The following is a 111,271-nucleotide window of genomic DNA, read 5'->3' as shown; positions in this document are numbered from 1 at the left end:
CTTTGGGCTGGTGGGATGCTCCCATGTGTCATAGCTCTGGGCACATCTTGTAGTACCGAGAGGATGATGAAGGGCTGGATGACCCTTTCCTTGCTGCTGGCCTGAGAGGGAGGATGGATTCATATTCCATATTCCATATTGTGCCACAGCCTGTGCCCAGTACTGGTCTAAAGGCACCAGAGCCTCGGGGCTGGGCTCTTATTTTGCAAAGGTCCCTTCCCTGAGGATGGGTACAGTTGGGATGGGTGGGGAAGTATTTCCTGGAGGAGTGTGTGCTGTGAGATAGCTGGTGAGACCTCCCGGGTCTCTGGTCTCTGATAAGCTCCAGAGACCAGCAGTGCTGTTGAGTCTGTGGGAGTGGATAAGCTCGGGACACCACGGGGCTGCTGAAGGTTCCTGAGGTCACCAGCACACCCGAGTGTCCACTGTGAAACCAACACCATGTCCAGCGGCTGGGCTGGGTGGGATTGTACCTGCTGCAAGAGCAGCCCCTCTGGGGACCTTCCAAATTCCTTCTTAGGGTGGTAAAACGATGGCACAGGTTGCCCAGAGAAGCTGTGGCTGCTCCATCCCCAGAAGTGTTCCAGCCAAGCTGGACAGGGCTCGGAGCGACCTGGGACAGTGGAAGGTGTCCCTGCCCATGGCAGGGGGGTGTAACTGGATGGGTTTTAAGGTCCCTTCCAACCCACATCATTCCTGACTCTGTGATTCTGTGGATGAGACAGGGATGCTGACACATGAGGCAGCTCTTTGCAGGAAAAGTCCTGTTGAAGTTCACTTTCCCAGTGCCACAGAGGGGGCAGGGAGGGCATGTGGGGCTCGCTGGGAAGCGCCATCTTTCTCCTTTTGCTACCAAAACTATAAAAATCACTGTAGGGTGTTTCTCCCGCCACATCAGAAGCCTAAAACTGCTCAGTGCCGGTGGGATATTGCTGGAAACTCCACTTGAGGGCAGCCCAGCACCGGCCTGCCCACGGCCTCCCTGAGCTGCACGGACACTCCTCCGCCTGAAGGAGCAGCCGCCTGGCGCTGCTGGAACACACCAGCGCTTGCTTAGAGCTGCTCTCTTTCAGCCCCACAAAATAAACCCCGTCCCCAATCAGTTGCAGAGCTCATTCAGGGAGCCCTGGCGTTGCTCCGAAGAGTCCAGTGGCTTTTGCCACGCTCCAGGTTCTGTTCCCGTGGGCTCTTTGCCCTGGTTGTTGTTGGGTTGTTAATGTTTGGGGGTGTCTGTTGTTGTTGAGGGGGTGGTGGCTGTTTTGGGGGGTTAGTGGCTGTTGTGGGTGGTTGGTGTTTCGGGGGCAGTTGCTGCTGTTGGAGTGGTTCTGGCTGGTTCTCAGCACCGACCCCACCAAAACCATCTTGAAGCACTCAGCACTGGTGGGGTTTCACATCTGAAGTCAAGCTTAGGGCTTGTGTGAAGGGCACAACAGGGAGTATCTGCAGGAGTGGGATCAACTGCTCGGATTCATGAGTGATTTTAGGGTCAACGGCAAAGAAAGCAGGGCCCATTCCCTTCTTTCTTTTTTAATGCCCGTGTCTACCCTCATGCTGCTGAGCAGGATCCAGGGTGCAGCCCAGACACAGAGCTCTGGGCTTGACAGCTCACTGGGAAAACTGGAGGAGAAAATCATGGAATTGTTGAGGTCGGAAAAGCCCTCCAAGACCATCCAAGTTCAACTGCTCCCCCAACACTGCCAAGGCCACCACTAACCCATGTCCACAAGTGCCACGTACACATGGCTTTTAAATCCATCTAGGAACGGGGACTCCACCACTGCCCTGGGCAGCCTGTGCCAGGGCTGGACAACCCCCTTCCAGGAAGGAATTTTTCCCAATATCCAACCTAAACCTTCCCTGGCACAACTTGAGGCCGTTTTTCCCTTGTTCCCTGGGTGCAGAGTCCGACTCCCCCCTGCTCCACCCACCTCTCCGGGGTGTGTGGAGAGCTCAGGTCCCCCCCCCCCCCCGAGCTCGGGCACGGACGGGGGGGTGATCCCGGGACCCGCCCGGGATCCCCTGGGAGCGCCCGTTGGGGCGGAGCCTCTTGGAGGCCCCGCCCAGGCCCCGCCCACCCCATCACCGGTTTGGGGCCAAAACCGCCGGGACGGGACCCGCCGCTGCCGCGGGACCGGAGCACGGGGAGCGGAGCAGAGCCCGCCGAGCAGCCGGTGAGTGCCGAGCCGAGCCGAGCCACCTCCTCGGAACCCCCCTCCCCGCCCGCAGGGACTCTGTTCCTGCATTCCCCCCCGCACCTCGCTGCGCATCCCGTCGGGAATCCCCGGGAGCGGGATAGAGCCTGGAGCTCCCGGACTGTCCTGGCCGGGGATTGTGGTCCCTTCCACCTCCCATCCAGGCTGCCCAGAGAAACTGTGGCTGCCCCATCCCTGGAAGTGTCCAAGGCCGGGTTGGACGGGGCTTGGAGCAACCTGGGCTGGTGGAAGGTGTCCCTGCCCATGGCAGGGAGTGGGATGGGATGGGCTTTAAGGTCCCTTCCCATCTAAACCATTCCGAGATTCTATCAAGCCCCTTACCTGGATAGGACCGACTCATACTGGGTTGGACACCAGCTCAGCTGTGGGATGAGCTGGAGGGATGTCTGAGGTGTCCAAGGAGCTGGATAAGCTCAGAGTAAGGCTGAGAACTGCCTGCAGGGAGGGGACCTGCATCCTGGCTCTGCACCGTGCCCAGCCTGGGGCTGCTCCCAAGAGGGTCTTGCTGGGGCTGCCTGCAGGGTGGGTGCTCCAACACCCCCTTCTTGCCCCCCAGCGATGGCCGAGGAGCTCAGTGACCTGCTCAGGGAGTTTGATGAGGTGATGGAGGACTTTGACCGAGGCCCTGCATGTCAGTACCAGCAGCACCTGGAAGAGCTGAAGAGGAAAGTGGGACACAGCGTGTACGACAGCGGCATCGATGAGCTGGAGAGTGAGTCTGGGGCTGGGGAACGAAATGGAAGAGCTGGAGAGTGAGTCTGGGGCTGGGGAACGAAATGGAAGAGCTGGAGAGTGAGTCTGGGGCTGGGGAACGAAATGGAAGAGCTGGAGAGTGAGTCTGGGGCTGGGGAACGAAATGGAAGAGCTGGAGAGTGAGTCTGGGGCTGGGGAATGACGAGCCGTGGGGGAGGATGATGTCTGTCGGTGTGGGAGCTCTGGGGCTCCTCCATGGAAAACCACTGAGCTTTCTGCTGATGCTGCCTGACTCATCCCTGGTGGGCTGGATGAGCAACACTGCGGGGATGACCGCTGGATCCTGGCCCAGGACCTGCCAACATCTGCCAGGGCTCCTTCTGCCGGGCTGGCTGCTGCACGACTGTGGGAGGCTTGGGATAAGTGGGAGCTCAGAGGGACCCAATTCCATGTAATAACCCTGAGAGTCCTCGTGACTGTGCCCAGACAGCCTCTTGTGGTCTTTGGCCCAAGAAAGAAGCTCAGTTGCCTTTTCCCAAGCATTCCTGGTACCAGGGGAAGAGCAGATGGGCTGTCCAAGCACGAGGCAGGACCTGGCACCCCGTGCCACGCCCGCGGTCGGTCCCTGCTCCTGCAATGTGCCCATCGGGTGCCTGTGGCCGGGGCCAGGGACTGATGCTTTGTGTGTGCAGGTGCCAGCACGTCCCCGGGAAGCAGCCTCAACTCCAGCGAGGAGCACCTCAACACCCCAGCCGACACTTACCCCACCAAAGGTGAGCCTGGCTCTGTCCCCAGGGGTCTGCCAGTGCTTCCTTCCATGTGCTCAGCCTGGCTTGGTGACAACTGGGCTTCCCTGTATGGGGGGTGTCAGTGGGGTCCTGCAGGATTAGGAGATGGGACTGAGCCCTGGCGTTCTGGCAGGATCCTGGAACAGCCATCAAGCTGGATTAGTGTGTTCCCGGTCAGGAATGGAAATGGGATGGAAGCAGCTGCAGCTGGAGCAGCTGTGGTTAGGAACAAGGGGTAGGGGGTCTTTCCTCTCCCAGGTAAGAGGAGGAATGGGAAGACCTGACCATGTTTCTCGCCACCAGCTAAGCTCGGTGACACGCAGGAGCTGGAGGAGTTCATCGCGGACCTGGATAAAGCCTTGGAGGGTACGTGCCCAGCTCTGATCCCTGCACTTCCCACGTGCTGGGGCTCCTCCACTGCCCCTGGCCAGCACCCCTCCTGCCTGGGGGTCCTGCTGCAGAGTGCTTGGAGCCCGGGTTTGGTCTTTTCTTTTGGCGAGGGGCTCATGGATGTCACTTCCCTCTTCAGGCTCTTTCAGCTGGGGCAGAAATACAAAGGCTTAAGTGTGTTCCCTGTCTGCTGCCTCAGCTTCCCCCAGCTGATGAGCTGGAGGTGCTGGTACCTGGGGAAGGGACTGAGGATATGAAGGCCATGTTGGTCCTGGCAATGATACCCAACAGGACAACCTGCAGAGCTGTTGATGTTTTTGGGAAGATGCAGAGGTGCCTGTGGCTCTCTGCCTGCAGCCTCCCTCCAGCTCCTGCTTGGAGGCTGCTCTTTGCTTGAGGGAGAAAGGTGAGCAGGAGGAAAAGAGGATTTTTCCTTGTGGTATATCCTAGCCCTGTGGAAATATCCCATCTGGAGGGAGGAGAGTGGGTCTGTGCGATGGCAGAAAGGGGAATCCCAGCCTGTGGGTGGTGTTCTTCTCCACGTGTTTCTGTCCTGATGAGGGCCAGGGGGTGTCACTGGGGAAGGGGGTGATGCTGTGTTGGGCAGCTCTGGCAGCTGCACCACAGCAGCTCTGTGATCTGGTGAGGTTGGCTGCTCCCCAATAGCTTCCTTGCTGGGGAAACTGAGGCAGGGGCCACACTTCCTCTCACAGGGGAACAGCGTGACAGGCTGGAGGCAGAGAGAACTTGATTTAAAAAAATAATGAGATATTTCCCCCTACACGGACCGTGTAAGGCACAGTTCCTGTATCTGTTCCCTTCCCTGAGTATCCAAAATGAGGTGGCTGGTGGGAAGTGTTGCTCTGCAGGCCCCAGCCATGCTTGGAGGGAGTGAGACAAGAAGGGGACCAGAGCTGTCTCCCATCCCCCAGATTTCTGCTCTAACCCTGCTGCTGGTGGTGCCAGGGGGTCCAGTGCAGCCCCCCCAGCCATCCTCTCACCATCTTTTTTCCCCTCTGTATCATCCTGCAGAGATGTGAGATGTGGTTCGGGGTTTGGAGAGGAGGATCCCCAGCAGCTGAGCCCCCCTGATGCCTGCCTGATGCACCCTCTGCTTCTGCACCCACTGCTGGCCTGGGGATGGCTCCTGGGACCATGCTGGGGACGGGGACAGGCGCAGGGACAGGCGGTGGGGACGGATCCGGCCATGGGACAGTGGTGGCAGGACCCTGCCGGCGCCGAGAGAGGAGAACCCGGGGTGGGCACTGGGCTCTGCCCTGCACGGGGGCTGGTGGCTCCTGGGACTGAGTGGGTTGAGGAGGTCTGTGCCACTGATGAAACCCTTGGAGACCCCCTGGGTGACTTCGGGGAAGGACATCAGTGTTACCTTGGTGTCCCCTCCAGATTGGGAAAGCCTGTTCCCCCGGTGGCATCTGTCACAGGTGGTGGCAGCCACTGCTGGCCCTTTGCTTTGCATGGGGACCCCCAAATCTGGCCCATCCCTGCCCCCCAAGTGCCTCTGCCCCAGCTGCTGCTGCTGTAAATACTGTAAAAAGGATGTTTTGGGCTGTACAGAGAGAATGTGTTTCTATAAACAGGATTTTAAGCCTCTGTTTGTCTTTGTCCATCCTTTTCCTGTGTGTGTGGGGGAAGCAGGGATGCCTGGGCCATGCCCCGGCCCTGGGGCTGCCAGCCTGTGGGACTGGCATTGGAAAAATGGAGGGAGAGACCTCAGGGAAGCAAATTCAGCAGCGTGTGCCTGCCTGAAGGAAGGTATTGGATTGGGAATCCCTGGTCCTCCGTTCCCCTTGGCTCTTGGACAGTGTGGAGTGGGCGAGGGGGCAGAGTCCATCCCGTTCCCACTCCATCTGCTCAGGGAGATGGGCCACTGCCTGCTCCTCTGTCTGGGGTGGGTGACGCTGCTCTGAGGGTCCTGCTTCCAAATGGACGTGCCCTGGTACCACTTTGTCTTGATACTGCCACTGGAACAGCCCCAGGAACAAGCCTCCCGGGATATGGGTTTGCAGCCCTCTGCCAAGCTGAGCTTGGACAGAGGTTTGGCTGTTGACTGGGATGATGGGTCCCCCCGGGTTTCCTCTCCTTCGTTTCCCTCCTAGAGTTTCCCCTCCCCAGGAGCTGCCCCGTGTGCATTGGAATGACCGAGAAGGAACGTGGGCGCCTGCTCGTCCCAGGGCTGGCAGCACTGCCCTCCCTCCCTCCCTGTGATCTGCGTGTGGAGCAGGGTCACATGTGGCTCTGCTGCAACTGTCTGAGCAGGAAACGGGCAGTTTCGCTTTCTTCCCTCATCCCTGTCCGCGGGTGCTGAGCAGGAGGATGTTGGTCATCTCCTCTGCCAGCCCCTGGACGTAGAGCTGCCGCAGGAGTCTGCTGAGCCCGCACTAATCCGAGCCCTGGCAGGGAGGGCGGGACAGGAGCCCCGGGCAGGGCAGAGCAGGCATGGGGACACTTTCTGCTGTCGCTGTCCCCGTGTTGTGTGATGTTACCGCTGATCTCCCTCCCAAACAGACCCCGAGGAGCAGGCAGAAGATTGAGGTGAGAGTGTGTGGCAAGGTGGTGATGTTTGGAGTGTCTGTGACACTCAGGCATCTGCCCGTGATGCTCTGTGGGGTCACACAGCCCACATCACCGGGGCCACAGGGACAGGAGACACGAGGACTGTCCCCACCGTGCCAATGGCAGCAACCCCCGTGTCACTGGGGACGTTTTTCCCCTCTGAGTCACTGCTCACAGCGTTTCACCCTCTCTGTCTCGCTCTGACTCCAGGGTTCATTATTCCACCCACGGTCCCGTTCTGCCTCTGGGCAACACCAGCTCCTCCCCAGCCTGTGTGGGAAGGGGTTTTTAACCCACCACCCCCAGTGCTGTCCCCAATGGGTCACGGTGGTGCTCTGGCTGTCACTGTCCCCAAGTGCCACTCACCCCCTCGCCCCCCGCGGCAGCGGCAAACGTTGCCAAGCAGCTACAGAAATAAATATTTTCCAGCCCCAAATCTGCTGTGGCTGATACACCCCCTCAGCCACAGCACAGCCCCAGAGAAGCTCTGGAGGTTGTTTGTTGTGGGTGTTGCCAGGAGCGGGTTGGGGTGTCAGCCCGGGCTCCTGCAGCCCCTCAGGGTTGGGATGGGTGTGTGGGTGCTGCCCATGCCCCGCAGCTGAGCCGTCCCATCCCATCAGTGCAGGAGCCTCTCCAGAGCTCATGGGACCTCCTGCCCCCCGACTGTCAGCATCTGATTGGGTTGGGGCTGGGGGGACAGTGGGATTGCACTGGATACCCCACAGTGCCAGTACTGTGTGTGGCGTGACAGAGGACCTAATGCCAGCCCTGTCCTGCCCAGCCTGTGCCGACAGCAGCTCAACCTAAATCTCCATGATGGGCTTCCCAGGGCAGTGGTGGAGCCACCATCCCTGGAAATGTTAAAAAAACTCGTGTAGATGTGGCACCTGGGGACATGGTTTAGTGGTGGCTTTGGCAGGGAATGGTTGGACTCCGATCTTGGAGGGCTTTTCCCACCTCAGTGATCCCATGATTCTATGGCTTGTGCATGCTGGTGAAGCAGATCCCTTTGGGCACAGCGGCTCTTCTGCTGGGACAGGGGCTGGATCTTTTTTCCTGGGAATCTCAGGAAGTGCCTGGGGACACAGCTGGATGGTGGGGTGGCACTGAGGTGAGGGCTGTGGCATCCACTGCCCTGTGGAGGGACAGCTGCCCAAGGGCTGTTGTGTAGCCTGGGAGGACCCCTGACCCCCCCATGCTCATGGGGGTACTGAGGCTGAGCAGGGCGGTGGGTTGGAGGCTCTGTGGGTCGGAGGTGGCCCCGCTGTGCACGTGCCATGGAGGGGCTGCAAAAGCAATCAGCACGAACACGCACGTCCTGTGACACTGCCACTCCTCCCCTGGGCCCCCTGCCCACGGCAGCACGGGCGGGGGGAGCTGGAGCAGGGCCAAGGAGCAGCTGGGATGGGCTGGATGGGGTGTGGGGCTCTGCAAAGAGCCGTGAGAGGGACCTAAAGGGAACCCACTCTCTGGAGGTACCGGGAGCTGAGGGTGCCAGAGCTGCACAGGGGGTTCTGGAGGCCCCACCATCAGCTGGGAGCTGCTGGTCCGGGCTGTTGGGGTGCAGGGAGAAGAATGCCAGCCCTGGCCAGGCTGGAGCAGGGCTGTGGTGGTGCACAGGGCCCCCAGCGAGGCTGTCCCCGCTCCCTGAGCGCTCCCCACTGCCGTCCCCAGCGGTTCGAGTGTTTTCTTAGAAGCGAGAGCAGCGTGCGCGGGACGGGATGTGGGTGAGAACCGGAGCCGAGGCGGCTGCACGGGCCCCCTACCTGCAGCTGTTCCCGCTAAACCAGCTTTTCCGGAGCCCACCTGGGGGTTTGCCAGCGGAGCAGGAGCTGAGCCCTGCATGCTCCCTCCCCCGGCCCTCAGTGAGCCCCCTTCCCCAGGCTGGGGGATGCAGCTCCAGCCTGGAGCAGATCTGGCATCCTGGAGACCCAGATGGATGTGCTGGGACGTGGAGGGGACAGCTTTAGCAGAAGTGGCCCTGGCTGGAGACAGTCACCTCCCTCACTGACTGCTGGGTGGGCAGCCAGAAACCTCCCTGGTGGCCACCACTGTAGGGACCACCTGTGGGCAGGTGTTGCCTGTGTCTCCCTGCTTTTCCCTTCTCTATATTCCCAGGAAGAAGGCATGTATGGAGGCATCCCTCAAGGCAGGGCCACCATGCAGGTGCCAGGGCTTCTGTCTGTGCCTGGGAGCTGATAGTCCCTTACCCCCCACACCAGGGGTTCCTCGATGAAGTTGCTGGGAAAGATCCTGGAGGGATCTTTCCAGCCTCTGAGGGGGTAAAAAGAGTCACCAGATCTCCCCTAAAAGAAGTTGTGGCCACTCTGTGCTTCAAAGAGGAACCTCAACCCTCTGGGGAAGGGAAGTCCCCAGCTGCTCAGACAGTCTGGCAGTAGTGATGTAAGAGGTTGTAACTATTTTGGGAGACAGTGTAACCCTGGGGATGCCACCTACTTTCTTTCCCGTAAAGCCCCCTCACATGTTTTTGTGGAATTGTAGAATGATTTGGGTGGGAAGAGACCTTAAAATCCATCCAGTCCCACCCCCTGCCATGGGCAGGGACACCTTCCACTAGCCCAGGTTGCTCCAAGCCCCGTCCAACCTGGCCTTGGGACACTTCCAGGGATCCAGGGGCAGCCACAGTTTCTCTGGGCACCCTGTGCCAGGGCCTCCCCACCCTCCCAGGGAAGAATTTCTTCCCAATATCCCATCTAACCCTGCCCTCTGGCAGTGGGAAGCCATTCCCCCTTCTCCTGTCACTCCAGGCCCTTGTCCCAAGTCCCTCTCCAGTTCTCTTGGAGCCCCTTTAGGCACTGGAAGGGGCTCTTAGGTCTCCTTGGAGTCTTCTCCAGGTGAACATCCCCAGCTCTCCCAGCCTGGCTTCAGAGCAGAGGGGCTCCAGCCCTTGGAGTATGGTGGGATCTTCCCACGTTTACAAGAAAGAAGGGAGAAGTTGGGCCCTTTTGGGTTTTCCAGGAGGCTGGTGCCTGCAGACCAGGGTTAGGAAATTCCTCAGCTGTGCTGGGACTGTGCCAACTCCTGAAACAGTCCCTGGGGAGCCTCCATGTGACCCCAAATCACCCGGGGGACAGGAGAGCTCCACAGCAGGGTCAGTGGGGAGTGGGTTCTTCCCCCTCCCAGGGATGCCAGCATCCATAGATGGGAGTAGGCAACCTCCTCTGGGTCCCCCCAAGCTCCAGAGCGATCAGGGGGGTTTGGTGTTTCTTTGGCCACTGCTCAATCTCTGACTTCATCCCCCAGGTATCCAAAGAGACAATGCCGGTGGTGGTGGCCAGCAGGGCATCCTGTCCCCTCGCCCCCCCTCCCTGCCCCCAGTCACTTCCCGGGATTGTTCTGCTCCCTTGGCCAGGGGCTGGATGGGGAGTCCCCCGGGAGCGGGAAGGGACGAGCCTCACGTGCCTGGTGGCTGCTGGAGTTTCGTTCAGCGCCGGAGCACGGCCGGGGCACGGCATGAACCCGGGGTGAGGTCATCCTGTCCCTGGGCCTTCTCCTGCCACCACTCCCTCTGCTCCACTAGGAACTGCCCTCCTGCCCCATCCCAGCCAAAACCCTCTGTCTGATGGCACCGAGACTGACCCGGGTTGGGGTGAACTGGAGGGAGAACAGCGGATCACGGCGGAACCAGGACGTGCTCTCTGCTGGCTTAGCTGGCATTAACCTCGTGATTAAACTAATAAATGCAACACCAGGAGAGTCCAGCCCTGTGTCACCATTCCCTGGCTGCAAGCCTCCATTCAGGCAGGGGCTAAGCCTGCAAATACCTGTCCCTGACATAATCCCCCCGATTTCTGCGCCTGGAGGCCAGAGGCTGTTCCAGCAGCAGTCTTTGGACCTGGAATATCTGCTTTTCCCCTTGCAATTCCTCGTGGTTTGGGAGCACGGTGCTCAGCCACATGCTCCTTCCTCACGTATCCCATGTCCTGGCCACCCAACTGCTGTAGGGAATGTTTAGATTATAAAGTTCAGTTCTTTTCCCATTTTGCTGTGATATTTGCTTTTTTGGGGGGATGCGTTCACAGAATCCCACAATGGTTTGGTTTGGAAGGAACCTTAAAGCCCATCCAGTTCCAATCCCTGCCATGGGCAGGGACACCTTCCACTAGCCCAGGTTGCTCCAAGCCCCGTCCAACCTGGCCTTGGACACTCCCAGGGATCCAGGGGCAGCCACAGCTTCTCTGGGCAACCTGTGCCAGGGCCTCCCCACCCTCACAGGGAGGAGTTTCTTCCCAATATCCCATCTACCCTTGGCCTTTGGCTGTTTGAAACCATTATTCCTTGGTCTCTGCTGGCTCCAGCAGCATTCCAACTGTGCAGGCGAGTGGGGGGACACTGGATGCTCCCAGATCCCCCCACCCCAGCCACGTGTTTCCAGCTTCTGCTATTTCAGGGCTTCCTGTTTCCCTGAACCAAGCAGCTTCCTGGCAGGCTGGGACGAGCCTGGGGCTGTCCCTGCTGTGGTGGGACAGGGCTGTGTTCAACATCCAGCCAGGGGCATTTATTCTTCCTTCTGCTGATGCTGCTGAGCATAGAAAACAATGGGCAGGAAATTAGGGTTGGGGTCTGTGTTCCTTCCCCACAGAGCAGCCCAGTTCCAGCTGAGGGAGCTGGGGGGGCCCAACCTGGGGAAAAGGAGGCTCAGGGGGCACCTTCTTGCTCCCTACAATTTCCTGGTAGGAGAGTGGGGCCGGATGGGGGTCGGGCTCTGCTCCCAGGGAACAAGAGATAGGACAAAAGGACATGGTCTGAAGTTGTGCCAGGGGAGGTTCAGGTTGGATATTGGGAAAATTCCTTCATGGCAAGGGTTGTCCAGCCCTGGCACAGCTGCCCAGGGCAGGGGTGGAGTCCCCATCCCTGGGGGGATTGGGGATGTGGCACTTGGGGACAGGGGTCAGTGGTGGCCTTGGCAGTGCTGGGGAAGGGTTGGACTTGATGATCTCAGAGGGCTTTTCCAACCTTAATGATTCCCTGATGGATTCCATGATTCTGTGATCACCCCAGGGCTTTGTGCTCCCCTGGGTTGTTTCCCAGGAGGGACCGGCCACGATTCCAGACCCGGAGAGGAAACCAGCCGGGTTTTGAGCCAGTCGCCATAGGATGAGGAGGAGGAGGAGAAGATGCCCCCAGGGACACGGCGGGATAACGGCAGCTCCGGGATGCTCCCGGCCGGTGCTGAGCTCTGTCCTGCCCGCACCGCTGCTGCCCTCTAGTGACCCCCAGCACTGGGACTGGCGGCACTGGTGGCACTGGTGGAGGACTGGGAGGGTGGGCTCTGCTGATGGGGCTGCATGGGAGGGCTTGGCTCCTTCTGGGGCATCACTCCTGGCCCGGGGAGCTTCATGCCGCTGAGGGTGGATGCTCACGGACAGGGGTGGAGATTCCCCCTAAACCTCTTGCCGGTGGTTCTTCCGTCCCAGTGCTTGGTCCAAGGTGAGGAGGAGGGAAACTGAGGCACGGTGACTGTCCTTGCCTCCGGGCTGGGACGAGGATGGAGGGGGTTACGGGATCGGGGGGTCTGGGCTGGGGGGCGCCGGGTTAGGAGGGGGTCCAGGGCTGCCTGAGCTCCAGACGGGTCCGCCCTGGGGGACAGAGGGGATGGAGCATTCCGGGGGGCAGCGGGACCCCCCGCTCTGTCAGTGGAAGGGGGTCAATGACGGGGGGGTCGTCAGCAAAGGGGGAGTCAACAGGAGCGGGATCATTGATGGGCGTCTCTTCTGGGGAAGGTAGTGATGGGGGTCAAAGATGGGGGATGTCAGTGATGGGGGGGCAGTAATGGGGGGTGTCAGTGATGGGGAGTCAGTAATGGGGGATCAGTGATTGAGGGTCAGTGATGGGGGATGTCAGTGACGGGGGTCTGTGATGGGGGTCAGTGATGGGGGTGTCAGTAATGGGGGTCAAAGATGGGGGGGCGTCAGTGATGGAGGGTGTCAGTGAGGAGGTCAAAGATGGGGGATCAGTAATGGGGGGCGTCAGTGATGGGGAATGTCAGTGATGCGGGAGTCAGTGATGGGGGGTCGGTAATGGGGGATGTCAGTAATAGGGGATCAGTGATTGGGGTGCCAGTGATGGGGGTGTCAGTGATGGGGGGGCAATGATGGGGAGGTCAGTAATGGGGGTCAGTGATGGGGGGGTCAGTGATGGTGGTCGGTAATGGCGAGTCAGTGATTGGGGTGCCAGTGATGGGGGGTCAGTGACGGGAGTCTGTGATAGGTGTTTACAAGGAGAGGGGTTGAACAGCTGGGGGGAAGAGTGATGGGAGTTCTGAGATGGGGTGCGAACCACGGGAGGAAGGCGACAGGGCACGTGGAGGTGCCAGGACCCTCTGCCCCCGCTCTCCTTGACCCCCCCCCCCCCCCCCCTTTCATAACTTGGCGGTACCGCTTTAAGAGCGCGGCGCCCACACTCAAGATGGCGCCGGCACAGCGCGCCCGCGCTTCAGCGGCCCACAGTGCGCCTGCGCCACAGGCCCTGCCCGGAGGGGCGGGGCGAAAGGAGCACGTGATCCAACGGCGCTCCGCCCCTTCCGCCCGCCCCGCCGGAGGAGCCGCCGGAGGGGCCGCGGGGGCGCCGGGCCCGGGCCGGGCCGGGCGGGGACAGCGGGCACTGGTGAGGGCACAGGGCAGCGCCGGGGGCCGGGGCAGGGCTGGGTCGGGCGGACAGAGCGGGCACGGAGCTGCGGGGCCGGGGGGAGCCCGGTGTAACGGTGCGGCCTCTCCCCCCGTCCCCCCCGCGGGTCCCGGTGGGGAGGGACGCGGCCGCCGCCGCAGCGGGAGCTTTGGCTAAAGGTGGTTTGGGGAGCCGAGAGGAGTCACCGATTTGGAGAGTTGTGGATCCCCCGCGTCGGGCAGGGAGGTGGGTGTGACAGGAGTCAGTGAGTTCCAGGAGGGAGAGCACTCCCCCCGTGGCAGAGGAGGAGGGTTAGGTGGGATAGTGGGATGGAATTCCTGCCTGGGAGGGTAGTGGGATACTGGCACAGGTTGCCCAGAGAAGCTGTGGCTGCCCCATCCCTGGAAGTGTCCAAGGCCAGGTTGGACGGGGCTTGGAGCAGCCTGGGCTGGTGGAAGGTGTCCCTGCCCACAGGGTGGGACTGGATGGGCTTTAAGGTCCCTTCCAACCCAAACCATTCCATGGTTCCATGTGCAGTGTCTAAAGTGTCACCAGCCCCTCTGCTCTGGGTTCAGGGCTGACCCTAATCCCACAGCTCAGCCTGGGAAAGGTCCTGTGTCCTGGCTATGCTTCCCTGCCTGAGTCACTGTTTCTGTTCCAGCAGCTCCAGGAAGTGACAGAGAGGAGGCAGGAGCAGCTGAGCCTTGGGAGAAGGTACAGATGGCACTTGTTGGATGGGTAAATGATCCTCTCCATGGGGGAATGCCAGTGCTGGGAGTGGAAAATGGGACCAGGCAGCGTGTGAGGATAGGATTCCCTCCTGTCTGCCCCTGCTGCAGCACATGGGGGCAGAGCTGGTGTCCCCCTGGGTCTGTTTGGGTGCTCAAGCAAAGCTCCCATCTGAAGGAGCTTCCAGGAATACATGGTGTGAGAAATGGTGCAGCTGCAGTTTGGGAATCCTGTGACACAGTGAGTGTTCCCAGCCTCTGGTTCTGTGACTTTTGGCTTGCCCAAGCTTTAAACCCTTCCTTAACCTTGGAGGTTGTTCCTCAGGTTTGTGCAGGCAGAATGAAATGAATGGTTTAGCTTTTTACGTCTGTGGGGAGCAGGTGTTTGTGGAAGGCACAACTGGGGAATGTTCCAGGCTTGGGGGTTTGTGGAGCAGGACTGGAAGCACCAGCACCTGGGAGGCTGCAGGGACGTGGCTGGCAAACACTGCTGCTCCTCTGACTCGTTTTGTTTCCAGAAGGACTGGAAAACAGGGCTGTTTTTGGTTTCAAATGCTGCATGAATGGTGCTTGTGTAGAAGAGAGAATTGTTTTTAATTCTTTCAGATGTAGCAGCCAAGTCATCTCATGACTGTGCTGAGCTGCCCCCTTGGAAGTGGCCCCCACCCTCTGCAGGGGGCAGGCAATGGTCCCTGGTGTGTGTCCTTACACTTGGCTCCACCAAAATACCTTTTGGGGCTTGGATTTGGTTCGCCCAGGGTTTTGTGGCGTTGTCACTGACAGTTGTTCTCCAGGAGCTGAAGTGGTTTGGGAGCAGCTCCCGCCCAAAAGTGGGTTGTTTGCTGGAGCTGTGTTGTGCCTGCACCTTCTGCCCCTCCCTTACTCTGCACACCTTGGAAACAGCAGCAAACCTCTTTTGCAGCTCACCATCCTCAGCTGTCAGAATGTTCAGAAGCAGGAAAGTCACCATGGGTCCTAAAATTCCAAAGCTCATTCCTCTGCCGTGTTTGTAGGAGGTTCTTGGGGAAACTGTGCTACACAAAGGTGCTTTTGCTTTCCCATGTCCTTCTCTGTACAGCTGTGCTTCTGCTTCCTACTGCTGGGTGCTCTTGGCAACTCCTTTGCCTTTCAGGGTTGGGAAGGGTCTGATTTCAATCTAAACACATCCCTTCAGCCTTTCTCCAGCATTATTTGTTCGATCCCACTTGGCCTGGATTGTTTTTTATTTAAAAAAAAACAAAAAAAAGAAGTCATGAAGCTGGTAAGAAATGGGTCTGTAACACGGATATTTCAGGAAATATCTGTAACACGGATGCAGGATTCCTTTGGCTCCAGCTGCCTTGGCAGGGCAGAGGCTGGTGGTGCAATGGCCACGTTGCCACCTGCAATTAGAGGATAATGAGCTGCTCAGCACAAACAACTGGTTTAATGGGAGGGGTCATGCAGCTGTCAGCATGTGAGCTGGGGAGGGGTTCAGCAGAGGGGCTCCAAAAACTGGGGAGGCCTTGCTGCAGGAGCACCAAGGCTTGTGCTGCTGCCCCTGGGTGTCGTGGGGGGGTTTCTCAGTGCAGGGTGATGCACACAAAGCCTCTTTTTTCACCTGGGAATAGCATTTTCAGAGATAGATCTGTGGGGTGTTGGTGGCAGCTGCCCTGCAGATTGAGGTGCTGCCTGCAGCCCCTCGGCTCTCAAGGCTCACCTGCTTCTTCTCCTTTGCCTTGCATCCACCTTCACCCCCTCCTCCTTCCCCAAATCCCATATTATTTCTTCCCCTCTGCCACAGTCCTTTATTTTCTTCTTCCATCCTCGTTGTGGAAGGTGGCACCAGCTGTGTCTCCAGCTGGATGTGATCACCAGTGAGGGAAGGCAAACCCATCCCGCAAAATTCCTCACCTGGAGCATGTTCAGGTAGGGGTAGAGTTCATCCATGTAGTATCCCAAGTCATTTGGGTGTTCTGGGAGCCTTGACAGGGCGGCTGGAGCCCCAGGCTGCACAGCCAGGGGAGGGCTGGCACTGACTGGCCTTGCCATGGTCTGGTCACGGACTCATCCAGCAGGTTTGTCCAGCTCTGAGTGCCCGAGTGCAGAGCTGACAGCGTGGGGTTGAATAGCTCTGTGCATCTGGCATCACACCTTTAATTATTCCCTCTGGGATAACAGCTCACTCCTGGTTGTGCAGCACAGCTTCACGTGCAGGTGTTTCTGAGGCACTGTGAGCCCTGGTCCTGTCACTGGGTTAAGGGTCCAAACCCCAAAGCCTCGTCGCAGGTGTGGGTACAAGGGTGGTGCCCATCAGCGTGGCACAGTTTCCTGTCTGCAGAGGTCAGAGAATCATGGAATGGTTTGGGTTGGAGGGATCTTAAAGCCCATCCAGTCTCACCCCCTGCCATGGGCAGGGATACCTTCCACTAGCCCAGGTCGCTCCAAGCCCTGTCCAGCCTGGCTTGAACAATTCCAGGGATGGGGCAGCCACAGCTTCTCTGTGCCAGGGCCTCCCCACCCTCACAAGGAACAACTCCTTCCCAATATCCCATCTATCCCTGCCCTCTGGCAGTGTGGAGCCATTATTCCTTGCTCTCTGTGGATGAATATGTTTTATTTGGAACAAGGGGTGCTACAGGTGTTCCCGGAGTTCAGGGAGAGGAGTGAGCCCAGCTGAGTGCTTTGGTCCGACACAGCAACCGGGGGCGTTTTGGGGTGGGAGATTTCCATCATGTCCCTGTTTTCTTTCTTTTCCTCCTTTCCTTCTTTCACCTCTTCATGGCTTTTCCTCCAGAACATTTGGATGCTGCAGCGTCCCACTTTGTGCTGTTGCCGGGTGGAAGGTGAGGTTGGAATGTGTGTCCTGCTTTGGGAGGAGGCTGGAACCGGCTGTGGGAATTCAATGAGTCCCGGGAGCGGCTTCAATGCTGGGAGTCCCCCCATGGTGTGTGTGCCAGCCTGTTCTGCCTCAATGCCTCAGGGTTCAGAGCCTCTGGGCTATGATCCAGCACTTCCTAAAGGCTGGCTTTATTCCTCCCTTCTTCAGGAACTTCAGTCTGTTTTTTAAACCATCTACAAGGAAGGAGAGTGTATAGTTCGGATCGAGGAGGTGCCTGTGAGCAGGATGAAACCCATTGCTTTGACAGAAATGCATTAAATCTCCATGTGCTGAGCAGCTAGGACAGATTTGGTGGAGAGGGAGGGGTTGGAAAGGTACCTGCTGTGCTCAGCCCTCGCTGTGTGCCAGCTGTAATTCCCACTGCAGTTGGCAGCAGCTCCGGGTTGTTCCTGCTCCCCAGGAGCCCAGCAGCAGTCCTGGCCTGGGCTCTGGCTCTCCTCCCCTAAGCCATCCCCTCACCACAGGGAGGCTTTCCCAGGCTGTTCTCTCCCAGGATTTTGTGCAAGTTGAGTGCTTTATGTTCCCTTTGTGCTTGAAAATCCCATTAAATCTGTTGTAGCCCATATTTCAGTATGTTGGGTATTTTCTCCCTTGTCGAGCAAGAGGCTGAGCTGCGTCTCCCCAGAATGAGTCTTAACCCCAGTTCCACGTGGTGCTGTTTGGATTTCGGGGTGTTCTGAGAAGTGTCTCCTAAAAACAACACCAAAATGAAGGTGTTCTGCTGGAAGAGTTCCAGTGCTGGGTGTTCACAAAGTGTGGAGTGACAGCTTTCCAGCTGAGACTTGATGCAAGCATGACACTAAACTGGACTATTGACCCTAATTGGAAATATCTGTTGAAGTCTTGCTTTTGTAGCCATGACAGTCCTTAAAAAAATAAAGGGAAAAAGGAAAGGAAAATGGGAAAAAGATGTGGTGTTTGAGGTGAGATGATATTTTCTTAGTGGTTATGTGGCTTCTTTTTTTTTTTTTTTTGTCTGAGAGATTTGGGCATCAGCTTTCTCTGTTAGATCTGTAACTGCAAATTCTTGTTCTTTTTGAATTCCAGGAAAATAATTGAAGGCAGCAGATGTGGGAAGAATGGGATGAGTGTAGGTCATGTCATCTGAAGGTGCAGATCCTCTGTGTTGGTGTTGCACAGGTTGTGGTGGATGGACAGTGTGTGACTGCCAGGAGGGACATTTGTAACCTCGAAACTGGAAATGGGTTTACAAAATACTACAAAATGAAGTTACAAACAAGTAACTCACTTATTTGGGAAATAGAAAATGATCTTATTTGTTACCCAGAGAAGCTGTGGCTGCTCCATCCCTGGAAGTGTCCAAGGCCAGGTTGGATGGGGCTTGGGTCTGGTAGAAGGTGTCCCTGCCCGTGGCAGGGGGGTGGAATGAGGTGGTCTTTAAGGTCCCTCCCCATCCAAACCAGTCTGGGATTTTAGGGTTCTAGGTGTTAAGATCTTCTCATCTTGCATCCAAGCCATTTTCCAGTTGTTTTTGTGCTGGATGTGCTGGTTTCACAGGCTGCTGGGAGCTGCCACGTGTTGCACTGTCCTGGGCTGAGTCTGCGGGTCGTGGGGCTGGACCCTCTGCACCCTTTCACAGGGAGAGGATGGAGAGAGGTCCTGAAGCCTCTTGAGTGCCTTCACTGCCATCTGGGAGTCCCTGACTCCACTTCTCCTCAGTGTGGACTTTGGCTGTGGCTCCTTGGTGTGGGCTGTGTGATGTGGAAATTCATCCAAGGAGCAGCCTATCCCCATAACAAAAAGAGGGCCTGTAGGGATGTCCCGATTCCCAGAGCTCTCCTAGGGAAGGGGCTGGCCAAGAGGACAGCTGTGGTTGTGATCCAGTTTAAGAGTAGACATTTTGGCAGGAGGTGGCTTTGGAGCCTCTATCCAAGACTCTGATGTTTTCGGGATGAAAGCGGTGCCGGATCAGTTCCTGATGCTCCGCGATGGAAACCACGTGTGTTTATTCTGGCTGGTTCCCTCTGGGTCATGTGTTAGTCACACTCTTCCTGTGTGCTGGGAGGGCTGAGTGATGGGAAGGGTTTGCTAACCCCAGGATGGCCGTGGATACCTGGGAGTCATCGCTTACCAGCCACACAGCTATGTTGGAAAAACAAGGCTCTCTGGTGATTCTCCTGTGCAGAGCCGTGACAGTCAGTGATGTCACCATCCTGGATTCCCAAAGAGGCTGGGAATGGCAGAGAAGCTGTTGTGTTGCAGTCTGGAAATTGCTGTAAGTAACTGAACTTAGTCTGGAAAATACAGCTTAAAATCCAGTAGCAACAGATCCCTCAACAGATCACGAGCTGCCTGTAAATTTGGTCTTGGGCATTTTTGTGCCGGGCTGCTTTTTGTCAAAATATTAAACTGAAAAGCTGAAACTGGTTGTGAAGAACCTCCTGGGAAGAGGTGTCTGAGCTGACATTGTGCTTTTTAACTGAGAATTAAAATGGAAATGACAGAAAGTTTAGAAGGAAAAAATGAGGTTTCCTGGAGAAAGCAACGGATGGAGCAGATAACTGAGGCAGTAACCAGGAAAAGATGTTCCTAATCGTGAGTTGTGATGTACAGGTGCTTCCAGCTCAGCTGCCTTTGTGCTTAACAACGTTTCTTTTGGCTTTTGGAGGACTGATGCTGGTTTTGAACAGGGCTGGCAGTGCCTTTGGACACAGCTGTGCCCTCACTGTGCATCGCCTCGGTCCACACGTGCTGGAGCGACGGCTGGAGCCTGGAAGTGCCTGTCCTGCTTTTGGGATGGGTGTGTTTGCTGTTTGCCTTCCCTTGGGTGTTCCGGTGTCCTGGGCTGAGAGGCAGAAGCTCTGTGGAGTGATGGATTATTCCAGAAGAGGTGATACTGGTGTGGCTGTAAGGCTGTGGTGTCAGTGCATTCCAGGATAGCGGTGAATCCCATAAAGTGCTGTATCAGCCCCATGTGCAGAAGTGCCAGGAAAACCCAAAATGTCACAGGGTCCATGCTCTGCTTTCTGCCATGACCCAGACTCCTCACAGCGCCTGTTACCTTGCTGGGAAGATGTCAGGGCAGAGCACTCCAGGGGCCTGTGTGAATACGTGTCAGAGAACAACAAAAGAGCCCCAAACAAGCCCTAAAACAATCCAAGTCTTTGTGTTCGGCTTGTGTTGGTAGAATTCCCAGTTTCTCACAAACCTCCTATTGTTCAGGCCAGTGTGGCCAGACAGCTCTGGCCCAAGGCAGCAGCATTCCCAGGGGGTGTTTGCCTTTGCTGGAGCAGCTGCTGAGGGCAAGAGGCTGCCTGGAGTGGTGGAGTCCCACTGGCCAGGTCAGCCTTCTGCCAGGGCCAGCACAGCCTGGGAGGGACAGGATTCTGCTCCTGCACTAGTGTGAGGCTGGGGGAGCCCCAGAGCCCCCCTTGGCCACTCCAGGAAGGGAGCAGTCATAGAATCCTGGAATGATTTGGGTTAGAAGAGACCTTGATGACCATCTACTGCTATCGGTTGCTCCAAGCCCCGTCCAACCTGCCCTTGAACACTTCCACCCTTCTACAGCTTCTTTGGGCAGGGAATTACCACCTTCACAGGGAAGAATTTCTCCCCAGTATTCCATCTACCCCTGCCCCCCTGTCAGCGTGAAGCCATTCCATGTTGTCCTGTCATTCCAGCCCTTGTAAATTTGGTGTAGTTTCCCATCCACAGAAGCAGAGGCTGGTTGTAGTCACTTCAGACAGCACAGGGAATTGGAGCAGGGAATGACTTGGAAAACCAGCATTTTCTTGCCTGCGGCGAGTCACCGGCTTTGCTGTCACAGCGTGGGGAGAGAGGGCTGGTCCCTCCCTGGGGGATCCATTTGGCAGCACGACTGTGCACGAGGCTTCTCCTTAAAAATCCTCCTGCGCAGGGTTCCAGGCCTCGAGGGCTGGGATTCAACAAAATCCAAACCAGCTCACTTAGTTTAGGTGCAGATGGAGTTTGCCCCTTATTTGCTTCAGGAGGGAGACGTGGGGGTTTTTAATGGCACGTGAGCCTCTGGAGGGGTGATGTTGCCCAGAGAGCTTGTGGTGGGGGAGCCCCACAAACCCCAACCCCCCTGTTGCCCAGAGAGCTTGCTACACCAGCAGGCTGGTCTAGTGGAAGGTGTCCCTGCCCGTGGTAGGAAGGTGGAATTGGAGGAGTTTTCAGGTCCCTTCCAACCCAAACAGTTCCAGGACTCTCTGAAAGCCTGGCTCTGCTGGCTCCCAGCCAGGCACCATGGGTATTGACATAACACTCGTGTTGACATAACAACTAAACAGCTACATTTTTCTCTCCTCTCCTTTGTGTTTTTTTTTTCCAGTTACAGTTGGTTTATTCCGCGTGTTTTTTTTCTTTTTTATTTATTCTTATTATTTATTTATTTATTTATTTGTTCTTATTATCTGGTACTTGCCGGAAGGGACTGTCCGAGAGCCATGTGGGGCTGGGAAGGAGAGGGAGCCCTGAGCTGTCAAAGCATGGCTTAGATTTGCTGATCTTTAAAAAAAACCCCACTGTCTTGTGATCCAGGTTTTGGTTTTCCAGAGGAAACAGCCACTAGGTGGTAAGCTGGCTCCTTCCCACAACGAGAACGACTCTGGAGGTGGCTGGTTGGGATTGTTACCGCTCCTGGTGTTGCTCTGCTGTGATGTCCGTGTGGTGCTGGTGGAGCTGGGGTCAAGCCTCCCCTCTGACAGGGACAGGGAAAATGCTACAGGAGCTTTTTCCACGCTCTGACTGGGAAAACCTTGAGCCTGTGTGCTGGAAGGGCTGCTCCGAGCGTGGCAGTGCCGGAGCTCTCCGGGGCTACCACTCCCACTCCCACTGCCCTGCTGCCGTGGTGGCCCTGGGACGGGTGCTGTTGGGTGACACTGGAGCACAAAACAAGGAGACAATCTTGGAATGTCTGGTGGTTTTTTTTGATTGGAAATCATGGCGAGGGCTGAGCATCCCAGCCGAGCTGGGGCTGGCAGCAGGATGGCAGCGGAGCTCCAGCTTCCTGGCTGCCAGCACTGTCATCTGAGTCACTTCCAGGCGTCGTGGGGACCCTGCCGGGTTCTGCTTCGCTGCTTCCCTTTTTCTTGACTGCCATGGGGAGCACCAGGACGGAGTAGAAAGCTGGAGGAGGTGGATGGGGCAGCTGGAGGAGGTGGATGGGGCACTGGAGGAGGATGGCATCACACCGGCGTTGGGGACACCGGGAGCCTTTGGGTACGTACGTTTGCTTGGGGGGGGGGGGGCGGGGAGAGTCCTGGCAGTGCTGCAGCCCGTGGAAAGAGGCAGCTGTTGCCTGATGAGGACTGGTGATAAATTAACAACTAGATAAGCACGAGAACGGTCTTTTTTTTTTTTTCTTTTCTTTTTAAATTTTATGTTTTGTGCATGTGGTTTAGCCTGGGAAAGCATCGCTCGCCCGTAGAGGGAGCGTTTTGGTAAGAAAAAATGACTTAAACCCGACACTGCTTCGGGGCTGGGGGGAGAAGTGAGCATGGAATTATCCTCCTTGTGTCCTCTTTGTGCTGCCAGGTGTTCCCTGGGCTCTGCTGCAGCTGGGAGGTGCTGTGTTTGCTGCCTCGGTTTTGATTTTTAAAGCTGTAAATGAGAACAAACTTGGGGAGGAACTGGGAGAAGCAGGAGGTGCTGGTGCTCTGGTTTCTGCTCCTCGAGCAGTGGTCTGGCTGCCTGTGCAGCCTGGGCAGGAACTGATGCTTCTTGTGGAAAGCAAATGGGTTTAGGTGAGATACTGGGGAGAAACTCTTCCCTGTGAGGGTGGGGAGGCCCTGGCACAGGTTGCTCAGAAAAGCTGTGGCTGCCCCATCCCTGGAAGTGTCCAAGGCCAGGTTGGATGGGGCTTGGAGCCACCTGGGCTAGTGGAAGGTGTCCCTGCCCATGGCAGGGGGTGGAAATGGATAATCTTTAAATGTCCCTTCCAGCCCAAACCATTCCATGACTCTAGAAAGACAGACACATTTTAGCCCCCCTTCCCATGTATTTACACACACAAAGAGTCTTATTGGAAAATCCCTGTAAAACTGTGTTACACTGCAGATGAGCCCCATGACACACAAGCACAGAGTTTCCTTAGTTCTCTGCCAGGATGAACAGGCTCTCCCTGACTCCTGGGCTGGCAGTTGGACCCACTGTGTTCCCTGGAAGCAGCTCAGCACCACAGCACTTTAATGAGATTTAATTTTCTTTATTGTTAGCTGATGAATATTAACTTTGAACTCCTGGCTTTCTCCTGCCCTCAGCTCTCCATACCACACTGTCTGTGTGCTCTCAGGGAGCTCATATGCCTTCCTGAGCACCCAGCTCCCCTGGGCTCCCTCCTTCCTGGGGTATTCTGCACCAGTTTAATGAGAAAACAGGGCTTAAAAGTTTAGGAACATCATGTTCCACACTGAAGAGCCCAATGCGTCACTCTGTGCAGCTCCAAGGCTTTTTTTTTTTGTGTGTGCTGTCGTGGCTTTTTCTGTGTAATAGGAAGTGTTTTCTGCAGAGTGTGTAATTCAGCTCGTTGGGAAGTGCTGGCTGGCGTTTTCCCTTCCTGAGGCTGAGCCACATATTTGGTTCCTCTCTAATTCTCTGAAAAAATATCAGTGTTTGCAAAGGCAAAGCACACATGGCCAGCAGTGGCAACTTGGCCTGGACCAAGAATAGTGTGGCCAGCAGGACCAGGGCAGTGATTGTCCCCCTGTGCTGGGCACTGCTGAGGCCACACCTGGAATTCTGGGGTCAGTTTTGGGCCCCCTCACAACAGGAGAGACATTGAGGGGCTGGAGCGTGTCCAGGGCAGGGAACAGAGCTGGGAAGGGGCTGGAGCAGCAGGAGCAGCTGAGGGAGCTGGGGGGGCTCAGCCTGGAGCAAAGGAGGCTCAGGGGGGACCTTCTGGCTCTGCAACCCCCTGACAGGAGGGGGGAGCTGGGGGGGGTCGGGCTCTGCTCCCAGGGAACAAGGGACAGGAGGAGAGGGAACGGCCTCCAGCTGTGCCAGGGGAGGGTCAGGTTGGACATCAGGAGGAATTTCTTCCTGGAAAAAGTGGTCAAGCATTGGAAGGGGCTGCCCAGGGAAGTGGTGGAGTCCCCATCCCTGGAGGTGTCCAAAGAAGGACTGGACGTGGCACTCAGAGCTCTGGGCTGGGTGGTCACAGGTTGGACTTGATGATCCTGGAGACCTTCTGCAACCTCCATGATTCTATGAGTCTGTCTTCTCATGGAGATGCAAAGATTCCCACTTCCAGGTGGCAAGAGCTATTTTTGACATGATTTTTTTTCCCCAGTTTAGGTTATTTATTTATTTAGTTTATTATGTTTTCAGAGCTTGTGTGTTTGTAGTTTCCTTGCTGTTCTGGAGAAGAGGAAGAGACACAACAGGTCTCGTGTTGTGATCTGATGTGGGTGGCTCCTTGAGATGACTGGGGTCGAAAAAAAATCATTGCAAACCTGTTGAGAGCATATGTGGAGGTTATTTAATAAATACATGGGTGGATGGCACTTGCCTTGGCTAACACTCGACCTTGGTCATTTTGGCTCTGTTGGGTCACGATTGGCAGACAGAAACTCATTCACAGCCTGTGGGAGGTACAAAGGAGAAAAAGGAAATATGCTGAGAGGCTTTTTAGACCAAGAACTTTGAAATATTGTTGTGGCTGCCCCATCCCTTGAAGTGTTCCAGGCCAGGTTGGACAGAGCTTGGAGCAACCTGGGCTAGTGGAAGGTGTCCCTGCCCATGGCAGGGGGTGGGATGAGATGAGCTTTAAGGTCCCTTCCAACCAAGCCATTGTGTGATTGTATAATAGAATTGATTTTCTGTAGAGAAAAGCATGTCCTGAGGTCTTTGGGCTGCTCGTGTGCTCGGGATCGTGGTCGGATCCCTGGGAGCCATGGCAGAGGTGACACGGGATGGCACAGCTGAGATGGGGCTGTTTCTCATTTTTGGGGTGATTTGCAGTTTGTTGTCTCATAGCCTTGGTGAAGCCTCACTCGTGGCTGACATTTCCTTGTCCAGCATCCAGTTTGAGCCCTTTTCCAACAGTGGACTGATGGATGTAGGATCCCTGTTAGGGAGAATCTCTGTGGGCTTGGTTGCTAAACTTGTTCTTTTAAGAACCCATTGCTGCCATGTTTATGGCTCCCCAGTTGGGTTCAGATGCCATACTGGGACCTGCTGTTGTTTCTGGCATGTGACAGTATGAAATCCAGTGCAAGAAAATTGTAAAGCTCTTCCAAAACCTTGGAGTTCTAGGCTGAAATTCAGGTGGCAGCACTGCACCCACCCTTCCCGTGGGAAGGGCAGTGCAGCTTCTGGGTCTTCAGGGTCAAGTGTGAGTCTAGCTGGCTTAGAAAATGAGGTTCCATGCTTGTGCTCTAAAAAACTCCCCTTTGCTCCCAGGTTTGGAAGCTCTGGCCATGGATCAGAAAGGCTATCGACGGGGGAGCTTCCAGAGCAGCACCAGTGATGAGGACATGCTGGAAATAGCTGGAGCATCTGTGGACTTATCCATGGCAGATGATGACCCACCACTCGACAGGGAGATGGGAGGTAACACCCATGAGCTTTCCCCTGTTTGTCCTGATGGCTTTTGGTAGGATTTCATGCTAATGTTTTCTGTGTGGATCCTGCTGGCCTCTGCCCAGAGGATGGGTCTGATGTTTCCTGGCACCGAGGTGAAGAGTTTGCAGGATTCTGTGCTGGATTGCATCCCTCTCTGTGTGGTTCCTGTGCTGTGAGATGTGGCATATTCTCTCCCACTGCTTTGCTTCCCAGACTTCTGGATAGTCCTTTCTGGAGTTTTCCAAAATAGCAGCTGTCGGGAAGAGCTGGTGGTGCCAGGAGGGAGGGATGTGAGTGCCATGGGAAGGGATGGCAGCGCTGAGCAATTGCAGAGACTCTCCCCTCCCCTCTGCTCCCTTCCCTTCTTTTCTTCTTTATCTGTAGTTTTAAAGGTTTTCCCTTGTGGAGAGAATCTCGTGCTGTGACAGCAGAGAAGGGTTTATTGGCTTCCCCTGCCAACCCCAGCTGTCCAGAGGGTCTGCTCCTCCAAGAGTCTGAGCTGTGACATTAATGGAGGAGGGATGAATCTGCATGGGTCTGCTGAGCTTTGGCACTGGACAAGCAAGACCTACCTGCTTGTATCCTCTGTGAATTATCACAAGTTACTGTAAAAGCAGAAAGACTTCATTTGGGGCTCTGTGCCTTCCCATAAACCTTCTTGTTCTCTTCTTCCCCCACCCCTGTTACTGTAGGGCAGAAATTCAAAAGAAATCCCTCTGATTTGCTTCCCAGCTGTGTGCTCTGCCTCTGGAAGGGAAGGCAGGCTTCCCGAAAATGTCACCTGCCAGGAGCCCAAACTGCCAGCTTTTCCACAGGGAGTCTTGTGAGGGCCATGTGATCCTTGTCCACTTGGCTTGGGCAGAGGAAGGATCACTGTGTGTGGGTAGTGGCTGCATCAGCTCTGAGAGAGAAACATCTGTGTGTGGTTCAAAACCCTCTGTCACTGTGCAGAGGGATTTATGGGCATGATTTACCTCCCACATGTGTTCTTCTCGGGGTTCCATCCATGCAAAGGAGGGTGGTGTCAGCTCTCTGGGCTGAAACCTGGGCTCAGGTTTGATGTTTAGAGAGGAGGAGCTGAATCCTTTAATTTCTTGTCAGGAGATTGTTATTCCATGGAGCTTAGAAGCGGTAGTGGGTGACTTGAGCTGGGTTTTGCTGTTGGCTGGGAACAGCACTTGGGTTGTTTAACAGGCTTCTCCCATCTCCTCTGAGGATGTTTGAAGGCCTGTGGCTACTTCTGTAAAAAAAACAGGGCTCTGCCCCACTGGCACCTGTGGCTTGAAGTGATGGTGGTGGCAGAACCTCAGAGGGCTGAGAATCACAGAATCCTTTGGGTTGGAAAAGCCCTCTAAGACCATCAAGTCCAACCAACCCCCAGCACTACCAAGGCCACCACTAGCACATGTCCCCAAGAGCCACATCCACGTGGCAGTTAAATCCCTTCAGGGATGGTGACCCCACCACTGCTCTGGGCAACCTATGCCGGGGTTGGAAACTCTTTCCATGAAGAAATTTTCCATCATATCCAACCCTGGCACAACCTGAGGCCAAATACCTGAGGAGTGGTTCCCCTGCATGATGTTCTCTGTGTTGACAGGATGCTCAAGGCCATGGGAGAGGTGACACAGAAGTAAAAGAGGAAATGTAAAAGGGGAAAGAGCTCCTTGCCCAAATGCCAGTTTCTGTTCACCCTGTGACTCTCCCCTGCTGACTTCAGGAGAAGTCAGCTGGCAAGTGTTTGGGTGCCAGGTGTGAAACCTGAAGCTGTGGGGGCACAGGTTTGACTGGAGCTGGTGAGGTGGCAACTGAGGTTCTCCCTGCAAACCTCTGCCTGGTGTGGTGTTGGATGGGGACCAGGTAGTGATGCCTTTGGGAACCAGAACCCAACCCTGCCTTACCCCTTCTCCAATGCTGTCAAACTCTCCTGTAAGGGTGGTGGCTTTTCAAACTGAAAGAGCACCCAAAACTGGAGCTTCCAGCTCCTGCCAGGTGCCCAGAAGAGGAAGTGTCACCTCCTGCCTGATGGATCTGTAAACCTGGAACGTGTGTGGCAGCTGGAGCTCCTCAGAGCTTTCCTTAGGGGGCCTTGACTGGTGAGTGACAGTGGCAGGGCTCTGCTGGGGACCACCAGCCTTGCTGCTGCTGAAATGTAGATATTCCAAGTGCTTCAGGCCTGTTTCAGTCAAACTGCTCTAAACCCAACTGCAGTGGCTTCTCACGCCTGTTTGTGTTACTGAAACCTCACCATGAGTAACATGTTCTCTCCCTCTTATCTCCTCTGGTCTGGACTTCAGCATTTTATCAGTAAAATGTAACAGATAAGACCTTCCTTGATTATTATGGGTTTTTTTTCCATGCTGTTAAGTTGTGCTCGGGAGTCAAACTTGGCTTTTTAATCAAATCCCCTGATACTTTTATAGTTTCCCTTGCAGTCTTGGCACTAAGGTAATGGTGTTACAGCAGGAAACGAGGGAATCTTAGCAGTGCTTTCTCAAAGTTGTTGTCAGAGCTGGAATTTACATCCTGGCCAAAGGGACAGTCTTTTTAAGGATGCAGAATCCTAGAATCATTAAATTGTTTGGGTTGGAAAGGGACCTTTGAAGGTCATCTGGTCATTTGGCTTCCCAGTTGTTGTTTCATCTTACTGGTATCACCTCTCTGTTTCACAGTAAAGGTGCCCAGAGCTACATGTGATGTCCAAGGTGCATTTGTGCAGCAGCAAATCTCTGCTGCTTCTTGGCTTGAGGAATTAAAAAAAAAAGAGCTGTTTCCTGGTTGCCTCCCCTCAGTTGTTGAGCAACGACTTGCTGAGTGTTGTCGCAGACACTTGAAGTCAAACGTGCTGACTTAGAGCAGGAGGGTTTGCAGTTCTTTTGCTCCTCCTCTAAACCTTGTTTTTTGGCAGTGATTTTCTCCTGCTCCCTTGTATCCCAGCTGTGAGTCTCTAAAGTCAGTCCAAGACGTGCTGGTTACCCAAAACACTGCCCAAAGTGTAGTCACCACTTCTCCAGACCTCTTAGAAATACACGGAATAGTGCAGGACAGGCAGAACTGAGTGGGATTCCAGGGTTGCCTTTCTCCTGTTTTGAAAACAGAGGGATTTAATCATCATCCTGTGTCTTCATCCTGTTGCTTTTCTGTGAGAAAGTTTCCCTGTTACTCCCCAACAGCTTAATTTGCTTTAGATCTTGTAAAGAAAGTTCTGTCCAAAGCTTCATGGGTACCTAAAACACAGTCGGTTGGATTCTATCTGCAGTCCTGTTGGTTGTTGGGTTTTTTTTGGATGAAATACAAGATTTATGAGGCCTGATTCCTTTAGCCAAATCTGCTGGAAAAGCTGCCTTGCCAAGAAACCTCTCCTAGATGAGGGGGTTGCTTCTGCCAACCTTGTTATGAGGGCAAGTCATACTGATTCCTAGATAACCCTTTCCAAGACTGTTTGAATGCCAGTGGTTTCCCCTGAATGGGTTAAAGGATGTGGTGGGTGTTTAAGTGAGGTGGCAATGCTGGTTTGTCTTGTGTTTTATTTCAGTGGCCCTTTCCCCACTGGAGCAGTGGGGAGGCAACACCAGCTCGGGAGGAATCAGATGTAATGCTTGGGAGTCATGGAAGCCTCTGGACGGGCTTTAAATTGTAGGAGCAAAGGACTGTGTTTCTCTTTCTTTCAGAGGAAGACTTAAACGTGTTTCAGTGGTGGAAGGTCTCCTTTTCTCTGTAGGATTGAATGTTTTTTTTCTCTTTGAGCTCTAAAGGCAAGAACTGACAGGTTCTTGACAGGGGGAGGGTTTGAACTGAGAGAGGGGAGATTTAGGTTAGATATAAGACATTCTCCCCTGCAAGGGTGGTGAGGCCCTGGCACAGGTTGCCCAGAGAAGCTGTGGCTGCCCCTGGATCCCTGGAAGTGTCCAAGGCCAGGTTGGACAGGGCTTGGAGCAACCTGGGCTAGTGGAAGGTGTCCCTGCCCATGGCAAGGGGTTGGAACTGGATGGGCTTTAAGATCCCTTCCTTCCCAAACCATTCCGTGACTCCACGATCAGAGATCTGAATGCACAGTTTACCCTGACTGATTCCTGGTGCTTATGAACACAAACAGGATTCAGCAGCGAGTTATTCTCCATCTTAAATTAAAAATTTAATTAAAACTTGAAGTGGGAACCTCGGGCTGGCACATCTCCCCTGGCTTTTTTCTTCACCCGCCTTCCTCAGCCAGAGCCCCGGAGCAGTTAATCAGTGAGACCAAATTCAGCATGTGGAGGGCGTAGGGTTTCAGTCTCGCAGGCAATGTCTGAATGACAAGTTATCACCAGCAAATTGGAGCTGGAGGAACTTAATCACCAGTCCCTTCGAGCTCTTGTGTGCATTGAATGGCAAGATAAAGGTGCTCCTGGGGCCAGGAGGTTGGGAGAGTGCTTTGAAGTATCGACTGTGCCGAGAGGACAAAAGGACAATCCAGTGGCTGCCTGCTGGAAAGACAGTGAGCAAAGAGCAGTTGTTGGGAGCTATTCAGCGAGGAAATTGTGAGCTGGGTGGGAAAAGAAAGGAGTCTGTGTGTCAGTACATCAGTGACACCGCGGTCAGGAGACTGTTGATAAATGTGTGTTTTCCTTTGCTGCATCCTGGCTTGGTGCAGAGCTTTGGAAACGGGGTGCAGAGCAGGTTATGTCCCTGCTGGTGTGCCAGGAGCATCCCTGGTGGGAGGTGGGGAGCAGGGTGCTCGTGTCTGGGGTGTCCCTCCATGGACAGGCTGGTAAGGTGGTTAAGGGTCAGGTTTGGTGGATCTTTGGGGTTGGACTGTTGGGGTGAAGGGGAATCAATGTGTGGGTCAGGGCAATCCCAAGCACAAATCCAGGCTGGGTGGAGAATGGATGGAGAACAGCCCTGAGGGGAGGGATTTGGGAGTGTTGGTGAATGAGAAGCTCCACATACCCTGGCTGTGTGCTCTGTACCCAGAAACCAGTGGCCTGGGCTGATCCCACAGTGTGGGCAGTAGGGCATGGGGGGGATTCTGCCCCTCTGCCCCCTCAGGTGAGACCCCACCTGCAGAGCTGCCTCCAGCCCTGGGGAACAACATCAGAAGGATGTGGAACTGCTGGAGGAGTCCAGAGGAGGCCACAGAGATGCTCCAAGGACTGGAGCCCCTCTGCTCTGGAGCCAGGCTGGGAGAACTGGGGGTGTTCACCTGGAGAAGAGAAGGCTCCAGGGAGACCTGAGAGCCCCTTGCAGGGCCTAAAGGGGCTCCAGGAGAGCTGGAGAGGGACTTGGGACAAGGGATGGAGGGACAGGACAAGGGGGAATGGCTTCAAACTTGCACAGGTTGCCCAGAGAAACTGTGGCTGTCTCATCCCTGGAAGTGTTCAAGACCAGGATGGACAGGGCTTGGAGCAACTTGTTCTTGTAGAAGGTGTCACTGCCGTGGCAGGGAGTGAAATGGGATGAGCTTTAAGGTCCCTTCCACCCCAGAGCCTCTGTGACGCTGATCACTCTGAGTGTGCACTTTACCCTGCCTGATTCCTGCTGCTTACGAGCACAAACGGCATTTTCCAGTGAGTTTTCTCCAGCTCGAAGCCCTGGGCAGCCCCAGCTCTGCAGCTGCCAGTCTGCAGCACGGCAGATGGGTTTTAGTCCCGGGGAATCCGTTCTGCCAAATAAACTGTCCCGAGTGCTGCCGGAGCGGCTCCGCTCGCCGCTTCGGGGTGCAGCCTCTGCTCTGGACCATCGGGATTCCCCATCCCTGGCCAGAGCTGCTCCCTCTGTCCTTGCCTGCGAGCCTGACCCTCTCCCTGTGCCTCTCCAATCCTGTCCCTCCGTGGAGGTGCAAGGGCTGGCTCATGTGACGGTGACGACATGCCGGGTGCGGGAGGGGGGGGTGCCCAGCGCCGCTGCGGGATCGGAGTCCGGAGGAAGAGGATGCAGCGAGTGCCGCTGTGAGCCCCAGGAACAGCCCCTGAGCCACGGCCATGGCACAGGCAGACCCCCAGAGGTGCTCCCGAGGAGCGGCTGAGCCAGGGTGAGGAGACACTTGCAGGGAGGAAGAGGTGGCGTGAGCCAAGGGGAGCGTGTCCGTGTGTCCGTGCACGCTGTGGAGGCAGCGGGCAAACTGCTGGCAGTGGCCCTGGGGCTGGGGTGAAGGCGGTGGGTCAGGGTGGGTGGGCAGTGGGATTTCTGTTGTGTAACGGCCGTGCACTGCCTGCAAACCCCTGGCTTTCCCCGGATTTGCTGGAGCAGGGAAGCGGTGGCAGGGATCTGCAGGTGCCATCGCTGTCCCCTGCTGTCCCCTTGCAGGACCGTTCCTAAACGCTGGGGCTTTGTGGGGGTGGCACCGGGCAGAGTCTGTGAGTTTAACAAGCCCTGTCTGGTTTTCCTGAGCCAGAGTCTGAAGTGGAGGATTAATTAACCTGTTCTGGGGAGGTGATCAAAACACTGAGAAATCTGTGTTTAGAGATGAGCTGTAACAGAGTCACTTTTCACTTGCTGTCTCTGGCGTTAAATTCTGATTTAGAGATCTGGACATTCCCAACAGGGGGACCTGTGCAATGGCAAAGCATCACTGAACTCATTTTCCTCCTTTATTCCTATCTGGTTATTCTAGGATCCTTGATTTGCAACCAGCTAAGGCAGGAAATATGATCGTGATAAATATTTATGGCTGTCAGCCATTTTATCATTCTGCATTACTCCTGGAAAAAATATAAGGATGTTTCCTCATTGTCTTCTGTCCAATGGACAATTGCGGTGTAGGGCTGGAGACTGCGGGATTCTGCTTTGGGAATGGAAATCCTGGGGCTGTAGGATGGGCAGGCTGGGCTGGGTGGGGGTCCTGGAGAGTGGGATCAGGCTCCAAACTGCACCTGCCTGGTCTGGAGTGTGTGAGTCCCTTCTGCATGTGGGATCACATGGGCTGTGGATGTCATCACCCAGGCTGAGGATGGGATCATGGGTGGGATCACACTGGCTGTGCCTGAGGGATTGAGGGGGCCATCGGGGTGTTGCTGGGGGTCCCATGACCCGCAACCCCTCTGGCATTGCAGCTTTGTGCCCTCAGGGTCTGGTTTGTGGTGCTCCATGGCAGCCCTGAGCTGGGAGAGCATTCCCAGGATAGCTCCAAGTCACTGGTCTGGGCAGTTTTTCTGGGACAGCGAGCATGGAATGCCCCGATCTCAGCTTCTTGCAGAAAATGCTTCTCAGGGTGTTCTGTTTGCCAGGTTTAACTCTCCTTTATTAATACTTTAATTTAGGACAGCTGTATCTTTAATCTTTAGGAAACAGTGCAGTGGATATGCCAAAAAAACCAATAGAATAGGCAGTGAGAGCCTGCTGTCTGCAGCACGGAGATGGGAATGGTTGGGATACTTTAGGAGAGGTGGTCATTCCTGTAGAAGCAAAAAGAACCCCTCAGGCTGGGCTGCCTGGTTTGGGGATGGGTGTGCAGGGGAGTCACTCACCTGCTTTTCAAGGTGGATTTGGTGTTGTCTTTGGCATTGCTGGGCTTGGTGAACTCGTCATTCCCCCCAGAGCCACCTCATCCCTGGGAATGTGACCGTGGTAGTTCCTTGTCTGGGGGGCATGAAGGCCTGGATGGATTCTGGCTTCCCACAGTGCTCTCACCAGCCATCAGTAACCACCCCTCCATCCCCAAATCTGCATTCCAGCTTTCCCAGAGCACAAGGATATTAAAAATACACTGTAGTGTGAGGTGGGGGGCCCTGGGACTGGGAATTGGATGTGGATGACTGTGGTGAAAAGGTCTGGTGTGCCACAGAGTCTCCCAGGTGGGCACTGGGATGTTGTGTGTCCCCATGGAGCTGGGTCAGACCCTGCTGAGCTCACTTCTGCCACGGGCACAGTCCCCATGTCCTTTGGTGGCCTTGGCTGTGAAGAGCTGCAGCTCTGGGCTGCAGGTGGGACTCGCTGAGCTGCAGGTGACTGGGAGGAGGCCTTGGCTTGTCCCCTGTACCAGATCCCTGCTCCAGGCAGCTCCCATTGCCTTGGAGGCCGTGGGCAGCACTACCCAGGCGGGCAGGAGGAGCTCCAGGTACCTCAGCGCTCCACGGCCTCCCACCTGGCTGTTGTTATACAGGGGATTTATTAAAGGAGGTTCTGGCCCATCAGGTTTATAGAAGAGCACTTGGAATTTCCAGTGGGGATATTTGAACAGGGAAGCCTTGATGCCAGTTTGGGTATTTCCAAGCTTTTTGCCTCAAAAATGTCATTAAAGCCGGGAATTCCTTGCAGCTCTTGCCAAACGTGCCCTGTTTGCTTCCCAGTGCAAGCTGGGGCTCATGGCCTGTGCTCTCACCATTGGGAAGAGCTCTGGAGAACTCCAGTTCACCTTCTTTTTGTCCCAGATGAAGCGAGGAGCCTTTTTAAGTGGGTTATTTTGTGGTGGTTGTCAGTTCTGTACATGACTCATCTTGTTTTCCCGTGCCTTTTTCCCTGTGAAGAGGCAGCTGTGCCAATCTGGGAGATGGGTTGGGAAGACATCACAGCTCTCTTTTCCCCTCCTGCTTTAGATGATGGGGCAGAGGGCAGCTGTTTGAATTCCTTATTTTTCCCATCTGGAGACACCTTTGCCCCGGTGATAGCTGCAGCCTAAATACTCTGAGTGAAATATCAACCATTATCCTTCTGCCTGGGAGTTTTAACCCTGCTCTTCCCCAACACTTCCCAGTTTTGATTGGATTTTGGCTTTTGCTCTTCTGTTTTTCCCTCTGGATGACTGGAGACACTTAGTGTCTTACAGAACCACGATTTTGGGGGTGTACACCCACACTAACCATCGTTTTCCGTGGGCTGGAGCAGGTTGGGCAGGAGGTTGAGTGGTTTGGCTGAGTTCTCTCCACCAAGGGAGGCTGCAACCCTCAGTCTGGTGTTTTCCCAGTGGTATCCCACTTGATACCACTATTTCTGCTTTCCATGCCCCACTGGATGCTTTGCTTTCCCTGTTTCCCTGCTCCCATTCATGCCCTGCTGCCCACCACGACCAGATCCACCTGGGATTCCCTTCAGCTCTCCTGGGGGGTCTCAAATATTCCCTTTCTCCTCTCCCTCTCCCCTCTGCTTACTTCAAATGGCAAAATATCCTCACGGCAAGTCCTGGATTTAGGGAAAAGTCAACATCTAGTGATGATTCACTTTGTTTTTGAACAGTCATTTCCAGGAACAGCCCCATCTCCATGTGAGCTGCTGGAGCTGGGAAGGCTGTACCTGGCACAGATCACCTGGGAAGGTGTGCCTGGGGTATTTAGCTCGGGAACATCTCAGCAGCTCTTTGTTCCCACTGAAATCTGTGCTTTCCCCCCCTTAATTAGTGTTTTGGGGTTTTATAAAAAAAGGGGGAAACTAAGAAATGCTCAATTTTCCCCGTTCCTCCCCCACCAGGCTTTTCCACGTATAATGGAGGAGGGATGAATGGCAAAAGCACCATGATGGATTTCCTGGAGGAACCTCTTCCTGGAGTGGGCACCTATGAAGATTTTAACACTATAGACTGGGTGCGAGAGAAATCCAGGGACCGGGACAGGCACAGGGAGGTAAAAATTCCTACTGCTCCTCACTGGCACTGAGGGCAGGATAATTAACTTTGTTAATCTTAGTTCTGATTGCTGGGGTAGGGAGGCACTTCCTGGAGACACCTGGGATGAAGGGGTTACCCTTGGGATGGGAGGTGAGAGCTTCAGTTAGAGGAAAAGGAGCCTTAAGTCCCCCATGTTGCAGTTTATCGGTTGCTACTTCTCTTCTGAAGACTTTTATTTATTTAAAATGTGGGTTTCAGATAGGCAAACCAGCCTGTTTTTCTGCTTTCACAACTGCAAAGGTGAAAGATGCTCTCTTTCTGTTGGAGTTTTTTTGTTTGAGAAGTGCAATTCTTCCAGAATTCTTCCAGAATCCCTTTGCACCACTGTGCAATTAAAGGAATTTGCTCAGAAAGCAAGGGGGGACTTTAAATGAACAACCCATGTCCTCAGTCTGCTCCTGCCTTGCTGGCAGCACTCTTGGAGGGTGATGACTGAACTCAACTTGTCTATTTGTTTCCCAAAATATTCTTTGATTCTTTATTTTTTTCCCCTGGGCCTCACAAAACAACTTGTGTCTTTGCTAACAGGACCCAAATAGAGCACACACACTGCTCAGGGTGTGAATAAATACAAGAAATACAGCATAATGCCCAAAAATTTGAGTGAGTGCAGACCCAGCCAAGGGGCTTTGTGTCCCTGCTGCCTCCTGCCCCAAAACTGGTCCTGTTATTGGGTTAAGGGTCCAAAGCCTTGTCACAGGTGTGGGTACAAAGGTGGTGCCCATCAGCGTGGCACAGTTTCCTGTCTGCAGAGATCAGAGAATCATGGAATGGTTTGGGTTGGAAGGACCTTAAGGATCATCCAGTTCTAACCCCCTGCCATGGGCAGGGACACCTTCCACTAGCCCAGGTTGCTCCAAACCCTGTCCAACCTGGCCTTGGACAATTCCAGGGATGGGGCAGCCACAGCTTCTCTGGGCAACCTGTGCCAGGGCCTCCCCACCCTCACAGCCAGGAATATCCTTCCCAATATTGCATCTAACCCTGCCCTCTGGCAGTGGGAAGCCATTCCTCTTTGTCCTGTGACTCCAGGCCCTTGTCCAGAGTTCCTTTCCAGCTCTCTTGGAGCCCCGTTAGGCACTGGAAGGGGCTCTAAGGTCTCCCGGGGAAGCCTTTTCTTCTCCAGACTGGACAACCCCAGCCTGTCTTCATAGGAGAGAGATCAAATCAGGTCAAGGCAGAAGTTAGGGCTGGCCAAAGAGGTGTGGGGTTTGTCCAATGGAAAGAAATCTAAAGGAAGTAGTTTTGGCAGCCACCCCAAGCCCTCCTGGATTCCGTCACAGGGATCAGTGTGGCATTTGGAAAAACCCAACAGATGCTCATCCAGGCAGAAAGGATTCTTACTGCGTTTATTCCTCATTTAGTGGGCATTAGTTGTGTGCATCAATGTGCCTTTTTATCTGGGAATAATAGTGGTGAGCTGGAATGTTTCCCTTGGGAGAGGCAGCTGGGTACTCGGGGCACACAATGGCCGTTCTGTCCCCCTTTGTCCGCCTGTCAGGAGCAGTGAGACTGACAGGTCAGCTCAGCCTGGGGCATCTGGGATGGGGCTGAGTCTCACTTCCTAGTGCTGCTTCCCAGCCTGACCATTCCTCTGTGCTGGCATTAAACCTGTGACCCCCTTGTGTCCGTATCCTTGAGCTCCTGGCACAGAGAAGCTGTGGCTGCCCCATCCCTGGAAGTGTCCAAGGCCAGGTTGGACGGGGTTTGGAGCAACCTGGGATAAGGAAGGTGTCCCTGCCCATGGCAGGGGGTTGGAATGGGTGATCTTCAAGGTCCCTTCGCACCCAACTCATTCTGGGATCCCATGACCCTTGATCCATTCTCCTACACCTCCCAACCAGAGCTGCATTTACTGCACCAGCTGTAGGAGCAGCTGCTGTCTGATGCTTTTTCTCTCCCCTCACCCCCCCCAAAGTACAGTGACAGCGTCACCAGGTAGTTCTTAGAGCATTTACACCACAGTGGATCAGTGTCCTCATGGATTTTTGTTTCCTTTTGAAAACCCTTTCCCAGATCACCAACAGAAGCAAAGAGTCCACCTGGGCGCTGCTGCACAGCGTGAGCGATGCCTTCTCGGGCTGGCTGTTGATGCTCTTCATTGGGTTGTTGGCAGGTAAGAACAAACCTCCAGGGAAAACTAATTCCTGTGCTACAGCATCGGGATCAATTCCTCCACAAGCCCTGGCAGGTCCCTGGAGCAGGATCTGTCCCTGGAGTGAGGACTTGTGCTGCCACCGAGGGCTCTGCCGCTGCATTGTGGTTCACAGAGAATTATTTTTAAGTGTTTTGAGGCCCCGTTTGTGCAAAAGCAAAGTATGAAACTGAGGCTGAGAGCTGTCCTGGACACTGCTCTGGGTCTGCTGCTGGTACAGAGCTCTGAAACAAATAAAAAATGTTAATTAAAGCGGAGCTGATGGAAATGCTGGGCTGGAGGAGAGTGCTGTGCTTTGTGTACGTCTGTGCCAAACGCTCCTCGGGGGCACTGCAGAGGTTAATGCCAAGGACTGCCAGCAAGAGTTACTTCTTTTTTGTTGTTTTGGTTTTTTTTCCCACTTTACTTGGATATAAAAAGGAAGAGGTGTTTTTTGGAAGTCAGCTTCTTTCAGAGGCTGGCTGGCTGAGACCTTTTAAATGACTTAGAAGCAAACTTTGGCCCTAGGGCAGCAGGAGTAAATCCCTTGGATACAGATCTTCCCGATAGGAAGCAGCAAAGCATCTGTCACGAGGGTCCAAGTGAGATCTCCTGTTAATGTTTACCCAGGAAGGCTGCTGGCCAGTTTGTCATTAACTGCTGGATTTGCTGAATGTTGATTGCAGCCTCTGAAGCTTGTGCTGCCACTTGCTCCTAAGGATCAGAGGTCCCTGTTCCTGGCCTCTGCTTTGCTCTGGGGGGTTGGGTGAGAGCAGAGCTGATCCCAGTGATCTTCGGGGATCACAGAAGTTATTAATAGAAATTGCATGAAGATTCCTCTTCTAAAATCCAAATTAACTTCTGTGCTGGCTCTGCTGGCGTTGTTTCACTTGGCACAGTTGTAACTTTCCCCTCCTTTATTTTTCTTTTTTTGATTTGGCATTGGAAATGTTTTTTTCCAAATTCAGAGTTATTCCTGTCACAGTGTCGGCGTTGTTGGTGCAGCTCCTGGATTCTGGTGACACATTTTGTCTAGAGTCCTCCAGGAATGTTGCTGTGCTATATTTAATAAACAGTTTTTCAGTGTCATTGGGAAGAATTAATTTGCTGAGGATGCAGGGTGGGTTTGAACACAGCTTTTGAAATATCATCAGCCGTGCTGTTCCCTCACCTGCTCTTTTCAATATATTGAAATTATTCAAAACCAAGCAAATCTGCCCCTTTAGCTCTCCACAGAAGGAATTGTAGGCAGAAATACCAGTGTTTCTCTATGTGTTGCAGGGTGAGTCAGGAACTAGTGGGGCAGGCTGTGACCTTCAGGTGTTTGAGTGTGCACAAGGTGATTATTAAACTATTTTGGTTTTTTTTTTTTCCTTTAAACCAGGTTCCTTGGCAGGGCTGATCGACATCTCTGCCCACTGGATGACAGATCTGAAGGAAGGAGTGTGCTTGGCAGGGTTCTGGTTCAACCACGAGCACTGCTGCTGGAAATCCAACACCACCTTCACCGACAGAGACAAGTGTCCCGAGTGGAAGAGCTGGTCCCAGCTCATCCTCGGCTATGGAGAGGTGACTGCAGCTGGTTTTGCTGCTGGATTCCCCAGTTACCCAGCCTGTGTCATCCCAGGGAGTGATCTGGGTGTAGATGCCAGAAGTCCAAGCTCTGGGTGGTTCAGTGGTTAAACGCTCATCGTTGGCGTCTTCCAAGGGTGTCAACAAGTTACTGATGTGTTGTCCTCAGATGGGGGTGTGGGGAAGCAAAACACTGCCAGTTTTACAGGTGCAATGTGTTAGTTGTGTGTCCAAGACGTGGTACTTGGAGGGTATTTTGCCCATGAACATTTTGGGGGAATGTCACGGGCTCCAGTCCTGTGTTTGGGGCAGCTCTATGCAGTGGAGCAGCTGCTTGACTGGGACAACACTGAGCCACTTCCAAGCTGAGGTTGAACTTGATCGTCCTAGAGGTCTTTTCCAGCCTAAATAATTCCATGATTCTACTCCTGTACCTTGTTTGCTGTTTAATGAATGGCTTTTGGAGGTGGGATTGGTTCATCCCCATAACCCAGCACATGTACCTTGAAACCTCAGGCTTAGGGGAGCTCTCTCCATTTTTGGCTGATAACTCTCTGAGATGACCTGCTGTTTCTCTGTGCTCACTTCAGTGCACAGGTTTGATATGGGGTCACTTGAAATGATCTAATTTGGGCGTTTTTCTCCGTGTTTTTTCAGGGGGCGTTTGCGTATATTCTCAACTACTTCATGTACGTTGTCTGGGCCTTGATGTTCTCCCTTCTTGCTGTGCTACTTGTGAAGGGGTTTGCTCCATATGCCTGTGGCTCAGGGATCCCAGAGGTGAGTGAGAATGAGAGTGGGTTGTTTTTCAGGTGGGGTAGGGGATCCACCATCCAAAAACTTACACACACCTGCTATGGAATAACTTCTTCCACTTCAGGTAGTGGTTTAACGTATGGGTGTTTTTTCAAGCCATTCCTGAAACATGTCTAGTTCTAAAATCTCCGTGCAATCCCTTTAAAAATTAAGATGTTTTGGCATTTACTGCAGGAGGTACTGCTTGGGTGTTTCACCATCAGGGATAGGGGCCCTGGAGGAAGGACTCAGGTGGCTGGTTCTGCCTTTACAAGGAGGGATATTTTTACAGACTCTTAAGTTACTTTTGATAGGTCGTGGAGGGCACTCTGAAAGCTGTAGGGAAGGGTAGGGTTGGGAATGCCCAGTAAATCAGGAGCTCTGACCAGGGCTTGAATGAAAGCCTGTAGAGCTTTGTGTGCTTGACTTCCAGATCAAAACTATCTTAAGTGGTTTCATCATTAGAGGCTACCTGGGCAAGTGGACGCTGGTCATCAAAACCATCACCCTCGTGCTGGCCGTGTCCTCGGGGCTGAGCCTGGGCAAGGAGGGGCCCCTGGTCCACGTCGCCTGCTGCTGTGGGAACATCCTGTGCCATCTCTTCACCAAGTACCGCAAGAACGAAGCCAAGCGCAGGGAGGTACGTGGAGACACCGAAGTGGGGAGGTCGTGGCTCTGGGGCTTCCCCCCGGGGGTAAACTGTTCTGTTCTGGCATGTTCTCCGTGTGCCAGTGTGTACCACGTGTGCCAGTGTGTACCTTCTGCTGAACCAAACCTGGCAGAAACCAGTGGGTGGGCTGGCAGGGTTTGGAGGGCTCCAGAGCACCTCCACTTATGTTACACCCTGCTGGGACACAGGGGGAATGTGAGACAGGAAAACTCGGGGTGTTCTGTGGGGTGAAATTACTGCTGTTGTATTGTACTGAAGCTTTATCTGAGGTGAAATCGGTTGGAACAGAAGAGGAAGTTGCCAGTGATGCCACTTCTACCCATTTGGGGCTGGGACTGTTGAAATGCTAACACTGATTTTTTCTTGGAGCTACTTCTCCCTCGGGAATTGGCTCACTCCACCTTTTCCCTGCTGCCTTTAAGGCAGGTCAGACCCAGCTGACCGTGCACTGGCTGGAGATAAACATGTACAAATTTAAGTGAAGGCAAACAGAAGAAAGGAGTGGTTGGGAGGGCTGAGAAGTCTGACTGCCTTTGTCCCTCCCTCAGGTGCTCTCAGCAGCCGCCGCCGCCGGCGTGTCGGTGGCTTTTGGTGCACCCATCGGAGGAGTGCTCTTCAGCCTGGAAGAGGTAACCTTGGCTCTTGAGCTGGTTTAGTGCAGAACTGGCCCTGCTGGGTTAAAAACACAGCCCACTCCTGCCTGCTGGGCTGTGGAAAGCAGAGCCTCTGGAATACTGTATGTACAAGGCCAACCTAAAAGCTGGTCGGGGGTTCAGGTAATTCTTATGAGTGCTGGAGGGTTAATTTTGGATCATGTCTGTCTGTAGCTTTGCCATAAACTGGTTGGTTTCCCCTGGTCTGTCCATGCTTGGCATCACTGACTGCTCACAGCCACAGCTGTGTTTTCCATATAGAATCACAGAATCACTGACGTTGGAAAAGACCTCCAAGTCCAACCTGTGACTGATCCCTACCTTGTCAACCAGACCAGAGCACAGAGTGCCACATCCATCCCTCCAGGGATGGGGACTTCACCACCTCCCTGGGCAGCCCCTTCCAATGTTTAACAACCCTTTCAGTGAAGAAATTCCTCCTGTTGTCCAGCCTGACCCTCCCCTGGCAGAGCTTGAGGCCATTTCCTCTTGTCCACTCTCCTGACAGCTCTGTCCCAGGATACTGGGGAACAAACTTCTCTGACTTATCAACCCCCTTTTCTTCCCAAGGAGCTTCTAAACCTTGATCTCTTGATCTCAGGTGTGAAAAGATCACGACTGCTTGCCTCAAGGCTTAGCTCAGGGGAGGGCCACGATGGCTTTCAGAGGAGGGCTGGAATGGATTTGCTCAGCTGAGCACTAGTTGTGGTGGCAGCAATAGCAGGTGCTGCTGTTTGGCACTTTGGACCTTGCAGAGCCACACAGTTCTCCAGAATCAGCTCAAGGCTGATGTGTAACACCTTTTATTATCCGAGTGAGTCGCTTCAGGGATCACAGAGGGCACTTGCTGCAGTGGAAGTGGGGAGGCCAGGGCCCATCCCACTCATTGCAACCGCCGGTGGATCGGGAGCTCCAAATCAAACCTGGGCTGCTTGGCTGGAGAGGAGGGAATGAGCCAGCAGACATGGATCTCTGCCCTGGCTCTACTTCCTGCAGTGGGGCAGTGACAAGTGTTAAAGTGACCAAATCTGCTTTGTTGTTGCCTTCAGGTGAGTTACTACTTCCCTCTCAAGACGCTGTGGCGCTCCTTCTTCGCCGCGCTGGTCGCTGCCTTCACCCTGCGCTCCATCAACCCCTTCGGGAACAGCCGCCTCGTTCTCTTCTACGTGGAGTTTCACATGCCGTGGCACCTGCTGGAGCTGGTGCCCTTCATCCTGTTGGGAATATTTGGTGGACTCTGGGGAGCTTTCTTCATACGCAGCAACATCGCCTGGTGCCGGCGGCGCAAGACGACCCGGCTGGGCAAATACCCCGTGCTGGAGGTGTTTGTGGTCACGGCCATCACAGCCATCCTGGCCTTCCCCAATGAGTACACCAGGATGAGCACCAGCGAGCTCATTTCGGAGCTCTTCAACGACTGTGGGATTTTGGACTCGTCCAAGCTGTGCGAGTACGTGAATGATTTCAACAGCACCAAGGGGGACGACCTGCCGGACCGCGCTGCCGGCCCGGGCGTGTACACGGCCATGTGGCAGCTGGCTCTGGCCCTCATCATGAAGGTCTTCATCACCATCTTTACCTTTGGCATGAAGGTGAGGCTTGCTGTAAAGGACTCCTGGTCTTAAAGTATAATTTCCTCCCTAACCGGACATGTTTTCCCCCCAAGCTCTGCTCTAAGGTGACAGGCTGCAGTTATTGGTCTTGCCCCTCGTGCCTGAGGGCAGTAGAAACCTTCCATCCTGAGTGCGAGCACCAAATGCAGTCACAAAACTGGTGTCTCAGGGCTCCACAGCCTGTTTTCCAGACACAGAATTGTCCTGCTTCAGGCCTTTTCAATATATATGTGGTACAGATGCAACAGCTAATTGCAAAGCAATCAATACCTTAATTTGTAAATGCTTAATCATAGCTGTTCCTTGCTCAGATGGTTTGGAACTCATTTGGTGCAGTTGTAGTGCCCAGGTCTGAGCTCTCCTGCAGTGGGGTTCATGTGGTGGAGCTGAGTATCTCCCCTTTCCCCAGTCCTCAAGGATCTGCCTGGAAAGGTGACCCCACCACAGAGGTTTGGCATCGTTGTTGCCCTGAGGTGGTCGCTGACATTCCAAGGCAACCATTGAGTCTGTAAGAGAGACAGACAAGGTGTGACAAAGCTGTATGGCCACTGTGGAAACGAAAGGGGAGGGAGGGAATTCCCTGATTCAAACAACAGGTGCTTTCCAAGTCCTGGAACAGCACAACAGAGCTGAAACGTGCTGGCAGTGGCTTTGCTGGGTGTCACTTGTGCTGCGTGTGCTAATTCCCTGTCACAGTGGAGTTTGAATTTCTGGCAGGGAAGAAGGATGATTCCACGCCCAGTGTGTGAATGAAGAGAGTGGGAAAATCCCATGCCTGCCATAAACATGTGGTGGTGTGGTTGGAAAGGCGTGGAGTTAGCGGCGTGAGGGTGAAGGTTGGTTATGTTCTCTTTTGAGAAGAGCTTGTCCTGTTCCACACCAACCAATTGTGTGGCTGGTTCTCCTGGTCAGAAAGGAGACAATTCAGACTCTCTTGCAGAGAATTTGGAGTATGAGGGTGCAGGAAGGGCAGAAGGGACAGGGCTTGGAGTAAGCTGGTCTAGTGGAAGGTGTTCCTGCCCGTGGCAGGGGGTGGAACTCAATGAGCTTTAAGGTCCCTTCCAACCCAAACCACTCTAGTATTCTCTGATCCTCGACAGTTTTTATGTCCCTGCTCATTGCGTGGGGGTTGGACTATAGAAGACCTTTAAAACATCGCTTCCAGCTCCACAGTTCTGTGACTTTTAACTCCAGCAAACCCCTCTAACTGTGTCCGTTTGGGGGTTCCATCCCTCGTCTGTGAAGCCTCCGGGCGCCGGCGCTCACCCACACGTTGTTCCCACAGGTGCCCTCGGGCCTCTTCATCCCCAGCATGGCCGTGGGGGCCATCGCAGGGCGGCTGCTCGGGGTGGCCGTGGAGCAGCTGGCCTTCTACCACCACGACTGGGCCATCTTCAGCGGCTGGTGCAGCCAGGGGGCCGACTGCATCACCCCCGGCCTCTACGCCATGGTGGGCGCCGCGGCGTGTCTGGGTAAGCACGGCCCTCCCCAGGGCCAGCCCGCGGGCTGGGGCTGGCTCGGCCATGTGAAGGGGCGTTGTAGGGGGTGAAGGTTGGAACTCGGGTGGTCTTAGGGGTCTTTTTCAGCTTTAATCACAGAATGGTTTGGGTTGGAAGGGACCTTAAGGATCATCTTGTTCTGCCTGTCAGTGGCTCTGTGGTGGAGGAGCTGCGGTTGTGGCAGGCCATCGAAGCTGGCTTCTCCTCCGGAGCCTCAGGACACTTAGCAGAATGTGCCGTGTGTTTCTCATCCTGTTGGTGTTCTTTTGCCAGCCCCAACCTGGTGCTGGACATGGCAGGCTCCGGTGGGAAGCTCCAGAGTGGGAGCCAGGACAGATGAGGCTGCCCAGGGACTTACATTTTCCTATGGGATTTTTAAAGTAAAATGTTTTAATTCATTTTACTTCCTGTTCTGGCCTTAAATATTGTGATGCAATTCTGCTTTCAAGTGTTTTTTGGTAACACTTCTCCCTCTTGGCTGAGTTTGAGGGTTTGGGTGCACGTGATCCAACTTCACTTTCCAGTCCTTCCAGACCTGTAATTCCCAATCCTCTTCTCCACAAAATATGTGTAAGTCTTAAGGCATTACTTTATCAGGAAAAACTCTCAGGAACAATAAAAACATGTTACCAAACCCCATTTTGGACCTTTTTAGAGGGGATGCAACTTATCTGATCAACCTGGTCTAGTGGAAGGTGTCCCTGCCCATATCAGGGGGTTGGAACAAGATAGACTTTAAGATTCCTTCCAGCCTTCTGGGATTGTTTGAATGTAATGGGAAAATAAATAGAAATATGGAACATAAATCCAGTTCAACTTCATTTACAGTTCTGTTTGCCACTGGGCAGTACTGAAGTGCCCCTTTAGGGGTTGGGTATTGGAACAAAACTCCTCCGAAATGTCGCTTTGGGACTTGAATCTCAAAAGCATAATTAAAATGTGCCGAGACAAAACCCCACAGAAACCTTGCACCCCATCCCACGGACGGAGGGTTCCACTCATGCCAGAGCCCAACAGCACCACCTGTGCTGGTACCAGCCTTTCTCTGGGTGGCAGAGGGCGGGTGAAACCACACCTGGGAGCAGGTGGAAAACCCCCCAAATTCACCCGTTTGTGTCATCTGCCTTCCTGTGCTGTGCCTGCAGGCGGGGTGACCCGAATGACCGTGTCGCTGGTGGTCATCATGTTCGAGCTCACGGGGGGGCTGGAGTACATCGTGCCCCTGATGGCAGCAGCCATGACCAGCAAGTGGGTGGCCGACGCCGTCGGGCGGGAGGGGATTTACGACGCCCACATCCGGCTCAACGGGTACCCCTTCCTGGAGGCCAAGGAGGAGTTCTCGCACAAGACGCGGGCCATGGACGTGATGAGGCCGCGCAAGAACGACCCTCCCCTGACGGTCATCACCCAGGACAGCATGACCGTGGAGGACGTGGAGACCATCGTCACAAACACCACCTACAGCGGCTACCCCGTGGTGGTGTCCCGGGCGTCCCAGCGCCTGGTGGGCTTTGTCCTCAGGAGGGACCTCATCATTTCAATTGGTAAGGGGCGACACTGCGCAGGGCAGTGCTGCTGTCAGAGGCCTTAAATGCCACCTGAGGAGTTCAGACACCCCTTGTGCTGGTGGCTGTGCTTCCTGGTGCCTCCTGCTTGCATCGGATGTGAAGGACAGGGTGGCTTGTCACGGAATCCCAGAATCACTTGGAAAAGACCTCCAAATCCAACCTGTGACCGATCCCCACCTTGTCACCCAGCCCAGAGCACTGAGTGCCGCATCCAAGTTGTTCCTTGAACACCTCCAGTGATGAGGACTCCCAACACCTCCCTGAGCAGCCCCTTCCAATGTTTAACAGCCCTTTCTGTGAAGAAATTCCTTCTGATGTCCAACCTCCCCCGGTGCAGCTTGAGGCTGTGTCCCCTTGTCCTGGCACTTGTTACCTGGGAGAAAGGGCTGACCCCCACCTTGCTACAGTGTCCTTTCAGATCCTTGTAGAGTTGTCCAGTGCCATTAGTGTGGCTCTGCTGAGTTTGTGAACTTCAAGGCGTGGTTGTGAAGTGTGAGGCTCCTTTCCAGCAAGAGCAAAGCCTTCCTGGCTTTGTGCTGACTGAATGTGGGAAGCTTTGTGAACTGGTCATGGCTCAAACCTGTCTGGTTGGTCCAGGTGCTGAATATTGGGTCACTGCCCAGGTGGGTTGAGGGAGGTGGGTCCTGAGCTCGCTTTGTCTGTGGCAGGGCTAGAGGAGTTTTATAATTAAGTTTCTTCGTCCGCAAATCAACTCCACGTGTTCCTTCTCTCTTTTCAGGTGAGATTTCTGCCTTGGTTTCAGGATATTCAGTACAGTTTTTGGAGCATGTGACTGTTGCTCTTGCTCTCCTGAATCAGTACCTGGGCAAATGCTTGTGTCAATAGGGAACAAAATATCTAGGGACAAGTGCACTGTGACATTCTGTGCATTGCCTGCCTTCTGTGAGGCAGCTCTGTAGTACCACCACACATGCCCTTGTGTTCCTTGGAATCTCCAGGGATTCACTAAGAGTGATCCTGGTGTTTGGGCTGCCAGGCCAGCCCGCTCCCAGGGAGTCTTGGAATGCTGCTATTGAGTTGCAGTGTGGCAGGTACCCACGTTACCTGTGCGTGCTCTCGTGGGAAGGTCTGAGGGATGGCCAGTGCTTGACATGTTTTCCATTCCTGACCCAAGTGACCTCCATGGAGCCTATGCAAGTCATTAAGGGCTTAAAAATAGTCCTTTAACTGCTCCGCATGGGACCCAAATTGGTGACTTATAAAAGTACAAAGCATTTTATCTACTGCCTCTTAAAACTGGGAAGTTAAAGATCTCCAGAACTTGTATTTACCTGGCCAGAGCACAATGCTGAGGTGCAGCAGCCTTGGCCTTGGGCAAAGCACGTTCTGGTCTCACCCCTGGGGTGGAACTTTGGAGACCTTGGAGGTTCTGCTGTCTCTTCTCCCAGGTAACAAGTAACAGGAGGAGAGGAAACGACGTGGAGTTGCGCCAGGGGAGGTTTAGGTTTAGGACATTGGGGAAAGTTTTTTCATGGAAAGGGTTGTCCAGCACTGGCACAGGCTGCCCAGGTGGTGTCACCATCCCTGGAAATGTTCAGAAAACGTGTGGATGTGGCACTTGAGGACATGGTTAGTGGTGAACATGGTGGTGGTGCTGTGCTGATGGTTGGACTTGATCTTAAAGGTCTTTTCCAACCTTATTGACTCTGTGATTCCATTAGAAGAAAGGCTGGAAACATACTCCCTCCCTCAGTGGGGAAAGAAACAGCTCAGGTGAAAGGAAGGAATGGACTTCTAAGGACATCCAGTGTGGGCAGAGGAAGGGGAATGCTCTTCTATTTAGAAAAGGAAAGGAGGGCTGATATTTAATCAGATATTTCTTCTTCCAGAAAACGCCCGGAAAAAGCAGGACGGGATCGTGAGCACTTCAATTATTTGTTTCACTGACTACTGTCCCCCACTGCCTCCGAGCTCCCCCTCTGTGCTGAAACTCAGGAGCATCCTGGACCTCAGTCCCTTCACAGTGACGGATGAAACGCCCATGGAAATCGTCGTGGACATTTTCCGCAAGCTGGGATTGCGCCAGTGCCTCGTCACTCACAACGGGTAAGAGCCCTGGGGGCCCTGGGTCAGAGCCTCCTCTGCTCTCAGGGGGCAAAGGGGACATCCATGGGCGTCCGTGCTGGATGCTGGAGCAGCTTTTGCCTGGAAGAAGGGAATTGTGACCGCCCAGTTCCAGCTGGAGCAGGAGGATAAGGGCTGTGAGGCAGAGGCCCAGCTCCTGTGCTGATGGCTCTCTGCAGCTGATGGGCTCAAACCCCCTCCCAAATCTGTCCATGTGTATCCTGGCATTTGCTTTGGTGCTGATAAGAGGAGTTTGAGGAGGGGAAGGATGAGAGCAAACTGAGTGATCCATTCCTGGAGCATGGCACCAGCAGGAATTCTCTCCCTGCTGTGGTGCCTTTGGATCAGCCACTGCCAGCTCCCCCCCCCCGCTCCGTGTGCTCTCCACGGATGTTCTTCCCAGCTCCCTCATTCCTGGCCTGTCTTTGGGCACCTTTTTAAGGCCCAGCTGCCAAGTGCTGGGGCTTTAAAGAGCAGCACCACACACCGAAGTGGGTCTTTTTAGAGAAGAAGTTAAGTTAATGATTATTTATTTATTTAAAGACCTCGTAGTGAGGTGGGGGTTGGGCTCTCCCAGGTAACAAGTGACAGGACAGGAGGAAGTGGCTTCAAGCTGTGCCAGGGCAGGTTCAGGTTGGACATCAAGAAGAATTTCTTCATGGAAGGGGTTGTTAAACATTGGAACTTCCCAGGGAGGTGGTGGAGTCCCCATCCCTGCGGGTGTCCAAGGAAAGACTGGACGTGTCACTCAGTGCTCTGGGCTGGGGACAAGGTGGGGATCGGGCACAGGGTGGACTTGATGGTCTTGGAGGTCTTTTCCAACCTTAAGAATTCCATGATTCTATGATTAATATTAGTCTTTTGGTTATAACCTCCTTACTTTTTCAGTGTAAAATACTGATGGGGTGTCTGCTGAGGCTTGTGAGTGTCACATTTCATAGAATCCCAGAAGTTTGAGTTGGAAGAGACCTTAAATCCCATCCAGTGCCACCCTCTGCCATAGGCAGGGACACCTTCTGCTAGCCCAGGTTGCTCCAAGCCCTGTCCAACCTGGCCTTGGACACTTCCAGGGATCCAGGGGCAGCCACAGCTTCTCTGGGCAACCTGTGCCAGGGCCTCCCCACCCTCACAGGGAAGAATCCTTTGGGTGAGGTGTCACTTCAGATCCCAAAAGGTTCTTCAGCCCCTGCAAGGGCCTCCAATAGCCCTGCCAGGGACCCTTCTGGGGGGTGTCAGTGCATTAAAAACATGTTTCATTTTCCAGGAAGCTGCTGGGGATCATCACCAAAAAGGATGTACTAAAGCACATTGCACAGATGGCCAACCAGGACCCAGAGTCCATCCTCTTCAACTAGAGGCAGACTGCAGGAATTGTGTGTCCACACACGTGGAACTTTCTAGCCCATCCTGGATAGACTTTCCTATTTTTATTGAGACCATGGAACTGTTTCCAGAGTTTTCCTCCATGGAGCCGAAGAAGATAATTTTTTTTTTCTACCAGATAACCAATTGCACTACGGAATCTGTGGAACAGGATCTTCTTTTTAGAAGAAAAATAGACTTTATTTACGTTGCTTTTGTGAAGTTGCATTGGAAAGATTCCATGAAGGAGTAAAAGCAAAATGTTAGAGAATTGTATTTCCTCCTCTTCTTTCATTGGAACTGTTGTTTCTAACCTGAGGAGGAAAACCCAAGGTGTTTGTGCACCTCCAGAGGTGTGGAAGAAGCAGGATGATCTTGCACAGTGGTGGCAGAGGGACATGGCTGTACTCAGGGTGGTGTATTCCCAATTAGCCACTTGGGAAAAATTAGAACCTTTATAAAGCCAAAATAGGGGAGGGAAAATTAAAAATTGGCTGGCTGAGGCTGCTTGGCTGAAAGAAGATAAAAAACACCAGACCAACCCTCCCCCTTAAAATTGGGCCCAGTTTCTGATTGGGAAGAAGCTGGTTTTAATTAATTAGTGAATGTATTAATTACTCTGCCGCTGCCTTGCCAGGAGAACCCCGAGGAGGAGGCAGGAGGAGTTCACAGATGTATTCCCCTCCTGATCCCTTTTACAGATCCATGCCCAAGGATTCCACCTCCTTGATTTCCCTTGAGCATGTAATGAAAATCCCAGAGGCCAAGCCTGACGTTCCTGCCCTTTCCCCAAACCCCCCGATGGTGTTGGACATTGCACAGGTGATCTCCTCCTCCTCACCACCTGTCCCACCAGAGAGCCCCACACCCAGAATGTCCACAGGGGTGTGTGTGTGCTGTTCCCTGCTCCCTCCTCACGCCAGATCCCAGCTGGAGAACTTCCAACACGGCCACTTCCCTGCGGCGCCGCTCCAGGTCTCCTTTGGCCAACAACTATGCAATAAACCCTCCCTAGCCTGGTCCACCGTGTCCCTCTGTGCTCCTCAATCCCTGTCCCAGAGCTGACCAAATGATTTTCCTGTTAATAAAACTGTGCCCATTCCCTGGAGCTGGGAGCTTTGTGGGGAAGCTGATGCTGTTCCTCACGGCCGCAGTTGTTTTACGCTCCGTGATAAACCTGTTCCGTGGGGAGTGGGGACTCCTGGCTGGACTTGGCTGGAAGTTGGGTACAACTCAGACTCTCTCACATGCAAACAAATTCCTCATCTTTCCATGGAGCAAAAGCCAGATACTTTTATCTTCCAAAGCCATCCAGCAGCCCGTCCCTGCTGCTGCTGCTGCTTCCAGCCAGCGGCGCCGTGGCGATGTTGGAATTCTTGTACAGCTCAAAGCTGCCTCAGCTCGAGGTGTCACTGACAGATCCTATTCCTTCTGCTTGGAAAATAAATGCCTGGCCTGGTTTGTGGTGGTTTTGTGCAGGAGGTGGTTGGAATGCTTTGTGTGCTGCTTCAGCCCGGGCCAGCAGCAACTCTGCCTTTAAATGTCTGTTGTTGTTCTACTTGGAGGGCAGGCGGGTACTCTGGGGATCTGGGGCTGAGTCCAGGGAGGAACCTGCCTTCTCCCACCCCCTGGGGGCTCCTTCCCAGGGATGCCTGTCCTGCACATGCTGGCTTCTTTTCCCTGTGGCACACTTGGAATACCAGAAAGACAAAGCTTTTCCACTTTTCTCTTTACCTTATCATATGTAGGAGGGCTCCAGCTTGAAAAATACAGTCCCTGCTTCAATTAGATCCACGATTCCTCTCCCAGTGGGGAGGCTGCAGCAGCCCAGTGCAAAGGTAAGGGCAGGAAGTGCCAGAAGGGAAATCTGTGTGCAGTCTGAAGCGTCCAGCTGGCTGGAGAGTCATCCCAGATGGAACATCCCAGCTGGCTGGTGGATCATCCCAGCTGCTCCTGGGGAAGCAGAGGGCAGGGAGCACAATGTTGGAGGGGACAGCAGCTGCTCTGCCATCTGGGAACGTGGGCTTGGGGCAGGAAACACCTGCCCAGCAGCTCTTCAGCCTTCGGGTTGTCTGTCCCCTGGATTGTTTTTTTAGTGGGAGAGGTGTCCTGGAGAAATTCCTGCCTGGGAGGGTGAGAGTTTGGGAAAGGCAGGGAAAGCCCGGTAGGGCTGGGCTTTAGGGAGGCTCTGTCCTTGGTGTGGGCGGGATTTCGAGTCCTTATATTGCCAAAGTAAATGTGGTGCCACTGGGAGAGTAGAATGGGAACATTCCAACAGTCCAGGGCCTTTCCATGCCTCCTGCTGGGCAGGTCCTTTGCATTTGCATGTGGAAACTAATAATTTTCCTGCTTTAGTGGCTGGAGGTCTGGAACGTGTGGGCAAGGTGGAAGTGGGAGCTTGGAGCTGGGCTTTGGAGCTGCTCTGCCTGTCTGCAAAGCCTGCCCACCCTGTTATCCCACAGAAATGGTGTCCGTGCCAAGAAAATCCTCATTCCAGCTCCAGGCCTATTTCTGAGCTGTAGTTCTCTTTGTAGGGAAACCTGCAGCAAAATTACCTGATCCTTGTTGCTGTGTTGGCTCCAGCAGGGATGCAGGACATGAGGCACATGTGGGGAGGTTGCAGGGATGGATGGATGTATCACTCCATACTGGGATTGGTGCTTCCCTTCCCTAGTGAGCTGTGGGCTATACCAGCTCCTGGCTGTTCCCCATCTGCTTTCATTGAATTCCTTTAATTTCTACAAAATTCCTTTAATTTCTACAAAATCCCTTTCTGGCTCCACTCTGACAGAGGGCAGGGTTAGTTTGGAAATCCTTCCCTGGGAGGGTGGGGAGGCCCTGGCACAGGTTGCCCAGAGAAGCTGTGGCTGCCCCTGGATCCCTGGAAGTGTCCAAGGCCGGGTTGGATGGGGCTTGGAGCAGCCTGGGCTGGTGGAAGGTGTCCCTGCCCATGGCAGGGGGTGGAACGAGATGAGCTTCAAGGTCCTTGCAGCCCAAACCAGTCTGGGATTCATCAAAACCTCTGTGCAGCAGAGAAACTGAGAAACCCCTTCCCTGGGGCACTTCCAGCTCCTGAGAAGTGTTTTGCCCTGTCCAGTTCTTGCTCTTTACTCCAGGAGGAGCCCTGGGATTCCCTTCAGCAGACAGCTGTGGATGCAGGTCAGAGCTGGAGATGAGTAACCCAGGAGGAAGGGACCTGGAGGGGGTTACCATATCCTTTTTATGACAGATGATATTTGGGAGTCTCCTGGGTTTGAGGGCTGGCTGTGCTCAGCTGTTGGATGCAGGATGGGAGTGGGGGCCAGGTGACTTTGAGCCTCCCTGCCCGTGGCAGGGGCTTGGAAGGAGCTGGTCTTTAAGGTCCCAACTCAAACCAGTCTGTGATTCCAGGACTCCATCCTAGAGCTGGGGTTTGAACGGGACAGAAAACGGAGAATTTTCTTTAAAAGTGGAATTATCTTTTCCTGGTGCCTCCAGCTCGTCTCGTTGGGGAGATAATAAAGGGGAAAACTGCGTGTCTGCGGTGCACGAGGCCCGTGAGCCTGGATCGAGCTGGCTCAGCACTTTCCTTGTGTACAGCTCCGTCATTCCCAAGGGCAGAGCCGGGGCGGGGCCGGGGCCGCTGCCAGCGGGGATGTGTCTGCGAGGGAATGGGGAGGAATGGGGAGGAGCAGCCGCTGCAATCGGGGGCTGCTGCTGCGCGCCAGAGGCTGAGCAGGGAAAGGCAACTGGCACTGGAAAAGGAGAGAAACCCCGTGCGGAGCAAAGAAATCCTCCTAACTTCCTCAGTGGGACCTCAGGGAAGGGGCTGGGAGCAGCACGGCTGAGATGGGATCGGACTAAATGGCCTTTAAAGGTCCTTCCAACCCAAACCGTCTGTGATTCCGTGATGGATGAACTGCGGGCTCCTGCCTGCGGCAGCGCTGGGTCCCCTCCGCTTGGTCACGGTGCCCCAGCATGAATGTTTTCCCAAGGGTTTAACGAGCGTCCCGCCTCCTGCAGCTCCACGAATCCTTCGTGCTGCAGCAAAAAGGGTTTCTGGTTTTGTCTCCCTTTTTCCAGGCTGAATTACTGCCTGGGGGGGAGCGGTGGCTGGTGAGGTGCCCTGCGCACCCTGGGGCAGAGCGTGGGGTGCCAGCAGCGGTGGTGGGGTCACACCCCGCTGCCTTTCTTTGTGTGCTTTATTTACAATGTCCCGAGGAATGATTTCCTGGGGCGGTGACGTGTTTTTTTGGAGTGGATTTCCTCCTCCCGCCACAAACTCGGGCCGGGCTGGGGACTTGAAAGTAAAACAAGATCTTGTCTGGGAGGAGATGGAGACTTGGAGGTAGTGATGAGGCTGGCTCGTAACAACAAACGGGAAAAAAAAAGAGCCTTTGAACGCAGGATTTATTTAGAGACAAAGGGTCGGGGCCGTGAACGCCCTGGGCTGGGCTCCTCTGCACTGAGGTAAAAGCAGCTCCTCTGCAGGGGAGATAAGAGGGTCCTTTGTCAGTGGCTGCAGGAAGCAGTTTCTGCCTGGATTGAATCCACGTGGAGAGGCCATGAGAAATCAGGTCAATGTGGAATTGTTATTAGTGCAGCAGTGACCCCCCCACCCCTCTGGTTTAGAGCAGGAGGGGATCATAGACTCATGGAATGGTTTGGGTTGGGAGGGACCTTAAAGATCAGCCACACCCTGCCATGGGCAGGGACACCTTCCACCAGCCCAGGTTGCTCCAAGCCCCATCCAACCCAGCCTTGGACACTTCCAGGGATCCAGGGGCAGCCCCAGCTTCTCTGGGCAACCTGTGCCAGGGCCTCCCCACCCTCCCAGGGAAGAATTCCTTCCCAATATCCCATCTAACCCTACCATCCTTTAGCCCAAGGCTATCGAGGAAGGGCTGGGAGCTCTTGGAGCTGTCACCACAAGGATGTGCTGCCTGGGGAGCTGGAGCTCTCGGTTTTGGGGAATTTCATTATTTCATCTGCACTGCTCTGAGCTGGAGGGATGTGCTGGCACAGGAGGCACTGGGAAAGCAGCCCTGGATTGTGTGGGATGATCTGCCCTGTCTTTGGCACTGGAAAGCCAAACTGCTCCTCACTGTGGGAGAGGTTTGGTCCCTGCACTGAGGCTCCCGTTCCCCCAGGGCACGTGTTGTGTTCCCACAGCACGTCCCCACCTGCCCTGGCCTCACCCAGCTCTGCCCTCAGCTGGAGGGAGGGATCTGGCCGGCATCCAGAGGGAAGGCCACAGCCTCTGCTGCTGCTGAGCATGTCCAACAGTGCAGTACCAGGTGAGACTTTGGGCACTATGTTTGTAGAAGTATTTGAGGTAACTGCATTGTTCCCCAGACTGAGTTAGATGCAAATGAAGTGAATTGGTGATGCCAGAAATAAAGAGTTTCCCCAGATAGGGGGACTGTTGTGACATTATTTAGTAATGAATCTGTTGAAAGCAAATGTCTGTTGTGGCTCCACCACACCCCTCCTTCCAAGACCTCAGGAATTGGTGGTGTTTCTACTCTTGCTTGTCTTTAAAAAAAAAAGCCTAAAGAAAACAGATTTTGGGAAGTATGTAGCAGGATCAGCTCAATCCTTTGATGCAAAAGTGATTTAGTGACCATTGACTCTCCAATAGGACCTACAGTGAACTTGTCAGGAATACTCAAGTTAAAATAGTGAGATGTCTTTTTTAATAAACAACTTTAAGAATAAAAAAAAAATCTCTATGAGAAGTCTTCCATATTTTGGTTTATTTACTTCCTCAGTTAGAGAAAAGTGTTGCATCCTCACCCAGGTCTCTCCACACTTTATTCTTCTCTCCTCCCTGGAGCATGTCCTGGGGCAGGCAGTGTTGGTGCAGGGAGGTTTTGGTGGAGGCTGGGTTTTTCTGCTGCCACCCAATCCAGGTGTTGTCCAGGTGGGAACAGTCAGCCAGGCTGCATGTCCCTGGCCAGGCTGAGCCCATCTGCTGGAAGCACCAGGGCAGGGAAGGGGCAGAGGGGGGGCTGAGTCTGCTCTGGGCAACCCGTGCCAGTGCCTCACCGCCCTCACAGAGAGGAATTCCATCCCATCTCTCTTTGCACCACTCATCTCTCCCCAGACGGGGTGAGGCTGCTCTTTGCCCTGACGCTGGTGGAGTTCTCCTTCCCCGATCCATCCACCCACGAGCCCTCTCCTTTCCAGGAAAGTGGAGTGGCCCATGGCCCGCTGGCGCCGGGCCCGGCTCTCCCCGCTCATGCACACGGGGCTGCTTTCCCTGCTTCCTTCCCGGCAAACACAACCTCCTGCCGGCTCCATCGGGCCATGTCCACTTTAAACCCCCTTTCAAAGGAAATCTTGGAACCACCTGCTGCATTTCCTGCAGCCCTGGCTTGGCTGGTTCAGCCCTGAGCTCCCGTGGCTGCTGCCAGAGGAGGCAGGATGCGGAGCCGGGATGAGCTCAGTGCTCACCAAGGGGGGAGTTTGGGACTGGTGGGGATGTCAAGAGCCCTGGAAGCCCCATTCCTGTTGTGGGTCACCAAGGTGGCTGGGACAGGAGGAGGTGGGATGAGAGGTGGAGGGAAAGGGATCATTTTCAACGTGGTTTTGGAATGGAAGGGTTTGGAATGCGCTTTCGGGTTTTGTTTGCTTTGGGCAAGAGCCCAACGTGCCCCAGGGCCAAGTGCTGCAGAGCTGAGGCTCAGCTCAGCTCCCTCTGTCCTTCCACCCCTCTGTTCCTCCCTCCCCCCGTGGTGACTGGGGATATGGGACCCTGCAGCCCTGCCACGGGGGGATCAGCCCTGTGACCCCCTTGGAGGCGGCAGGAGGATGCTCTCAGCGCTCTCTGGCTTTGGATGAGTTTTTGGAGGGAGGCTCCGGGTGCCAGGGTGGCACCGTGCCCCTGGGAGGGTTGTGTCAGCCCCCCTGGAGCAGGAGCCTGCAGGAGATGGGGGCTGGTGAGTGGGAATGCCCAGCACCTGGGGGTGTGGAGGGATGTGGGAACCACCTGGCTCAGCCCCCCAGGCCCAGCCAAGGATGCAGGGGGGGGTCAGGCCTGGAAAGCTGTGGGAGCAATGGCAGGAGCCAGGAGCAGCCCCTGCCCAGCCATGGCGTGGTGGGGACCCACTGTGGCACCCTGGGGTCTGGCTGGGCCTTGGGCTGGGCCCTGCCTGAACCCCTCTTTGGCCTCTGAGGTGGCCTCCATCACCTGGGGTGGGTTTGGTCCCTCCAAGGTCCTGCCATGACCTCTGGGCTCACCCGGTGCTGGAATCCTGCAGATGAAGGACTGCCAGGGCTGGAGGGGTGAGGAAGCGGGGGCTGCGCTGGTCCCTCAGGGCTGGGGGGGACAAAATCCCCAAGGGAGGAGGTGCTTGGGCAGCAGTGATGGAGAGCTCCTGGTCCTGTGCAGCCTGGCTGGGCACCACACTCCCCAGTGCCACGTGCCGGGTGTGGTGCCGGGGCTGGCGACTGCTCCGACGTCGCCGTCCTGCTCTTTGCCCTCCCTGGAGCCCATCACCGGTGTGGCCCCAGGTTTCTGATCTGCCCAAACCGAAACTCCTTCACTCCTTTCCAGAGGCTGACACTGGATCTGCCTCATCCCTGCAGGCAGTGGCCTGGGGGTGCCAGCCCTGTGCCCCCTCTGGGGGTGCCAGCCCTGTGCCCCCTCTGGGGGTGCCAGCCCTGTGCCCCCTGTGCTGCTGCTCCCTGCTCACCCTGGCTGCTGCCCCAGCACCTCCAGCCCAGGGTCCCTGGCACCCACAGCCCAGCTGGGGCTGTCCCTGCCCGAGGTGGGGTCAGACTCGTGGAGGGTCACCCCATCACGGGGACACTGTGTCTTGCCATGGCAGGTGTGGCCCTGGTGCCCTTCCTGCTGCAGGGCCTGGGAGGTGATGTGCCACCAGGGCTGGGATGTCTCCCATCATGCATGTCCTCTGTAAGTCCTTGGGGACCCTTCCAGGGTCTCAGGCTTCCTCCCACCTGGATGGTGGCCCCAAGCACAGCAGGTCCCTGCGGGCAGCCGCGCCTCGTGCCCTCTCTGGTTTGTCCCTCACCGCAAAGGACAGGACACACTGGGAAGGACCCTGTGCCACCCCCTGGCCATTGGGCCGCTGTCCCGGGGCCACGTGGGAGCATCAGCGGGCAGGTGGGAGCAGAGGGGGTGTCAGAGGTCGAGCCGGAAGGCCCCGAAGTAGCTGGCAGCTGCGTCGTTGTAGTCGATGGCCAAGGAGGACACGGAGACGAAGAGCTCGTCGCCGGCCTTGAGCTCGAACAGTCCGCCCTGGTAGAGCGCGTGCAGCCCGTAGTCCGCCTCGGGTGCCCAGCACTTGGTGCCCACGCCCTTGAGCAGCAGGATGGGCTGGCTGTGGGGTGGCTGCCACTGGATGCACTGCACGAGCTGCGGGCCCGACTCCTGGGCGCCGGCGCTGCGGTAGCGGAAATAGATCTGGGAGTACACGTAGTACTTGCCCGGCTGCTCGACCCGGAGCCGCCCGTCGCGGTAGGTGATGTTCTGCAGGTGGGAGTGCAGGGTGCTGTGCTCCCAGCGGGTGATGGCGTGGCGGCACGACTGAGACAGGTTCCCGAAGCGCTCCGAGGCTCCTGGGGAAAGGGAGGGTCACTGAGGGGAGCGGCCTGGCAGGTTCAGGTGAAGGGGAGGGGGTGGCTCTAACTCTCTCCCACTCTGGAGGGATGGGGAAGGTGGCCTTGGACTGGTCCCCATCTGTCACCCAACATCTCCTCCCATGCTGGTCCTTTGCCCTTTGGGAGAGGTCTCTCCCCTGTTCCCATCTCGGACACCACCTGGTGCTCAGTGGGGCTCCCCAACCTCCTTGTCCTGGTCACCCGCCCTTTGGGGGAGTCCTCTCCCCTGTTCCCATCTTGGAAACCCACTGGTGCACCTCGACTCACCATCCTGGGTCAGGCTCTGAGGGCGGAGGGTGAGATGTGCCGAGGGCTTCCCGGCTGTTTTGGGAGGAACCTGCCCCTCCGAGGTGTTGAAGTAGCTCCGCCAGGCCTCTGCAGGACAGGGACAATCAGCTGTAGAGGACCAAGTGTGGGGACACCCAGCCCTGTGCCAGCAGGGCAGGGAAATGCCCCACTGACCCATCAGAGAGAAAGGTTATTCGGGGTCTTGTCAATCATTATCTAACGTGTCTGAGCTATCCCATGGCCCTGGTTCCCTGGACTCCAGACAGGTGGACATGGCTGTCCCTCCAGCCCATTCCTGGGACTTGTGCCCTTCACCACCCAGTGGGAAGGTTCTCCCCTCTCCCGCCCAGCTCACAGCACCAGAGTCAGGGCTGGAGCCCACCAGCCCCCCCGCTGCTGACATCCCGGTGTGTGCATGTGGATCCCAGCTCCGGCTGCTCCCCCGGAGCTGGGAGAGGGACTCACCCTTCACTGCGCTCCTGCGGAGGATGTTCTCTGTCACCTGGGCCACAGAGAGGAGAAGGTCCCACGGTTAAAGGTGAAACAGGGGTTTCCCACACCCCAGCTCCTCCTCCAAGCCCCCGTCACCCTGTTTGTAACACTGTCTCTGTGCCCCACCATCTCCTTGCTGTGGAGGGCCTGGGTCCAGCCCCCTCCTTAAACCATCCTTACCATTCCCCCCCTCCTACCCCTGCAGGGAGGTGGATGGGCAAACTGAGGCAGGGGGGCAGCCAGGAGGTCTCCCATCCTCCCCTGCTCCCCAGGCTCACCGTGGCCACGTAGGCTTTGATGGTGCTGGCCAGCTTGAGGCAGGTCTGGCTGCTGCTCAGCTCCTCCAGGCTGGAGCCCTCGGGCTGCTGATTGAGCATCTGCAGACACCGCAGCTCTTCCGCACTCCCCGGAGCCTGGGATTTCAGCTGGGATGGAAACAAACCGGCATGTCAAACTGGGATGGAGAAAGGGGGCAATGGGGCATGGACGTGGGACAGCCACCTTCAGCTTGGCTCCTCCAGCACCAGGGGGGCTCAGAGAAGGACCCTGAGCTGCCCCAGTCCCAGAGCTGGCAGTGGGACAGGCGGCACCACCAGGATGCAAACCCGGCTGTGTCTCCTGTGTAGGATGGAGGGGGCAGTGGGAGGCTGGGTGGATCTGAGTTCAGGCAAAGTTCTGTTTTTTGTGGATTGGACATGCTAAATCTCATCTTGTCCTCCCGTGATCCTTTGCAGAAGCCCATCCCAGTGCTTCTGGAAGCACTCCAGCCCCTTTCATGGAGTTCCAACGCCAAGCGGGAGGTGGAGGCGGAGGAGGAGGCAGGACTCGAGGACTCTTACAAGCCACAGAGCACCAAGTAAATAACCCAAAATTCCCCTTATCCATCTTCTTATCTCTTCCTCCCTCCCCCGGGGAAAATGAGGCTTCTCCAGCTCCAGGAAGTGCTCACTGCTCTGGGGCAGAAGCTGCCCCACCAGCCTCGGCTCCGTGGGCTCCGGGAGGCACGAGCTGCTGCAGGAGGCTGGACGTGCCTGGGCAGCCAGGGCCACGCTCCTCCTGCTTCCCGACCTGAGCTGGGATTGCAAAACAAGCTCTGGCACAGCTTGGCTCTTCCAACTGCCGAGCTGGGACCCTGAGCAGTGCCAGGGCAGCCCAGGCAGGTCTTGGGCACTTCCCTGTGCTGGCTTGTGGTTTGGGATGGGAAGCCTTCCCTTCCCCTGGCCAGCTGCCCCTCCCCAGCTGTCCCGGGGCTGTCCCGGCCCCGCTCTGGCCGTGGTGTGGCTGTGGTGACCGTCACATCTGGTGGCCACAGGGTCACCCCACACTGTGCTGCTGTCTAGGGCATGGGGAAACTGAGGCACAGATGGAATGGCTGCCCTGAAATCAGTGTGCCAGGAGCTGGGAACGAACACACTGGCTCGTTGGCCACCCTACCTCTGTCACATGGGTGGTTTCCAGATCCCAGGACAGACCCAGGAGGCTTTGGGTCGTCACCCAGGGCTTGGCCACCTCCAGAACCCCCAGACCCCTCCCCTCCACAGCTGTGGGTACTCACTGCCTCACACCAGTATGTGCTCACCCTTGGGATCTATATCCCATCTACATGTGGATATGCCTCTATATCAACAGAATATTGGGATCAATACAGCCTCTAGATCTGCAGAATGTTGGGATCAGGATGGCCTCTCTATCAGCAGAATATGGGGATCAATACAGCCTCTAAATCCATAGAATATTGGGATCAATCGAGCCTCTAATCCACAGAATACTGGGATCAATACAGCCTCTAGATCCACAGAATACTGGGATCAATAGAACCTCTATATCCACAGGATATTGGGATCAATAGAGACTGTATCTGCAGGACAGCCACGTGATGTCAGATTGAAGGGATTTGGGTTCCTTTCTGCACTCTTGTGCCCCTGGCTGGACCTGCCAGGGGGGCACGATTCCCTGTGGATGGGCTGCGGGTGACCCCGGAGGGTGTTCCCTGCGCACACCTGCCCGCCCAGGGGGGTGCCGGGGGGTGCCAAGGCAGTGAATCCCGAGGGATGGGGCTGTTCCCGTGGCATCCCCGCGGCGGGTGCGTGTTCGGGCAGGGCAGCGCACACACCTCCGGGCTGCCCGGAGCGCTGACTACGGAGTGTGCCCGCGGAACCGGGGTCAGCCCGGCCCGGGGAGGCGCTGGAGCGAGTCCAGAGGATGCTCCGAGTGCTGGAGCCCCTCTGCTCTGGAGTCATGCTGGGAGAGCTGGAGGTGTTCAGTCTGGAGAAGAGAAGGCTCCAGGGAGAACTTAGAGCCCCTTCCAGGGCCTAAAGAGGCTCCAGGAGACTGACTCCCTGTTCCCAGCACAGATCTCAGGAGGGATCCAGTGACCGGCCGCTGAAATCGGCCCCAATCGGTCCATTTCCGTGGTTTCCCCCTCCCTTCAGCTCTTCCCTGGGGCTCTGTCTCCCTCATTCGCCTGCTCCCTCCAGCGCCTTTCATGCGGCGCCTTTCATGTAAATCCCTCACAGCGGGATCACACGTGACTCAGGGATGGAAACAAAGCCTAAAGGAGGGCTGGAGCCCTCTCCAAAGGATGCTCCAGACAGGCTGTTTATTCCTCCGTGGGCTGGGCTTTTCCCTTTTCCCCGTCTCCGGTGTGGTTTGTGGAATGTCTGGCACTGCAGGACTCGTTTCTTGCCGGACCCTCAGGGATGAGGGTGCCCTCCATGGCGGCCCTGAGTTTCCCTCTCCCCGTGGATCTCTCGTCTGGTGTTTCCCTGACGCTGCTGGGGGGTTGTTGTGGGTTGGAATCAGCGGCTGGAGGGAGCTGGGAGGGTGTTGGCAGGATCGTGGCCAAGTTTGTGAGTGATTTGGCCCGAGTGACCCCACGGGAGGTGGGAATGGCGGGATCCCAGCACAGTTGTTGGGATTGCACAGGAGCAAGAGCACAAGAGCTGCTGGAATGGGGGGGGGGGGGTGCTGGTATGGGGGTCCCAGCATTTCACAGAGCGGGTGAGGAGGATTTGGGGGTCCTGGAGTGTGGAAGAGTTGGGAATGGAGGAAGGGGAAGATGAAGCAGGAACCAGGGGTCGGCGGGGCCCGGAGCCCAAGGAAATCCCCCCACATCCACTTCTGGGGCTGGAGAATCTGATGGGACCCCAGGGCAGGGCCCCCTTCCAATGAGGACCTTCAGCTCCAGACAGAGCCCAGGACAAAGGCTCTGTCTCTCCACATCTGGATCCGCGACAGTGTCCACCCCTCCCTCCTCGCCTCCACATCTGGATCTGCAGCTCCGGGCGGAGCTCGGGCAGTGTCCACCCCGCATTCCACATCTGGATCCGCGGCTCCCTGGGGGGCCGGGGGCAGTGTCCACCCCCTCCCCTGCCCCCACATCTGGGTCCGCGGCTCCCTGTGGAGCTGGAGACGGTCTCAACCCCCCATTCCACATCTGGATCCGCGGCTCCCGGGGGCCCGGGGCAGTGCCGGTCGCTGCCGTGCCCGGCAGAGGCGCGGAGCGGGGAGCGGGCAGAGCCCTCCCGCAGCCACCGGCACTCCCTCCCGGTCCCGGCCCCCCCCGGAAAACGGGGCGGGGGGTCGCGGGGCAAAGCTCACCTTGGAGATGGCCATGGTGAAGTAGACGAAGAGGCCGGTGGTGGAGGCGATCTGCACTGCCAGGATGGCCATGACAGCCACGCTGCCCCACAGGGGACCGCACCGCCGCCGCCGCCGCTGCCCCCGCACCGCCCCGGGGCCGCCGTCCGGACCGGGAGCGGGGCCGGGACCGGGACCCTCCGCCAGCATGGGCGCCTCCGAGCCGCCGCTGTCGGAGCGCAGGTAGTGCCCGGCGCTGGGCGGGTGCGGGGCCATGGCCCGGCCCGGTCCCGCTGTCCCGGTCCCGCTGTCCCGGTCCCGCTGTCCCGGGCACCGAGCGGCGGCAGCGACCCGCGGGGGCGGGGCCGGGGCGAGGCCGATTGGCGGAGGGCGTGTCTGGGGGCGGGACCTGCGGCCGGAGGGGCGGGGCCTCCGCGGGGACCGAGCGGTGACACCGGGACCGACGGTGACACCGGGACCGAGCGGTGACACCGGGACCAGGCGGTGACACCGGGACTGACTGCTGGGGGAATGTGCCCACCCTGCCCACCTGGACTGGGCACAGGGCTGCCCTCTGCACCCTGAGAGCTCTGTCCTGCAGGTGGGTCACGCTCCCATCACTCTGCAATGGAAACTCGGAGTAGTTTGGAAAGCAAACAGAAAGGCGGGAGTGGGTGAGACACCTCCAGTGCCACCCTGGAGGTATCTGCCCCATGGGCCATCCCGTTCCCAGGACATCTGGCCCTTCAGTGTCTCCAGGCCAGCGCTGCAGCTCACAGGGACATGTCACTGAGATGTGGCTGTGAAACCAGAGCTCCTCTGAGCCCCCCAGGGCTGACCCCCCACAGGGGTCCCCTCGGTGCTGCTCTCCTTGGTGAGAGCTGAGACCCAAAGCTCTGCCAGACTGTGATCCATGATGGGCTCTAACCCATCTGTGATACCTCAGGAGTAACATCAATTCAGGATTTGGCCCTTAAGCCTGGATTTTCTGGGATAATTCAAAGAGAAACAGCAGGTCCAGTTTCTCTTCTCCTGATAGCTTTGTGGGGCTGAGGGGAAGCAGCATCTGCCTCTCAGGTCTCTAAGCACCTTGGGCTTGGGTGGGGGGACAGGAATTGTCCCTTCCCACAACTGCCAGGGCAGGAGTTTGAAGGAAAACCTCCCCAGCATCCTTCCAGTCCTACTTTTCTGCTTTCTTTTCCCTTAGGGATGGTGTTGGTGTCTGTGTGGCACTGCCAGGCTCTTCGCCACGTTAGGAGAGGGGAGTGCCCACCCTCCTGTGGGTCAGGGGGTGATGATGAGGCAACATGAGGCTGTTTGGGGGTCTCCCCCCAGGACATGAGGAGATGCCCCTTGTCAGGGGGTGCTCAGGGCTGGTCCCCTGCCTGTCCCCAAATGCAGCCACCACTTGCAGTATGGGGGTGGCCCCAATGTCCGAGCTGGTCATACATGGGGCAGAGCATGGCAAAGGCTCTGGCAGCTCCTGCCTTTCCTCCTGCCTGAATTGGAGCCCGTGGGGTCACCACAAGTGACTCTGGACCCCTTTCTACGTCCTTTCCTGGGCACTCTGGGCTCTGTTTGTGGCAGCAGCTGCTCTTGATGGCCCCTGGGCATCCCTGACTCCGTGCAGAGCCCTTTGACCTGCCCTCATGACCTCCCAGATGTGGGAAAGGGTGCAATTAGTCACTTTATCAGCTTTTGTTGCTGTTGTAAAAGCCTTTGGCCGGGCTGTACTAATGCCTTTGCATCACGGATCTAATCAGTTACTGCACTTTCCAGTGTCTCCAAATGTCTCCAGTGGGCTGTGATGGGCAAAGGCAGAGGATGGGAAGCAGGCTGGTGTTTTTCTGGCATTTTCTGGGTAACAGAAAGGTTTTGTCTCTTGCTCTTTAAACAAAAAAGGCCACACTGCTGTAGTTTGGGGGCTGCACTCCCCCCTGTTCCCTGTTCCCTGTTGAGCTGCACTGGAACCTGCTCAGATCAAAGCTGCAGGAGCAGGGAGAAGGAGGGGGGACCCCAGAAGACACGAGGGCTGAGGGCTAGAGGGCTGAGGACTGATTTATTACCAACCAAAGCCTCTTAGCTCAGGCTGCTTGCTGGCCTCTCATCGCTACCACCTCTGCTTTTCCAGCAGGAATGGGCTGCTGAACTCCCTGGGGAACCCCTGCCCGTTCCATCTCCATATTGCATCACTCTGGATGCTCCTCAGACAAAGGGATCTTCCACCCCAAAGCCTCTGCCAAGCCCATGAGTGTTTTTTCCCCCTTGTCTGCCAGCTCAGCGTGTACCTGGTGCCCAGAGCCCGGAGCTGCTCTGTTGTGGCACCATCCCTGCCCTGGCAAGGAGCTGTTTCCCCAGGTGAGATGCCTTCCATGGAGTTTGGGGAGCACACTGAGTTTCGGGGCAGATGACTAATTATGTCTGAAAAATCCGATGACAAATCAACCCTCCTGGTTGTTCTCATGAAAAAGGCTCAGGGCCTGCAGAACCAGGTGGAGAGGGAAGAGCTGGAAAAGGCCCATCTGGGAAACAAACTACTTTCCAACCTGGTCTAGGGGAAGGTGTCCCTGCCCATGGCAGGGAGCTGGAACCAGATGAGCTTTAAGATTCCTTCCAGCCCAAACCATTCCATGATTCCGTGGTTTGCAAGTGGGACATGGATGTACATTCTGAAGCACCTTGGGACCGCTGATCCCTGTGTTGCTCCATCAGATGGGGCAGGGATGCAGCTGGGCTCTGCCAAGGAGAAGAGGGAAGCCAGGAGCAACCAGAACCCGGAGCTTGGGGCTGCTCTCTGGGCCTTGGAGGAGGGAGATTTGTCTGTGAGTCAGGGCAGGACCAGAACTGGAACTGTGCAGAGAAAACTGGGTGGGAGCCAGGGAAAAAAAACGCCTCGGTCCTGGCTGAGGAATTGTTTTTCACTTCTAATGTTTCCTGGTCTGTGCACTGGGAGAGCCGGGTCAGTGGAGCCTGGAAATCTGTTTCCTCAGTGCTCTGCTGTGCAGAGCAAGTGCAGGGGAGCGGGAGAGGGGTTTGTTGGAGCCTCCCAGTGCCACCAGTGAGGGGCTGGGACGGGGGAAAAACCCAGCAGGGGATACCTGCATGGAGATGGGAATTGTATCTCTGGGATTTCCCAGCCTGTCCCTTGGATTCACTTCAGTTTGCTTCAGGCAGGATGGTGGAATGTGCCATTTATGTTATTTGCCATGTTTTATGGAATGTCTGTGGGTTGGCCAAGGCTGGACCCCCCTAAGCTGGGTCTCTGTAAGACATCCCTCCCAGGGGAAGCCCCAGAGCCAGGTCTCAGCTCCCCGTGGCTGCTCCTTTAAGCAAAGCCCAGCCTGGCACTGGCTCCAGCAGCTGAGGATTCCAAACATGTGCTGGCCACACGATCCTGATCCTCTGTCAGGAAACAGCAGCCCCTGGGATGTGGAGTCATCGCGTGCAGCTCAGGAGCTGCTGCAACCTCCCTGGAATGTGCCCTCAGATGTTTGTCTTTCGGTTTGAATCGATCAGTTCCTGTGTCAAGGTGTTTTTCAGGGAAAAACCTCTTCCCCATCACACCCTACCTCCAACAGGAAGGTCAGTGGATCCAGCTGATGTGCAGGATGAACTCACCTTCTTGACCAGTGAAGCACCCTCTGGGAACCCTGCGCTGGGCTCAGGCTTACCCTGCCCTCTCCTGGTGCCAGGGACCAGCCTTGCTCCCATATCCAGCCTTATTCCAAGGCCCAGCAGAGCCAGAGGATTCACGGTGCCTTGGCTCCCTTCCCTTCTGTGCCTCAGCTTCCCCCTCTCCAGCCTGGGCTCTCAGTTCCATAGAATCAGAATCCCAGAATGGTTTGGGTTGGAAGGGACCTTAAAGTTCACCTCCATCCACCCCTGCCATGGGCAGGGACACCTTCCACCGTCCCAGGTTTCTCCAAGCCCTGTCCAACCTGGCCTTGAACACTTCCAGTGATGGAAGTGTCCAGCCACAATCTCTCTGGGCAATCTGTACCAGGGCCTCGCCACCCTCAGAGGGAATTTATTCCCAACATCCTATCTAACCCTGCCCTCTGGCAGCGGGAAGCCATTCCCCCTTGTCCCATCACTCCAGACCCTTGTCCAAAGTCCCTCTCCAGCTCTCGTGTGTGAGGGCAGAGACCCTCTGCCTTGTCTCCCAGGAATCTGTAGCTATGTGGAGGCTGGGGAGGGTGGTTTCAGTGAAACTATGCTTGGGGCTGACTCAGAGCCTCCCACTGCAGGTTTCCTGCTGGCTCAGCACTTTTCCATCCCCTCCTCCCTCCCCCTCCCCAGAATTCTCTCTCCAGCTCCTTGTGAAGATGCTGAACTCCATTCACTGCCTGTGGAGCTGGGAGAGGCCCCTTGCCCTTGCTGGGGGAGCTCACAGGGGTAGGGGGGAGCGTGTGTGTGTTCCCTGCCTGCCTCTGTCTTACAGAAACATTGTTTTGGGATGAACCTTGCACATTTTGGGTTGATGCACACCTGGCTTTGGCTGCGCAGGGTGGAGGGGCAGCAAGTTTTGGCCCCTCCCAGCCTTTGGGCTGCTACAGGGAGGAATCAGCCATGAGGATCCAGCCTCTTTCCCCCAAACCCTGGGAGCACCCCCAGCCATTCCCTGGGTCTCTCCCCACCTGGAGCTGGGGCCAGGGTTTGCTTGTCCCTGTTGTCACGGGGAGGATGGAGACCTTCCCTGCTTGGTGGCACCAGGGCATCTCCAGAGCTGCTCCAGCCCCACACGTGCCAGGCCCCAAGTGGGAGAGGATAGGTTGGCTTGGATGGGCACAAGCTGGTGCTCACAGCCCTTGCTGAGCTCAGGCTGGTGGGGGGACCTGGAGCTTGGGAGCCAAGGGGTAGGGAGAGAGGGGAAGGAGGATCAGGGACATTCCATAGTGATCCAGGCAGCTCCTGTGCAGCTCGTGGGAGTTTGGGTGGAGGAGCCCCATGAAGCCTCAGACCAGCAAGGGATGTAGAACCCTAAAGCTGCTGACCCAGCAATATCCTCTGGAACACCCCCAGGCGGGACAGCAGCTCCAAGACACACATGCCCTGGCCAGGAGCACCCCAGGCTCCAGCAGGGGATGATTTTCTGCTGCAGCTCCTTCCCTGGGTTGGGCTCCCTCATCCCAGCACTTCAGCTCGCTCCTCGGACAGCTGATCTCCTCACTCCCTCTAGTGGGATGGCTGCGTGGCTCCTGCCTGAGTCCACTTTCCTCCTCTTAATGTCCTTCTGGAGATCCTCCTCTGGCCATGCTGGGTCTGGTCCCTGCTCCAGCCCCTGTCCCTGCAGCCACGCTCCCCTTGTTGGTCCTGGAGGGGTCTGGTACCCACGGAGGGAGCAGAGCATCCCCCACGAGACACCCCAAAAGCTTCGTGCGAGGCTTTTTCGGGTGTGGTGGCTCCATCCTACCCCCAGCCCTGCTCTCCCTGGTGTTTTGTGCACACACAATGCCAGGAGTTGTGAATTCATCCTGTTCCCAGCTGCAGCCACATCAGGTGTGTGACCCCTCTCGCCTGCCCTGGGAGCACCCGACACCACTGCTTTCACCCACGTTGGTGATCCTGGCTCAGCATCTCCCCTCTGAGGGGGTGCAGGCTGCCAAGCCACGCTCCTCCAGGGAAAAATGTCCCTCTGGATAGGGACCAAGGGGACCCAGAGGTGATGGGTGTTGAGTTTGTTGTGTTTCTGAGGTTGCTGGGGGCCAGGAATAGGTGTCAAGAAGGGTGTCTGAGCCTGCCTTCAGCAGTAAGATCTCCTGCCCAGGGTACTCAAACCAGTTTGGCTTGGCTGAGGTTTTTATGTCTGCATCTAGTATATCTATATCTATATCTATATCTATATCTATATCTATATCTATATCTATATCTATCTATATCATCTATATCTATATCTATCTATATATCTACCTATATCTATCTGTTTATGCCTATATCTATTTTTATATCTCTATCTAATCTATATTTATTCATCTATATATCTCATGGGTTGGTTTCCCAGCCTCCAGCCTCCCAAAGCACCACGTAGGCTTTTCCTGCCACAAAACATCTGTTTGTGCCCTCCTCACCCTCCCAAGCTGCCCAAGTGATGGAAACCACCGAGGGAAGGAGGAGAACACCCTCTCCCTCCCCATCTGTTCCCCACGGAACATTCCGTGATGACCTCCTGGGGGAGCAGCGGGATCTTTATGTCCCAGCCGCGGTCCCGTCCTTCCCACAGCCCTCCCTGGAGCTGGAGGACTGCTCCAGGAAATGATTAATCCCCAGTTTTTGTTGCTGTGGTGGGATCCTTTGCCCCGTGAAGGACCCCCGGGGGCAGGGGATGGGGTGAGGCCATTCCCTCAGTGCCTCTGTGCTGGGATTTGGGGCGTTTGCCCCGTGACAGGTACGGGAGGGGCAGGAGGAGGCAGCGCCCAGGGCCTTGGGGGGGTTCTGTGGGTTGGGTTTGGATGTCCTGGGGAGGGGAGAGGAGGGAAGGCGAGGAGAAAGAGAGGAAGAGGAGAGGAGGAGGAGAGGAGAGAAGGAAAAGAGGAAGACAGGAGCAGGAGAAGAGGGGAGAGAGAAGAAGAGAGGAGGAGAAAGAGAGGAGGAAGAAAGGAGGAAGAGACGAGGAAGAGAAGAGAGGAGGAAGAGGAGGATGAGGAGGATGAGGAGGGGAAGAAGGTGAGGAGGGGAAGGGAGGGAAGGAGGGAGAAAGGGAGGAGGAGGAAGAAGAGGAGGAGAGCAAGCAAGGGGGGGGGAGGAGGAGAGGAGAGGAGGAGGAGGAGGAGGAGGAGGAGGAAGAGGCGAGGAACCGCCCGGAACCGCCCGGTCCCGCCCCAACGGATCTGCCCGAGTCTCGTGGCGGAGCCGCCGCTGTACCGGCCCCGCAGATGTTCCCCGTCCCCCTCCTCCCCTTCCTCCTCTCCCTCCTCCTCCTCCTCCTCGCCCCCGGCAGCGCGGCAGCCGGCCCGGGGATCACAGGCGAGTCTCTGCCCCGGGAGGAGCGGGGGAAATACCCGCGATGCCCCCGCCTGGGGGTCGGTCACGCTCCGGGGGTGCCCGCGGGTCTCACCCGGCGCGTTCCGGGCAGGTTTTGCTGAGCTGGGACCAGTCGGGGGCGAGCGCGGGGGGAAAGGCGGGCGGGGGCCCCTCCCGCAGCATCGAGCCCTCCGGCTCTGGGGGGCTGCTCCTGGCGCCTGTTTTAAGAAGCCAAGGCGAGTCCAGGCTCGGGCACGCCTTAATCCCGGGGAAAAGCTTTTAGAGGAAGGTCGGGAAGGGACTTGCGGCTTTTCTCGGCTCTCGGCGCGTTTTCCCGGCAGGGCCCCGCGGGCGGTGGGCTCTGCCCGGGGGGTCCCGCAGCTCCGTCCCCCGGGGTCTGTCCCCTGTAACGTGGGAGGAGCCTTTCCGTGTCGCTGCTTAAAGACTTGGGGGTCTGGGTGGGTGAGAAGCTCAACGCGACCCGGCCAACACGGCTGAATGCCCACAGCGTGGGCAGCAGGGCAGGGGGGCATTCTGCCCCTCTGCCCCCCCAGGTGAGACCCCACCTGCAGAGCTGCCTCCAGCCCCGGGGAACAACATCAGAAGGATGTGGAGCCGTTGGAGCAAGTCCAGAGAAGGCCCCCCCAAGGGCTGGAGCCCCTCTGCTCTGGAGCCAGGCTGGGAGAGCTGGGGGGGTTCACCTGGAGAAGAGAAGGCTCCAGGAAGACCTGAGAGCCCCTTGCAGGGCCTAAAGGGGCTCCAGGAGAGCTGGAGAGGGACTGGGGACAAGGGCCTGGTGTGACAGGACAAGGGGGAATGGTTTCTTGGTGAAGGTAGGGTCAGATGGGATATTGGGAAGAAGTTCTTCCATGTGAGGCTGGTGAAGCCCTGGCACACATTGCCCTCCAACACTCCCCATCCCTGGGAGAGTCCAAGGCTGAGCTGGACGAGGCTTGGAGCAACCTGGGCTAGTGGAAGGTGTCCCTGCCCATGGGACTGGCTGATCTTTAAAGTCCCTTCCAAACCGTTCCATGATTCATGATTCTATAAATAATCCCCTCCTCGGCCCCACTGTTTGTGAGCAGCTGAGCCAGGAAGGGTTCCTGCAGCACCTCCTTCATCCCCGGTGGGTGAAGTGGGATCTCTGTAGCCGTGGAGTCACCCCTGGTTTCTTTTCCAGCCCGCACACTCGCTCCGTGCTACTCGGCCGACCTCAGCCCAGCCTCGGGGCGCCTGGTCTCGGCCGTGGGCTGCACCGTGCTGCTCACGGTGCCCCGGCTGCGGGTGGGCAGAGCGGTGTCCTGGGAATACAGAGCGGGCGTGGAGCAGGGCGTCATCCTCCGCTATGCCTTCGACCGGCCCCCCAGCACGGCTCGCCCCTACGAGAACCGCACGAGGTTCAACGAGACCAACTTCTCGCTGCAGATGGTGCTGCGGCGCGGCGACGGGCGGCTGTACCGCCTCAGCTCCGAGGAGGAGGCCACGGACTGGTTCCAGCTGTACGTTGTTGGTGAGTGATGCCACGGCCAACCCTCCTCCGTGGCCGGGCATCCGCGCAGCCGCGGGTTTGCCCGCTGACAGTCCGCCTGTCTCTCCCAGAACCGCTGTCCGAGCCAGAAATCGTGGGCAACTCGTCGGTGAAGGCAGGAGACGACACCAAACTGGTCTGCAACGTCCTGAAGGGGAAGGCAGACTTGTACTGGTGGAAGAAAAATGGGAAGCTGCTTCTGGGAAGTGACCGCATCCAGTTTGAGGACAACAGCACGCTGTGCATCGTCAGGGTGTCGATGAGGGACAGCGGGTACTACGCGTGCGTGGTGCGCAACGCCGTGAGCCAGAACGAGACCTCCTTCCTGCTCCATGTCCACCGTGAGTGGGGGCTCCTTCCCCCTGCCCAGGGAAAGAAACGGGGGAAAACAGCCCCCAAAGAGGGATCCTGTCTCTCCTGCTGCCCCCCCGTCTCCCTGTGCTGCATGGGCAGGTTCTTGCTTGGAGGGGGCGGGGGGTTGAATTTCCTCTGGTGCAGAGGATGAGGGTTCTCCCCTTTGCAGACTCGGCGAACGTGGTGCTGCCCGTGGTCCTGGCGTGCGTGGTGGTCGGCTGCCTCGCAGGTGGGTGCTGGGGAGCAGCTGGTGGGTGCTGGGCTGACCCTTTACCCTGCCTGCTGCCTGGCTGGTGGGTGCTGTGGCAGGTGCTGTGCACCAGAAGGGCACCGTGTGGCAGGACCTGGCCTTGCCACCCTACACCCTACAGGCAGGAGCTGGGCTTTGTCCCAGCTGTTGTTTCAGGCAGGGTGTCCCCAATCCGAGGAGGTCCTGCTGTCCTCCGTTGTCCTCTTTTGCTTCCCTTTGCCTCCCTCCCCCCCTGGGCACAAGAGGGAAGGTTGTCATGAAAACCCCTCCTGCACATCCAGAACAGGCAGGAGGTTATATTTGACTGTCCTGATCTGGGCCAGCCTCCAACAAAACCCCGTGGTTGCCAGGGGAGGTCACGCATCCCTTCTAGGGTGACAACCCCGAACCCCCCACCGTGCTCTGCTGCGGTTTTCTACCCTCAGAAGGGAAATGTGCTTCCAGTCTTGCTTTTCCTCCTTTTTTGGAGCTGGAGAGTGTCTTCTGGCCCATCCCATCCCATCCCATCCCATCCCATCCCATCCCATCCCATCCCATCCCATCCCATCCCTAATTGCTGGCGAAGTGGGGATTTTAATTCTCAGATTGCCAACTGAGGGACAAAAAAACCCCAAGAACCACCCAAGCCTGGACCTGGACCTGGATCTGGTTTGAATGGAGTGGGAGGTTCTCCCCGGGGGTTGTAGGTGTGTTTTGTTGTTGCACAAAGATTTCAGGTTTTTCCTGTGAAAAGCCTCGGGGCACTGGGGAGGTGCTGGAAAAGCTCCTGGCTGTGCTCCTGCTCTGCTCATCCCATCACACTGCCCTTCTCCCTGCTCACACGTGGCCAGAGCTGGTGGCTGGTCCCCTCCCTGGCTGTTGATGGGACTGGGACCTGTGGGGCACCGTGGGGTTGGGCAGGGGGGGTCTCCCCCATACCCCAAACCCCAGCCCTGTGTCGGGAAGGGCTGGTGGACACTCCTGGGTTGAGGTTTCCCACCTGGAGCAGGGTGTTTAATGGAGATGGGGATGATGGGGCTTGGAGCAACTTGGTCTAGGGGAAGGTCCCTGCCCATAGCAGGGGATTGGAACTGGATGGGCTTTAAGGTTCCTTCCAATCCAAACCATTCTGGGATGATGCTGATGGCTGCTTTTATCCCCAGGTATCTTCGTCTGGTGCAGGAAAACGGAGCAGCCATTTCGGCTCTGTAGGTAAGATGCCTCCAGCCCCCTCCTGGGGGTGGCCCTGCTTCTCCAGCCAAAACTTACTATCTACAAGCCCAAGTCTGTCCTTGGCTGGATCGGAGCAAGCTGGAGAAATGAGGGAGCTTGGAGTGCTATCCCAGCCTCTCCTGGTAAGAGGCAGTGGAGGGGCTGCTCTCCCCACTCTGAAGGCTCAGAGGATTTGCTGTCCTCCCCTTTTTAATCCCCACTGTGATTTAGGCTGGGATTTACTCTGGAAATATTCTTGATTCCCTCCCCCCCGAGCCTGATGCTCCTGGTTATCTTAGCTCTGGAATATGCTCTTTAATGAGTGGGGTTTTGAATACTCCAGAAATTTCTGGGAAGCAAGTGACTCTCTAAATGTTCTCAGAAGTCACTCACTCTGTGTGACCACGCACACACTTGGGCTGTTAACTAGAGCTTCCTAGAGAGTAGTGGGTCCTTAAGGATGGAAAACCCATCCCACGTTGCTGCTGGTTGAAAACAAGAGAGCTCTCAGGTGCCTTGTGCAGCCAGGTAGGTCCCAGGTAACTCCTCCCGGGGATAAATTCGCCAAGGTACCTCGTGGAGTTTGGAGCAGAGCAGAATTCCAGACCTTCTGGCACTGCCACTGCCAGCATGGGACACCCTGAGCTGCCTGAGGCCTTGGAGGGGTCCAGGTGAGCAGCAGATGGAGGATCCATGCCCGGGACATGGCTCAGATGAGAACCTCTCCTCTCCTTGCAGGTAGAGCTGCCTCAGCTGTTCCCTCGCTGCCCTTCCCTGATGATGGACGTTGCTGGGAATGCTGGGTGTCCCATCCAGTCCCAGCCTCTCCCAGGCTCACCTCTGAGGTGTTCAAGCTGCTGAAACCCACAAATTTTTTTGGAAAACACCGGCTTGGACTATTTGTGTTGTCCTGCTCTTTCCCAGGGCCCCTCGCGCGTCTCTGAAGGAGATGGGCACAGCTGTGCCTGCTTCATCTCTCCATCCCTCTCCTGGCTTCCTCCAGAGGCCTGGGTGGGCTCATGGCTCTGGGAAGAGCCACCATCCACACTGGGCAAATCCACAGTCCTGGGGATGCTGGGAAATGCTGTTTGGTGCCAGCCCTGCTGTGCCAGGGGCTTGCCAGGGGCGCTCTGTGGGCTTTCCACTCCCTTTGACCCTCAGAGGGAGGGAAAAGGGCAGGATTTTGCTGTTTGTGCATCCAGGAGGGGAGGGAGGCAGTGGAAGGTGGCAGGGAATGGGGGAACAGCAAAGGAGTTCAGTTTTCAAAAGCAAATCCCAAAGAAATCCCTGCTGCTGGACGATGGTGGGATGCTCCCGAGCCCATCTCCTCTGTTCTCTTTGGGCTCTGGCAGGATCAGGGGACATCCCTGAAGACATCCATCCTCTTCCCAACATGAGCCAGCTGGGTTGACCATGTGTCAGTGCCAGCTTGTGCTTCCTGTTTGCTGCTCCAACAAGTGACAGCAGCCTTGGATATGGCCAGGTCAGCCTTACCTGTCCCCTCCTGTCCTCCTGTCCCCTCCATCCCTGTGCTGTGTCCACAGGGCTCTCCTGGGCTTTGCTGTGAAGGGAATGTCATTCCTATAGAAAGCATCTCCCCCCTGGAGAGAACTGGATGCTCTCCTGGGGTGCTGGACCCCGAGGTGTTTGTACCCCCCTTTCAGTCCGATGGGGACAACCCTGAGCCGGTCCCCAGCACCTCTGGAAGGGGTGTTGGATGTCCTGGTCACTTGGGGACCTCTCTGTGCTCCGAGCCACCAGTCTGGGGGGTGTTTCTGTGCTGGGGTCTTGCCTGAAGAGCTGCAAGAGCTTTCCTGGCCAGGGCAGCGGGGGGTTCCCTCTCCCCAGGGTTATCCTTTCTCAGAGAACAGAAATTCTCCTGGGAGAGGCTCAAATCCCATCCCTGAGCTCTCCTACACCTCTTTCTGGGAGCAAATTGGGAAATGGTGGGAGAGATCACTGGGATAGTCAGGCTCTCAACCTGGGGTTTCTTGGAGCGATTCAAGGAAGCAAAAGAGTTTGGGTGGTTTGGGGTTCCAGCCTCGTTGGAGGCTTCAGGGCAGGTTGTCATGTTCCTTGTTGCACTTGCAGGTGTGAAAAGCAGCCACACAGTTTTACAAATAACATTTTTCTAAGTATTTCAGAGAGTTGCCTGCAAATTGTTTTGGAGACTTTGTGTTTTTTATAGTGTCTCTTACTGCTAATAAAAGCATATACGTTATCCCAGTGGATATCCCTGTTATCACACGTCATCCCCGTGAGGCTTAGGGGTGGAAAATGCCCCCTCGGGGTATCTGGAGCCTGTGGTAGCAGTGGAATGTGCTCCCCCATGTGAGTGTCAGCCCTTGGGGGTGGGTTGTAGCTGGTGGCAGACGTGGGAATGCTGGATTTATCCTGTTGCCCAGCTCTGCTGTGCTGGGAAGGGCATTTGCTGCTGCTGTGGGGTTCCTGTATCCCCATCCCCTCCCTCACCCAACCCCTGTGGCAGTGACAGCCTGAGACACTCAGCTGGGGTTAAAAACAACCCAGCAACTCTGCTCCAGCTCTGGGTGAGGGTATTTTTAACCTGTCTCAGTTCCCTGAGTCACGGAGACCTGGCACGACCCAGGGAAGAGCCGCTTCCCAAGAAGCACGGCTGGGGCTGCCCCAGGGCCAGCCCGGGAAGGGGGGGATTTTTGGGGAGGTTTCACCTCTGGGGTTCATCTGGTGGCCTTTGGGTTTGTGCTCAGCAGCTGTTTGTGGTCAGAAAAGCACGTCTGGGCTGTAGGAAACACAGTGCATTGGAAGCAGCCTCTGGGAAAGGCTGAGTATGGAGTGTATAAAGTGATGAGTTTAAACGTGCCCCGAGTAAATAAATCCCTGTGTTTGTATCCTGGAGTGTGTCAGATGTGCTGGGATGTACTTGGGGAAGAGATCTTGGCAGCATCCATCTCCTCCCGTCCTTGGTTTGTGCCTTTGTGTCCTTCCTCCACCTTTACTACTGGTAAAGCGAGTGGGCATTTCAAGTTACTACAGGATTACTCACAATTCATGTGTGTATGTCGTGCTCCCACCGTGTGTATCTATGGTTAATCCCTTACACAAATACCTATATATTATATACAGGTGTTAGTGGCAGTCTCACTAGTGGAGTGCTCATCCAACCACTCCAGGAGCCAGGCCAATTGCTGCTGGACAGAGTCTCCTGCAGGATGATCCATGTTGGAATCTGGGGTCAGGCCATCATTCCCGAGCAGGGTCGCAGCTCAGGTAGAGAAATTCCTGCAGGGGGAGGCTGGTTTTGGGTAGGAAGTGAGTGATTTTTGGTGGTGTAGTGACATGAGGGGGTGCAGGATACCACTCCCTGGAGCAGGTCTTTCTGTTGCACCTGGAAACTGCCTCAAATAATCCGATTTCCTGTTTTTCTCAGACCTGTTTTTGCTTCCCTGGGCCCTTTCTCTCATCCTCCAGCTGGAACAGCCAAGACCCTTTGCCTCTTCCTGCTTTCCCAGACCGTTGTCTACCTTTTTAAACTCAGTTTCCCTTTTCCAGATGATGTTTGTTGCTGCTGTTTCTTGGTTTCGTGCTCCTCGGGGTGTCTGGGGCCGATCTTGAGCACCCAGTGGCACTTCCCGGATGCATCCTCAGGGATGTGCTGGCTCCCGGGCTGGCAGTGCCCTGGCTGCCAGATATCTCAGCATCCAGGCATCTCAGCAGGCATCTTCTGCCAGGATTGTTCCTGTTACAGCCTTTCTGGCTGCTCCATCAGCCGCTCACACACTGGCACCAAATCCTCGGAGCACATTTTGCCCAGGATGGGGCATTGTAGGGCCATGGACACCAGGCTGAGTTGGGACATCATGTTGAGCATGGACACCACGTGGACCACGAACATCATACCGAGCGTGGACACCACGATCCAGCGAGGCAAAGGTGGCCAGCAGTGTCCTGGGCTGCATAAGGAGGAGCATCACAGTTGGACCCGATGATCTTGGGGGTCTTTCTGAGCCTTTGTGATTCTGTGACACCACAGGAGGGGACCCTTTGCCTCTGCTCAGCACTGGTGAGTCCCCAGCTGGGGACTGGGTCTGGTTTTGGGCTCCTCAGCACCTTGGGAATATGGGCTGGTTGGAGAGAGTCCAGCAAAGGGCCACAGGGGTGATCCAGGTGCTGAAGGATCCCCTGTCCAAGGAGAGGCTGGGAGAGCTGGGGGAGGCTCAGGGGTCTCGTCAAGGGGGATAAATATCTAAAGGGGCTTGTAAAGGAGAGTGAGACAGAATTTTTACTGGTGCCACTGACAGGCCAAGAGGCAATGGGCACATTAATAAGGAAATTCACCCCAAATACAGGAAAACTGCCTTACTGTGAGGATGACCAGGAGATAACATGGATTGTCCAGGGAGCTTGTGGCCTCTCCATGCTTGTCAGCATCCAAAAGCCTCCTGGCCATGGTCCTGAGCAGCCTCATGCCCTCAGCAGGTCTGGTATAGCCTGAGAGATTCAATCAGCCACTGTTTTTTTTTTAACCTTAATGATATTAGACGAAGGCCAGAGACTGCTGACAAGGGCTCAGCAAACACAAAGTCAATAAATAAATCAAATTTACTGTTCCCAGGAAGACAGAGCAGAAGGCTCAGGGATGTACAAACATGGCCCATGGCCTCCAGGGAAGCTCCTTTCCACCCAGCAATAATCAGAGATTCTTATAGGAGGGAGAAAATCCCCTTTGCAAAGAGCAGGACCCATCAATTCCTGTTCATTCCCCTTGGACTGGCTGTGAGGTTCCCCTGGGGGCCCAGTTGCAGGAATATATAGGGATGGGAGAAACCAAAAAAAAAAAAAAAAATACTTAAAAAAGCCAGAGAAATGGTGAATTCTCCCCTCCTCTCTCTAATACAGGCACGATCACAGGTGCCAGCAAGAAGCTGAGCATGACATAGACCTCCTGGGTGTTTTGGAGATCCTTGGTACGTCCAGGGGTTAATTCATCCCTGACTCTCTCCGCTGCCCCATTTGCTCTGTGCAATTAGCAGTTGGCAATTAGCTGGTGCCAAGGCCATGCTGACCTCTGAGGCCTCCTGTGGTTTGATAGCCCTTAAACCTGCCAGACTCTGACCACTCAGGGGTGAAGCTGCTGGTTGTGGTTTTCTTGTGTCCCAGTGGCCAAACCTGCCACAAGCCATCGCTTATCCGGGGCTGAAACCAGGGAGTGCTCCGAGTCCAACCCCCTGCTCTTCATTTTAATGTCTGTTTTTCTTAAGTCTCCATCTTACTCAGCTCCTGATACTCATTGCATTCTCCTCCTAAGGCAGGTTGTTTGGAGAGGGGTCCGGGAAAAGTGAAGAAAACAGGATTTCCCCCCATTTTCTTGATCCGAGAGGCCCGGGAACTGTGATTTTTTTCCTACGTGGGAAGGAGGGAAGCGGGGGGCTGAGATGTGAATGTGATGCTGCCTGTTCAAGCAGGAAAATCCAAGGAGGAAGAGCAAAAAAAAAATAGAGTGGATAGGGATCCAGGTTCCTGCTGGCCATAAGGAGTGAGCCCTGCCCTGCCCTGCTGTGTAGGCAGCACCCAGATCCTGGCCCCCCAAACCTCCCAGTGGGGGGCTGGTCCCCTGGAGATGCTGTCCCAGACTAAAGGGGACAGGCAGCAGAGGGGCATGTGGATTTAGGGGGAGAACACCCCAAAACATGCCCTGAAGTCACCTGCCCAGGGGGTGAAAAGTGACACGTGGATGGATGGGAAGGGTGGGGTGAGGTGGATGCTTGGGGTTACCCACAAATGTTAAATAAAGAGAGACTCCTGCAGCTGTTGCTAAAAGTGCTTCTCTACTTCAGGCCTTGGTTTTATGGAGAAAGGGGAAAATGTGCATTTGGCCTCCCCTGGGACTGTTTTATTCAAAAACAAAGGCAAAAATGGGTTAATTTCATTGACATTTATTATGAATGTTGTAGGGGATCTGACACTGAGAGCCCTGAACCCACTAAACCTTGGGGAAGGCTGGGGTTGACTCAGCCAAGTGAGAAACACCCCAGAAGATCTCCATCAGCTGGGAATGATGTCCATGGTGCCAGACATTTCGAAGGACCTGGAAGGAAGAGCAGAGGGGACACGCTGAGCACTGCTGGAGCCGGGCTCTGGCGGATCCACAGGGGCTCTGGTGTGTCCCTCTCCCTGCCCACCCTTGCACAAGACCCTACACCCGGCTGTGGGGGTGACTCTCACCCCTCTGTACCTCCAGTGGTTTTGGCTGGGGCAAAGAGAAGCTGGTCAGGAGGGTGTGATGGCCTGGGGGGCTTTCCTGCAGGGCACAGGGGGTGGTTAAACCCAAACAGCCCCAAGGTGTGGCTGAGATCCCTCGTGCTGGGGTGAGAACTGCCCGAGGGCAGGGTGGGATGGGATATTGGGAAGGAATTCCTGGCTGTGAGGGTGGGGAGGCCTTGGCACAGGTTGCCCAGAGAAGCTGTGGCTGCCCCAAGTGTCCCAGGCCAGGTTGGACGGGGCTTGGAGCAACCTGGGCTAGTGGGAGGTGTCCCTGCCCATGGAAAGGGGTGGGACCGAGTGATTTTTAAGGTCCCTTCCCACCCAAACCGTACTTGGATGCTATGAAACCAGGTCTGCATCTTTCTTGGGGCCCAGGACTTAAACCAAAGCACAGGATAATTTCCATATCCACTCTTTTCACTTCAAGACAGTGTGAATTCACGTGGAAAACGGGAACAGAGGATCTACCTCGCCTTGTCCGTGGAAGAGAAGTCGCAGTCCTCCCGCCTCCACTGCGTCATGTGATCTGCAAGAGGACAAATCCCAGCCTCCAGGAAAACACGGGAGAGGCACCAGGGGCAAGGGATGGGATATTGTATTTGGGGTGTGGCGGCTGGGGCTCACCAGGGAAGGGACACAGGCAATGGAGAGCTCTTGGTGTCCTCACAAGAGCCAAATAAACCACTTTTGAATAACTCACGGGCTGCCTGACGGGTGGGGACAGAGGGAGCCCAGCTCGCCTGGCAGGAGGCGCTGGGAGGTGATGAAGCAGAGTGGGATGAAGAGCTGAAGAAGACTCACAGCAGAGGAAGATGGTGAGGAGCGGGAGGCCCGACACGGCCGCCGTGCTGAGCACCAGGGGGGTCATGTCCACGAAGGCGGCACATCCTTCTCCTGCCACCAGAGAAACCCGGGGTCAGCACGGAGCAGAGGGACAGGCAGGAGGAAGGCAGGTTGCCACCGTGAAAACCCACACTCACTCACACACACAAAAACACAAAGTAAAAATAGACGGGGGGTGTTGAAACAGAACTTTGCTTCTGCAAAGATTTCGCTTCCCTGAAGCTCCCGGTTTGTTGGACTTTTTTTTTTTTTTCCCTTGGAGCAGGTTTGTCTCCAACACTTGAGTTGAAGGGGTAGGGGGATTACATGAGTCGTAGCCTTGGGGTGGGGCATCCCCGCTCACCGTGGCGCTCGTAGATGCTCTTGATGAGGAAGGAGGCCATCAGAACCACCACGAGCACCGCCCCCGGGGCAGCATAGCCCATCGTGTACTGAGCTGCCAAGAAAGGGATGAGATCATGTGTCCAGAGGTGTGGGTGGGGATCTGGCCTCACCCAGGGTCGGGTGCAGGATGCACCAGCCCTGAGTTAGCACAGGAGTTTTCATTTTGAAAAGCTGAGGGTGAGGTTCCACCTTGGTGGAACCACTCACCTGTTTTGCTCTTCAGTTGGGTGAAAATCATGGGCTGGAAGATCACGTTAGTGGAGACCAGGAAGGTGACCACGATGAGGTAGGTCAGGGTGATCTCAGGCAATATGATGGCAACAGAAGGGCCTGAAAGGCAACAGGGTGAGGCAGAGAACCTGCTCTTACACTGTCCACCTCCTTCATCCCATAGTACCTTTCTGTCATATCCCTTCCCCACCCTCTCCTGACTCCAAGCCTTTCCTTGCAAGCAGCCTCTCCATCCCTAGATGATTTTACTGCTCTTCTGTGACTCACCCTGGGAAAGGGCCCTGGGGAAAGGGGAATGGCTGCATTAGTTGCACAGGTGGGTGTATAATCCACATGGTGGTCCAGCCCCACCCCTCTGACCTGGACATCCCACATGGGGAACACACAAATCGCTCCAGATGGATCTACCCTTCGTGTTTCCCGGTGTGACCCCCCCCCCTTCCACCACTGCCTTCTCCTCTGACCCCCACGAGTCTCTGTATCTCCCATGGGGTCCTTGCCCCCCACTCCAAACAGCCCCACAGCCCCCTCCTACCTTCCTCCCGCATCCAGAGGATCCCGGCGGTGCCGTCCAGGATGCAGGCGACGCACACCAGCCCAGCGGTGTAGGCACTGAGCCACCTCCACAGGTCCCCGCCTAAACACCCAGAACACCCAGAGAGGGGGGGTGATGGCTGTGACCCCCAGGAGTCCCCGTGCCATCCCCCAGGGTGGGATGCGCTGTCCCCACCCAGGTACGGGGGGGTGTCCCAGGACCTGGGGGGGTCCCACAGCAATGCTCCTCCCTCTCTCCCACCAGCCAAGGGAAATGGGGGTCTGGCTCCCCCAACTCACTTATTCGGAGCTTTTCAGACTGGCAGACAGGGATGATTAACCCACAGGCCGAGACGACGGCGAAGACCACGGCGACCACTGCAATCCTCAGAGTGTCCTTCAAGGGGCGGGAGAGACCTGGAAAACAGCCACCCGGATGGGACAGGAGTCAGGACACTGGCTGGATGGCTCTGGTGGCTACAGGGCTCCTCCATTACCAGGACAGATTCCATTTGTTTGCCTGCTGGTGGCCAAATCAGCACCATGAAATGTCCAACCTGGGATGGGTACTGCCCACAGGCTTCCCGGACACCACCCCCTGCCCATGACCTGCTCACCATCACCTTGGCCAAGGGCCATCACTTGGGACCTGCTCCAAGAGGGAATGACCAATCTCCTGCCAAGGACTGTGCCTTGGTGGGATCGGAGATCAGGAATTGCTGCTGATCATCCTACAGTGGGGAGCTCCTGTCAACAACACGTGGGCACCACCTCACGGAGAAGGCGGCCAGACTGTGGGGGATGGAGGCAGAAGAATGGGATGGAACCACTCAGGGATGCCCAGGGAAGGGTGGAGAGCAGGGGGAGCTATGGGAGGTGAAACCACATCACCTGCAATGGTGATTTTCAGGGAGGTTTCTTGCCAGCTTATCCCGTTGCTGGCGTTGCAGGAGTAGGAGCCACAGTCTGACTTCTTCACCGGCCTCAGGTACAAAACGCTGCGGCTGTTGGAGAGGTGGAAACCTCTGTCTGGGGGAAGGGGCTGCCCATCCTTCTTCCAGGTGATGGTGTCCACTCTGCCCTCTGCCACCTCACAGACCACCTCACCAGTGGCCCGAGCCACGAGAGCGCTGCTCCAGAGCCGAGGGCGGGACACGGGCTCTGGAAAGGGAACAGGGACACCAGCACTTCTCTCAGACATGGAATCATGGAATGGTTTGGGCGGGAAGGGACCTTAAAGACCGTCTCCTTCCACCCCTTCCATGGCCAGGGACGCCTTGTGCTACCCCAGGTGGCTCCAAGCCCCATCCAACCTGGCCTTGGACACTTCCAGGGAAGGGGCAGCCATAGCTTCTCTGGGCAACCTGTGCCAGTGAACATGACCTGGAGCATCTGTGATGGACACCTGGGCTGCAATTGTCACCACAGCATCTGCCACGGCACAGTCACAGGTGCCTTTCCCTTGGGAAGTCCATCCTGCTGCTGTGCTTTCCAGGACTGGGGTTTGTTTTTTTCGAGCTGAATCATTGCTTTTAATGGACTTGGGTAAATATGGAGCATTTGGAAATGTGTCAGGAAACGAGAAAAAAGTGGAGAAGGCTGCAGATCCCATTCAGATTACGTGTGGTTGGAGGGAGAGGTGGGTGGGGCAGGGCTGTGGGAGCATTATGGCCACAGCATTATTAGCACAAGGACGGATAATGCCAGAGCAAATTAAGGGAATTGCCGGGAGCAATATCGAGGAGGAACTTCTGAGCTATTTCAAGTGCCTCCTATCTCTGTGGCAGCGGCTGGCGCCGGCACACAGCGAGTGTGGGGCCAGGGGGGGCTGAGGGGGGGCTGGGACTCCTCCACAAAGCCCACCCTGCTGGGCTCAGCTCCATCGGCTCTGCTGGCTGAACCTCGGCAGAGTGCTGCAGGGACTCTCTGCAGGTGGCAGTGGGTGTGCAGCACCTCACTGGTCCCTCTGTCATCCCACCAGTCCCTCCGTCATCCCACCAGTCACTCCATCTTCCCCCCATCCTCCCACTGTTATCCTACCCTCTGTTATCCCACCAGTTCCTCTGTCATCCCACCACTCCCTCTGATGTCCCTCCATCATCCCACCAGTCCCTCCATCCTCCTACTGGTCCCTCTATCCCTGGACTGAAGAGTGGAAAACAAAGGAGGGAATTCCTTCCCAGGATGGAGCCCAGCCCTCTGTCTCAGCCGGGCCCCCTAGAAGGTCTCCTTGGGCAGCACCACCAGATCTTCTCCCCTAGGACAGGGTGGGAGCCTCTTTCCAAGGTCTCCTTGGTGCAATCTCCATACATGACAGGTTCAAACAAGCTCAGGCCTGGCCCATCAGCCTTTGCTCAAAATCCCTTCTCCAACCCCCCTGGTCTGGCCGATGGTCCGTGTACAGTCAAATTCCACCATGGCTCTACCTGTACCCACTGCCCCGCTGCTCCCTCCCACACCCACCACTCACTGAGGACTTCCAGCAGGATTTCCAGGCTCTCTCTGTCTTCCCCGCTGACAGTCACCCTGTAGATGCCACTGTCGCTTTCCTGGACATCCTCCAGCGTGAGGGATCCGTCGGACGGATGGAAAACAACTCGTCCCACGTAGGGCGCGTGGATGGCTGGGGTGTGAGAGCCCCCGTCGTGCTGCAGGATGGTGTGGGAGCTGGTGCCATTGGAGTATTCCCACCGTGTGGAACGGCTGTGAGTGACGTTATCCAGCCCAGGGAGCAGCACAGAAGATCCCACAGCAGCAGCAGCTCTTCCCTGGGGGGGTCCTGCTGCTCCCACAGCCTGAGGCAACGGCACCAGTGGTGGCACTGGGGAGAGGGAGAGGGGCTGGGATGGGGCTGGGAGCAACTTGGTCTAGGAGAAGGTGTCCCTGCCCATGGCAGGGGGGTGGAACTGGATTCTCCTACTTGAGGTTTTGTCATCCTGACCTAATTTCCATGGCTTATTCCCAGTTCATAGAATCCTGGAATAGTTTGGGTCGGAAGGGACCTCAAAGCTCATCTCGTTTCGCCTCCTGCCATAGGCAGGGACACTTTCCCCTAGACCAGGCTGCTCCAAGTCCCCTCCAGCCTGGCCTTGAACACTTCCGTGGATGGGGCAGCCACAGAATTTCCAGTCTTGTTTGGGGTTGAACATGTCCACACACTCCCAGCACTGGGGGATGCAGCCACTTCCCCAAAATTCCTGTGCTTGTCACAACTTGGGCTCTCACAGGTGCTCAAGGACTTCAAGAGGAGCTGCTGTGGGAAGGTCACAGCTCCCATTCCCCCTCCAAAAAATGAGGATTCTAGGAAAGCTGAGCAGAAATCAATACTGCAGCCTGATCTTGTAAAGTGGATTCTTTAAAAAAATCAGAAGGTGAGGTTAAAGGAGGGAAAGAGAAGGGGAAGAGGAAAAGAAGGAAAGAGATCCCAGCCCATCTCCAGACACCCGACCCCAAACACCCTCAGCCACATTTCCCAGCAAATGAGATGGGATGAAAACATCTTCCTGAGCCTCAGAGCCTGGCAGTGAGGGGCAGTTCTCACAGGGGGGATTCTCACAGGCTACACAGCCTGTGTTTGCTCTTCGTGGTGTCTCACCTCCTGCCTCGATAAGCAGCTGTTCACCTGCATTCCCACTGCACCTCCAGAGACAGCAAACAGCCCTGGAAACAGTCCTGCTGCTCCCACTGGGGATTGTCATGGGGGATTTTGCAGCACAGGTGGGAAAGAAAATAGATGGGACAATCCAGGTAAATCTAGTTCACCTGGTGATTTTAATTTCTCATTCTTATGATCTTGGAAACCAGCTATTTTTGTGCCTTCCTGCCCCCCAAACTGTAGCTGTGGAGGGACAAAAAACAATTTAATGACTAAAAACCCTTTTTCTCTGGGAAAACACTGTTTATACGAAACATGCAGAACCACAAGCTGTAGGAAAGAGAAAACACTTCATCCCAGGAATCTTTTACAGCTGCAATGGCCAAAGCTCATCCTACAGACCCTCAGAGCTCACTGACACCATTCCAAAATCGAAATATAGGGTAATGGGTTTCCTTTCTGTCTCAGATGCTCATCCTAAAAATCTTTGTACATTTGGAACTGGCACAGGTTGCCCAGAGAAGCTGTGGCTGCCCCATCCCTGGAGGTGTTCAAGGCCAGGCTGGACGGGGCTTGGAGCAACCTGGGATAGTGGAAGATGTCCCTGCACATGGCAGGGGGTGGAACGGGATGGGTTTTAAGGACCCTTCCAACCCAAACCATTCCATAACTCTATGATTTGTGTTTCCAGGCAGCCAGTGAGTATCTAAAGAGCACAGTGGCATTGCTCACATAACTGCAACAAAATCTGGGGTTTTACATATATCATGATTTTACATATATATTTTTAACACATACGTATATATGTTAATATATATGTGTTTATTTTTGCATTATTACATCTCTCAGCCCCAGTATAAATCTGTCTGCAGCCGACTTTTATTCCCGGAGCTGTGCCTGGCTCTCCCACCTCCTCCCTCCCTGGACACACACACACACACACACACCTTTCCGTTCCAGGTTAAGCCTTTTACCCCTCCTAAAAAGTTCCAAAGCTCCGCCGAAGCCTCTCCGCGGGTTTGGAGCAGGCGAGGACCTGGCGCGGAGCCCACGGGACGGCACCGGCTCCCAGCGCAGCCCAGCCCGGGGCCACCTTACCTGCGAGGAGCACCCAGGTGATGCCCAGCAGCTCCGCGGGACGGCACCGCAGCATCTGCCAAGGAAAAACAGCCCCGAGTTTCCCTGATTTCGAATATCCCCTTGAAATTCCCCCGCTGGGATGAGAGCCCAGGTGAGGCTGTACCGTCAGGTTCGCCACCATGAGGATGGATCCCCGACGCCGTGGGTATTCCCAGCCTGTTTTGCTGCCGATGGCTCCTCTCCCTCCGTGCCGCCTCCTCTTCCCGGGAGCCTTCCTGGCAGCAGTGACAGCTCCCGCTCTTGTCCCCGCGCTCCCGGGGATGGGAAGGGAAGGCAGAGCTGCGACGGCTCCGGCACCGCGCGGGGACCAGCTGGGGCAGGGCAGGGGGGTCCCACAGGAATGGGAATTACAGGAGACATCCCACACCATTTCTGTGCCCCGCGGGCAGAAGATCCATCCCTATTCCTTTCCCACAGCTCCTCTCCCACCCCATCCCTGGAGCTCAGCTCCCGCAGTGCAGTTTGAACTCGCTCCCACCCCGGTTTGGGGGGCAGGGGCTCGGCCTGGCTCCAAAACACTCGTCCCACTGGGAGCAGCTTTTCCCTCCAGCTTTTGGAGGTGGGCTGGGATCATCCATGTCCCACCGGTTTCCTGCAAAGGGAATTTCAGTTTAGGGAAGAGACGCTCCTGGGATCAGGGCCTGGGGACCAAGTGTCATCTCCAGACTGAGGGTGCAGAGGGATGAGGGGCTGGGGAAGGTTTGGGCTCTGCCCCCGAGTGCTGGGAAAGCTTTCCTGCCCTGCTGAGCACAGCCAGACCCCTTGGACTCCCATGGAGCTCCAAAGCCAGATGCTGGGATAGGAGAGCCCTGGGGGAAGCATTAGGAGAAAGGGGGTGGATGTGGATGGTTGGAGAGCACCAACACGGTGGCACCCGTTGGCTCCATCAGCCCCGGCCACCAGGCAGGGAGGGAACCCAGCCCCCAACTCCCACCTCCCAAAGCACCTCCCACCATGTGCCCAACACTCACCTTCCCATTCCTTTTCCCGCTTCCTGACCTTTTCTTTCACCACCTGCCTCCTTACCTTTCCCCCACCGTTCCTCAATTTGTTACCTCCATGGAATCTCAGAATGGTTTGGGTTGGGAGGGACCTTAAAGCCCATCCTGTTCCACCTCCTGCCGTGGGCAGGGACATCTTCCACTACCAGGCTGCTCCAAGCCCCAAATGAGGAGTGAAGCTAAAAAAGGAAACAATTTTCAGCTGGGGTAGAAGCAACTTCTGTTTCACCCGAGTCCTGTGAGGAGCCAAAGGCTCCTGGTGGCACCAGAGGAAGGTCAAGGGGTTGCACCAAAAGCTGCACCGGAGGAATTTTGAGAGCTGGGAGTGAGAAGGGGGTGTGGGAGTGCACTGTGGGAAGGCAGAAAGCTCTGGGACACACTGGAGGGAAAATGGGGTGGTTTGGTTTCACTGTAGGGCGTAGGGCTGAGGACTCTGGGAAGCCCCAAAAGCTGAAGGAAGGGGTGCATTGCACAGCCAAGGGGTCTCAAGGGAGGAATTGGGGTCTTGGGGGGACAAGGGAGCAAACAGGGATGTGGGGGGCACCGGAGGGCAAACGGAGCAGCCTGGAGAGGAGAGAGGGTGAGTGGAGGCAAGCGAAGGGGTGTGTGGGGTGGGGGGATTGCTCAGGGTGCACAAGGTGAGGGAGGGACAGCCCCAGTGGCAAAAGGGACCAAAGTGGGGGCCCTGGGATGTGCTGATGGGAACGGAGGATCCCGGGGTACACACCAACACCGGGTCCCACCAGGCTGGGCCGGGCTCAGCTGCCTTCAAACCAGCTCCACTTTCCTCCAGGCACCTTCGGATCCCCCAAACCGAGCTCTCCAATTCCCTCACATCATTCCCGCTCCCTGCTCCACCCTTTGCCACGATGGACACGGCACCCCACGGCTCCTTAAAAACGTTCCCAGCCACAGAGGCTTTGAACAGCAATTCCGGGGCTTCTCCAAAGGAATGGAGAGAGCAGAGCAGAACAAACAGCGCCGGCACCACCGGGAACTCCGAGACCGCACTGGGATGGGACTCGTGGGTTTTTTTAAACACCAATTTCTGGCAGCTTGTGCCATCGTGTGGCCAGGGAAAGCAGAAACGAGGAGAAGCCAACTGGGACGCACTGGGCTATGGCTCCTCATGTGCATTCCCCCCTCGGCTGCGTAAACCAGACTTATCTTCGAGCTCATCAGTGCTTAAAATACATCTTTTGTTAAGCTGGTGACTTTATAAATGATTTATTTGAAGAGTCGATTTCTTAGTTTGGGAAAAGTCTTAAACACATCCATTGGATCCCCAGAGTGCTGGGAAGGAGGAGAAAGCAGTTCAGCGATTGGCTGAAGGAACGGGAAAAGCTGGATCACAAACCCTGACCCGCTGTCACGGCAGCCCCGCTCCGGGACACGGCCCAGCAAACACCTGGATGGGACAGGTGGCACCTGCCACCAGGTCCTGCTCCTTCACAGGGCTTTTGGATGCTCACAAGCTGCCCAGGAAGAATTTAGCCCTCTTGGGAAGCGGGGAATGGTGAAACAAGATGGAAACACAGCTCTCCCCCCTCCCTGTTTATCGTGGGGGTGGGTAAAGGATTTGAAATATGAGGAAATGTGTTTCTTCTGCATTCACTGGGGACAATTTTCCCCCCAGAATAGGTTCCAGAGTCCTGGTGAGGAGGGGGTTGGCTTGGGGCTGGTTCATAAGGGGTTGGTGTCTGCAGAGCCCAGCCCAAGTCACCACATTCCTTGTCACAAAGGCACCTCTGTCACAGCAGTGTGGTCAGCACCCTTTGGTGGGGTCTGCCTTGTGCCATGGAGTAAAAACAGATTTCCAGCCTGCAGCTGATAAACATGGAGTTCTGAGCAGGGGAAGGAGAAGCTGATCTCTCCAAGGGAAGGTCCCACGGTACCCAAGTGTTTCCCTCAGATCCCAGGGGCACAGGGAGGAAAAAAGCTCAGGAACCCTTAAAGAATTTAAAGAGGGTTCCAAATACAGATCAAGAACCCTTTGTCCCCTCCTTTTTACAAGTAACTGACTGCTTTGGGCACCAACTCTTCCAACAGCAGAAGCACAGGGTGGAAGCAGCTCAGGAACGTGGAACTAGGATGGGTGAGGGACACCACATGCTCCTGCTGGGGTTTGCTGCTTCAACAGGATTATTGGAGAGTTGTGAAACTTCCCCTCTCAGTTGTGCAGGTGGAACTGGCACCTAAGGAGAACCTATAAAGAAGAAATAGTGGGATCTGTCCATTCAGTGTTTGGATCAAATGAGGGAGCAAGTTCAGTGCCTGCACTATGGGCACAGAGCAGCTCACAGAGCACAGCCAAGAAGGGCTCAGCCCTGCTCTGAGGTCTGGTCAGGGCAGAGGGAACAGCCCAAAGAGGATGAAAAATAATCAAATCCTAAAATGCCCTCTTGGTTCTGAAATCCCAATGTTCTTGTAACAAAAGGATTTGCTTTTGTTCCTTACCCCGTGGCCTTTCAGTGTGCCAGATCCCAATTTACCCTCCCATCTCCTGGGAGCTGAAAGGCACTTCTGATACCGTCAGAACGGGAAAATTTGGGGGAAAAAAAAAAAACATTCCCAAAAGGTCAGGTTTGTGCAGCAGGCAGCGTGATGACAACCTCACACAAATTCCTTAGGAAAGGACGGGAGAGAAGGCACAGTGGGAAGTTTGTCAGCAAATACTGTGGCTGCTGAGTGTCACCCTCAATGCAAACAGGCAGAGGGAACACCAGCACGGCAGTACTGGAAGTCAAGGAAAAGTGGGAATTCCACCCCTCATCTAACTTGGTCATCTCTGCTTCCCAACATGCAGATCTTGCTGCTTCCCTTTTCCTGCTCTAACCTAAATCTCCTCAGAAATGCCCAGGATCTCTCCAGGCAGCACGGCTTGGATGACAAGGAGAAGATCCTGAAGATTTCCACTCTGCTCTGCTAAAAAAATTCCTAAAATTGGTAGCTGAAAAAAAAAGGCTGAACAGGGAATAATGCAAAGCTTCTAAATCCTGAAGGCACTTGCTTGGAGGAGCATTTCCTAAGGTGGGGTTTAACCAGAGCTGAGGCACATTGGAAAGGCCAGGCTGGGAGCACGGACAGCAAGAGCTGACTGTGCTCAAAGGCAGTCCCATAAAGATCCCAAAACCTTTGGCTTCCACCTGCTCCCTCTCCTGAGCAGGCACTGGGAGCTGCCTGGAGAGGGTGGAGATGTCTGAGGTATGTGCAGTGTCTGTGTCATGGGGAGGCACCAGCACAGCGGGCTTGGAGCACGGGGAGGGGCACCAGCATTCCTGTCCCACCACGGGGGTGGGATTGGGGCTGCCTGCCCTTCCCATGAGTAGGACTGGGGGGCTGCCTGCCTCTCCCAGAGGAGGGATTAGGAGGCTGCCTGCCCCTCCTGGAGGTGGGACTGGGGAGCCCTTCTCACAAGTGGGATTGGGGGGCTGCCTGCCCCTCCCATGAGTAGGATTGGGGGGCTGCCTGTTCCTCCTGGAGGTGGGACTGGGGAGCCCTTTGCGCAAGTGGGACTGGGGGGATGCCTGTCCCTCCTGGAGGAGGGATTTAGGGGCTGCCTGCCCCCCCCCAGAGGTGGGACTGGGGGCTGCCTGCCCCTCCCGGGGCCTGGGCTAAGCCTGCAGCCCCAGCAGCCGGGCCGTGTTGAGCACGTCGTCCCTGGTCAGGTAACAGCCGCAGAGCTGCCGGTACCCCGTGAACGCCTCCCGGCCGTGCAGGACACGCCAGTTATCCACAAACAGGGCCTGCAGGACAGGGAAAAGGTCATCAGCAGGACAGCAACCACGGCAGGAGAGGTCCTGGAGATCCCTGGAGACTGGAAGAGCAGGTAAGGGAGTGCCATGGTAGGCATGACCCTCCTGTTCGACACTGTGAGGCTGCAGCCATGGGATCCAGCAGAGCTCTTTCACCTGGAGCCAGGAGCTGTGCCTAGAAGATGACAGGTACTAAAACAGAAGAATTCTGGGCTGTTTCTCTGCTTCTCCACTGCAGAGGTTGGGCAGTAGTTCACCAGCAACAGCCAGTGGCCATCTCAGAATCCAAGAATGGATTGGGTTGGAAGGTACCTTAAAGGTCATCCCATTCCATTCTTCTGCCATGGGCAGGGACACCTTCCACCAGCCCAGGTTGCTCCAGGCCCCTTCCAACCTGGCCTTGGACACTTCCAGGGATAGGGCAGCCACAATCTCCTGCCTCTGCGATCTCACCCATGTAAGGGGTCAAATATAACCTCAGAACTGTAATTTAGTTCCATCAAAATAAACTTATCTTCTGGAAGAAGTTAAAGGCTGAACTCTACGTGTTTCATCCCCTTTGCTCCCGAGGGTCCTCATTTCAGTGACTGGAAAGATCTTACTTCTCTCTCCCAGCTGAGACTAACTTTCCTGAGGCAGAGCTTGACCTAAACATTTCTGCCTTACCTGGAAGCTCACATTCCTTTAGGACAGCAGGAACACACAGAGGCCACTACTATAACACAAGGCACCTCAGAGCAGCTGGAGGGAGGAAAGCTGCCACACGTGGAGCTCTTAGCTCAGCGGCAGGACACCCGTGGAGCACCCTGCTCCCTTCCCTGGACCAAACCCGCATTATCCAGCTCCAAGTCCCACCTTGCCTGGCTTCAGCTTGACCCACAGCTCGTTCTCTGGCCGCCTGAGCTCGGTGGTGAGCGCGCGGTGGGCGTGGTACCAGCGGCGCACCACGTCGTGCGGCACCGTGTTGATGACGGCACGGTCGTAGTTGTTGTACCTACGGGGGGAAAAAAGAGACAAGGGAGGGCCCAGCATCACTCCAGCTGCTTCCAAGGGAACCTCAGGAGCCTGCAGGGTTAGCCAGTATTTAAGGGAGGATGCAGACATGACCAGGGAGGTCACGCTGCAAGAGCAGGACTATCGGGAATACGCAACACCAGGAGTAAGAGGAGTTTCCTGTCAAGGTAAACCTCTTATTCCTGGTTTTTTTAGTCTGAACCCTTTCCTGAGGGTTGTTCAGACTAAAAGTGCAAAGCAGTGCTGGACAACCTCCAGCACTGAGCCAAACTGGAGTTCCAAAAAAAAAAATCAGCCCAAATTTCCTCTAGAAGGGATCAGTCTGCGCTCTCCCTGTTCCCTGCATGCCAGGAGAGCTCCTAGGGGCTTCTCCAGACAAGGGCTGAATTCTTCTGCCGCTCAAAGGGAGGGCATGGAGCTGCAGGGAGGATGCCAGGAGTGAAAAATGAAAGCTCAGCACCGACCCCCACGTTTGTATGGGCGGTTCTGACGCTTCCTCTGAAGCGGGAGGGACACTCAAAACCACGCCCCTCAAAACCACGCTGGTTTTTTAGTTCACAGCCTCTTCTGGAAAACCACCCCGTGTCCTCCCCACGAGCAAGAGGCCTCACGCTGGACGTTACCTGATCAGGTAGAGCTCGTTGTTCCAGGGGTACACGTTGAGCACGGGCCCCACCCCGATCATGTGGTTGTGGCAGCCCCCCACGTTCTCCACGTACTCGTGTTTCAGGGGCACTCTGCTGAGCAGCTCGAAGTGCTCCGGGGCCCGGCGCAGCACCTGCTCCGCCGCGTGGAAACCGTCCACCAGCAGCGTCCGCCCGCCCGTGCCCTCGTGCTTCAGGCAGTGGAACACCTGGATGCTGGTATGGGAGACACCACCCCAGAGCAGTGACCTCGGCTGCCCGTCCTGAGGGCACAGAGGGCTGCTCCACCTGCCCCCCGGCCGCTTCGCCGGGCCTCCGATCCCACACGTTTTGCTGCTTCCCAAAGCCACTGATGTGAGCCTGGGAGACTTTAGGATCAAGTTTGTGGCACCCAAAGTCCCAAACCTCACTCAAAGGAGGCTGTTGGGCTGCTCCATCCCTGGAAGTGTCCAAGGCCAGGTTGGACAGGGCTTGGAGCAACCTGGGCTAGTGGAAGGTGTCCCTGCACATGGAGCAGGGTGGAATGAGGTGAGTTTTAAGTTCCCTTCCAACCCAAACCACTCTGGGATTCCAGGATTGTGTTCTAAGTCCATCCATGCAGCAGGACACAGAGGTTCAAAAGCATAAAACCAGCTTCCTGGAACAGCTCAGAACGGGACAGTTAAAAAAATGCTGGATGTGCTGGTGAGGTGAAGCCTCTGGGGTTCTCTTTGGAAAGCCTGGAGCAGAGGAGTCCCAGTGAGGAGCTGACCTACAGGACATCCCCTCCCTAGTGGGAAGCCATCCAGCTCAGCTTTTGTCCTATTACTGCTCTGAAGCTTCTCTTCTCCTTCATCCAAGCAAGGTAGGCATTGCACTGCCAGGAAAAAACACACAGGAGTTGCCTCCAGCCACCTACTCCCAGTTTTCACTTGCTGGGAAATTAATGGGGACCTTCTGGAAAAGCTTTTATCTTCCAATCTCCCTTGGGGGCCTGTTATCCCAGTCCCACAGCAGGTGATGTGGCAGGACCTGCCACCCCACCCTCACCTTTTCACCTGAGTGCTCTCACCACCTTCCACCCACAACAGCTTCAGGATGATTTTAGAGTGAGTCCAGGAGCACTGGAGCAAAGGACACCCCGTGCCTGGGGGCAACCAGCTCCTGGGGCAGCCCAGGGCACTGGGAAAGCCTCCAGGGCAGGCTCAGGTCCCTGAGCAGTGAGAAATGCTGCAGCCTCCCACAGCCTGGGGATTTTCCCTTTAGAAGAGGTTAGGAAAGCCAGAAATTCCTGGTTTTCCTACACAACTATGATTTTGCAGAATCCCAAGCATTAATGGTCAGCCCTGCTCATTCAGTGATTGATGTACTCCAGTTGGCTGCAGGTGAGAAGACCCTACCTGAGGGGAACTCTTCCAAGTGGAAAAGAAAGGTGTAAAAATAGCTCTGGATTCTGGTACTGAGCACTTCAGTCAAAGCTCTTCTGAAGGCTGAAGTTCTGATCACTAATTACTTCTTTTATTTGGCTTTGGGGAAGATTTTGTGAGCTTCCAAAACAAGTCAGCCAAGCAGGTAGGTCCCAAAAGCACATGGGTCCTGCAGGTTCCCGGGGAATAGGGAAGCAAACTAGATCTGGCTGGAAATGTGGGGCACTTCCAGATCCTCAAGGCCCAGTAAAAGCCACTTACTTTGCTCCTGACACTGAGTTGCTCCAGAACAAACACTACCACCCAAAGCTTCCTGCCTGGCTGGGCACAGCCAGGTACATCCAGGTCAATCCACCTTTCCTGCTCTGAAGGGCTGCTCCAAAACTCAGGTGCAGCCAAAGATCTCACACCTTCCATCTTCCTCTGTTCTTACAGCTCTTTTCCCATTAGGATGTTTACCAAATTCACAGCCTCACTTGGGAAGGGCTAATCCTGCCCTGTGGCTGGATGGCTTCTCTTTGTGTCCCTAGATCCCTTTGGGATCACAGTGCTTCCACCTGTTCTCCCACAGGCCATTTCCAGATGATTCCCCTCTTGGGAAAGCAGACAAAAAGAAAAAAGCTAGAAAGTCAGTCTAAGTCATAGAATCCTGGAATCCCAGAGTGGTTTGGGTTGGAAGGGAACTTAAAACTCACCTCATTCCACCCTGCTCCATGTGCAGGGACACCTTCCACTAGCCCAGGTTGCTCCAAGCCCTGTCCAACCTGGCCTTGGACACTTCCAGGGATGGGGCAGCCACAGCTTCTCTGGGCAGTCTCCTGCACTTCCCTGTGAACCACAACGAGGGTTGCTGCCTTCCCTTCTCTAGCTGTGGATAAAACTCCCAGCCCAGAGGCTGGATGAGAAGAGCAGTTTGGGAGGGCACATATGGGAAAGAATGATGCAGCTACCAACTACTTTCCAAAGCCCACACGGGTGTGAACTGGGAAGGACTGGGAAAGCCTGGTTCCTGAGTACCTGCAGGGCTGCAGCACTGCCAAAACACAAAGCCCAGCCTGGCTGGACTGAGGCACAGGGATTGCAGGAGCACAGACACCACAGGCTGTGCCAAGGGAGCTGCTCTCCCTCCTTTCCTGGAGGACACAGATAACAGACCTCAGCCAGCAGAGAGGCAGGATTAGGTCAAAGCAAACTCCTGCAGCAGCTCTGCCCAGCAGCTGCCACGGGGCACGGGGTGCAGGAGCAGCTGGGCTTTCCCAGACTGCCCAAATAAAACCCATGGATGATTTCTGTGAGGCTGGAAACAGTGTGACACTTGGAGACTGAGAAGGGGGAGTTCAGAAAGGACTGTTAGAGGAGCTTCAGGGTAGCACAGAAATTACTACAGCCCTGAGCCCTCTGTGTGGCTACAAAGCTACCTGAACTGCAGTAACACCCAGCTCTCCAACAGCCAAGTCCTCCCCTGCCTGCATTTGGGAAGATCTGCAAGTTCCAAGCACAGGAAGAGTGATCCACTGACCACCCCACTCCACAGGGATCACACCAGGGTGTGCAGTGACAGGACAGGAGCAGCGGCCTTAGGCTGAAGGAGGGAAGGGTTAGATTGGATATTTGGAACAAATCCTTCCCTGTGAGGGTGGGGAGGCCCTGGCACAGGTTGCCCAGAGAAGCTGTGGCTGCCCCATCCCTGGAAGTGTCCAAGGCCAGGTTGGAAGGGGCCTGGAGCAACCTGGGCTGGTGGAAGGTGTCCCTGCCCACGGCACAGGGTGGGACTGGATTAAGGTCCCCCCAAACCCAAGGCATTCTGGGATCCTATGATCGGACAGGCCCCAGAATTGCTGTGTGACCAGCAGGACATCCCAGCAGCAGCACTGGAGACAAGGAAGCCTGTGCTGGTGGGAAAGGCATTGTTGTGGCCTCACTCCTGCCTTCTGCCTGTGTCTGGGAAGCAGCAGCAGCAGCACAACGTACCCACAGGGCTCCTGGAAGTAGGTGGTGTCCGTGTGCCGGTCCAGGGCCAGTTTGGTGTAGGCTGTGTCTCCCCGGGAGAAGTCAGAGGTGAAGTACCACATCCTGCCATAAATGGTCTCCCTGGAAAAGAGTTATGGAGCAACGTGGGGATAGGGCTGATCCCCTCTTGCATGCAAAGTTACTCCCCTGCATCCTAAGGACAGAATAATCAAAGTAAAACAACTTGACAAAATTTACAGTCAAGAGACAGTGCTTCTAATCCCTCTTCAAGCATTCAAATTCCTCTCTTTCCTCCCAAAAGGCTGGTGGTGACAAGTCTTGCTTCCTCTCCATAAATACAGATGTTTTCACACTGAGCATCATCCCCAGTCAAATCACTTCAGTGACACAAGGAGCTGCCCAAGTGCAGTTAGCCCTTCCTTGTACCCAATAATCCCATTTCTTCTTCCCAGGATCCTGTGTTTTCACCCACCTCATCCCTACAAACATACACAGGAGGGAAGGGACAGCAGTAGGGACAAACAGCACTCAGGGGCTACAGAGGGAGGACGTCTGGAGACAGAAGCTGGTTGGATATTCCCTGGAGCCCCTCATTCCTATTTGGAGTGACCATTCATTACAAAAAAATCCCTCCTTTTCCAAGGCAAGTCAAACTGTTTCTGCAGCTTGGATAAAACTCCAAACTCCCTGCCCAGCCTGCCATGCTGGTGGTGCTTTACACAAACGCAGCAGACACGTTTCTCACTCTGTTTTTCTTTAGTGAGAGCTATAACCGGTTTTTGAAGTTCCTGACTCCCAGGGCTGGTTTTTGATGTCCCTGGCTCCCAGGGCCAGGCTGCCCTCCTGACCCCTCAAGTCATAACAGGAAATGTCTCTCCTTGCAAAGCTCTGCTCTTCCCAGACAGCCACTTCCTTCAGTCCCCACTCTCTACCCAGTCCCACTGTCACAAAAGTCATCGTGTGCTCCCGGGGCAGCTCCATAGCCCAGGGACTCCCAGCCCTGTCACAAAAGGGGGCAGATCCCACCGTGGGATCCCCCATCCCAGGTCAAGTGGGGCAGCTGGAAGCTGTAGAAGACCCAGAGCTTTTGCCTGCAAACCAGGCCGTGCCACACAATACACAGGATAAGGACACAGCACCTTTCCAAACAAGGAGAAGACAAGTCCCAGTTACCTGATGATGCTGATCCTTTCTGCCAAGATTTCCGTGTCCTCTTTGGTGGGAGCGACGTTCTCCACAAAAGCGATCCCGTACAGCAAGAAGTTCTGCAGGAATTCCTTCAGGCCCTCGTCCGTCTCCAGGAAGCTCCGGCAGTCAACGGAGGGGACCTGGGCTTGCCGGTAGATCTCTGCATTCCAGAGGATCCGGGGGTGCATCACCTGCTTCTTCTGCCCCTCGTAGCTGTTCTTCACCAGCCACTCCAGCCCATACCGTGTCACGTGTCCGTCCGGCCCTGGGACACGGGACAAAGGGCACAGTCACCACTGAGCAGCCCGGGATTGTGGTCATGGCATCAGTCAGGACAGGCCTCACCCCTCTCACCTGTCTGGACATGGGCTCTCTGCACCCTGCTGCCACCCAAAACATTATTAATAAGGCCACGAGTCCTGAAAAAATTGTTGCTGCAACAACTCCCTCCCAGTTCAGGGCTGCAGCAACAACTGCAAATTCAGAGTGGCTGCAACTCCCTCCAAAACTTCAGGGCTGCTGTAACCACTTCCAAATTCAGGGCTGCTGTAACCACTTCCAAATTCAGGGCTGCTGTAACCACTTCCAAATTCAGGGCTGCTGTAACCACTTCCAAATTTAGGGCTGCAGCAATTCCAAATTCAGGGCTGCAGCAATTCCAAATTCAGGGCTGCAGCAATTCCAAATTCAGGGCTGCAGCAATTCCAAATTCAGGGCTAAGTGGTGCAGCCTCCGTGGTTTTGGTTGACAGGATTCCAAGGAGAAGCAAATCTCTGAAGTCAAGACCTTGAATAAAGGCAAGCTCCACCAAAAGGAAGAAAACAGGAGGGAAACTGAGGAATAAGGGCAGAAAATGGGCATTGTGACCAGGGATGACACCATCTTGAACACTACCGTGTCTTGACCCATCTGCTCACCACCTGCACTTCTGGGGTGCTCAACCAAACCAAGCAAACACCCCCACACTGCACACACATATTTCTACATAAAAAAAAGGGCTGGGGGAGGAAAACCAGACGCAATTTAAGGCTGAGGTGTGTTTACAGTAAGAGCAGCATTTAAAGCCTGCTCACAGCTCAATACCTTCCCAGCCAGCCCCCGATTTTGGGATAACGCCGCCCTGTCCCGGCAAAGCCGAGCGGGACCCATCAACCAAACCAGAAAGGGCACGGGTGCTGTGGCACTCACAGGTGAGGAAGAGCGTGCTCTCGTCCACCCGCACGGCCTGGGGTCTGATGGCCAGGTCCACGCTGGCCGTGTCCAGGCTGCGCTGGTTGGTCTTGGCGTTGTAGCAGGAGGCGGAGCGGCAGTGATCCCGCAGCCACACGAAATCCAAGCGCATCAGGGTGTTCCCATACGTGAGCTCTGCAAAGGGTGGGAGCAGAGGATGCTTTGGGGCAACAGGGAGGAAAAACCAGAGCCCAGAATGCCAGCCCAGAGCCCACGCGTTGTGGTGCCGCTTACAGGGGACGCAGAGGCGCCTCTTGATGTAAATTGTCACATGAGGAAGACCAGGCAGGACATCTCAGCAAAGGCCTGGCTGTCAGGGATCCCACCAGCTTCCCTTCTCATCAAGTCTACAGGACATCTCAAAGAACCATCCCAGAATGGTCTGGGTTGGAAGGGACCTTGTGGTTTATCCAGTTACACCCCCTGCCACGGGCAGGGACACCTTCCACTAGCCCAGGTCGCTCCAACCCGACCTTGGACACTTCAAGGGCTGGGGCAGCCACAGCTGCTCTGGGCAACCTGTGCCAGGGCCTCCCCACCCTCACAGGGAAGAATGTCTTCCCAATATCCCATCTAACCCTGCCCTCTGTCAGTGGGAAGCCATTAAACTGCAACATCCCCTCCTGCAGCGGGAAGGAGCACGGCTGACGCTCGCCCTGTGCCCAGACCTCCCTCCATCATCTCTTCAACAAGTGGTAAATTCAGAGCTGCACATCCACAGAGTTGTAGAGCCCCAGCATAGGAGTGCAGAGAGGAGTCAACCAAAAAAATCATTAAACCTCTCACTGTTCCATCTTGGGACAGTTTGGGAATACTCAAAGCCCTTTAGAAGGGCCAGCACAGGCAACAGGAGAGCCCTTCCCGCTCTAGTCCCACCCAGCTTTGAAATTCAGGTATCTGAGGTCACTTTGCAGTGAGAAAACTACAATATCCTTTCTGGGGGCCACTGTAAAGTGCTGAGCAACTTCCTTTGCTTCCAAGTGACTCAGAGCACCAAGATCTAACTGGCCTCAGGAGCCATCACCCAGGAGAACGTGCACCAGTGGGGGCAGAAGAAGCGGGAACACGCCAGATCCTCCCCGCCAGGAGAGCCTGAGCACAGCACAGAACACGCTGCCTGACAGGGCAGGGCTCAGATGCACTTTTTGAGCTGGAATCCCTGGATTTGACTTCTGATTTAGCACTGCCTCGCTTATCATAAAAGACTTGCCGCCAGCAGACGAGCCTGCTCCGTCCCGCCTCTGGGAATTCCCAGAGGGAACCAGCGTGCTGGTGATTTCAGAAGGGTAAAAAAAAAAAAAAGCATCACTGGCAGGGAACGGGGTCTGGAAACTCTCCCTGCTCTGCCCAGGCGGGCTCAGCAGCAGGAGCAGGCACACCTACCGAGGTGGTCGCCGTGCAGCTGCCAGGCACAGCGCAGGGACCGCGGGGCCGTGTGGTGCCCGCGCGCCAACGCCGCCACGCTCCTCGGCCACCGACGCCCGGAGCTCCCCCGGAGCAGCCACGCCAGCCTCTGGCACCACATCCTGGAGTCAGGAGAGAGAGAGAGAGGGGACAGGGAACAAGTGATTTGGGGCATAAAGCCCAGCAGGACACAACCCTGAGGAGACATAAAGGAGATCCCGGGATCCTGTGAGGGTGGGGAGGCCCTGGCACAGGTTGCCCAGAGAAGCTGTGGCTGCCTCATCTCTGGAAGTGTCCAAGGCCAGGCTGGATGGGGCTTGGAGCAACCTGGGCCAGTGGAAGGTGTCCCTTCCACTGTCCAGATGAAGCTTGGTCATTTTAAGGTCCCTCCCAACCCAAACCATCCCATGATTCTACGACTTATCAGGCAAAGCCATTCCAGAAAGACAGCTGTGCAAAACAAGACTCTCGTGCAAAACAGGGGCAAAGCATCATCTCTGCAGGTCTTTTCCCCACTGCAGCATTCCCAGTTTGAATTTACCACTCCTGGATGGAACTGCAGCGATCAGGGAAGCAAAACGACCTTGGTTAGGGAAGCAACAGCAGAGGAATCCAGTAATTAGGTCAGCTCTAGAAAAAGCAGGCAAAACAACGAGAAGGAGGAAGATCTCTGCTGCTGGTGAAGGACACAGCTGGCATGGAGGAGAAACCACTGTGGTTAATTTTAGGATAGAGATTAGAAGGCAATTTCTCAGAGGGAAATTTGTAACAACTCTTCAATGCAAGGAGCGAGGGCAAAAAAACTGCCAAGTTTTAAGAGGCGAAGCCTCAGTCCAAACGTCCCGTTGTGTTTATGAATTTCTGGGGGCCAGGTCTAAACCCAGTGGGATTTTAACAGCACTTTGAAGTGCAGAGAAATGTGGTATCTCTGGATAAGACACAGGCTCAGAAAGCATTTCTTATCCCAGACTTCTGATTTTCCTTCGCTTTCTTATCTGGAGAGCACAGGCACTGGGGCTCTGGCTGCCCAACCTGCTTCTCCACTGCACAGATCTCAAAAGTTGGTGATAACAACTAAATCCACAGAGGTGCCACATTCCCAGACAACAACTTGTTAAGCAGGAAAAAAAAAAACAAGACTAAAACCCAGACATCTCTAGGGGGAAAAAGTGGAATGCTTTTACAAAAGAAGGTGGTTTGAGATGAAGACACACTTCAGCCACAGGTTCCTGGGTCAGCTTCAGCTCTGCAGAGGGGCTGCAGACCCCAGCTGGCTCCAACCACTTTTCCAAGATATCCATTCCCCATTCCCCCTCTCCAGCTTTGAAAATCTAGTAGAGTAAAAGGAACGAGCCCAGTTTGACGTGCAAACTCGATAACCAATTCTACAGCTACAGAAAACCAGGAGCTGCCCCTGATGTTTGCTGGCTTTAAAAGTTTAAAGAAATTATTTAAATCCCTGACCCAGTGACTCACAAAGCTTAAGATGAATCTTTGAGAAAGAGGGAAGCTCTGTCTAGTTTGGCTTTTGGATCCACTACCCGATGGGGGGTGGAAAACAGAAGGAATCTTGTTTGCACACTCCTGATACCTCCTCACCCAGAACCTAAAATCGCCAGGAAAAGCTCATGCACAAACCCCATTTGGCACATGACCTGTGCCTGGGGCAGCTCCAGCCTTACTTTGATCTTTCCACACTCATCCCTTTTATTTCATCCTCTCCCAATATCAAAACTGAGCAGGGAACAAACACAGGTAATGTGAGGTGACCCAGATATTTAAATCTCATCAGTGAGACCTCCTGCTGCTCTTACTGGAAGAAAACACCAAAGGCAGGCCAACAGAGAGCCTTAAGTTCAATCTTTCCAAGAAAGACTAAAACTAAGAGGAGCTAAACCCCCAAAAAATATGAATAAGAGAGGATTTACATTTTTTGTTGTTTAATCAGAGCTGACAGCTCCCTCCTGGCTGGAATGAGCAACATGAACAGCAAACTCTCTTCCTGCTCCTCCTGCTCCCTCACCTGTATGCTTTCTGTTGTCCAGACCTTGCACAGCTCACCTGGGCAGCAGTGAAATGAGAGAATTCCAGACAAAATCCCCCTTGAAAATCAAAAAACAAGGGCAGGAGGGAGAAGACATTAAACTACCAGGTGCATAAACACACGTGGTGGGTGACACGGAGGGGCAGGCACAGACCCACGCTGGGCCTGACAGGGTGAAGAGGAGCAACAGAGCTGGAGGGAAAAGCAGAAAACTCAAAGATGTCGTGGTCTGAGGAATTCCAATCAGTCTTTGGAGAGAGAAAAAGGACAGGAGATGCTGTGGAAGGAGTAGGAAGGAAGGATGGGCCTCACAGGGGGCTCATCTGCCAGGGCATTTCCCGCCTGGCCCTGCAGTTTGTCTCACAAGAAACATTTGAAGGAACTAAAACTGGTTTTAAGCTCTTTGAGGAAAAGCCACAATCCCCATTCTGAGCAAAGAAAATGCTGAAAAAACAAGTAACTAAGTGGTGTCAGCAATGGGAACGTCTAAGGAAGGGGAACCCCCACAAATATTGGGGTTTTCACCAGCTTTTAGCCAAACCCCCCTGGGCACAAGGTGACCCACTGCCCTCCCTGCTCTGCTGTGCCCAGACCTGCTCCAGCACATCCAGCCTGTTTGTCCAGCTCCTCTGAAAAAAAATGACGAGTTTTGCATGAAAAACATTTCAAACATCCATCTGCTTACACTCACACAGCCTTTCTCACTTCTGGAAGCACCTGGCTAGAGCCAAGGTTTCTGATCCATAATAAACTGGGAAATGTCAGTGGCACAACAGCCTCAAAGAGAGAGGGAAAGAGAAAAGAAATTGGTTTTCGAGCAGCCTGAGAAACACTTGTCTGCAAATCTCATGTCCTGCTGTCTCCTGGCTCCAAAGGGCTCCTTCAACCTGCCAGTTCTCCCTGCAGTGGAGGGAACACCGAGGAAAAGAGGAATTCTGCAAAGGCTGAGCTGCCTTGAGGGCTGTGCCAGGGCCAGAGGGGCAGAGAGCACAAGCCCAGGGGACAAACCAGACCCCCCAGGATGGCAGCACCTCTTGGACAGGACACAGGCAGAGTTTAACAGCCCCAGCTGACCCAGTTAATTACAATTAATTACCACAGAGACAAAAGGCAGACTGGCTGTTCCCTGCTGAGCTCCTGCCTCCCCCCCAGACAACTCCATCAGATCTCAGCTGTCAGGAACCAGATTCCCCTTCCAGCCCTTCCCCACGTGGGATTTCAATGAAATTAAGGAGCTAATAAAGACATCCCAGGCACTGCCAGCGTCACAGCTACTTCATTTTCCTGGAAGTAAAGGGAATGATCTGCTCACCCCATTTCACACCGACCACCTGACTCCAGGCCCCATTCCAAGAACCTTATTCCAGCCCTCCTGTTTGCATCTATCCCGAGCAAAGTCCTTCCAGGCAGCACAGATTAACAGAAACAAGCTCTAATTCCCTTTTTTTTTTTTTTTCCCAGCAAAGTAACCAGCCCTCATGGTAGAACCCCCAAGGGGAGAGTTACTGGAATAAATTCCTATTTCTAAATCACTTCATGCATGTGCCCTGGGTCCTGCCCGGGCACAGAGGGGCCAGGCAGCTCTCCCGGGCAGGGAGGGGTATTTTTTCCAGGGAAAGAGGGAAAAAAAATAGAGGGAAAAGACACAGGATCTGTCTCGATCGCTGTGCGAACCCCGGGGCTGTGTCACCTGGGGCTCTGCGGGCGCGGGGCTGAGCTGGGGGGTGATGGAGCGAGGCTTGGGATGCAGAACGGATGGAATTCCCGAGGGTCTCCGCTGCTGCTCCCGGCTCTTCCCTGCTCCTTCCTCCTCCTCCTCCTGCTGCTGCTGCTGCTCCCTGCTCCCAGCAGGCCGAACGCGCCGCTCGGAAGCTCTCACACATCGAGGGAACCGGCGTCTCGGGAACCCTTTGGAGGGGGACAAAAACAAGGGAAAAGCCACGTTACGAACGCGTCTCTCCGCTAAGGGCACCCGAGCGCAGCCCCCCGAGCCCCAGAGGGCAGGACAGGCCCCGGGGCGGGCCCGCCGCCCCCCCGACCCACCTGGGCGGCTCCCCGGGCCCGGCCCCGGTGCTCGGAGCGGCGCTGCCGGGCCCCAGAGCCCGCGGGCGGCGGCGGGGCCGGGCCGGGAGCAGGGCCGGGGCCGCCCCAGGCCGCCCCGGGGCGGGGCCGCCGCCGCCGCCATAGAGATGCGCGGGGCAGAGCGCCCGCAAACCATACAGCCGGGGCGGGCCGGGGACGGCAGCAGGACGGCAGCGGCGCTGAGCGGGGCCGAGCGGGGCCGAGTGGGGCTGAGCGGGGCTGAACGGGGCCGCCACGGTACCGGGAGCCGCGGGCCAGAGCACCGCCCGCGCCATAGAGAGCGGGGAGGGGGGGGCGGATAGAGAGCCGCGCACCGGCACCATAGAGACGTGCGCGTCCCGACAGCGTGGGGTCGGCGAGAGCGGTGACAGGCTGGGGGCATGGGGTAGGGCGCAGAGAGGCACTGCCCCCTGGCGGCCGGGCGGGTCGGTGCGGAGCGAGACGGGGAGCGGCGCTGCCCCGTCCTGGTCCCGGTCCTGTCCCTGTCCTGTCCTGTCCTATCCCATCCCTGTCCGTTCCCCTGTCCTGTCTTGTCCCATCCCTGCCCCTGTGCCTGTCCCCGTCCCTGGGCCTGTCCCCCTTCCTGTCCCTGTCCTGCCCTGGTCCCTATCTTATCCCTGTCCCTGTTCCATCCCTGCCCCTGTCCTGTCCCCCATCCCTTCCCGTCCCCCTGCCTTGCCCCTTTCCCCGTCCCTGTCTCTTTCCCTGTCCCTCTCTCTTCCCCCGTCCCTGTCCCTGTCCCTGTCCCTTTTCCCTTTCCCTGTCCCTGTCCTGCCTCGCTGCAGGTGGCGGGTAGGGGGAGGAGGAAGGGGTGGGGGCGAGATACAGACACCACCTTTTGGGTTATAAAACGCTGATTTCCATCAAAACGCACCGGAGCAGCGGCTCGTACGCGGGGAAGGCAGCGGGGCCCCGCTGGAGGGCCGCCTCGGCCCGGCGGTGGGGCTGCAACCCCTCGGATCCCCCTCCCACCGCTCCCCCCGGGACACGATCCCAGCCCCGCATCCCGGGCAGGACCCCGCCGGGTCCCAATCCCCGGTGCTCCAGGTTGTTCTCCAGCACGAAGCATCCACAGGGGCAGGGGCGTGGGACCGAGCTGGTGGATCAGAAGGAGCCCCAGACCCGAAAGTGGGAGCGGCAGGAGGCACTGGGGACTCCCCGAGAATGGATGACACGTGGTGGCACTGGAGCCCTGGCGTGTGGTTATCTGAGGATTAGGTTACACTGGTCAGACACAGAGAATTCCAGGATGGATTGGGTTGGGAGGGACCTTAAAGCCCACCCAATTCCACTCCCCCGCCACGGGCAGGGACACCCTCCACTCAATCGGGTTGCTCCAAGCCGTGTCCAACCTGGCCTTGGACACTTCCAGGGACATCTTCCTCTGTGCTTAAACGTGATGGTGCCTCGCCAGGTTGGGAATGAGGCAGGATGAAGTCTCAGCGATGTCTCCCTGGATTGGGAATGGGGCAGGATGAGGTCTCAGTGGTGTCTCCCGGGGTTGGGAATGGGGCAGGATAAGGTCTTAGCGGTGCCTCCCCGGTACCTGCGCAGTCAAACCAGCCCAGAGAAGCACGCGGAGCTTCTCCCCAGTGCTGTGCCGGAATTTCCACGCCCGGTTTTCCAAAATCCAGATGTTTTGAGCCTTTCCAGTTTCCCTGCCGTGGCACTCCCGGGTGTGTGGCTCTGGCAGGAGGCAGAGGAGCCGCTCCCTGCGTTGCCCTCGCAGCGAGGGGACGCAGTGGTGCCACCGCGGATTCCTCGTTTCCGACAGCGTTTTTCAGGAAAGGGGTGGGAGGCGGCGCCTGGAACAGGCAGAGGAGCTGTCGGGGATCTGCCGCTTCCCAAAAACCTCGGTGCAGCTCCCGCGGGAGATAAACAAGTTAGTCACTGGGTGAGCTCACGGCAGAGGCATCCCGGCCTCCATGAGAATTTATCGCGGGCCCTTCCCGGGGTGCGATCGCGCCCCGGTGCCGGATCCCCGGAGGAGGCAGCGGATGCGGTGACGGGCCCCGTGGTCCTCGTGCTCGGGCTGTCGCCTGTCCCTTGGTCCTTCCTGGCAGAGAGCCCTATCCCCTCTCCCACCGTGTCCCTGGCACAGCCCCTCAGCCCGCCGGGTGCCTGCGGGATCCAGGCGTGTTCCCGACGGGAGCAACGGCTGCCAGTAAAGGCGACTAAATAGTGACTCAGCTGCAGGGCTGCTCTCGGAGGTCTGGGGGGAACTGGGGGGCTCTGGGGAGGGGATATCCCCCTCCCGTGGCGTCCCACTGGCTGCGTTTGGGGTGGGCAGTGCAGCCGCATTGGGATGTCCCGTGGTTCATGCTCACGGGGTTGTTTCTCCTCGGGGTGTGGAGCGCGCTCTCCAGAGCTCACCGGGGTTTGTGATCCCTCCTGTGCCCCGCAGGGTCCTGTGGGATGGGGACAGGCACCACCACGCCCCCTCAGAGGGGCTGACATCCCCCCCAGCTGCCCGTCGACCTGGAGATGCACCTGCTGCTTGGCCTCAGCACGTAGGAAGTCACGTGCTGGGAAAGAAAGTGCTTGGGAGCTTTCTGGGGATTTCCCAGGGAGAGTTGGGATCTGGGAATTTTCTGCCCTCCCCCTTCTCCCCTCCTTCCTCACTTGCACGCTACTCCCGGGGTCACAGACAGCTTTAAAAAAAGCAACAGCCCACACAATGCTCTTCCCTTCTCCAGCGGGTGCTGGTGACGAGATCCTGCATCCGGTCCAAGGGATTTGGAATTAGCCCTCTGCCTGGGAAAGGCCCTGCCAGTCCCTGCCAGTGGCTCCCACTCCATGAGGCTCCCATTGCCCCACGTGGAGGAAAGGGACTCTGGATCCTGCATGGGCATCCTCCATTGGGTCATGCAAGAAATCTGCCCCCCTTCCCTGCCCTCGGGATTTCTGGGAGCTGGTGGTGTCGGTGCTGATGTCATGCAGTGCTTTGGGTGACGTGCAGAGCATACACAGGTTTCTCTCTGCACGTGGGGGATCTTCCTGGACAGGGGCAGGACAGGGAATTCACATTTTCCAGGAAATCTTGCACCTATTTCCATGAGAGCAGCAGAAACCAAGGGCGGCTGAGCCAAGGGGATGTTCCTGGAAGTGGTTTGTAGGACAAAAGTTCTGGAAAGTGTCACTGTGGGTGTTGGTACTGTTTCATAAATGACCCGTGCCAACCCAACCCAACATGAATGATCCAAAGGAACCCAACCCAAATGATCCAATAGAACCCAACACGAATGACCCACCTCAGCCTAACCCAACACAAATGACCCAACCCACCTCAACCCAGCACAACTGACCCACCTCAACATAACCTGACACGAATGGCACAACCCAACTGACCCAACCCAACCCAACCTGGCACAAAAGACCCACCTCAACACAACCCAACACAACTGACCCACCTCAACATAACCTGACATGAATGGCACAACCCAACTGACCCAACCTGACACAAAAGACCCACCTCAACACAACCCAACACAAATGATCCAATGGAACATTAATGGCCCACCTTGACCTAACCCAACCCAACATGACCCACCTCAACCCTATATGAATGACCCTAGGTAGCATGAATGACCCACCTCGACCCAACCCAACAGGAATGACCCAACCCAATCCAACAAGAATGACCCAACATAACCCAACTCAGCATAAATGACCCAACCCAACGAGAGTGACACAACCCAACCCAACATGAATGATGTAACCCAGCAAAACCCATCGTGGATGACACAGCACAGCAAGATCCAAGGAAAATCAGAAAGATCTTCTAGAAAGCTCGAGGAGAGGAGGGTCCATGGACCAGAGCTCCAGCTGTCTGGTCCTCACCTAGCCCTAGGTTAAACTGGTCAGGCACAGAGAATTCTAGGATGGATTGGGTTGGGAGGGACCTTAAAGCCCACCCAGTTCCACCCATCCACCAGGGGCAGGGACACCTCCCACTCGACCGGGTTGCTCCAGGCCCCGTCCAACTGCTGCAAGGCTGTTGGGATGAAACAGAAAGAGGGAAACAACCTCTCCAACCAGGCCCTCCGAACAGGCTGGAAGTTCCTGGTGGCTGTGTGTTGGGGATGTGGGAGTCCAGGGAGATTTTCTAGAGATCCAAGGGCTATCAGAGCCAAGGGACAAGTGCTGGTCCCTCGGGCACAGCCGTGGGCTGCCTGCGGGGCCACTCGTGGCATCATTTGCTGCTCCGGCGTTAGTTCTCCCTGAGGCCAGGCTCCCACTCCGAGGAATGCATCACGTCCCCATGGAAACACAAATGCTTACTTATCTGACTTGTTTCAGTCATTTTTAATTTAATTTGATTCCCCATTTCTCTCTCTTTCTTTTTTTTTTTTTTTTTTTGGTTATTCGAAGGAAGGAAGGAAGCCCAAACTCGGATGTTTGTTTGTTCTGTCCTGGCCGATGTTCCCTTGGTCGCGTTCCAGCGGCTGATAAACTGGCAGGGAAGCGGAGCGTGGAGCACGGTGGAGCCTGGGAAAGGCTGTGACCCTGCTTCCCCCTGGCCTTACGTCACGGTTTCTCTCCGATTAGCTTGGCCTGGGGGCCACCTCTGCCAACTGCCTCAGCTCCCTCTGCTCCCTTTGTCCCCAGCTCTTGGTGGGACATCCACCAGGAAAGCATCTCCTCGTGCCCAGGTTCCTCCCTCCCTTCCCTGGTGTCACCTCCAAACCCCTGACCCACGGTGTGGCTGGGTTCACCCCTGCCAGTGGAACCATGGAGAGGGAGAACCCCTATGGATCTGGGCTCAGGTGTGAGTTGTACTCTTCTCACAGACCTTCACCCTCTTCATCCAGGCAGGTCCCATCACTGGTTTGGTCCCATCCAGTGATGTTTGAGGCTGTCACAGACCCCAGGCAGGGGAGAAGTGTGTGCTCGCTGGATGGCAGGAGCTCATCCCATGGCTCCTGACACGAGCCATCAGCTCGGAAAGTCTCTCCTTCCTCCAAGTGAGAACATGTCCCTGAAGAGGGAAATATATGTGGGGCATGGAATATGTGCCATAGGTGGGGGAGCTGGGGGCTTTGTGGTCCCCTTGCTCTTTGCTCCCTGTCTGGGGTCAGGGATGTGGTTCAAGGAAAGGGGAATGTGCAACGTGGGCTGGACCAGTTTAGGAAGCTTTGGAAGCTCTCCTGGGAAGAATGTCTTCCCTGGAATATTGGGATGACTGGGGGAGGTGAGACCTTGCCTTGCCCCCCAGGACCCCTGGGGTGGGAGACACATTTAGGTGAGCTCAGGAGATGAGTCCCTGGGAGCTTTGCAGGGCAGTAGAGGATGCTGGAGGTTCCTGAGGGAGAGGCGTGGTGGGAAATGCTGGAGCAGGAAGACAACAGGATCATCTCTCCACCAGAAGTGGAGCCTTTGCTCTCCGTGATCTTTTCTTTGCAGCAGTGAGGGATCCTGGAGACAACCTTTGGGTGTCCCCTCCTTAGGCAAGGACAGGAGGGGATGTGGGTGTCCCCCAACATCCCCTCAGTGATGGTCCTCATGCAGGAGACTCCAACTTCTCCCACCCAAGACATCACAGGAGACTCCCAAACCTCCTCTCTTGGGCCCCACGTCCCAGCAGCTCTTCTGCCTCCCGCTCCTCTGCCATGCAGGAGTTTTTCCAGCCATGTCTTCGTACATTCCCTCATCTCTCCCAGCATCTCAGTGCTTTGGGAAAGTGAGAGGGAATTGGTTCCGTGATCCAGAGCACCAGCACGGGCGTCTGTGTCCTGTGAGGAGAGCGCAAGTGCCCGAGGAGGAAGGTCTCTCTTTGCCCATCCTTCGGCATAATGTCACCATCCCCTTCCACCTGGGAGGCTCCTGGCTCTGGCTCCCTTCTCCCAACCCCGTGTGCCTGGCAAAGGGGGCACCTGGAGCTGTGCAGCCCTGTAGAAGAGGGCTGTGGGCACTGGTGGGCATTGGTGGCTTTCCTGGGAGCGAGTGGGGATGCTCCGGGGGTGCCTGAGCTCTGTGCAGGGCCAGGTGCCCCCCAGCCCCCCGTGGTGCAGCAGCCCCTGCGCTGACTCTCTGCCGGCTGGCCCGGGCCCTGTTCCAGAGGATAAAATATAGCCCTGGTGCTGCTAATTGGAGCTCTTTGCCTACACTTCCTCCTCTCCATCTCCCGCCGCCCTCGGCTCCGCAGGGTCAGTAAGTGATTCGCATTAGAGCAGAGTCTCTGTGGGTTCCCGTGTGTCTCCGGCAGCAGCCGCGGCTCTGCCGGGGAGGGGCGGGAGGAGGGGGCTGCACCCGCAGGGTGAATCCCCCAGACCCCCCAGCACGGGAGACAAATCCTTGCCGGTCTCCTCCATCCAAACCTTCTCCTGCCATGTGGTTCTGCCGCCTTTTCCCGTATCCCTGGGGTCCCCCTGTGCCTTCTCCAGCTCCCCCCCCCCCCAGCCTCAGCCCCTTTCTCATCCCCCCCGACCCCCTCCCCCCGGGCTGGCCACCGGCAGACAGCCGCTATCGATTTTCCTGCTTCAGCAAAACGCGGCCGTGCCGGGAGCCGGGCGGTGGTGACGGGGGATGGCAGCGCCGGCACGTCCAAGGGTGATGGGGGAGCTGTGGGAGAGCTGTCCCCGTCTCCCAGTTCCCTACCAGCGCTGTAGCCCCTTTTCTGGGAGTCTCGGGTGGCTCTTCCTCCCCTGTGCCCCGAGCAGCCGTGGTTTGTGAGATCCAGGTGTGGGGAAATGCAGCTCCTGGAAGTTGGGAAGCAGGAAACCCTCGGCCCTGCCTTGGGGATGGAGAATCATTTGCTCCCTTTCAAACAGACCCAGATGGATCTGGACATGCTTTCCTCAGGGAGCCTGCAGTTTTCCAAAGCCTTTTCCCAGCTGAAATCCCACATGTCCCCCCGAGCTGCCTGGGGACGCCAGCAGTGGGGGAGAAGCCACATCCAACACCGAGGTTGGATCCTCGCCCTCCTTCCAGCCTCCTGGAATGATCCCTGGTGAAGGTGCTTTGGATCACGGTGTCTTGGGAAGCAACAGCCAAACCTCCTCCTCTGGCCATGCCCTGGGGGTCTTCCACATCTCCCGTAGCATCTCCCAAATTACCACGGAATGAGGATAAGCCATTGCACCTGTCAGAAGTGGTAAACTGAGTCAGGAACCATGAACTGACCTAATTTCCTGATTTCCATGGATGTGTGCTTGGTGATGTCGTTCAGAAAGGGAGCAGATGACCAGGACAGGCAAAGCCAAAGTCCTTCCTTTGGCCTTCATTGCCCAGGTATTTGTTGTGGAGCAGCAGGTCCTCTTCTAGGCTCTCACTCCCACCACACTTGGTAAATAATAAAACCTTCAGCCTCACGTGTCCTCTTGTAACAAAATCTTCAGCCTCACGTTTCCTGCCCTGGGAAAAGGGGCTGTCCCAGGAGGGACAGGGATGCTGGTGCAGGGATGGGGCAGTAGCTGCACCTTCCCAAGCCTGCCCATGGAGATGAGGGGAAGGTGAGCCTTTACACAGCCAGAATTTCCCCTCCTGGGTGGGGGTTGGATGCTCTTCCTGCCCCGAAGCAAATTTTGGGGTGGGGGAATGTGGGTTTCCAGCCTGGGGTCTCTTTGTCCTCGTAAGTGGCCTTGAGGGGTGGGCACAAAGGCAGATGGTGAGGTTGTCCCCACCCCAGTGAGCCCCTGTGCTCCTCCCACCTTGGTAGTGCAGCATGGACAGGAGCATCCCTGGGGAGCATCCTGGGACTTTGGGGACATATCTGTCCACTCTGGGAAACCCTGGAAGTTGCCAGGGGAAGAGCCCAGCTGCATCCAGGGAGCTTCATCCTCCTCCTCCTCCTCCTCCTCCTCCTCACCTTTCACAGCCCTTTAAGGGGCTTTAAGTCTCTGCCACTCTCTGCCATCCGCTCTGGGGGTGTCAAGGAGGGGGGGGCACAGGGCTGGGGTTCACCCTGCGCTGTGCTGGTGTGGGAGAAGACCCCTCCTGGGAGGAGACCCCTCCTCCTTGTGTGTTTTAACCTCCTGCTCCTCCTGCTTCTGTGTCCCACCCCACTGGGAGCTGGGATCTGCAGCTGGACAAGCTCCAGCCACTGCTGAAACGTGGTTTTTGGATGGTGTGGGCAGCTGGGGGACACTGGCATTACTCCCCCCACCTCCAGTGGAGCTTTGATGCCAGTCTTGGAAGAGGTTTTTCCCGGGAAGGCTGAGCTGGGTGTGTGAGACCCTGGAGCATCTGCTGTTTGTCCCTCCCTGCTCCCCTGGATCCGTCTGGGGGCAACGGGGGAATCCTCTGCCCCTGACATCCTGGAGGGAGGAGCAGACCCCCCCTTCCTCCCTCGACAGCACCTCAGGACCTTGTTCCAGGCTTTGGGAATCTTCATGTTGTGTGTGATGGGTGG

The 111,271-nt window shown here is 55.8% G+C and overlaps 5 protein-coding genes across 11 annotated transcripts; 3 read left to right on the top strand and 2 right to left on the bottom strand.

Moving 5' to 3' along the window:
- Positions 1-1,822: 1,822 nt before the first annotated feature.
- On the top strand, positions 1,823-5,695 carry LOC114000839 (regulator of cell cycle RGCC-like). The gene is made up of 5 exons (XM_039387324.1): positions 1,823-2,171; positions 2,770-2,925; positions 3,599-3,679; positions 3,998-4,060; positions 5,117-5,695. Exons 2-5 carry the CDS (start codon positions 2,772-2,774, stop codon positions 5,122-5,124), a joined length of 306 nt encoding a protein of 101 aa, XP_039243258.1. The 5' UTR covers positions 1,823-2,171; positions 2,770-2,771; the 3' UTR covers positions 5,125-5,695.
- A 7,570-nt stretch (positions 5,696-13,265) lies between these two features.
- LOC114000835 (H(+)/Cl(-) exchange transporter 5) lies at positions 13,266-50,444 on the top strand. 4 transcript variants are annotated; one of them, XM_039387325.1, is made up of 13 exons: positions 13,266-13,285; positions 25,277-25,426; positions 34,820-34,971; positions 37,032-37,131; positions 38,534-38,718; positions 39,379-39,501; positions 39,950-40,156; positions 40,735-40,815; positions 41,889-42,431; positions 43,738-43,924; positions 45,097-45,495; positions 47,370-47,586; positions 48,869-50,444. In XM_039387325.1, exons 2-13 carry the CDS (start codon positions 25,294-25,296, stop codon positions 48,957-48,959), a joined length of 2,418 nt encoding a protein of 805 aa, XP_039243259.1. In that variant the 5' UTR covers positions 13,266-13,285; positions 25,277-25,293; the 3' UTR covers positions 48,960-50,444. The 4 variants fall into 4 exon arrangements, with proteins under 4 accessions (XP_039243259.1, XP_027601266.1, XP_027601264.1 ...); XM_027745465.2 differs by lacking the exon at positions 13,266-13,285 and adding an exon at positions 13,947-13,999; XM_027745463.2 differs by lacking the exon at positions 13,266-13,285 and adding an exon at positions 21,888-22,096.
- A 6,195-nt stretch (positions 50,445-56,639) lies between these two features.
- On the bottom strand, positions 56,640-62,250 carry LOC114000833 (tumor necrosis factor ligand superfamily member 10-like). The gene is made up of 5 exons (XM_027745461.2): positions 61,951-62,250; positions 58,629-58,775; positions 58,324-58,360; positions 57,838-57,945; positions 56,640-57,528 (listed from the first exon to the last, which is right to left on the bottom strand). The coding sequence occupies exons 1-5, from the start codon at positions 62,203-62,205 to the stop codon at positions 57,092-57,094; spliced, it is 984 nt and encodes a 327-aa protein (XP_027601262.1). The 5' UTR covers positions 62,206-62,250; the 3' UTR covers positions 56,640-57,091.
- Positions 62,251-68,782: 6,532 nt separating this feature from the next.
- LOC114000834 (carcinoembryonic antigen-related cell adhesion molecule 1-like) lies at positions 68,783-74,433 on the top strand. Its single transcript, XM_039387326.1, has 6 exons — positions 68,783-68,892; positions 70,070-70,399; positions 70,489-70,758; positions 70,941-71,000; positions 72,164-72,212; positions 72,951-74,433. Exons 1-6 carry the CDS (start codon positions 68,802-68,804, stop codon positions 72,952-72,954), a joined length of 804 nt encoding a protein of 267 aa, XP_039243260.1. The 5' UTR covers positions 68,783-68,801; the 3' UTR covers positions 72,955-74,433.
- Positions 74,434-87,394: 12,961 nt separating this feature from the next.
- TMLHE (trimethyllysine hydroxylase, epsilon) lies at positions 87,395-102,948 on the bottom strand. 4 transcript variants are annotated; one of them, XM_027745458.2, is made up of 10 exons: positions 102,883-102,948; positions 102,530-102,747; positions 100,819-100,897; positions 98,775-98,917; positions 97,350-97,526; positions 96,147-96,426; positions 94,974-95,093; positions 91,576-91,812; positions 90,794-90,932; positions 87,395-89,929 (listed from the first exon to the last, which is right to left on the bottom strand). In XM_027745458.2, the coding sequence occupies exons 2-10, from the start codon at positions 102,720-102,722 to the stop codon at positions 89,798-89,800; spliced, it is 1,500 nt and encodes a 499-aa protein (XP_027601259.2). In that variant the 5' UTR covers positions 102,723-102,747; positions 102,883-102,948; the 3' UTR covers positions 87,395-89,797. The 4 variants fall into 4 exon arrangements, with proteins under 4 accessions (XP_027601259.2, XP_039243264.1, XP_027601261.1 ...); XM_039387330.1 differs by lacking the exons at positions 98,775-98,917; positions 100,819-100,897; XM_027745460.2 differs by lacking the exons at positions 100,819-100,897; positions 102,883-102,948 and having other exon boundaries at positions 102,530-102,606.
- Positions 102,949-111,271: the final 8,323 nt, after the last annotated feature.

This window comes from Pipra filicauda, unplaced genomic scaffold (genome assembly GCF_003945595.2).
Source record: "Pipra filicauda isolate LSUMZ 115617 unplaced genomic scaffold, ASM394559v2 scaffold554_size360964_pilon, whole genome shotgun sequence".
Taxonomy (NCBI): domain Eukaryota; kingdom Metazoa; phylum Chordata; class Aves; order Passeriformes; family Pipridae; genus Pipra; species Pipra filicauda.
Note: the sequence above shows the minus strand (reverse complement) of the source record. Positions and strands in the feature narration are given on the sequence as shown.

Coding starts and splice junctions, on each gene's coding strand:
- LOC114000835 (XM_027745463.2), top strand. CDS start 22,039: ATGGGGCACTGGAGGAGGATGGCATCACACCGGCGTTGGGGACACCGG. Junction 34,972..37,031: donor ACCGGGACAGGCACAGGGAG/GTAAAAATTCCT, acceptor ACCCTTTCCCAG/ATCACCAACAGAAGCAAAGA. Junction 45,496..47,369: donor GGACCTCATCATTTCAATTG/GTAAGGGGCGAC, acceptor TTCTTCTTCCAG/AAAACGCCCGGAAAAAGCAG.
- LOC114000839 (XM_039387324.1), top strand. CDS start 2,772: ATGGCCGAGGAGCTCAGTGACCTGCTCAGGGAGTTTGATGAGGTGATG. Junction 2,926..3,598: donor CGGCATCGATGAGCTGGAGA/GTGAGTCTGGGG, acceptor TTGTGTGTGCAG/GTGCCAGCACGTCCCCGGGA. Junction 3,680..3,997: donor CGACACTTACCCCACCAAAG/GTGAGCCTGGCT, acceptor TCTCGCCACCAG/CTAAGCTCGGTGACACGCAG.
- TMLHE (XM_027745458.2), bottom strand. CDS start 102,722: ATGTGTGAGAGCTTCCGAGCGGCGCGTTCGGCCTGCTGGGAGCAGGGA. Junction 100,898..102,529: donor CCGCGCCCGCAGAGCCCCAG/GTGACACAGCCC, acceptor TTGATTTTCAAG/GGGGATTTTGTCTGGAATTC. Junction 89,930..90,793: donor TCAAGCTGAAGCCAGGCAAG/GTGGGACTTGGA, acceptor CCTGTCCTGCAG/GCCCTGTTTGTGGATAACTG.
- LOC114000833 (XM_027745461.2), bottom strand. CDS start 62,205: ATGGCCCCGCACCCGCCCAGCGCCGGGCACTACCTGCGCTCCGACAGC. Junction 58,361..58,628: donor TCAAAGCCTACGTGGCCACG/GTGAGCCTGGGG, acceptor TCTGTGGCCCAG/GTGACAGAGAACATCCTCCG. Junction 57,529..57,837: donor TCAGAGCCTGACCCAGGATG/GTGAGTCGAGGT, acceptor CCCTTTCCCCAG/GAGCCTCGGAGCGCTTCGGG.
- LOC114000834 (XM_039387326.1), top strand. CDS start 68,802: ATGTTCCCCGTCCCCCTCCTCCCCTTCCTCCTCTCCCTCCTCCTCCTC. Junction 68,893..70,069: donor AGCCGGCCCGGGGATCACAG/GCGAGTCTCTGC, acceptor TTTCTTTTCCAG/CCCGCACACTCGCTCCGTGC. Junction 71,001..72,163: donor GGTGGTCGGCTGCCTCGCAG/GTGGGTGCTGGG, acceptor TTTTATCCCCAG/GTATCTTCGTCTGGTGCAGG.